The sequence below is a fragment of the Simochromis diagramma genome, unplaced genomic scaffold (genome assembly GCF_900408965.1).
Source record: "Simochromis diagramma unplaced genomic scaffold, fSimDia1.1 OVJJ01000483.1, whole genome shotgun sequence".
Taxonomy (NCBI): domain Eukaryota; kingdom Metazoa; phylum Chordata; class Actinopteri; order Cichliformes; family Cichlidae; genus Simochromis; species Simochromis diagramma.
In genome coordinates, this window is record NW_024386835.1 from 2,327,035 (window position 1) to 2,468,191 (window position 141,157).

The 141,157-nt window shown below is 40.3% G+C and overlaps 10 protein-coding genes and 2 long non-coding RNA genes across 18 annotated transcripts in view; 3 read left to right on the forward strand and 9 right to left on the reverse strand.

Moving 5' to 3' along the window:
• The window catches only part of stat2 (signal transducer and activator of transcription 2), a 9,851-nt gene extending 1,938 nt beyond the window's left edge, over positions 1-7,913 (forward strand). The window contains exons 5-24 of one of the 3 annotated variants that reach the window (XM_040028788.1): positions 5-97; positions 184-262; positions 419-501; positions 596-747; positions 851-1,009; positions 1,110-1,199; positions 1,950-2,009; positions 2,146-2,166; positions 2,263-2,356; positions 2,613-2,660; positions 2,757-2,840; positions 2,995-3,093; positions 3,217-3,352; positions 3,545-3,597; positions 3,793-3,878; positions 4,507-4,643; positions 4,756-4,944; positions 5,027-5,081; positions 5,272-5,363; positions 7,105-7,913. In XM_040028788.1, coding sequence (XP_039884722.1) covers positions 5-97; positions 184-262; positions 419-501; positions 596-747; positions 851-1,009; positions 1,110-1,199; positions 1,950-2,009; positions 2,146-2,166; positions 2,263-2,356; positions 2,613-2,660; positions 2,757-2,840; positions 2,995-3,093; positions 3,217-3,352; positions 3,545-3,597; positions 3,793-3,878; positions 4,507-4,643; positions 4,756-4,944; positions 5,027-5,081; positions 5,272-5,363; positions 7,105-7,334 — 2,040 coding nt within the window. In that variant the 3' untranslated portion in view covers positions 7,335-7,913. The remainder of the gene's footprint in view (positions 1-4; positions 98-183; positions 263-418; positions 502-595; positions 748-850; positions 1,010-1,109; positions 1,200-1,949; positions 2,010-2,145; positions 2,167-2,262; positions 2,357-2,612; positions 2,661-2,756; positions 2,841-2,994; positions 3,094-3,216; positions 3,353-3,544; positions 3,598-3,792; positions 3,879-4,506; positions 4,644-4,755; positions 4,945-5,026; positions 5,082-5,271; positions 5,364-7,104) is intronic. The other 2 variants (XM_040028789.1, XM_040028790.1) reach the window with 2 other exon arrangements.
• Positions 7,914-10,554: 2,641 nt separating this feature from the next.
• On the reverse strand, positions 10,555-14,533 carry LOC120731675 (G-protein coupled receptor 84-like). Its single transcript, XM_040028794.1, has 2 exons — positions 14,428-14,533; positions 10,555-13,665 (listed from the first exon to the last, which is right to left on the reverse strand). Exon 2 carries the CDS (start codon positions 13,652-13,654, stop codon positions 12,431-12,433), a length of 1,224 nt encoding a protein of 407 aa, XP_039884728.1. The 5' UTR covers positions 13,655-13,665; positions 14,428-14,533; the 3' UTR covers positions 10,555-12,430.
• A 5,616-nt stretch (positions 14,534-20,149) lies between these two features.
• LOC120731959 (G-protein coupled receptor 84-like) lies at positions 20,150-22,126 on the reverse strand. The gene has a single exon (XM_040029377.1). The coding sequence runs from the start codon at positions 21,878-21,880 to the stop codon at positions 20,684-20,686; it is 1,197 nt and encodes a 398-aa protein (XP_039885311.1). The 5' UTR covers positions 21,881-22,126; the 3' UTR covers positions 20,150-20,683.
• Positions 22,127-24,255: 2,129 nt separating this feature from the next.
• On the reverse strand, positions 24,256-59,407 carry LOC120731676 (zinc finger protein 385A-like). Of its 2 annotated transcripts, none has more exons than XM_040028795.1 (8): positions 58,882-59,407; positions 35,415-35,560; positions 31,352-31,462; positions 26,207-26,387; positions 25,699-26,028; positions 25,037-25,224; positions 24,860-24,946; positions 24,256-24,745 (listed from the first exon to the last, which is right to left on the reverse strand). In XM_040028795.1, exons 1-8 carry the CDS (start codon positions 58,892-58,894, stop codon positions 24,518-24,520), a joined length of 1,284 nt encoding a protein of 427 aa, XP_039884729.1. In that variant the 5' UTR covers positions 58,895-59,407; the 3' UTR covers positions 24,256-24,517. The 2 variants fall into 2 exon arrangements, with proteins under 2 accessions (XP_039884729.1, XP_039884730.1); XM_040028796.1 differs by lacking the exon at positions 58,882-59,407 and adding an exon at positions 54,912-58,871.
• Positions 59,408-66,293: 6,886 nt separating this feature from the next.
• Positions 66,294-70,189, reverse strand: LOC120731961 (neurogenic differentiation factor 4-like). Its single transcript, XM_040029378.1, has 2 exons — positions 70,060-70,189; positions 66,294-68,139 (listed from the first exon to the last, which is right to left on the reverse strand). Exon 2 carries the CDS (start codon positions 68,131-68,133, stop codon positions 67,144-67,146), a length of 990 nt encoding a protein of 329 aa, XP_039885312.1. The 5' UTR covers positions 68,134-68,139; positions 70,060-70,189; the 3' UTR covers positions 66,294-67,143.
• A 3,825-nt stretch (positions 70,190-74,014) lies between these two features.
• endou (endonuclease, polyU-specific) lies at positions 74,015-77,049 on the reverse strand. Its single transcript, XM_040028797.1, has 7 exons — positions 76,948-77,049; positions 75,370-75,529; positions 75,077-75,282; positions 74,854-74,967; positions 74,656-74,762; positions 74,430-74,572; positions 74,015-74,350 (listed from the first exon to the last, which is right to left on the reverse strand). The coding sequence occupies exons 1-7, from the start codon at positions 76,994-76,996 to the stop codon at positions 74,236-74,238; spliced, it is 894 nt and encodes a 297-aa protein (XP_039884731.1). The 5' UTR covers positions 76,997-77,049; the 3' UTR covers positions 74,015-74,235.
• Positions 77,050-84,896: 7,847 nt separating this feature from the next.
• On the reverse strand, positions 84,897-88,032 carry LOC120731679 (cystatin-B-like). Of its 3 annotated transcripts, none has more exons than XM_040028799.1 (4): positions 87,734-88,032; positions 86,391-86,474; positions 86,204-86,305; positions 84,897-86,049 (listed from the first exon to the last, which is right to left on the reverse strand). In XM_040028799.1, the coding sequence occupies exons 1-4, from the start codon at positions 87,797-87,799 to the stop codon at positions 85,924-85,926; spliced, it is 378 nt and encodes a 125-aa protein (XP_039884733.1). In that variant the 5' UTR covers positions 87,800-88,032; the 3' UTR covers positions 84,897-85,923. The 3 variants fall into 3 exon arrangements, with proteins under 3 accessions (XP_039884733.1, XP_039884732.1, XP_039884734.1); XM_040028798.1 differs by having other exon boundaries at positions 86,391-86,477; positions 87,734-88,026; XM_040028800.1 differs by lacking the exon at positions 87,734-88,032 and adding an exon at positions 87,489-87,510.
• Positions 88,033-98,824: 10,792 nt separating this feature from the next.
• Positions 98,825-100,310, reverse strand: LOC120731680. The gene is made up of 2 exons (XR_005695404.1): positions 100,249-100,310; positions 98,825-100,216 (listed from the first exon to the last, which is right to left on the reverse strand). It is a non-coding gene; the product is annotated as an uncharacterized LOC120731680 (long non-coding RNA).
• A 6,065-nt stretch (positions 100,311-106,375) lies between these two features.
• On the reverse strand, positions 106,376-107,024 carry LOC120731681. The gene is made up of 2 exons (XR_005695405.1): positions 106,708-107,024; positions 106,376-106,627 (listed from the first exon to the last, which is right to left on the reverse strand). It is a non-coding gene; the product is annotated as an uncharacterized LOC120731681 (long non-coding RNA).
• A 10,291-nt stretch (positions 107,025-117,315) lies between these two features.
• Positions 117,316-122,176, forward strand: tsfm (Ts translation elongation factor, mitochondrial). Its single transcript, XM_040028803.1, has 6 exons — positions 117,316-117,461; positions 117,718-117,870; positions 117,973-118,101; positions 118,226-118,348; positions 119,679-119,760; positions 121,587-122,176. Exons 1-6 carry the CDS (start codon positions 117,414-117,416, stop codon positions 121,976-121,978), a joined length of 927 nt encoding a protein of 308 aa, XP_039884737.1. The 5' UTR covers positions 117,316-117,413; the 3' UTR covers positions 121,979-122,176.
• A 1,439-nt stretch (positions 122,177-123,615) lies between these two features.
• Positions 123,616-128,235, forward strand: myl6 (myosin, light chain 6, alkali, smooth muscle and non-muscle). Its single transcript, XM_040028804.1, has 6 exons — positions 123,616-123,800; positions 124,075-124,102; positions 125,023-125,166; positions 125,870-126,043; positions 126,206-126,283; positions 127,907-128,235. The coding sequence occupies exons 1-6, from the start codon at positions 123,798-123,800 to the stop codon at positions 127,933-127,935; spliced, it is 456 nt and encodes a 151-aa protein (XP_039884738.1). The 5' UTR covers positions 123,616-123,797; the 3' UTR covers positions 127,936-128,235.
• Positions 128,236-128,542: 307 nt separating this feature from the next.
• smarcc2 (SWI/SNF related, matrix associated, actin dependent regulator of chromatin, subfamily c, member 2) lies at positions 128,543-138,707 on the reverse strand. Of its 2 annotated transcripts, none has more exons than XM_040028802.1 (26): positions 138,577-138,707; positions 137,825-137,944; positions 137,642-137,727; positions 137,439-137,514; positions 136,809-136,901; positions 136,644-136,713; positions 136,488-136,557; positions 136,238-136,313; positions 135,525-135,769; positions 135,277-135,401; positions 135,090-135,143; positions 134,875-134,912; positions 134,656-134,786; positions 134,417-134,488; positions 134,218-134,331; positions 133,976-134,129; positions 133,780-133,896; positions 133,618-133,680; positions 133,245-133,503; positions 132,678-132,839; positions 132,490-132,551; positions 132,254-132,374; positions 132,003-132,166; positions 131,769-131,903; positions 131,281-131,644; positions 128,543-130,597 (listed from the first exon to the last, which is right to left on the reverse strand). In XM_040028802.1, exons 1-26 carry the CDS (start codon positions 138,685-138,687, stop codon positions 130,533-130,535), a joined length of 3,147 nt encoding a protein of 1,048 aa, XP_039884736.1. In that variant the 5' UTR covers positions 138,688-138,707; the 3' UTR covers positions 128,543-130,532. The 2 variants fall into 2 exon arrangements, with proteins under 2 accessions (XP_039884736.1, XP_039884735.1); XM_040028801.1 differs by having other exon boundaries at positions 137,439-137,520.
• Between the last annotated feature and the right edge of the window lie 2,450 nt (positions 138,708-141,157).

The window sequence follows — 141,157 nt, forward strand, 5'->3', positions numbered from 1 at the left end:
TTAGGTCCAGCTTTTGCAAGTTGAGCCAGAGGCAATGGAGACAAGCAGTCAGCAGGACCTTGAACGTAAACTGGCTGGCTTGAGGAATGAAGTGCAGGTGGAGATTATGTTCCTTTGTGTTATTATTTGTATTATATGGATAAAGCATGTCGCAGTTTTTTCATTTCCTTTTTTGTGCTACAGTGTATGGAACATACAATCATATGTCTGGAGGAGCAGCAAGATGAGTTTGATTTTAAATTCCAAACCCAGAAGTTGGAAGGTAAACAAATGAAAACAATCTGGTTATATTTGCATGCTTTAATGTCTGTGAGAGTTAGTAATAAATCTAAAAAAGATTTAAATCAGAGCTACATGTACTCTTTTGTTTTGGTCTTTGTCATGTGGAAATTTTCATCCCACCATGGAAACTTTTAAGCAGCTGTGGTAGACGAGGCCAGGAAAAAAGAACAGATTAAAGCGCTTCAGTTGCTTGTCAACAAGTTGAATAACTGCAGGAAGGTATGGAGTCAGTAATATTCCTAAATATATTCTTAAACGTTTTATTGTAGTTGTTTAATTATTTACATTCTTATCTCATTTTATCACTTTTTAGAGCACGTTGTCAGGCCTAAATGATATTCTGGACAGGATTCAGGACATCATTGATGTGCTTGTGAAGAAGGAGCTGGTGGAGTGGCAGAGGAGGCAGCAGAAAGCATGCATTGGTGCTCCGGACAATGTTTGCCTGGATCAGCTGGAAAAGTGGTATGTTTATTCTCTTTGAGCTGAATTTGCATTTCCAAAGTCCATCCCCCCATTCTCTAAAATCTGCATGAAATTAAAATAAATTCTCTTTCTGAATCTCTAGGTTCAGCTGTGTGGCAGTGTGTCTGTTCCAGGTGTGGGAGTTTCTTACTAAGTTGGAGGAGCTAGTAGGAAAAGTGTCCTATGAAAATGACCCTGTGAAGGCCCAAAACCCCACACTGCAGAAGAGAGTGGACACTCTTCTAAGAGACTTACTCAAGAGGTATTTCTTTTAGGACACTCTATGATGTTCTCTTTCACTTTTATGTATTCTTTAGGTAATTAAATGACATTCCCTTTTTTTATTTTACTCTTACATTTAGCTCCTTTGTGGTTGAAACTCAGCCATCCATGCCTCAGGGGAAAGGATCTTTGGTTCTCCGCACAAATGTCCAGTTCTCTGTCAAAGCCAGGTCAGTGCCCAGCACAGAAATCAGCGTGCACGCAGTGTTTCAATGGACTTATCTGCATTAATAAGAGAGCTACTTTCAGCTGCTCCCTAATCCACATGTTTGATTTGGCAGATTTTGTTTACACTGGGTGTCCTGGCTGGCACAACCCCAGAGGGATTTGTGTCTCCTCCTGGGATTGAACTTTGATCTTTTGCTTTTTAGGAAAATGTTTAAACCTGTAGAGCCACTAATGAGCTTACAGTAAATAATGTCAGAATCAGAATACTTTATTGTGCTCCAAGACAGTAAGAACATTTACTAACTAAACCAAATTAAATAATACAGTATATTACAAAGTTACAAAAAATTAATTAATTATAAATTATAAATATCTCAGCATATTACACAAAGTAAGAATATATGTTTGACATTGCGCCCCCGTTATCTTACTGTACTATGCTGTACTTATTAGGATAATGTGCATATCAAGCTGCTGTATCTTTATAGAAACAGACTGGTATAGAGAGTGGTTTTGTTGGCCTTTATTTCCACCATGTAAACAAAGAATCAATTGTGAAATAATGCGAGTAAGTCTGAAAGTTTGTTGCATTCCTGCAGAGCCATCTCATCTTCTTCCCAAGTATGTCTTTGGCTGTCTTCCATGCTGTGACCTTAGGAGCATTCCTGGTTTCCTGTTTTTTTACATTTTTGTCTTCATCATCTTCATATTTCTCAAGCTCTAACATTTTGCACCTGACTTAACCATTTCAGACTTCTTGTGAAGTTTCCGGAACTGAACCACTCCATGAAAGTGGATGTATCCATGGACAAGTAAGTTTTCTCTTTCAGACCTTTAGTTGTTTTCATTACCCTTAAAACAAACTTCCAGGATTTAACATTAGAGAAAGATGTCTAATTCCTCCCTGTGATCACTTCTGCTGTGTTTTTTTCTCACCCTTGATTATAGGGAGGCTCCTCAGATCAAAGGGCAAGTTTTTTTCATTTACATCTAAGTTTCAGAAGCCACGTTGAGCTTTGACATTTGCTGTGAACTTGTTTTTAGTAAACCTCCTGTTTTTTGTAGGTATCGACGTTTCAATGTCCTGGGGACTAAAATTAAGGCCTTGAACATGGCTGAGAGCACGAATGGAGGCATGGTGGCAGACTTCAGACATCTGGTATATTCAATAATGAATTCATAAGCAATTAGATACAAAGACTTTTATACAACTGTGACACAAAAATGGTTTAAAACCAAATATTTAACAATGTATTTAACATGTAATACATCAGCTACACTCAAGTAATTCAAAAAATAACATTTATATCAATATACATATACCTTTACTGGCAGGTGAGAATTTTTATTTGTTATTTGGCAGTGACTGTGTGTGCGTTCTTACTAGTTAATTCATAAATACTATTTGTCTGTAGACTCTGAAGGAGCAGAAATCAGGAGGTGGTGGCAAAGGAGTCAGTGATGTGAGTTAATATCGGTAACCCTGCTGATACCATCTCTTCTTAATGTTACATCATAATAAAGGAATAATGATCTGTGTGTTAATTTCTTGTTTATAGATTTCTCTGAGTGTTACAGAGGAGCTGCATATCATCTACTTCAACACTGTATTTGAGCTGAAAGGCTTCTCTGTTGAGCTGCAGGTGGAGTTTCTTCTGCGTTTTTCATGTTTTATGGCTGCCATCACAGATAAAGAACATTAATTCCGTTTAAAAATTAATCATTAATTTGCAGCTTTGGTGACAGAACTATGACCTAAGTAGAAGCTATATGTTTTTATGGCACACACACTTGTAGGCCTCCACCCTCCCTGTGGTCATCATCTCAAACTCCAGCCAGCAGCAAAGTGCCTGGGCATCTGTCCTCTGGTTCAACATGCTCAGTCAGGATCCCAAGGTGATAAGTCACTGTTACTGGCAGACATGCTGTGCTTTTGCATTCAAGTTCCCTTGTAATACAATTACGGGCCAGACTAAATTAATCGTGTACATATCATGTGCATATGTCTGCTTTTCCCAGGATGTTATGTTCTTCGCCAACACTCCTGCAGCTACTTGGCCTCAGTTTGGAGAGATGTTGAGCTGGCAGTTTCTCTCGGCCACAAAACGTGGCCTTGATGACACTCAGCTGGAAATGATCGCAAACAAGCTCTTTGGTAAATTCTTCCACCGTGTTCTGCTTCATTCTGCTCATTGTTGACAACACCTACTTTCATGTACTGTTAAAATGTATCTTGATTTTGCAAACTTTACATTTATAGATAGTAGCACAAGACTGACATAATTCGTTGTCCTTTGTGGCTTGTAAGCATGCTTGTGATTGTCCATCGTGTTTTTTTAATCTCCAGGCAAAAAGCCAAACTATGACAGCTGCACAGTACCGTGGTCAAAATTTACCAAGGTAAGAGCCCTAAAAGCTACTGGTTTTTTTTGTAATCCCTCAAGCCATACTTTGCAAGTCTTGAGTAATTTAACCTTAAGCCTCACCACTAAAAACAATTATTACATCTCATCTAAATATATCTGAGCATTTCGTTGCAGAGAACATAGGTCTGTAAGTGTGTCCAAATGACATTTTCTGCTGTTTGTGTTACAGGAGAATACTCCTGACACTTTCTGGGTGTGGTTTGATGGCATTTTGATGATGGTGAAAACATACCTTGAGGATCTGTGGAGGGATGGGTATGATTGTTATACATTCTTAGAAGCTTTTTTGCTTGAATGATTCATAGGTCAGTTTTAATGGGTTAAACAAAACAAACATTCCTCTGATCATGGTTAACTTTAAGGACTGGACTGAGAATGGCTGAAAAACAAACCAGTGTCCAAATAAAAATTTCGAAAGACCTTCAGAGAGCCTGGAGAACTATTGCTCAAGACAGCTTACACAATTACAAAATAACAAGGGATTTTGACTTTCTAAATGAATGAGATGTGGCTCAAGACTTCTGCACAGTACTGTACCTTGCATATTATTTGTACGTCACACAGAACAAATAGGTACCTCTTAACTCGTGACAACTATATTGGATAATCCTTTTTTGGAAAAATCTGCAGGTTGTCCTCCAAATGTTATCAACAAATGTCTGTTTTAAGTAAAGAAAAGTAAGCATCTGTATTTGAAAACTTGACAGCAGTGTCAGGTTAATGTTTAAGCAGATTAAAAGAATCCAGCCACTTGCCACACTGTCAGTATTGTAATCTGGATAACTCTGTTACTAATATGCATGGTCCAGTTTAGCTCATAACTTCAGTGTCCGTGAAACCTGAAATGTTTGCCTTTTAAAATAAAATTCCTTTTGTGCTTCAGGCTCATCATGGGTTTTGTGACCAAAGGCAAAGAGAAGTCTCTCTTGAAGAAGAAAAAGAGAGGCACGTTCTTGTTGCGTTTCAGTGAAAGCGTCATTGGGGGAATTACCTTCTCCTGGGTGGAAATCACTGTGACTGGTGAGAGTGTTTTGGGGTTTTTTTTGCTTGTATGTCTGAAAGAAATACAACTAAGCTGCATTTCACAGTGGCCGGGGTAACCTGTTTAATACATCATCCACTGTCTGTTTAGGTGAGCCTGATGTAAAGACAGTCCAGCCCTTCACCAAAGTTGACCTTTCCCAGATTCCCTTCCATGAAATCATTCGAAATTACCAGATCTTAGAAGCTGAAAATGTCCCAGAAAATCCTCTACTCTACCTGTATCCGGACACCCCGAAAGATAAGGCTTTTGGAAAGTATTACACTGAGAAGAGTGGAGGTAAGGCCACCATTTAAAATATTATTGAAGTTAGTCCTGCAGATGACCCATTAAATCAAATTTCTCTTTCTTTTTGTTTCAGAGGACAGTCCATACATAAAGTACATCAAAACCAAGCTGGTGTTTGTTTCCAAGGAGTAAGTATGCGGTCCATATACATTCAGGCTAATTTATAGTGTCTTGCTTGTTGGAATTAAAGAAAAAAAAAAACCCATCCCATTAATACAACAAACTTAAATACACTTCACTTAAAAAGTGGTGTGCCCACACCTTTTTTTTATGTCATGAGCTAATGGTTGTAATGACTGTTTATCATTGGTCATGTAGGAACACACTGGAGGCCAGGTCACCCATGCCCTCTGACATGGCACAGGGTGAAGGCCTGGAGCCAATGAATGGCCTGTGTGGAGAGGCAGCTGGTGAGTCATGCCTCTCCTTGCTGTCCAATCCAGCTTAAGACCTTGTCAAACAAATTACTCACCTTCCATCAAAAATCTCTGTCACCATCCCTGTGATGGTCTTGCAGTGCATGAAATCAATGCGTAGCATGCTGTCTGAATACAGTAGATGTCAGGTGACAGCTTTTTAAAAGATTTATTTATTTATTTTTTATCCTAGAATTGAACTTTTGTGGGAATGTTGGCTGCTTTTACTGCATGCACATGTGCCGTAGCATGGTGCAGTGAACATAAAGCCTTGTTCTGGCCAAGCAATAGAATCACTAACACGTTTTATTATCCTGCTGCTTTTTGGTCCTTTTACATTAAATTACATTCTTGGAGTCGCTATTAAAATGACTACTGAAGTAATATACATACTTGCACCTCTAAAACTCACAATTAAATTATATTTTCTTCATTTAATTACTACAAAAATGTTTACAGTACGTTATGTTTGAGTTTTTGGTCAAATCAAAACCTTGCTTGATCCCATTCATAACAAGCAAAAATCTTACCTGATTTAAATCTTTGCAATCTCCCCTTTGAGGTCACCTTCTCTGCTGTCCTCCGCACTGCTCAAAGTGCTTTTGCCCTGTTTGCATTGATCCCTACAAGTCCTGTTCTCATCACTTGCAATTGTTCATCTGCAATGCATGCTGGATCTCTTCAAGCTTTAAAGGTTAAAGTCATAGAGAACTGTAGAGTGCAACAGGGACTGCCTGCTTTTTTAATGGCTCCGCTTTCAGAAGCAAATTTTCCATTTGTTTTCTCTATTGACACGTCAGAAAATCCTTAGAGAAAGACTTAAGCCTTGAGCGAAGGCAAACAGCTATGAGGTTGAATCATAATTTGAATTGGAAATTGAAAAAAAAAAGTTCTAGACCATGTACATAGATAGCTTAACTTTAATAAAATGCCCGTCCCCACGAGTTTGAAGACATTTTTGAGGTTCAAAATGTGCTTTGTTATAGTTAGGTTTAGGCTAAGCAGCTAGGGAAAGCGTAATGTAAATGAGATGTCTGGACTAAGATATGAAAATGTGTGTGTGCTGTAATATAGAACAATTCAGTTCAATTTAGTTTTATTCATATAGCGTCAGTGCTTTGTTCATGGCTGCAGTCAAGCTCTCACAGTTTCTGAGGTTTTGCACTCGTTAAGTGACTTGATGTTCTCGGATTTTAATATTTCCGTGATTCTGGGTTCACAGGGAAAATAATATTAACAGTATTTTCTATGCGCGTCTGAGTTTTATGACGGAAAAATATGGGGGTGAGGGTGTAGTAGTAGTCAGATTTAGTCATGTGTAGGATTTTTATGTACAGGGTTAATTATTTATTCAGTAACACTGTCATCAGTAAATTATTGAGCTTAAAAGACACTTTCAGTCAGATTTAAATATTTTACGGATGGTTAAAATGCTCATTTTTGTTTTTTCTAATATGCCATAAAATAAACTATTCCTTTACAAAGGGTATGTGATATTTGTATTTAGTATCGATTCAACTGAGCTATTCTGAGGTAAAAAAAAAAAAAAACTATCTAAGTTAGACATCGTTTAAATGTTCTGTACAAAATCAGTTCCTGTGATTTTCTATTTTCTGCTTTGGGCTTGAACAGCAAATCACATGTTTTTTCAGTTTCATTTCCCTAGCGAGAGCATAAATAAACTACACAGCGATGACAACAGATTCAACTTCTTTTTTTCCTTCTTCGCTCTTAGAACAAGACGGGGATCTTTATCGTCTGACGCCACCACTGGAATCTTATGACCCTGATCCCATGATGAATGGCTCTGTTGAAGACCCAGAGCCGCCGCAGGATCTGCTGATGTATCTCAACAATCCAAACCTTTTTGACAACGACCTCCTGCAAGATGACCAATCTCTGCCTGATTTCAGCCTTCAAGGATTTAACTGTCTGCTCCCACAGTCCTGTGGCAGCTTCCCTTAGCTTCTGTTTGTATTCAACCATATCACTGTACATAATGCACTTGTTAGCTTTACACACAGTACAGCATTTCTATCAGAAAAATGTGGCACACGTGGCAAATCCAGCATAAATGAAATAGTTTGCTTTTAATTCCGTTTTCATGTGAGATGCTCAACAGCCCATCTGATGACCCTGAAAATCACACATAACTGATGTTTTTGTGCACTGTATACATTTCTAGAGCATCCCTGTGAATCCTAAACTATTTTTACTGCTATATGAAGAGATACACGTAAGAACATTGAATGAGCCGGACTCATATCAGTCCATACTTTATTATTTTAAGATTAGGCATAAAGTCTAAATCATGCTTAAAAACTGACCAGGTAAGGAGGCGGGAAAGGTTTGTATGAGCTATTACTGCATAGACTGCACATAATTTATTATATCTTTGTTTATTTTGAACCCTTTGTTATTGTTTTAATATTGGCACCTACAACGTGATAAAATTCACGTAAACATCACACTTCCTGTTTTAGTTTGTCCTTTTATAGTAACACTGTCATTTAAGTCACAATAAAAGCACCAGTAAAGAAGAAATGTGTGGTTTGATTATTAACACAAATTGTACATTGACAAATGTAGGAAACTGGTTTTATATTTTTAGCCTGCACCTCATTACCTGTAAAAATTGTGGACTAGAACTAATATTTTGACTATTATGATGATTTTCTGCTGATAGAACTTTTTTTTTTTTTTGCACAGAAACAGGCTGGACATGAAAGTCATGCTGTCATGTTAGTTTGTTGCAGCCATATTTGAACAACGGGTGGAGCCCTCAGTCATTAGCTGGCTTTTAGTTGCATCACACATGCCTGCTAATTGGTACTTACATTTTAATCACTAGAGCACAGAATTGTTTGGCTGTCTGTTTATGCAATTCAACAATACTCTGTAAACAATATATAGACACAATTAAGAGAGACTCATGAATATGAGGAGGCGGAATCTGAAAAAGTCACTTTCTCTGGAATAGCTTACAATCTAGAGGCAGCTAGAGGAGCTGCAGTACGTGTCACAGGGTTGGCTTCATCTTTCACCTATGAGGCTGCCTTTTGTAGTAAGTAGGAAGCTAGTTGACTTAAGAAACAGATATTTCAATGACAGAAAGCCCCGAAACAAAGGAGAAAGGTCAGTGAATACTTGTTTTTTCTAATTTCAGGTTGCAAAGTTCAAAATTAGTTACATGGCCAATCAACCATGAAATATCCCAAAAAAAAGAGGATGAATATTTACTTCTTGAGAATTGCAAGTGTCACATTGAAATATTATTTTCTTTTCCACTTTCCCAGTAAACCTCAAATGTGACTGAGTTGATCGCTTAATGCTTAAAGAAACATGTCCTTGTTGAGATGTAATTTTTCATTATTTTGCTGGAGAGATTTTAAGGATGCTAACACCAAATTTACCTTTCTGATTGTCATCTTGAGACTCATACTCAGTGGCTGAAACCATCCCCCAGGTTGCTTGGTTAGTCCGAGGTGCCACAGACTGTTGCATAACAGTGCATAACTTGTTTAAGGGCAAAACTGGTGCAAATCTCAGCGAAGAGGCTCAGTATAGGTCACCACTAGCAGCACGTGCCTGCAACCAATAAGTGAAACTGTTTACCATGTTTCTGTTCCCCTTGTGATAATTTCAAGGTGTTTTGGGTTGTTTTTGGTTGTATTTGGGTTATTTCACAGATCACAGCTGTGATCCATTGACTGCACATAGAGTAAGGGAGAGAGAGAGAAAATTTTACTAATAAAGCTGAAAGAAAAAATCAGTGATGGAGCTGATAATTTAATTATATGTGAGTAATTTTCTTAATAAATCCATAACTGGTCAGAAAATTGAAACTAGTTTTTTTTTGGAGACCTGGAGTGTAAATGTGCTTGTCTCTAAAGCACTTTAAAGCAATAAATAAAATAGTTGTGACATTGTGAATGTTTTTGTATTGTGAATTTTCCAAAATAACTAAGGGAAATTTATTTAACACAATTCAGTGGGCTACATACTGAACTTAGAGGTTAGAAACAAAGGCTGGTTCACAAGGCTGACTCTAGATAAGATTTACGAGCTATGTCTAGTGATAATAGATTAAATATTTTTGTTTAACAAAAAAAGAAATGGCATGAATTAGTGTCACCCTGCTACTTCCTGTACTTTCAATAGTAGTTCTGTATAGCTCAGTGTCCCCTGTTACAGGGGAAAGGGGCAAGTTGTTTACAACATGAACGCTTTGAGTTTCTGTTTTATTTGATTTGATATACCTTTATTAGTCCCACAAGGGGAAATTTCATAAGGCTGCCGACCTATTGCACGCAATGGCTGCGCCATCTTACCCTCCGACCATACATACATTACACAAAACATCACATGGGGAAGACAGGTCAGAGAGGACATAACAATGGAAAAATGCACCACGTGAGGAAAGATAAGGAGAAAAAAATAACTCCCCCACAGACTGAGCTCCAACAGGGAGATCAGTTTGAGAACAGAAAAAAATGATGGGTGTGTGCATATCAGTGTATATGTATGTGTGTGCGTGTCCAGAGTTCAGCTGAGACAGTGTCCTTCACCCTGCTAGGCTAAGTAAACAGTCTTCCAGCCAACCCAGGTGGCCTTGCATGGAATGGGAAGGAACAGACTAAACACAGTCGTTCTGTGATGTTGTCATTTCTTGTGCTCAAGGAGCAGATTCTGAGAACTCACGGCAGTGCGCCTCCCCGAGATGTCATCCAATTTGCGCACAGAGATGTTATTCCGAGCTAACCCTTCCGAGGTGTAATCCAGTCTGCAGTCAGAGATCTTATTCTGAGTATTCACAGCAGCCGTAGCCTTTCCAAGATCTTATCCGTGCTGCACTCAATGAGCCCATTTTGAGAAACTCACGCCTCTCCCATCGTTCCAATCCCAGCGGGCAGCCTTGTGGGGGTTTGAACAGCCGGTTCCGCTTCCTTAATTCTTCGATAAGTCAGGGCCAAGCCTGCTCCGATCCGCCAGAACCCTGTTATCATGGTTCCGAATAGGTAGATATCTTCAGCACTCAGGCTCACCCAAGCCCAAACTTCTCGTTGAGAAAGGGGTGTCAATTGCATTTAAGGACCAGTTGATCCAATCCATAATTCCTCTTTTAGGTTTTAGAGAACAGACTGTGAGAGAACGTTCCAGGGAAAATACAAACAAAACACGAGACTAGACAAGGACATAAGAGGCTAAGAAGGGAAGCTAAGGGAGAGGAGGAGAGGAGAAAAGTGCGACTGCCTTCGTCAAGAGCAAGAGCAGAATCCGTCATTTGTTGTGGTTAATGAATATAGTGTGACACTATATTTTTTGTGCTTAGATTTTTGTAATTTTAGAATAATCTTTCACTTAATCATCAATCAATTTATTAAAAATGATTTACTCCCGTGGCTGATTTAATCCAACCCTGTCACCTGCAAATGCGTTGAAGTAGAAACTGCAAAACTGTTGTTTTGTTTTACTGTTCAATTTACTAAAAATTCAGAATCAGTCTGTTTTTTAATGCAACCCTTAAACTGCCTTTCAACTGAACTGAAATTTAAAACTTCCACTGGCTTTCTGTTAGTGAAACACTGCATTTGATGAAGCTGTAATGTAAGTGAGCCAAAGAAAGACTTACTTTAAAAAAAAAACACTTAAAGGAGTTAAAGATGATTGTAAACAAGTAATCAAGGAAAATCATTACCACAAAAAAAAAAAAATTCTCACCTTAAAATACTTGTGGTTCCTGTTCTGACTGTTAACATGTAGCTGAGTAATTCTTTGCCGTGCACTGCAACACTGAATGTTTCTCTTTCTGCTGATGCTACTGTGTGTACATGTCTCCTCTGTGTTGCTTAAGTACCCGTTACACTGTGAAGTGATTTGAAGCAGGGGATTTCTGCTATCTAAATTTGGGGAAACAAGACTGAGTGTATTTTTCCATTTTACTAATTTCTGATGTAATAAATAGATCTGCAAAAAATCTGTCTGTCTATCTAGTATCCAATACCAATAGCAGCAGTGGTATTTTAGATTGATTCACCCACCTCTAACAAGGAGACAAGGTTAAGCATGTCCAAGAGCAAGAGCCATGTTAATGGTTTCCTTGTCACAGAAAAAACACTTCAATATCAAAAGTAGCACAATATGCAAGAAAACTGCTCCCACTAAAGGTGGAAACAGCAAACTTTTTCACCACAGATTACAACCAGGCTTTACTTACTTTCAGCAGCTGGATGACAAGGCTGACTCAAGATAAGATTTACAAGGTTAAGTTACTGTAGTTACTGTTAAGCTTAAACATGTTAAGCAGTTCATACTTTATGCTATACTTATAATTTCCAAGGAAAGCACCACATACACTGCTTTTACGCTTTGACTTATGCTGTGTCACAACTTTCACATTTTAATTAACCATTGCTGCTTCTGGCACTTTTTCCATCAGCTTCCTTTGTGCCGAAGTGAGTAAAATACTGATAACCCGAACATGTTTGTACATGCACGTTTCACCCACATATTACCCTAAAGGCTGCATGACCTGACCTATTCTTACCATTAGTCACTATCAAGGTTCAAGGTTCAAGGTTCTTTATTATTTGTCACATGCATAGTTATACAAGTATAACACACAGTGAAATGTAGCCTGACACGCAAAGGCAGTACAGAATTGAGACACAGTGTAGAGTCCTAAGTTCCTGAGTTGTTGAAATAAGGCGTGTTGCATTGAAAAGCAATATCCAGCACTGATTTTGTAATCCTGGAGGGTTTTTTAAATATGATGTAAGTGACACAAGATAATGATGTGTAACAAATACAACAATGTAATATGTATTACAATATATAATTTATTACATAACAAAAACACATGTTCTGGTTTGGGTATATACAAAGTACAGAACACTGTGAAACATCCCTCTAAAGATGACAACATATAAAAATATAATTGTTAAGATTTTTGTGCGTATTAAAGAGCTGTAATGTAACATGAATAACAAGAGTGATAAAAACAGTGTTGTATGTCGGACAAGTTTCAGTTCCAAGGAATCAGGATCCAGTAGCGGCATGTTTTACCTGCTGTAGAGGCGGGTAAAGGGAGCCGCCATCTTACTCAACACCACATGATAGGCCTGTCGAAACTGGCGGTTCATGATGGCATACAGCACAGGGTTAATGCAGCTGTTGAGCCAGGTGAGATTGGCACAGAACATGTGCAATACCTGTGGGGCGCGGTTCTGTTTGTCGGCTATGTTCAGCAACAGAAATGGGACAAAGCAGAACACAAAACAGAGGAAAACAGTGAAGCACATCCGTGTCACACGCTTGAATTCACTGTCGTCCCCTGAGGTTGCAGAATGCGATGAGTGAGCTGTTTTAGCAGGTGTGGTTGTAGGTGGTTTTTCGATGATATCAGTGGAAGGCTTCTGTGCTGCTGATGAATTTAATGCTGTGTCATTGCTTGTGGTGAAAAAGGAAGACTTTTCACAGGTCACATTTTGATTTTTCACATCCATGTTTTGGGATATTTCATGGCTGCTCAGATCAGAGGTGCATGTCTTTATGCCGCTTTCCACACCGCTGTCGTCGGTCCCTTGAACTGAAGATGCTGGTTTTGTCTTGGATGACCGGCGGCTGAGTCTGTAGCGGAGCAGAGCCTGTGATGCAGCCTGAACTTTTTTGTAAATGAGCAGGTAGAATGCACCAACAAAGCCCAGACCAATAAAAAAATAAAAAAATAGCAGGATGGTGGTGTAAGGACGACCCTCGGTACGATGGAAGCTGCATGTGCACACCTGTGGCACAAACACATAGACAGACCAGAGTGGACCAAAGCTGACCAGGCCGAGCGCCCACGCAAAGATGATGAGTAAAGTAAGACCATGGTTAGAAAAAACACGGTCAAACACAGCTCTCTTTGCAACCAGGAGATATCTGCCCACTGCTACCAGGCAGAGGGTAATGATGGAGACAGAGTTGGAGAGGAAGAGGAGCAGGCCGAAGATTCTGCACCACAGATGACCACTGCGCCACCTGAGGTGTAGATAGGAGTCGACGGAGATGGGCTGCAGGATGGTGCAGTACAAGAGATCAGCGACAGCCAGGTTGACAATGAGCACATTGAAGCGAGTCCTCAGACGTGGGTCTAAAGCGAAAGCCATAACGGTCATCAGGTTCCCGACCGTACCCGTGATGGTTACAGCACATCCCCACAGCACAGCGAAGTACCGGTAGATTTCAACAGAAGGACTGTAGCAGGAGAAGACATCCTCGGTGTGGTTTGTTTGATTCATCATTATTCTGTCAACTAAACAGGAATCAAAACACTGGTTAATGTCTTTGCACTGTGCTTACTGAAAGTTAAAAGGGAAGCTACAGGTGGATTACACAGTTAACCACTTCCTTTTTTAGAAACACCGCTCATTTACTTTGTTGTGAAGAGCAGGAATAGAATAGAATAGAATTCAACTTTATTGTCATTGCACATGTCACAAGTACAAGGCAATGAAATGCAGTTGCTGAAATGCAGGAACACTTGATCAAAGATATTTTATGTGGTTATGTATAGCCCAGGGTCCACCCTGTTACAGGGCAAAAGAGCAAGTCGTTTACAACATGAAAACTTTGAGTTTCTGTTTTAGTCATTCATTTGTGTCACTGTGTGATTATATTTCTTGTGCTTTGATCTTTGGAGTTTTAGGAAAATCTTGCATTTAATGATCAGTCAATTTAGTAAACATAATTTACTGCTGTGGCTGATTTAATCAAACGCTGTCACCTGAAAATGTCCACAATGTTAACCAGAATGAAGTAGAAACTGGTTTTGTTTTCTGTTAGTCAAGTTCAGCTCACTTAATGCAACCCTTAAATTGCCTTTCAGCTGAACTCAAATTTAAAACTTCTACTTAGATGTTATGGCGGAAAAACTGCATTTAATTAAGCTAAAATGTAACTGATCCAAAAATAAGACTTAACATAAAAAAACACTTCAGTAGTTAAAGATGATCATAAACAGTCATTACCAATAATCAAGGAAAATCATGACCAATTAAAAGAAAAAAGTTCTCACCTTTAAATACTTGTGGTCCCCGTTCTGACTGTTAACATGTAGCCGAGTAATTCTGAATGTTTCTCTTCCTGCTGATGCCACTGTGAGCATGTGTCTCCTCTGTGTTGCTTAAGTACCCGTTACACTGTGAAGTGATTTGAAGCAGGGAATTTCCACTGTCTAAATTTGGGAAGCAAGGTTGAGTGTATTTTTCCATTTTCCTAATTTCTGATGTAATAATTAGATGTCCAAAAAAATTTCTCATCTATCTATGAGTTATGTGTGCATGGCATGAAATATTTTGATCATTATCACAGTATTTGCACAGTACTTCAATCAAAAGGTACTGCATTATTTTATGGATTACATTTTATACACAGCTGTCTGTTTTCAGAAGATTAATCGGACAGTTGACCGATGTGGAGTTTAATGATCAGGTGAGTCGCTCCCTTGTCATTTCATGACAACTGAAACAGACAAAAGATGCTAAGAACCAAAAACAGGCAGCAAATGATGGTGACTTCAGTAAAGGCATGACAGAGCAACTCAAGGGAGGAAACAGCATTTGATCCAAGTAATGAAAATGGAATTTTGTGAAAAATGTATAACAATCTAAGTCCTAAATAGTCCAGTCCAATCTGAAGTATTTAAATTAATTTTCTCATTTGCTTTGGACAGGAAACACTGTCCAAAGCTGCATACTGACAAATGCATCTCCTTTGCATCTGCAGGTTAGTAACAGACAGATAAAAGTGTTACCGCCAAACCACAAATTTGTCCCTTTATAGTTTCCTGTTTCTGTAAATAGAGACCATTTTATGAGGTCTCAAATGCAACATACACACAGAGCAGTAAGCAGTGAGTCACGAGAAAATGCAGAACAACTACTGAAATTGTCTGTGACGTCTTTTCTTGTCTCTTTGAGTACAGAATTGCAACAAAGTTGTGGGGGAAAAAAGTTGTGGCAGTTAATAAAGAGGATGTTTTTAACATATATGACATGTATTATTAAGCAAATCCTGTTCTTAAGTTAGACTTTTCCTCTGTGTGGCAGTAAAAGGACAAAAGGACAAAAAGGAGAGTTTCTGAATACTGTTTCCACTGCGCACCACAGAGGGTTCCCGAAAGCTTGTGTTTATTTCACATGAAACATGGTTTTGACCTGGCAGTATGAAAATTAAGTCTGACACCTTTCAATACGATGTCCTGGAGACAGTTTTTCTATTCACCTCCGATCTCTGACAGAAGCGGTGGAACAGCTGTAACTATGCTGTTTCTATGACTTTTTTAAAACAGGATTTCTATTGAAGAATTTTATTAGATTATTTATTGTCTCTAATTGTATCTTTTTTTAACTGGCTGTTATGCCAGGTAATGCTCTTGTTTATTTTTATGCTTTTTGTGTGCAGCACTTTGTGACTGTTTGTCTGTGAAAATGCTTACTTATTATAATACTAACAAACATTAATTGTCTAAAGTCCTTAACAGCAATGTTACAAAGTGCATAATGAAACACCGGGGGCTTTGTGCAGCCCCGAAATCTTTTGTATTTTGACTTTTGTCTTTTAATAACAACACCTTTTAAATGAATATAAAAAGTCAAGCATCATGCCCTGTACACACAATCACACTCCCCAAACATGCTCTATACCCAGGTTCAGGTACCCTTGCCCCCAGTGGGAAAAACTGCACCTAGACTCAGGAGATGTTACCCTTTTCCCTGGGGTGCAGACAAGCAGACCCGCAGCAGCAGGGAGGCCCAGGCCCATCTGGATCGGTGCAGCAGCACCGCCCAGCCCCACAGATCCCGGGGCGGCCCACCCGACCGCACCGCAGAGAAAACTGCAACCATCCTATCATCCAATCATCTCCCAGACTACACAAAACAATAGACAACCAGGTTAAGTTCATTCTCCACCTCTCCTCGCAGTATTTTATTTTTTAATGATTACTCTCCCTTTACAGTGTTTTTGTCATTGCATTGTATTTATCTACATTGTATTTATTTTACACTTCACAGAGTGGTTTTAGAATAGTAGTATCAAATGGAGCATAACAGAATACATTAACTTCTATTGTCTTTTTCATGGCATGCACCCAATGCCAGACATGCATATCTTTGAAAAGCACAACAAAACATGAACAGGGAAGTTACACTAAATGCAGTCAGGAGAAGGGTTCATTTTTCACTTCTGAAATAACATCAGTGACACAGTGCACATATTATTTCCTATGGAATGATGTCAGTGTTATTAAGTTTACAGCAGTAATACACAAATACACATGCAGTATATATTTTTTTAACTAAGTTTCAGTATTTGAGCACAGCCTTGATTTTAGAGGGATATAATAACCTGAGATCTTTTACTGGGGATCATGAGTTTCAGAGCGTCCCCTGTAACCATGGTTACTCACTGTCACACGTGCTCCTGTCACACAATTTGAGAGGAGAAAAGCAGCCTGATGTCACAAATTTACACATTTGTGATCATTTCTTGTGTCTGTCTCATGCCCCGTGTCTGCTGCTACTGCAGCAGCATCCAAAAAAAGAAATAATAAAAAAGAATTCTTGAGTGAAAACAATGTGTAAAGCACACGTGAAATCACGTTTGGTGTGTTGTGTTGATTGTTTGAAACCTGACCGAAAAAGCAAGACTGATTAATAAAACCTTTAGTTTCAAATGAAATTCTATTCATTATTTGATCAGAGTAACGGATGTGCATTTTGACAGTGAGAACTTGGTTCTGTCGCTGTTTTCTGACATTTTCTGCTCTGTGAAAAATTTTTTAAGGGTTGCAGGTTCTGTTGACCTAAACCTACTTTGAGTCATACATTTGAACAAGATGGAAGAGACGGAAGCAACCGAATGTTGTTCATTTCAGTTTTGGAGAAGTGTAGAAAAAAACCTAAGTTTAAAACTAGAATCAAATGAAACCCAGTGTGCCCACCACCTCTCCCAGAAGACTAAGCAAGGTGAAAGTGGGTAAAATTAGGAGCAGAAACCACTACAACGGTCGTTCTCAGACTTAGGGGCAGGCCCCACTGGTGGGTAGCAAAGTACTACATGTGGGGTGTGGACAACAAAGGGAAATATATGAAGTGAAACTAAGTTGTATAAAGACTTTATGATTTTTTTCTTAGGGCAAATACATGTACATGAGTATTAGTGGGTGGGGAGTGGACTCTTTCGGTGTCACAAAAGTCCACTACTCTGCATTTTCTGCTGTAGATGTGAAAAGCTTTTACAAACAGTCTGCTAAGTAACACGACTTGTCGCAAAGCTCATCAGCAGAGTTGACAGGTTAACTCTTCTTGAAGATGACCACCAGGGGGAGGTGGAGGCTTCCCTAACAGGTGGGAACAGCAGAACTGCTCTCTGAGCATGTCCTAAACCTGTGACAAGAAGACAAGCTAATCCAAATGCCAACCCATGAAATGGGAGACATTGTTTACTGGCTTTGAATGTTCAAATTTAACAACTGCAAGAAATGTTACGTCTCTCATTACTTCAGTGTGAATAAAAGTAAGCTAATACCAAAGTTGTTAAAATGAATTAGGGGACACTAAAACGAAATATAACTTTTTTCCACCTTGGAAATATTCCCATCTTTTATTTATTGGAGATTATGTATCGGAATTTCAGGAGCAGGACCACGCCTCCAAACACGCTCCTTCCGGCTGCCATCTATATAGGTTCCCCTAGTTCTGCAAGCTGATCATTCTCGTTTACACGCCCCACCCTCCCGCCCTCCTTCTTCTCCATTCTTCAGCTTCTTCACTTCTATTCAGTACATGGGGATCTGCCAGGCCCGGGAGCCATCGCCAGTCCCCTTCGAGGCCTTCCCCAAACCGCAGCTCAATTCATGTCAGAGCATTCACTTTTTTCTACTAAAACGCTGTCAAACATAAATGAGGACGTGGGCCCAGCTAGTGAAATGAAATAAAGGATGAGACAGAGATGATATTCTGATTGATGAACGTTTAATAACATTTATCTAATTTTGTAACCTACAAGATGATTTTGAAATTCTGTCCCAAATCATTAAAACGAAAGTTAGAATTCAGTAAAAGGACTAGATGTTTCATTCCCTGACAATGCATAGCTTTAAATGGAGAAAATCTTGGGGGATGGCTGTTATGAGGAAAAGCAGCCCAGAAACTTTACCAGCGGCACACATCGTTGTGTGCCTCAACTTTTGTTCTTTTACCCAAGCTAATCTGCCCTTTTTCCTTGGTTAGGTTTAGAGATTAGAGATCTGATCTAAATTATCATGTTAAAATTTGGGACACATCGTCAGTAGTGAACCTTGGATTCATAGGGTGTTTCGGCCATTATCACTAGACACCCTCATCCAAGGAGGCCCTGCCAGGGTTGATCAGGCCCCAGAGTGTGTCAATGGTTTATGTTGAAATTGTTATTTTTCTTCTTCTTTCTGCTGTTTAGTTTTCTACAGTTTATTCTATCTATTCACTGCAACTGAGAAATACTTGCCTCTTTAACATTTATGGAGCCTCATTTCTTCAAAGGGACAGAAAAGGTGATAGAGAGGAGTAAGACAAGTGAGTAAGATAAGATAGGAGAAAGCAGAGAGGAGATCTGGAAGGGAGGCGCCTGATCTGGCTTCCCACACCTCCTCGCCGGATCAGGCTGTACGCTCTACATCCCCACTGCCTCCCAGAAAAGGGAAGAAGAGCAGAGGGGAGAAGAGCGGAACATTTTTCTTTCTTATTCTTTCATTGAGGTTTCATGAGGTTAGCTGCACAGTCCCCAGGAGGCCCCGAGACAGCTGTTTCAGTCAATCAGCAAAATTTCTAATGTTATGTTTTACCCTTTTGACGCCCCCTGTTGAGGCAGGCCCACCACGGGTCGATCAATCCTGGGCGTGTGTCTCGCGGTCAGCTGACTGCCTTAGCTGCCCAAGTGATGTCAGCCCTTTTTAGCCATAGCCAGTGACTGGTCCTCTCAGCAGTGTTAGCCAATTCTCTTATAGCTTGCCGTTGTGCCTGTTCTCTGATCCCAATCTCTCTAAGCAGCTTTGCTGTTGTACTGGCAACAAAGCCCCTGCACCCCACTTTCCGCACCTTGATCTTCCAGCCTCTGTCCTCTGCCCTCTGCCTCAGCTGCCAAGTTGGCATACCCCCCCCCCCCCCCCCCCCCCTTCCCCATGGCACCATCAGTTCAATGACGTACGCAAGTTTTGGGGAGTTAGACCAAAGGACGAGGTCTGGTCGCACAGTAGTTGTTACGATCTCTGTGGGAAAATTAGCCTCTGATCCAGCGTGCCCAGGTCTGGGATGGAGGGGCTCTAGCATGTCTGGCTGTTTCCTCCTGTTGTCACACCTTCTCCACTACCACTTTTTGACGTTCAGTTACAGATGCCTGTTGCCACCGAGGTGTTACTGCTCCAAGACCAAATCCTCCTCTGCCCTGTTGGACGTGAACCACCACGTCATGCCGAAGAGCAGATTTGGCCTGTAGCACTGAAAATCTAATACCAGTTTCCATTTCACATATGCCTTCCTTTTGTGCCAATAAAACACATTAAAAAAATTAAAAAATACTGATATATGTGCTTTATAAAGCTTGCCATCAAAGTGAGGAAACTTTACAGCTAAAAACCAATATTTCAGATTTAACTCCAGGCATTGATGGAGCGTATGTATGTACATCTATAATGTATAAGTATGTATGTAGCTTCTCCTTAACAGGTGAGATAATGATAGAAAAAAAAAGAGCATTTTTTTGGGGGGGGGGTAATTTTATGAAAGTCACACCACAGGACATTATGTCACACTAAGGGACAGAAATGGTGCTGATGGCCCAAATATGTGACGTATTTATTTAAACGTTGATAGAGAAAGTCATTCTTTGCATCAACAATACATCAATCAAATGTACTGATCGCAACAAATAAACTTTTACTTATTAAATGACGCCTAAATTTTAACAATTCAAAATGAAGTCAAGTCCATTTAGAGCAAATTGTTCATTTAAATTTTTCAACATTTTATGGCATTTAAAATGAGGAAAATTTGAACTACACATATTTTTGTCCTGCAAGACAGTGAAAATGCCCTGTCAAAAACCTTATGTCCAGAATAGAAACAAGATTTCAAAAAAATGCTGTCACCTCCCTAAAATAAAGTTTTAAAAAGTTTTTCCCACCCTGAAGAGATATTGATGTTGATATTTTTGCTGTTTTGAAATTCTTCCATTGATTTCAGCTCAACATTATTAGCACGTCTCCCATCTTATAATGTCTGCTTTAAGTTTTATCAACGCTGATCTGTGTGACGGATACACAGGTGGGTGAAAGGTTCAGCAGCCTTGGTGAGCAGCATGTGATAGGCCTGTCGAAACCTGCGATTCATGACAGCATAGAGCACGGGGTTGATGCAGCTGTTGAGCCAGGTGAGGTTGGAAAAGAACATGTATAGTACCTGAGGGGCGTGGTTCTGTTTGTCGGCTGTGTTCAGCAGCACAAAGGGGACATAGCAGAACACAAAGCACAGAAAAACAGTTAAGCACATCCGTGTTATGTGCTTAATTTCCTTTTCATCCACTGCAACTGTCGAGTGTGATGCCAGCATTGCATTTGTGGGAGTAGGTGGTGCAAGGTCAGCTTCAGATGGGGGCTCAGTTTTTAAGGTCTTAAGTGAACTTTGAGCAGACTGGCAGGACTTTTCACCAGCTGCCTCTATACCCTGAACAAGTTCTGCCTGGCCGCACGTGTTTGTTATGACAGAATTTACACTACTATCGTCAGTCTCTTGAGCTGGTGTTGGTTTCCTCCTGGATGACTGTTGGCTGAACCTGTAACGGAGCAGCGCTTGTGATGCAACCAGGACATGTTTGTAAATGAGCAGGTAGAATGCACCAACACAGCTCAGGCCAACAAGAAAGCTGAAAACTAGCAGGATGGTGGTGTAAGGACGACCCTCGGTACGATGGAAGCTGCATGTGCACACCTGTGGCACAAACACATAGACAGACCAGAGTGGACCAAAGCTGACCAGGCCGAGCGCCCACGCAAAGATGATGGGTAAAGTAAGACCGTGGTTAGAAAAAACATGGTCAAACACAGCTCTCTTTGCAACCAGGAGATATCTGCCCACTGCTACCAGGCAGAGGGTAATGATGGAGACAGAGTTGGAGAGGAAGAGGAGCAGGCCGAAGATTCTGCACCACAGATGACCACTGCGCCACCTGAGGTGTAGATAGGAGTCGACGGAGATGGGCTGCAGGATGGTGCAGTACAAGAGATCAGCGACAGCCAGGTTGACAATGAGCACATTGAAGCGAGTCCTCAGACGTGGGTCTAAAGCGAAAGCCATAACGGTCATCAGGTTCCCGACCGTACCCGTGATGGTTACAGCACATCCCCACAGCACAGCGAAGTACCGGTAGATTTCAACAGAAGGACTGTAGCAGGAGAGAAAGTCCTCGGTGTGGTTTGTTTGATTCATCAGCATTCTGTCAACTAATATAAACAGAAGATAGGAATCAGAATATAAGTAAACAAAATCCTGTTGCCTGCCCTCACCTCAAAGATTTTCAATGTCAGCTAATCCTCGAGGTTTCAGGCAGTGCAGTGAAGTGAACAAATGTAATCATTTGGTTTTTGATGGTTAGTAAAGAAAAATAATTATGAACAATTGTAAACAAAACAGTTCAACTATCTGCAGTGAAACTGTTCTGGCTTTCAAACAAAGTTCTCAACTAAAACAAAACTTCTGTTTTTGCCAGAGGAAATGACTAGTTACCAGCTTATTCAGGAACAGATGGTTAAATATTGTAATAATACTTTATTTATTAATTATTATTAATAATAGGCTATTAAAGGAATATCTCCCTCAACAAAATGCGGTAACAAAATAGACAAAACCAACAATCAGCGTTTACTTTTATTTTAACTTAACAGAAAGTTGATAAACTAATTAAGGTTTAGTTTCATAAGAACTCTAACCTAGGTGATATTTTCAAAATTCAGACTTTCAAACATTTCTAATGAAGAGCAGTTATTTTCTCACCGTAAAGTTGATGACTTCCACCTTTCTTTTCATATGATGATTGGGGGGGGGTTATTCTCTTTAGTTTTCTTGCCTTCTCATAGTGAGATTTCCTGTTTATGTGCTGCAGCACACTTAAAATAACTGGAAAACAAAACACCAGTCACCACTCGTTACAACCATGAATTCAGTTTAATGATTTTTTTTTTAATATATATAATTTTACTTAGACTCAACATTTAGGAATCCCAGACTTGAACCATTTATTATTATTATTTTTATTTTTTATTAATCTACGTTTACAGCAACGTTTCAGTATCCTAATCCTAAATAACATTTATCACATTTGAAGACATTTTTTATTGCAGTTGACAAGAAAAGTTAGCAGGAGTGCTTAAAGTATTGCTACAGTTTCCATTTCCTAAAGCTTCCCTCTAAAGTTTCGCAAGCCAACAGTTTTCACTGGGATACTTTGGGTGATGCAGATTGGAGCACACGAGGCAGAGCAGACAAACAAAACATTTTTATCCCAACACAAACCTGCAACACTGTCAAAAAAGTTTTTTTGCATACAACTTCTCATCTGTGCATGTGGTCCTTTTTGCTTCAATGCTGGTGTCTTTCATCACACTGTTTCCACTTCATTCAGATAGTGGTGAAATGCAGTCTTTTTAATGTGCACAAACTGCAATAGAAGCCATGAGTCAACGACTGTCCTGCTGTGCTCGGCATGTGAAAGTCAGTCCATTAAGACACTGAAAAGTTTGTTTTGCACAGTGTTGTGTAGATGATAAAATAATGAAGACATTTTCACTTATATTTCTCACCGCTTATGTGCTTTGTGAGACTTTTATATACACGATCTGTGATGACTTGGGGATAATCAGAGGATCATCAGAAAAACAGTTTAGGGGATTTAAGAGACTTAGCACGGGTATTTCCTCTTGTTCTCTGTTTCTTATAAAGTCTAAGCTTGTGTTTCCTCTTAAAACGCTAAGAATAAACACCAAGAGCTGCATAGTGCATCTGTAGCCAATGATCTATGATTACCATTACTTCATAATCACCTCTGCTTTAAGACTTCCTGTAAGAACTATGTATTTCCTGTTCTTCTTATCACTCCTTATTTCTGTAAACCTGACACAATACAGACAAAAGCCAGCTGTGAAAATGTTTGCCAGAAACTGCAGACATTGTATCAACACTGTGGGCACCTTTTTCTTTTCATAGGCTACAAAAGCAAAAAATAAAAATAGAAAAAATTACAGTGGTACAATCCACTATACCTTTACAGCTACAGTATGGATACCAGCTAACATCAGAGGCAACTACTACACCTAACTGCAGCAGGCATGTTTGTTAACGTTTGGATATGTAATGAATCCTTGCAGATGAACCATAAACTTAAGAGAGGTAGGGTTTTCAGTCCAATGTAGTGGATTTTATGACAGATGCAGGTATTTAGTCAGCTACAGACTGGAGGATGCTGAAAGAAGTCCATGCTTGATGGAAACAGCAAAATCTCCAGTGTTAAATTAACACTGGAGAGTGTCTATATGGGTCCACACCTCTGAGTGTTAAATACAACACTGCTGAGTGTTAAATTAACACTTTTTACAGTGTTATATGTTTAAAAGTAACCTAGTCAGTTTTGAAGATTAACAAAGACTAACACTGAGCAGTGCTGATTTTATAACACTGGAATATTTCTGACATTTTGAGTTATTTTCCAGTGTTATAAAATCAGCACTGCTCAGTGTTAGCCTTTGTTAATCTTCAAAACTGACTAGGTTACTTTTAAACATATAACACTGTAAAAAGTGTTAATTTAACACTCAACAGTGTTGTATTTAACACTCAGAGGTGTGGACCCATATAGACACTCTCCAGTGTTAATTTAACACTGGAGATTTTGCTGTGTGGAGAGGATGGAAACATATATTTTGCTACACGATGCGCCATTAAGAGCCATGTTCATGTTTTTATCATCCTGAAAAACCAGCTGGAGAAACACCAGCTGGTTTGGCTCTTGATGGCACGCGGTTGCCGGCCTCCGATTCACAGTGTGCTTCTTCCTGATTTGTCCTCGCTCTTTCAGCATTAATAAGGAGTGAAGAGGATTGGCCCGTGTGTGGTGCGGATGGGTCCTGGGGCTGGCCTCAGCAGGCTGAGGGGTGTTCCCTGTAGGAGGTGGTGATGAGGGTGAGGATGGGAGGCTGGGCCGGGAGGACGTAGTGCCAGCTGATTTGAGGACGCTGCTGCTGCCATTGCTGCAGCAACAGCCAGAGGATTTGGTAAAAGTCCAGCCCCTAGGGTTTTTGGAAGTTCCTTTAAAAAACAAGCAAATAGAGAAACGACTTGTTGATCCTTTTAAGATTAAACCTAAATGAGGATGAATTTATGAGGGAGAAGTGCTGCATGTAAATAAAAATGAGCACGTACCATAAAGTCTGTGCGCTTCTTGTGCCGACTGAGAAGAGGATTAGGTTTCCCTGCGACTCCATCGCGGTGCCTCCGGCTAGATATATGCTGGAACATTAAAAAAAAATAAAAAAATCAGATATGGGATTTCTCGTCATATAATCCACTCAGGATCTATTTTGAGGTTTTCTTCCTCACCTGTTTAAGCTGCAGCTCAGAGTTGACTCTGACGTTGCAGATCTCACAGTGGAAGGTGCGTTCCTGAGTGTTAGGGTCTGAGGAGAGCTCCCCTCCCTGCTCAGGGCTGGGTTTAGGACCCAAGCGTGGGTAAGCTTTAATCGGTCCCAGTCCACTTCGAGCCTCCAGAATAGTTTTGTGTTTGGTACCTGGGAACAACAAAAAGAATACTAGAGTGAGCATCTTCCAGGATTTTTTCCCCTTCAATGTTTTTCTCTGCTGCCTCTTTGTTGTTGTTGTTTGTCTGATGTTTCCACGAGCAAGAGTCTCCCATATGGATAAGAAGTTGTTCAAGTGGTTGAAATAAATAATAAGCTTTTTAAACTTCCAGAGGATTATGTAACAAGACTAAAAGCTCCAGAACAGCCAGTAAATGGACTTTATGATGGAGAATTGAGTGAGAAAATATTAAGTGTAGGTGCTGTGTGTTAAGGTTTTTATCAATTGCCATTAACATGTTTTAATATGACATTCTCACCACTAAGTGGCAGTAACGCAGCTGCTTCACGTCTTCAAACATGACACTCAGAACAAGTGAAGAATAACTTCTAAAGAGGCATGCTTCAGTGTTTCTGAAGATGTTTTGAAAGCTGCACAATTTGTCCACTTCCCCTGGGACTAACCTTTGTTGTGTGCCTCCAGTTGTGAGAGGGAATTAACAGCCACTTTGCAAAGGGAGCAGTAGAGAAGCTTTTTGGCTTTCTCTTCCTCCGACTCTCCTGAAGATGGGCTGGGTGCTGGGGACGGGGTGTCAAGAAGACCAGCTGCTGCTGGTGCTGCTGAATCCGCAGAGGGTGTACTGAGGGCTGCAGAAGGGGAAGGAGACAGTGGCAAAGGCGTGTTGACAGAAGGCAAGAGGGGGCACTCTGTATCTGCTGAGCTTGGTGTGGAAGTAGGAAGGCAGCTGGGGGTTGACGGTGACTCTTTAGAGTTGGGACAGGACTGATTGTCATCTGAAAACAGCACAAAGATCTCTTGTTAGTGAATAATTTAGGAAAAAACAAAATCAGCAATAAAATGAACCTTCTGACTCTCCTGATATGAAAATATATTATTTTAGATAAACCAGTTTGCCAATACTTTCACTTTACATTTCATGACAGGTTCCTGTATTTGAGAGGCGATGCTCACCCTGTTTATTGTTGTTAGGATCAGGCTCAGGGCTGGATGGTAAAGGGCCTGGAGGGGAGGGTGAAGCAGGAGGGGGATGGTGTTGCTTGTCACCATCTTGGAGACGGGTTGTTTTGGAAGTCTCGATACCCTTCACCCTTCGAGCATGACGGTTCCCTTTATAGTGGGCTTCTGCCTGGCTCTGAAAAACAAGAGTAAAGCACGTGGCACTTTAACATGGCATGTTCATGTCCTTATTTCCAAATGCCCACCACCTTGGTTGTCTTTTCTCCATATTGAACCAAGCAGACTCTAATAGATCATCAAGTGAGGTGTCTACAAATAGTAACACACACATAATAAACCCTAATCAAACAAAAAAAGAACATGTTACATGCATTTAACATCTTCATATAGGCTTATTAAATGTTATTTACCATCTTGCAATCCTGTACCCAATTTAAATCTTTGGTATGGAGACTAGAAATATCTCAATCTTCTTTCAAGTTTCTGTATAAGTGCAGAAACATGCATAGTTTGAGGCTGAAGGAGTAATGCAGCGTCTGTTGAGCTGTTTTTTGTGACGGGTGATGGTGCACCACTGATGAGGCAGTCAGCAAAGATTAGTCTCCAGAATATTCTTGTCTTCCTTCAGCACTGCTGTAATCACAGCACTGGCCTGCTGAGCTGATGATGATTATTGAGCGGTGGGATAATCTGAAATGGGCTGGGGGGGTGTGGGTGAGGTGTGACAGTTGACAGTCAGTTGCTGGGCGAAAAGTTTGCATCCACGAGTGTGCACTTAAGAGGATCAGTTCCAAGCTGATCCTCCAAGGGAGCCATTTAAAGATCTACTGTGGGGATGTCGGATTTTACATTTCAGTTTTCAGGATGCAACAGGAAACAAGTTATCTATTATAAGTCTGCCATTTCCTCACTTCCTCCCACCTACGAAGTGAAGGATTCCCTGGAAAACACACGGATTTAACGTGTAATGTGTGCACTTTCACAGCCATATCAGAGCTGCATTAAGGTTCCTTTTGCAGACATTTTATATGTCAGTTATATGGCTTCATCACTGAGGCTTTTATTGCTAAAAGGTCCCAGAAAAGACAATATTTCATGAGCTTTCCACTTTCTACATTAGCCGTACTTATTTTAGTTGTAATTGTTTATTTTTTAGAGCATTGAAGTCACAGCTTATTCTTTTGAGCTTTCAGTGTAACCGGCAGCTATTCAGACCATAGCTTCCTGTTCTGTCTTCCAACTGTACAAGTTCCTGTACTAGAAACCTCTCTACAGATTCTGCATATTCATAAACACTATCTTTTTTTTGTGGTAGAGGTTAAGGTTTGCGGTTACAATTATTACAAATATGTCCGCTGGGCACTAACCTCAATGCCCTTACTTTCTGCCTCATTACACAAAAGGTTTGCTGTGCTGGTATTTAACTTTGGCATTTGATGTAAATCATGTGGCGCATGATTTACATCCGTGTAAGTCTCCAAGTTCAGATATTACTGTCCATGTCACCATCAAGTGAAATCAAAGGAAAGGGTGAGGTGTTAGGGTACAAATATAGTTCCTGTAAGCTCCTTATTAATACAGTAATATGACACTGTGTGTGTGACTCTATGTGCATGTGTATGCTCATGCAAACACGTCCTGGAATTAGATCTGTTTCATTATGTCAATAGAAAGGCTGAGAAACCCACATGAGGCGTGTGCCAGGTACATGTTGGGGCTCTGAGGCAAAGGGTCGACTGGGACGTGTCCAGCATGCCTCTGTAAGCCTGTGGTATTAACTGCCAATGATAGTTACCCATATAGCCCTCATCCTGATTGGTGATGACAGAAAGGCAGATATAGCTCTGCTTGTGTAACTCTACTCCCCCAGCTGGTGCTTCCCTGCAATTAGGCAGGAGATGAGGGGCCTACAACTCGACAAACAAAGGACAGTAGAGAGCTGAAATAGCCAGTGGCCTCTCTTGTTGTAACCCAGGCTCTGTGCTGCCGGCCTTCATGTTTTGTTTTGTTTTGTTTTTTTATCTTTTTATGCAACCCAACAGTTTTCTTGCTGCTTGTGCTTGGATACTTTCACTGTCCTAATGACCTTCAATTTCAAGAAATCAATGAAGGGCTGCCATCCATTCATGCATGAAAAAATCCTGACAGCATCAGAAGTGGGGGCACAGTACATTACAGGATCCAAAGCAATTGATGTCAATGAGGGGTTATATATGTAAGAAGAAAGGTAAATAATACAGCATATGATAAAACAGAAACTATGTTTTAGCAGGTGAAATGGATGGAGAGAAGCTGAGTGAGAGCCAACGGAAAGGAGAATTTAGATGAATGAAGAAGTGGGAATGGGATTTAAGGAGAAAATGAGAGCAAGTGAATGTCCCTAAAATCCTTTTTCTCTCTAAGCAGGATGTGCTTTGATGTTTTATCTATAAACCGACAAAAGGCACTGAAAGCAGATAGAGCTGGTCTAGCAGCCAAATCTACTGAGGACAGACAGCAGTGACAGGAAGAGGGGGTGGAAAGAGGCTTGAGAGGTGAAGAGAAAGACACGGTATAGAGTATACCCCCACAGAGGGAGAAGTGGAAACATGAAAACCGATGAGGAAAAAGAAAAGACAAAAGTTGCCAGACGGATGGGGGACGGTAATGAAACATGATTTTGTATTTGCCCGAGGAGGACAAGGAGAGATGGGGAAAGGGAGAGAGGTGTCCAGCATGTTACAGCAGTGGTGACGATGGTTAATGCAGCATGGTGTGACGTCAACCTTGCAGCAGAGCAGAGCTGAACACACTGGCAGGCTAATTTGTCCTCTGTGGCCTTAAATGAATTGCGGCGTTATAATTACAGCATGTGGGACTACAGTGGAGCAGCAGTGATAGGCACCTGACTCCCAGTGACCACCATCAACAATTTGCTTTCGCTTCGTATTCCCTTAAGAGCCATGGCACAGACTAGACAGCATGAGTAAGCCAAGTACGGCACTGTAAGTAGAGTATTCCTTCATTATTAAAGAATGTCCACTATGCTTTAAGCTCCCAGACTCTCAGGTTACTCTGGAAAGTGTTGTAGAGCTGCAGCAGAGCAGATGCACGCTGCCAGCTCATGAGTAAAGCAGCAGGCTGGACAAACAGGTGGCTCAGAATTGGAAGTCCTGGGCACACAATAAGCCACGCACACACACCTGCACGAGCATTTTCATACATGCACATTTCAGTGAACACACAGGTATGCAAATGAGAACATGGTGAAGAGAATCAAAACACTTCCCTATTACACGTACCCCACCCCCATAATAATAATGATAATGTCGACCATGTGAGAACACGCAAGGTTTGAGCAGGGGAGATATAATTAAGCGGCCCCTCGCAGAGAGAACGGGGCAGTGTTACACAAGTTTCACATGACTCCCTCCCTGCCTGTGTCCTTTACACACCACTGCATTTAGAGTGAAAGTATTTAGCACTTGGTCCCTGCAATCCAATCATATTTTTAGCCAGGCTTGTATATCAGGCTTTTGTTTGATTTCTGCTCATGTTTTAGGTTAGAGGTTACAGCGGCAAGTCATAAACACCAGGATTTTTCCATCCTTGAAAGCTCTGTCAGTGTCGAATGCATCGATCATTCAAATGCAGCCCCAGCGTTTTGTTGACAAGACAAGATATTTGCGTCTTCAACTGACGTGTTTTTTATTTCTGGGATTATATCACTTTTTGCACATATATAGGTGTTAAATAAATACAAAAATGTAGAGATACAGCTTGAGAAGAAGTGTGCTCACCAAGAAATGGTCTGTCCAAATACATATTTTTTCATGCAAAGAAAGTCCTATATCATTAAAATGTATTCCCTGTGCTCACTCACTGTAACAGACCCAGCAGTAGACAGGCGCAGACTCGTCGGTCATGTCATCCAGTAGCTGCCCACATTATGAATGATTTGCTTTTCAACTTCAGTTAACACTACTGCCTCCTTAATGGGGGACACTCCAATATTTCCTCTAAAGTTTCATCACTTCAGGCCTCTTTTATTTCAGCCCCCCTTTCCTTGCGTTGGCATAGGCGCCGACTGTTAGTCATAACGTGCCACAAATGTGCCCCATCAGCAATACAGAAACTTCTAGGACTCCATCCTCCTGCTTTACTGTAACCAGCAAACACGTCGTACAAATGTCAGTTACAGCCTCGTCAGAGTGGGATAAAGAACAGTTATAGTCACAAGCTTGCTGTCAACAGCTAAGAAATGTTTTTCAGACTTCTGTTTGCACAAGTTAAAAAGACAAGTTTTTGGATAATCGGGAACTTATCTGAGACAACATTCCTTTGAAACCTTAATACTACCATGTGTGTGAGAATTCCAGCAGAAGTGAAGCAAGCAGGTATATCTCTCCCTTCCTCCCCCCACACTTTTTGGTGGACAAGCTAAAAATGGAGCTGCTAAAGTGTGAACTAAGTTTTCACCTTCTCCAGCTGTGCAGTCAATCACCAACCAACTTCAAGTCCAGACTGCAGACTTTTTAGGTCATGTGCAGTGAGTACAAGTTCAATTCTGGATTGAAGTAATTCCGATATTCATTATTTTAACATGATGTCTTTAACCAACTAAGTTTCTATTAACCCCATCCTTTTATTAACTGCTACACCCGTCGAACTTTAAAATCCTGCAGCAACACTACTCAAAATTCTTGAAGCAAACCTTCTGAAATAATGGGCTAACAAGCCTGGCACTCAAAACTTTCCCAAATCCAATAAAAACTAGAAGCAGAGGTGTTAACATAAGACTAAATTTTATTATAGAAGCATTCAGCACTGGTTTCCACAGTGTGGTAAAGCACTCTACAGTGGATGTGCCACCGCAGACTTAAGCTTTTAGCTATTTAATCTAAAGGTCTCTGCACAAAAGGACACACAGGTGCTGATGTAGCAGGTTGAGGAACTTGATTAATAATCCAGGTAAAACTAGGATGCTTTTGCGTTTGAGTGTCACTTTTTCCCCAGCATCCTACTCACCTAAGCTAAGCTATTAGGAAAAAAAAAAAAAAAAGCTGCTGTTTGTGTTGTGAATTTTGCAAGTGGTCAGTTAGTAGGATTTTTATGGCCATGAAAGCAAACCCTGTTCTGGAACTGCTTAAGCTGCCATACCTCTGAGTTGAAGCGTATTTGACAGACGTTGCAGGAGATGATTGGCCGCTTTGTCTTCATCATAGGTGGCCCAAAGGTGTGCGTCATCACAGCCTTTTGGACAGGGTCCATCTGAGGAGAGACAGCCCAGAGGTCACATCAAAAATTCAGCACCACAGGAGAAATTCAGAGGCCAGTGCTTCTCCTAACTGCAGTGCACTCAAAGGTTCAGCCAAGTGAATGTGGATGAGAGAGAGAGAGAGAGGCGCTGAAGAAAAAGTGCAGGTGAATGACAGCCTCTGAAGGGGAAGAAAGGCTGGGAGATAAAATAGAGTTGGGGAAGAGGGAAGTGAAGAGGGAGCAGTGATTGATGTGGACAGGAAGGTGTGTGTTTTCTCTGCAGCAGCTGGTGCTGCTGTCTGTGCCTGAGTTCTTGGGTGCCGTTCAAACGCTTTAATTCATGTTAGGGTTAGAGGGGCCTAATTACAGACTCGCAATCTCCAAGAATTTTACACTGCTATGTGTGCAGAAAAAAAGCTCCTTTTTTTAAACCTACATACCAGTGTATTACAAGAAGCAGTAATTTCTCCATGCAGTACTCTGAAAAGATAGAAACTTTTCTTTGGATTTTGCTGCATTTTAGATATAATTGTTTTTTAAGCAAATAACAGCAGAGTAAAAGGGTTAAGGGGTTACCACAAGATGAGACATTAATATCATAGCTACAGGCAGACATGTGATGAGTTCCAAAATAATAAAAATATGACTCTTAACTTAAAAAAAAATATGAATATATATACCCAAAAGTTTATTCTGTTCATCTGGACGTAGCGTTTTCAGTGGGAGAAACGTTTTGTTACTCATCCAAGTGACTTCTTCAGTCTCTATCTTTCGACTATTTCTCCAACTTTTGGAGATTTACTTACCTGGATGATTGAGCATGCATCAAGACATGCATATATATATATATAATACCCATATTTGTCATTTCCAGATCAAGGAAAAATATGCCATGTCATACTCTTTACTGCCTCATTTTTAGACAACTGCATTGGACTCGTGTGAGCTCTCTGACCCTTTGGCAGGGTTTGGAAACCGCAGTGCTGGGTGTTGCCCTCATTAAGCAGCCAAAACTCCACTGTGGTTTTACTCCACCTCTCATCTCCTTCTCAGACTGGATGCATGCTGCCAAATGAGAGACTGTTTACACTGTGAAGCTGCAGGCACCAGGGGAAATGGTGTAATTGGTCTGAGGACTTAAACTGGGTGTAAATCTATTGTTAGAAATATTTACAGACTTAAACGTCTTTCCCCCTCTTGCCTGCGACATCAGCTCTTCGGTTTATCTTTCGACTGTTCTGTGCTTTTCATGTGGAGACCTGCAGCACCTCCAAATTTGTTTTGTTTTCATCTGCTCAGTTGTCCGTGTGCCAGCGCTGCGTCTGGGTGAGCTCAGCGCTCAACCTGTCTGTTGTGCATATGGGTATGTATCTGGGGCCTTTTAATGTGTGCGTGTGTGTTGTGTCTTTCTCTGTAGTCTCCCATCACTGCGTGTCATTCGCTGCCTTTCTTTGACCACCTGTTCTCATCAGGATCTCTTTCTCTGTCCCAACTCTTATGACCTCATTAACCTATTACTCCACTTTTCATCTTCTCTTTCACTCTAACTCTCCTCGTGTAGTTGAGCTTTTTCTGCACCAGTAATTCACACTTTATAGATGCTTCCCACATACCTGGCTGCATATAAACCTTTTCTTTGGATGCACCACATAACCATATAGCTTAGCTGACAGAGAGCTTAAAGAATCTTTAATTGCAATCAACAGCAAATCGATTGGTAGAAGCATGCCCATTAAAGTTGATTTAGATAATATTTCATAATAAAAGGCTGGAAGCGTTTCATGATAGGATTGCAAAGCATCTTTGTTGAAAGAGGTGATGTTTTACATTATAGGACACAGAGTTCTATTCAAAAATATATCTTCAGTATCTAATGGGAGCATCAAAAACACTTTAGGAAGCAACTTCACCAAAACTGGTTAAGTAGCCGTGCAAAGGTTTTTAGATTTTGTCTGTGGATCCCTGGTGTTTTGTTGCTTTAATCAAGAAAACTAAAGAAGACAGCTAGGTACATTCTTGTCCTCCAGATTGTGTCCTGCATTTCTGCTTTGCTCATCAGTGCAGCAAAAAATGTAATTTCTGCTACAGGGGCTTTTGCAAGTCATCATTGAGAGAAGATAACACCGAAATCATCAGCTGCCACAGCTTAATGTTGATGGAAATTGAGGAACAGATATGTCACCTGCTGTTGACTTCTTAGTGTAAACGAACGTCCCTTTCCAAACCGAACGCAGTTAAACAAGAACACGATGTCAGACTGAATTATGAAGTGAAACCAAATTTGCACTTGAAGTCTAATTATCGAGCTCACGGCAGTCAACAAGGCTGTCTGACATGGGAATACTGAACTCCTGGCTGAAGGTTGTTTTCTACAGTATTAAACAAGCTTTTATAAAATATAAATACATTGCCTGGATGTGGCTCTTGTCCTCTATGTTGCATAACACAAAACTGGCTTTGCTGTTAACAAGTTATAAAATGTTTCTGAATGCAGCACTCTTCCTCCTATAACAACAGGAGGACTAAGGAGTTGGATCTAACTAAAGCCACTTTCACACGTGAACATTACAAAGACTCTGTTAGACATTTGTGTTCTCACATGCACCTGTGCAGGCTAATGTCTAGAGAAGTGTGAGGGTGCAGCGCATGTGTAAAAACAGCTTGATAGTTAGTGTATGTCAGCATCTGTTTTTATTTCTTGTGCAGAGCAGTGTAGCTCTTTACTCTCTTATGTACTGTAGTACAAATTTACTGAGAATTCATTTTCCCCAAAAAAACTAAAAAATGCCAGCTGTGCCACCTCTTCAGAGCCTCAGCAACTCTGCTCTATTCACTCCTTTTGAAAATGTCCCAGCAGCTAGTTTGAGAAATTCAAAGGCAGGCACCCAGATGAACAGTAGCATTTTTATGCCTAAATTAACTCTTTTTTTGTCATTGTTTGGACCCTATTATTACCATAATTATGTGAATTGAATGGGAACGGCAGATTGTTACCATGGAAATGTGTATTTTTTCCCCGCTGAAGTGTGTAAAATCAGGCAGTCTTCATTTTTGTAAAACAGCCTGAATTGTTTTGGACTAATGACCTAGGACTGCGTGGCTCTAAAGAGCAGTTTAAAGAGCTCTTACCACACAGCGCAGTACTGTGCAGTCTCAGTGCAAGAAGGCTGGATCTACTGTAGGCTCTGCAGAATGTTAAGTATTTGGAAATTGCCTGTAAACCTGGTGAGGTTGACCTGACTCCAAACAGGACCATAACTCAGTTTGAAGCAATAATCACTGTAATCAACTGTTTTTGTCAGTTTGCCTTTCACTGTGTCCTTTAAGCTCCTGCAGCCTCTTATCTTATATGATGACAGTAGATGTTGAAGTGACTCACACAGAGTGTTTTAGTATTGTGGACTTGTATAAATTTTTACTGTGCAGACAGAGAATGATTTGCATGAAAGTGCTGTGGAATTAGTGGCCACACTCAATGCCCTTGATGATAAAGGATGAATCATAAACCTGCACAAGGGTCATTCTGCCCAAGTTGACTGATTGTGTATGTGTGTGTGTCTGTGGGTGGTGCTCGCCCGTCCCCTTTTGTCACCACAATGACCTTCACATGAAACCCAATCTAGAAATGTGAGGGAGGTGGAGAAAATGCTGACTGTGGAGAACAGCCCGTGCCTCTTATACGATTGATTAGCTGTAACTCATTTTATTGCTGTAAACCACTCGCTTGGGCATTTTCTCAATTATACTGAAACTCACTGTGCTGAATAAAAAGCAAACAGCTGTCACCTTATTATTTCGTATTAGACACCATAAATCCCTTATCAGTTTATCACTTGTCTTCACTCGCGAGGCTCCGGAGCCACAACTGAATACCAACTCTGTCTCCTGTTAAGTGAAACAAACTGATAACAAATCCCAGGCACCATCTGTGTGCATATGCGCAGGAATGTCTGTGAGCACTCACTGTGTTAAAGTTGTGGAAGAGGCCGATGCTGGCTGGGTGAGGCGATTCCAGGGGGAACTGGAGGAACGGCTTCATATCCAGTGGAGGTGGGATGACAGGTGGGCTCCTGAGGAAGGCAGGGACAGGCCCTGGGCGGTTTACACCTCCTGCGGTAGATATGCAAACAATCATATTAAAAAAACCTATAAATAATTACATATTCTAGTAAAAGACGGCAACCATAAAGCGTTCTTCTTAAAGGAGCAGTTTGACCTTTTGGAAAACGAGCTTACACCAGGGATGTCAAACTAATTTCACATGGTTTGGCCACATACAGCCCACTTTGATCCTAAGTGGGCTGGACTTGTGAAATCCCCCCTTTCTGTCACTGTAAGGAAGTTTAACTACACAGTTAATCCCTGTAATGTCTTAAGATAAGAAAAAGAAGTAAAGTCTCAATAGTATGTCTCATTTTTTAATAAATGCTCTTGTATAATATAAAACTGTAAGTAGTACTCTTAAAGTGTAAGAAATAAATGTGCAGCTCATTGCCCACACTGTCCTTTTATTATAAAAGAAAGTTTTTTGTTAATTCACAGAAAAAGCTCTTTAAAATTTCTTGATGCTTGCTCAAACGTCAAGGCAGGAAAAAAAAAAAAACAGGGACTCTTCAGTGGTCTGACTTCATCATCAATACCAGATCTGGGCCAAGAATTAATATTATGACACTTCATTAATGAGTTTTTGAATTGATATCATGTTGGACGGGTGCTGCCATTAAAATCAAAGCAGGGAATGAACTCTGTATATAACTCTGAACTCTGAGCTGTTTTTTTCCAGAAGTGTCAAAACATATCCAACAATCTTACAACAAGTTCTAACACATCTTTTCTTTCACTGTATCAAAACAAAATCCGGTGCTTCCCTCATCCTCTGTGCCTTTTTTCACATTTGAACCCCACTCATCACCCAAACCTCTCCTCTCTTTGCTTTTGCTGCTCACTTTTCTCTCAGTAGTAGCTCAGCAGCACTGAATGCCTGCACTTGAAGACTTTTCTGTGATGGGCAGGAGAACTAAGCTCCTTAAGCCTCGCAGCTCGGGTGCTGCAAATATCTGTCTTTTCTCCATTTCTCCCAGTGTCTCTCTGTCTCTCGCACCGAGCACAGTTTTCTATCCTTATTTCATGGTCTCTTATTCTGTTTGCCTGGCTCTCTATCCCTCATCTGTACTTCTTCTCACTCCAGCACCAGTTCTTCCATTCCTCCTTCTCATCATCATCCTCTTTCTGTTTTCCACTTATGCTTCCACTACTTATTCTTCTCCAGTGTAAAACCAGCAGGACACTTCAGGCCCAATCTAGCTACCCAGAGAGAATTTGTATAATCTTTTCTCTTGGGATTATATGCAGTCATCTCCCTTTATTGCTGCCTCTTTGTGATGACTAGGCTCCTTAACAGTTTTGTTAGTTTTGAAAAGAAAATTGGTCACTTGTCAAAACGAGGGGAAGAAAAGACTATTTTGGTACCAGAGGAGGCTCCCGTCTCTGACAACAGGGGAGACATAAATAATTTACTGTCAGGATCAGAAATAGATGGAGGGGAAAGTCTTTCCTTTTGGCATTCCTCTTCAGGGTGTTTCAGCGTCCTTGGGAGGCTGTGACAGGTAAAGCTGAGCTGTAGCTGTTGTTAATCATGTGTGAATACTTTTACATGTTCTGCATGAGAAGGAGAGTGTTTGATATTACTGGGAAAAAAATAGGTGTAAGGCTACAGGTTGCAGTTTAAATGTCCTTCAGACATAAAGCCCACAGTTCAAATGGTGGCCATTATCACCTCTTTAAAACAAACGCAGCAAGATTTGTGAAGGATAAAAAAAAAACTGGAGTGACACATCTCATTTCAGACGACATACCATCAGGTAGGCATGAGTGACTGCCCAACAACAGATACTGAGAGAAGGAATATAAACATCTATCTCTCTATATATCTAGCTTGCTAGCTATCTTCCTTCCTTTCCTCCTTCTTTCTTAGCAACAATTCTCAGTAGGCTGTTTAAATGATGCTCAACTGGTATTGTGAGGCCCAAATATGCAAAAAGTTGCACAATTAGACGTTAACCAGGGCAGCGATGGATCCATGGTTTGAAGCCGATTATGTTAAATTGTGACGCTGCCATTTGAATATTGCAGCAGAGCTTTAGACTCATCAGACCAGACAATGATTTTCCAGTCTTCAATTTTACAATTTTGGTGAGCCTCAGTTTCCTGTTCTTAGGTGACAGGAAGCAGGACTCGGTGTGGTCTTCTGCTGCTATATCCCATCTTCTTCAAGATTTAACATGTGGTGCTCTTCTGCATAGCATATGTGCAAAGAGCGGTTATATCAGTTACTGTTTCCTTCCTAGGCTGCTCACTGGATCTGACACCAACAACCATGCCATGTTTAGAATTACTTATATCACCTTCCACATTGTCATTCGATTCACACTTCAGCAGGTCATCTTGACCATGTCTCGACCATGCGAATAGCTGATTAGATATGCTTTCATGAAGGTTACGTGTACCTAATGAAGTGGCTGGTGAGTGTAGATGGGACAGACCTGTCACTGCATTACGAGGTCATTACTGGTTGTGTGGCTGCACAGTAAAGAGACTGTCTGTGGCCATGAGTTCTCTCGGTTCTCATTCACTAGTTTACAGCATGATTTTCCGTTTGTGAAATATGGTCCAATTTATTAGTCACATGGAAAATTAATCAGGGAATGCCTTGAGCCAAGTCTACTTGGTGATTGACCAGCTGCTGCTGTATGACCATGTGGTGTCTTTGGTTTCTCAGTGAGAATCCCCTTCCACTTGTAGTATCTGGTTTAATAAAAAGAGAAAAAAAACAAAATGATGAACAAAAAAATCATCGAGTTGAAGCAAGAGCTCATAAACCAGTGGGAGGTGTCCAAGCGGCTGCACCCGAAGCAGTAGCATTAGTAGCTTTTTGAGAACTATTTTCAGACATGGATTAACACGAGGCAGCAGGATGTATTCACAGCCACAGGACTGCGTTTGTGTAAATGAGAAAAATGTTCATGAACATACCACCAAGCTATTTTAGTGGGCGGGTGCTAGGGTTAGGGTTACATGCAGCATACTGTAAATAATACTTATTTCAAGCATCAGTTCACCACTCTCCTTCTGCCTATTACACTTAAAATTCTGTTTGTTCTTTATTTGATCAAAAGGGTAAATTAAAAAAAAGTAGAAACTAAATTGAATGCAATTAAGCACAGTTTAATTCCCTGCCAAGCAAATAATAGGACAATAGTATCTCAGCTGAGTGGAGCGATGGAGAGACATCATCACTGTGTTTCCTCTTGGGCTGGTGAAATGTATTCCCGACACGTTTCTGGTAAATCCACAGCTCATTTTACGCTATATTACAATTTAAAGGTCAAAGAACGTCTTCTATAGTAAATCTGTATTTACAGTGCAGACACAGTAGAGTGATACATTAAAACAATGCTGCTCATTGCTTTTAGTGCCACGTTCTGCACCAACCAATTCGGCGTGAGCGTAGCAGCATCGTCCCCTGACCTACCCAGCTCCTGAGTGATATACAGTGACATCAGATAAGAGAATGCCACGACCACGCAGGGAGAGAGAGCATTGATTGGACACATTCTGAGGAGCATTAAAGTGTTAAGATGCTGCCAAACTCCATAAATCCAGTTCTCACCATCTACAGCTCCTTTTCTCCACTGAAATGAACAGACAGCACCGTCATCTCACTGCTTTACTCCCCCCCCCCACCCCCATGCAAATGTTTGTGTGAGAAAGAGATCAATGTCTGTGTAATAGCTTATTGAATTTTTGTGTAGATTGTGCGAGAGAGGTAGTTGGACAGAAATGAAGAGAAGCAGAGGAGGGACAAAAAAGAAAAGAAAAAGGAAAACAGACAACCAGAGATGGAATCTTATCTCCCCCGTTAGGTGCACACACAGGCGTGCGGTGCACACACCAGTATGCTGTGACTAAGGCTTCTCAAATTGGCAATTCATTTAGCCAATTTAGGTTTAATGATCATAGAGGTAATGTCAATGTCAGTGGCGTCGCAGGAGTCTCTCTGTATTCCCTGCTTGCTTCCATCTTCGCGCTCCATGATGGGACCGGGAGGGAAGGGGACGGGAGATTGTGTGACATGCTGTCTGCCAGAATGAAGTCTGATGAGAGGCAAAGACACTGCAGGCTCCCACCAAAGAAAGAAACCTTTATCCAGGCCCGTTAGCTCCACGCTCAAGAGGACCGGCACACGATGCCAGCCGTGTCACATCTGCATCTAAATGGCCTGCTGTGCACAGATAATTCTGAAATGAGCGTCTGTGGTGGATTAACCAGCCTGCCTCCTGACAAAAACCCTCTTGCTGTCACTGCAGCAGAGACAGAGGCAACCGTGTGGTGGAAGGGTGTCTAATAACCAGAAAACCACTGGGCTCACTGCATTTGGGTTTGGCTTTCACCCTCAGGTTGAAGTACAAAGGAATGCGAGACAGAGCTGATCCAACATTTGGTCGCAGATGACACCATTGGTGTGTCTGTGATTCACGACTAACATTTTCAGTTTTGTAGCTGAAATGCTGAGTTGGTAATTGCCACACTTTGGCAGAGCTGACATTAAAACCAATCCTAGAAAAAAAAAGAAAGTCATGCAACTGTGTTTAAAGCTCCAACCTTTAAAGAACCACAGTGCTAACTTTGTCATGAATGCAGAGGGAAGATGGGTCTGTCTTAGTGTCGCATACTGCTGCTGTGAAGGACTGAGCATGAAATCCAATTTACTGCGGCTCAGCTTACCCTCAAGTCAAAGGCAGCTATTTCAACCTAAGCGGGGGGACAGACGACGGTGCACACATTCGCATTCGCACACAAACCTTTGTAGTCTGAATAGATGATGCTCTAAAAAAAAGGGTAATTTATGGGCTGGGTTCTGATTAATCTTGTGTTGGTCTGTGTGAGATCTGGAAAGGACACAGCGAAGAGGAGAGTCAAGTGGTTGAGAAGGAGAACACATTTGATTTCACTCTGCACTTTGTTTTAATGATAGATGCTTTGCGCCCCAGTGGCCAAGCTTAAATGCCGCCTCCTAGAGAACTCTCTGAAGTCCTCTTTCAGTGGAAACGTGTGTGTGTGTGTGTGTGTGTGCCTGTTATGCAGTGCTCTTGAGATTCCTTAGTCCTTCTGCAGCTCCAGTCTCTGATTTGATGCAGTGTTTGTAATTACCGAAGACTTTTTTTTTCTTCCTCTGCAGATTTTTCACTGCTCTCATTAAAATTAAAAATTATTATGTAATGATGCAGGACATTGCTTTGTCTGGATATTTTCCTGTAAATAATTTCTCAAGTCTTTTCACAGTCTTTCCCCATGAAGAGGTTAAGAAAAAAAGTGACTATCAAGGAACTGGAGATGATAAGCTGAGAACTAATGGCCTGAACTGAGTGGTTCAAGTCGAGTGAGCGAGAAAAGGAGGTCTGGACAAGGAGGCGAAAGGAAGGCATCAGAGGAGGGGGGTGGGGGTTGTGGGGGGAAAGAGCCGCATGTTTTGAGGTGAGTCCAAGGTGACCAGAGGAGGTAAAGAGCCATGTCGACCTGCAGGTTAATGTACAGAACAAAGGCCATCTGCTACCTAAAGGAAGCAGTCGTACTCCATGCAGCTGAACCACAGCGTGGAACATGCTGGTTAAAAACATTGCTTTAAAGATACTGAAAGGAGTCGAGTCAAGTAGGCTACAGCTGTTGCAAAGGGTTAACCTCTGCAAGTCACATGCAAAGCATACATGGATGAGCAATTTCGTGCTATGTCTCTTCTAGTGGGTCAGCTACATGCCATGACTTGCTTTTGGTAGAAGTCAGTTTAACTGTGTATCAGAGTACAAAGTGTCTCCTGTGGGGTGTCTGCGCAATCTGCTTAAAGCTTACCCCAAAGAGTATACAGTAAATATGATGCAGGTCTGTGACATCACTCAATTCTTTGTTGACAACAGTTTTTGAAGCCTCAACAAGGACTGCATCCATATTGCATCCATATTGTTTTTTGGAATTTTATCTTAGAGCCAGAAGTGACAATATATGGAGAATGTTATGGATTCAAATATTGGGGATGGATACAAGAGGACTTGTACAGGACTTCTACACTTTGGTAGCTACACCCTAAAAAATTATTCAGGGGCTTAGTAAATATCATTATAATTCTAAGTTAGATGACCTTGATTAAATCTTTGAAAATCACAAAAGTGTTATCTTGAGTTGAAAATACTGAAAAGAATGCTTAAATTTCCAACACCAGTTTTTGAGTTGAACTGAGCTCTTTTGTTCAAGTTTATTTAAAAGAAAAAATTCTGTATTTGAAACACAGGGTGCATTATTTAAATCTACTCAATATATCTCATAGAAAGTACTCAAAATAACTGAGACACTGGTATTCATACTTATCATTGTCTTTAACTTTAATTATTAATGGTTCAAAATCAATATAATTTTGTCCCCCAATACTAACTTAAAACTTTGAGTAAGACTAATGACCTTTGGCATGTACCGCGCGCGAGGAGCATGGCCTCATGGGAGATTTTCTGCACGTTGAACGAGACAGACACACATCCACTGCAGACTTGGTAACGTTTTCAGGTAAGTGACCAATTCTTACATTAGCTGTCTTTATCCACACCGTTCTTTTATAACATGTTCTGAAGAAAGCGTTTGTCATGGTGGCTCACTTTTCGCAGCGTGTTTGTGCACGTTAATTTAAGTTTTCAACCAGTCTTCCAGTCAAGGCGACGGGAAACCGCGCCCTTTTATCCTTTTACGTTCCGAGTCGCTATCTGCGTTCCGGGTAATTTGACCGGAATGTCCCGGTACCAGCGACCTGACCGTTTAATCGGGGGCATTTTAGGAACCACGTGAAAGCAGGTGTGCTCAGACATTTCTAGAAAATGGCCCTGTTGAGTCGGGTGCGGGAGCTGCGGTAGTCACGCGGCCTGACTCACTCCGTCAGGTTGTTCAGGAGGAGATGAACAGACGTCATCAATGGCTTTGGTAACTAAGAAGACCTGCCCGCGGAACAGTTCATAGCAGCAACCATGCTGCTTAGCTTTCTTGTTCTATGTGGGGTCTTTCAGAGCATATAAGACGCTGCTTTCAGCTTTGTCCCGAACAGGGCCAGTTTTTGAGAGAACGCTGAGAGGACCGCCCGGGTCAGCAGATTACCTCATCCAGGGCCGGTCCAAAGTACTATGGGGCCTTAAGTAAATTTAGACTCGGGGCCCTACTTCCTTTCAGATCCCAGAAAATAATGAAAAAAAAAAGCTTTGGTCCTTTGGGTCAAGCCAAAAGTACCATCATTTCCAGTATAGTTACTCCCAATTAACATAAATAAATGTTTATTTCAATCCAAGCTAAAATTTCTTATAAGAGATTGATGTTATGGCAGATTACTCATTGACATGTTTTGTAATGATAAAGTTTTGATTTGTATTTTTTCAGCACCATCTTCACCACCAGGAGAAAAAAATCTGCATCAACTACAAAGTAAAGCAGGTAATTTTACTCAGAGGACTTGATGTGTTAAATTTTGGAATGATATGATATTGTTTTATACAAGCTGAGTAGTGGATGGTGATACCACCTAAATATTTATACTGGTTTTGTGGTGGGTTATTTTAGTCATACAAATGCCAAATCTAAATTTTGAGAATTTTTCAGTTCGGTAAATATATTGATGAGTTCATGGTCTGTCAACTAGTGTCACCATACTATCTTTTTATTTATACAGCGTGGTGATGTGATTCAGATTATTTCAATGTGGTTAAGTATTGTACTTTGTTCCATGTTGACTTATTTGTAAGTTGTATCCTCCACCTGAATTGGTAGTGAGTATTGGTTATTCAATCAGTTAGTCATACAAAAACTGTGTAAATATGGTTATACACCATTCTGTCATCTTCATACTGTGAGACATATTTTCTCACAATTTTTTTAGGTCACAGGTGATGAGATGGCAGTGTAAACTCTGCAAACATGAGGAGTCATCAAAAGTGTCACTACTCAAACATTATCGAGTGAAACATGGTACATTTGGTCATGGCTATTCCATACCCTGTCTTCATTTGAATTGTCCTTGCTCTTTTAAGACATGGGGTGCCTTACGCTCACACTTGTCTAGGTCTCACAGTTCGCATGAAACGGAAGAGTGTGAGGTCCTTCCAACTATTAGATGTAAAATCTGTGACTCTTTTTACCCAAACACAAAAGACTATTTTCAACATATAAATTCCCATTTGAAAAGCCATGAAACCATAGAGTGTGTTTTTGATGGTTGTGAGTTTAAGACAAACATTTGTGGGACTTATGCGACTCACAGAAGTCAAAAGCACAGATTTTGTTCATGGAAGCACTTTAAAACTAACTTGATTTCAAAGCAAACTGTCAGTACATCTAATGAAATCTTCTTACCAGCACTGGAATTAGAAGATCACGAGGACTTGGATGTCACCATTGAACTTGGTTGTGAAAGGGAAACAACAAATGAAATTTTGAAAAATATTGGTGTGCTCTTGTTAAAACTGGAAAGCATCTATAATGTTTCTGGTAAATGTGTGGATGACTTGGTGGAACAGCTCAGTTATATCTGCACATTATCACTTCAGTATATTCCAAAGTCAATAAGTGATATTCTTATTAAGAATAACTGTAATATTGATCAGTCTTTTGTCAGTGAATTGGCTGAAAAAATATGTCACTGTAGTCCTTTATGTGCAGCCCTTAGTCCTGATGGTCCCTTTGCTTCAAGATATAAGAGACAGAAACAACTCCACTTATATGGATTTATGTCTGGATGAGTAAATTAATCTTTTGCATGTTAGAAAATAAGGTCCAGGTTGCAAAAAATGGTAGTTCCACTTAAAGATTTTTTTTTTTTTTTTTTGATTGAATCAGAATTTTGGCCTTCAGATTTTTTGTCCTTGGTTTTTTGTCCTCTCCCATCCAGGTCAGTGCAGAGTTTCATAGGATCACGACCCTGAACCTTGAACCAAAGTTCATGTCATCGTTGGACTTGTATTCATCCAAACTCCTGTCCTTGTTTCAAGCCAAGAAAGGTTCTGCTGGACAACGCCACAGGGCACAGTTAAACCTTCTGCTTCAGGTAAGAAAGATTGCATTTTCTAACCACAAAAACGTTCCAACACAGCATTGAAGAGGCCCTTCCACTAAAAACGGCTTTTCTTAGGTTTCTGTTCAATATTTTAGCTCCACAGGTGTTCTTACCTTGATGGTGGGTGTGAAAACAGGTCAACAACAGAAAAAAAAATAGTTATGTTTAAGCTAGAAATGGTAAGTCATGTTTTAAATGTGCAAATTTTGCCTCAGTTGAGACTTCCTGTTTTACAGAGTGGAAATTCCATCGAGAAAAAACGAGAAGTCATCATCAGATGTCTCATTGACCATCTGGGAGAGGATCCAAGTGCCTTAATCAAAACCTTTGAGGTTGGTGCAATAAATCTGTTTTAGGAATATTAGTAGTTTATTTTAGCTTGTGAGATCATAGAAAAGTTTTAAGATACTGTTCTAAAGAAGAAAAAAAAAACACTTCAAAGCATACAAAAGAATAGCATTTGCTCAAAGATTTTGGAGCACAGTGTCCACATATTATGAGTACCGGTGATGTCATACAAATGAAACTTTTTGTTTCAATGTTTGGAAATATGTGAGCTTAAAACAGTTGTTTCTCTTTTTAAAGGACTGTGCTGATGCTGTCTTTGTTGAAGAGGCTGTGGCTGAGGAGGTGATGAAGATTTACCTGCTGCAGAATCAAGACAGGTCAGGCGAACCTACTGATGTGGGTATTGTTATTGAAGGCGTTACTGTTCTGGGCAAACTTGGGAATCTGAGCAAAGCCTGTTGCTATCTTTTGGGACTGTGCTATGCTCTGGATCTGAAATACCCCAAGAATTTCAAATGCACATTTGAAGCATTTCAAAAAGTGTTCATGGAGCTGGATCCAGGAAACCTTTCTGTCAAGGTTCAAAGACTGAAAAATGACCTCTGTTCATTGTAGACATAATTTCACAGGGCTGTGCTTAAAGTGTTAGACTTGTTAAGTGACATGTAATGCTCATCAAAAGGTTCAGTTGCGGCATTACATTGTGTTGACATTCCTGTTCATAAATAATGTTTGTACCATAAACTGTGTTTTTGTATTAACTTTCCAGATTCACATTAAGGTGTAAATGGGAGAGTATCTTCTGTATGTTTTTTTTTTTTTGTTTTTTTTTGTTGTTTTTTTTTGCGCAATCCTTTTTGAAACCTTTTTATATAAATTATGGATGTTTTTTGGTCACTCTTTAGTTATAATCTTCCCAATTTTTTGGAATCAAAAAAAGATGTTCAAAAACTATGTCACAGTGCAAATGTGTTTTTTTTTTTTTGTTTTGTTTTGTTTTTTCAGGATTTATATTTTTTTGGGATCTTAATTTTATTTTTGTCATTTGACCTTTTCTGAAAAGGTAAAGCACTGCGTTCACTTGAGCCACTTTTATTCTTTGTATGGCAGGTACATTTTTCTTGTTGTTAGCATCAATATGCCAGTTTTACAGAGTTTTATCAAGCATGCCAATTTGGATGCAATTTTATTATATGAGGCTGTTGTGACTGAAATTTTATCCAAGTTTTATCCACTGAATGTAGAACAGATTTCAGCTCACTGTGTTCAGAGAAGGAATTTGCTAAATGTGTGATTCACAAAAAAGCTGTTTAAAATAAATCATTGTGAACAATGTTGAACTGACGTGGTTCTTTTTTCGTATGTATGTATGTATGTATAAAATAAACACTTAATTGTAATTAACGTTTTTGCTTAAGTTAACTTAAAAATATTAAGTAAATTGAACCATTATTTAAAAACAAATAATTGTAATGGTGTAGGTTAAATGTGCCAAGCATTTCAGCATTTCCTAATTAATATTTTATGTAGTTTGAACTTTTGGTTACTGTTGTTTTAACTTACATTTTCAATTGTATTTACTCAATTTTGTATGTTACTGTAACATCTTTAATTGTTCATAACAACTTATTCCATTTTAGTTGGATTTACTCAATTAATAAGGTGTATTTAAGAGATGTGATTGTTTTTGCATTTACTCATTATTTTTGAGTGTAAAAGTGTTGCACCAAAATATTTAAGTAATTATCAGTTTTAGTTCTTAGAGTGTAGGTTAATTGATGATTCTAAATTATCCATGAATGTAAGTGTAAACGGCTGTTTGTTTCTATCTGATGGACTGGTCGGCTGTCCGGGGTGTACCCTGCCTGGTAACCTATCACTTCAGGGTTATTTCCCGGCCCTGCTGCAACCAGGATAAAGATAGGAGGATGGTAGTTGTTGTAGACCCATTCAATTTTTATGGTAACCAGGATCTAGACTTTGTTGAACCGTATGCAATATGAAGACAACATGTAGTATTTAAGTGACCAAGTAGTATTTGGATAAAAGTTACTGAATAGTGTTGAAATAAACTGACAGAATTGTAAAGGATTAAAATATTCCAGGAGCTCAACTTACTCCATCTGAACATGTTTCAATCGTGTTTTATGAACACAAAATGCACGGGTTTACTGAATATGAAAAGGTTGTGTTGATTTAACTCAGTTGTTTAAGTTTCTGCCAAAGCAAAACATTTGTGTGCAACCAGTGTCCACTATTGAATCAAGTAAGTCCAACATGTTTTTTCAGTGCAAAAAGGAGTTACGGTACCTGTATTCCTACACAATATTGTCCCGGGAGGGAGAAAAACTTTCTGGTGAAGTTTTGATTGATTTTTGGGTTTTGCTTGACACTAGGTTGATTTTATCAGTGAGGTTTGGATTGTTTTCTTTCTCTAAGAGAGAGAAAGGTGGTTTTATGCTTGGACATGTTTGCAATGGGCCCCAGTATTTGTTATTATATGAGTATTTTATTGGTTACGTTTGTTTTTGCTTTTGTTACAGTGCACTGAGATAAGAAAATCTGAGAGGTGTGATCCACCGGTGGTGATATTTTGGTATTTTGTGAGTTCCTGATTTAACAAATCAGCTCTTTAATCCAGGCCTGAGAGATTGAATTTTAAAGCGCTATAAAATATTCTTACTGGAAACAGTCGCAAAGTGTTTTTCTCCATGATTATAATGGGCTTGGGAGAGATTCACTTATATGGGACATTGATCACATGAGAAGTCCTGAGCCTAAAAGGATTGCAGCGAGTCAATCCAGTCCAAAAAACAAGAAACTGTTTTCCTTTAAAATGATGACGTCATATTGCTGGTGAGGGAGGCTCGAATAAGTTGAGCGTGAGACTCCATTATCAGCAATATCTGGTATGAATGTGTGTGGATGTATGCATGTAACTGGACTGTGATGGACTGACGACTAAAAGTTTTAACTGACTTGATACTGAGAAAAAACGGTACTGACTTTAGGATTAGTAAATGTCCACAAACAATTCACCCAGCCTGTCTTGCTTTGTTTTGTTTTTGCAGGAACAGAAGGATGACAGAGACTAAAGGGGGAGGCTGTAGCTTCACATGAGTGTGAACTGCAGACTTAACCCTTTGGTGGCTAATTTTGAGTTACTGATGTTTGCATTAAGAAAAGTGTGTTTTAGTAGCTGTGTTTCGACTAATGTATCACAGTATATTGTTGGGAATGTTAAATGCTAAAGGGAAGAAGAGGTTTGATTTCACTCATGACTGAACATGTTATTAACCATAGCAGGCCACTGTAAAGAGTCAATTAACTTTTATAGAGGAAAAAAAAAGCCAAAAAACTCTATTAATATCTATGGATAACAGGGAAATGGTAGGCTTGTCACATTCAAAATGGAGATATGTAATGATAAACACTGGTCCCTGTCTTTTGGGTGCTTTCTTGAAATAGTCAGCAATTTAAAAGTAAGATATAACCGATAGGGGCATGTGCTGAGAGGTGGTGCTGCACAAGAACAAGAGCAAAATAAAGAAAAATTATTGTGTTTAGCTTTGATAAATTCAAATTAAAATGTACCATTACACTCAGAGGATCAATATGAAATTCAATATATGCTAATTTTGTGTGTGAGTACATGACTGATAGCTGTTCTGTCCTGAGCTTTTGTTTTTACAGCACCCACTTGACCACACCAACAGTTTCTCGCCACCAAAAGGGGTACTTGCAAAGAATAGGGAGGAATATCATCAAAACTGGGAAAGGTAAGCCCCAAAGGGGGTGATAACACCATAACTTTCACTTATGGTCAAATTCTCAAAATTTGACCCCAAACTTGAAAAATTCTTCAAACATTTAGAGACAGAGTGGAGTTCTAGATAAACATAATGTCGCAAACCACATAAGTATGGAGCATTTGAATCGATAAGATGGTGAATTAACACGCAGTAAAATGTTGATCATGTTGATTATGTTTATTCCAGTGTGCAGAGCAAGGTTATTATTATTAACGAAAACAAATTAAATAACGAAAACTAGAAGTGAAAAAACATTTTCGTTAACGGAAATATAATAAAAACAAAAAAGGAAAACTAACTAAAACTGTAATGAGTGTTCACAAAACTAACTAAAATTAACTGAATTTATAGCAAAATGTGTTTAGTTTCATTGATGTGTGCGTGTCATACAATAGTCAAGGGTGAAAATGAAGTTTAGTTTCCAGATTTTTTCTTGCTGTCTCATTATGCCAGCAGGTGGCAGTACGTTAGTCGAGTCGTCTGTGTTGCTGCTCCGTCCACGCACAGAATCATGTCAGGAAAAGTCGGGAGAAAGCGCCAGAGTCCAATTTGGGATTACTTTGAGTATGACTGTGCTTTGGTTAAAGCAAGTGTCTTGTAGTGGAAAGAGACAAATTGAGGGGCAAATGAGGGACATTTCTAAAGGGAAAAAATCCCACAAACCTTAAAGTGCACTTGAAAAGCTCACACCAGAAGGCTAACCTAGCTTACCTTGAGAAGGTAAGGGAGCACACTCAACCCTCATCCCCAGAAAACAGAAGCTAACCCCAGGCAAGGCAGCGTGATGCATCCCGAGACAACAGGACGGGGATATCTACATAACTGTTATGGATTCAAATATTGGGGATGGATACAAGAGGAAAAACCACAATAACAACACTGGTCCGGCCGGGTTGAGTCAAACGATGATTTTAATGATCACACGCGTGGGAGATGGACACCGTACGCAGACAGCATCAGATCTCAAAATGGTGGCGCATTGATCAAACTCTTATAGCCTCTCGTGGCCCCCACCTAATCATAAAAGCCTAAACATTCACATTCTTTCTCTCACACAGCGCCTAAGCTACGACCTTGGCTCCCTGTTTATCTGCTCCTGCTGAGATGGGGCAGAAAACTCCAGTATATTCTGTTCTCTTCCAATCAGACAAATAAGGCGATGACTTTCTGCGAACAGTATTTCTTATAACTCAGCAGTATAATGCATCATAAAACAATATCATTCATTCACAATAAATCAGCAGTCTAATGTAATGCAAATCAGTTTAACAAATGCAATAGTTATCAGCTTCTTCTAATTCAGGAGAATAATGCAAACTAAAACTACATAATAATTCACAATCTTTAATTAGGGGTCTAACATGGCATAAAATAATATTATAATCTCACAAGAAAAAGGTGAGATGCTAATTTATCAGCTAATGTTGCAAGATCAGCTAATAGCAAAAATATCTGCTTAATACCATAAATTCATTCACACACTGGAGCTCAGAACTCTTTGATGGTAAAATTAACCACACAGCGAGCCAATTATTTGTCATGTGACTATTAAAATTAGGAGCGATCGTGGCTCAAGAGTTGGGCGTTCGCCTTGTAATCGGAAGGTTGCTGGTTCGAGCCCCAGCTTGGACAGTCTCGGTAAGACACTTCACCTGTTGCCTACTGGTGGTGGTCAGAGGGTGGCGCCAGTGTTTGGCAGCCTCGCCTCTGTCAGGGTGGCTGACAGAGGCGAGGCTTTCCATCACCAATGGGTGGATGACTGGTTGTGTGAAGCGCTTTGGGGTCCTTTGGGACTAGTAAAGCGCTATACAAATACAGGCCATTTACCATTAGAGGAGGGTGGATCAGTCCAAATATTGATTATTGATGGAAATGAATGCTGGCATGGGCATCTGATAGAAACTAGTGCGCCAGGATCAATAAAATTTTTGTGGTGGTGGAAACAAACTTCCACAGAAACCAACTCACCAAATACTAATAAATGAACCTTAAGAATATTAGTAATATATGTTCATTGTCTCACTTGCTACTGATTATGACAGGCTTTTCTTTTGCAGTCTTTTCACCAGAAGTGTTCGAGTTTGCTAGATGTCAGCCAAGAAACTCCTTGGCTGACATCTAGCCAAGGAGTGTCAAACACATTTGTGTCCATGTGTTTAGGAAATTCTCCCATTAAGCCTATTGTGGCCAGAATTGCAACATTTCAAGGTTCTGTCTTTAAGAAAAACAACAGCATTAGTAGTTTTATCTACTATACTTCCATTAAAGACACACAAAGAGTTATAATAGTAATAAAGTAAAACCAAAGTCTACTTAACAAACTGGAAACAGAAGATGCATTACTATTTATGTGATGACATAAAAAAGTATCCGTATGTCAGTTAGAAGGTCCACTTCTCCAATTAACAGCACCTTGACCTTTTCACAAGTTTCCCTTTTACCACCTACAAAGTTGACTGATACAGATATTTCCTTTTAAACTATAAGTTTTTAATGTTAAAACTGCATCTGTCTATTCAGTCTTTTGCATGGTTGTGTGGATGTCAACATGCTGCATCCTGAAGAGATTTGTTTCCTAAAAAGACTGTTAAACATCTGCCTGTTCTTCAGCTCGTGTCAGGCTTCAGCTCTTTGGGGAGTTGCTGGAAACAGCCCGAATCCAACTGCCAACTTTGTCTTTCATTGTGTCGCAGGCACCATTGAGGCTCTACCAGGGCTCTGCAGCACAAAGCTACACAGAGCAAAGTGAAGGCCATTAAGAGAACCACCAGGACAACATGAACAGCAGCCCTGCCCCACATTATTATCCCTTTTTTCCCTCAAATCATTTAAACACCTGCTGGGTGGTGGAATAATACACTACTGTAGATACAAACATACAGAAACCCGAGAACCAAAAGTACACAGAACACACAAGAGCATCCAAAGCAAACACGTTCAGTAAAAATGCACATACAAAACAATGGCATCAGACAAACAGCTGCCAGATGCATCATCATTTTATAAAAAAGAAAACAGACAAAAGAAAGGAATACTTGATCTTCAATGCATAGAAAAGTCACAGAGAACAAAGTAGGATTGTGTGGTATACAGCTGAAATACATACAGCACAGGTTTTATTCCACAGAAGCAGAAATGACCAGTTGTATTTTGGGATTTGATTGCAGTCTAAAAGGGAGAGTGTGGTTTTATGCTATAGCATGGCCATAAAGCAACACGCAAGGGTAAGATTGAGGCGGGTGGCGCACATAGTGTGCATAACTTCAGAACAATAAACAATAAACAACTGTATGATCAGCCTATGTTCTCATGCTACTTTTGGAGTCCTTAAATCAGTAAATGATAGACATTACTGTTTTGTGCTGTAGATTTCAGAGCATTTAACTGTATAATTATGGTCAACAAGGGCTCCAAACTTAATGACAAATGTGTTATTGCCTTCCAAAATGACATATGAGATTGCCTGATCTAACAGCAACATCACCTATCATTACTTTTGCTGCAGGTTTACAGACTTTAGGCATGAGAAGCGTCTTTGCAAAAATGAAAATTGGTCAATTTGGGGATTTTCAGTAACTTTAATTCCAGTTTATATACCAAACTGTGATCACGGTTTTCTACCTCGTTTCCTGGGTCCACACTTCTGCTCCCCTCTCACAGTTCCACCATCACTCCTCTTTCATTTTGCAGTACTTACAGGTGGGTAAACAAGGCTATTGTGGCCCAGCATCACATGACACGCCGTCAGACTCAGCGTGCAAAAAGCAGTGGTGATGAGCATTTTTGCTGTGACATCATACGATACCGCAGATGCTGGTGTCCCCCGAAATGACACACTCTGATTTCACTGTCCAGTGACCCATTTATGCCAGTTTGGACTAGCGTAAGGTTAGGAAGAGTTATGGGTCATTTGTGCGCAATCCTCCTCGAGCAGTTTATATAAACAAATAACAACGATACATTCAGAAACAATATGCCACTTACTGCAGCGGTTTTACTGTTATCTCACTGTAATTTAGATAAACAAAATGTAATTTCTGGACTGCATGAGCTCCTTGTGTGATAAAAGGTAGTTGTTGATGTCCTGTCTGAGCTCTGCTGCATTTACTGTCAGCATATAGCCCCGTATAGTCCTGCAGTTCTCAATCCGCTCTCCTCTGCAAGAGTTTCAGGCTTCTTAAGCATATGAAATGTGTGTCAGGTTGTTGAACACAGAGTGGCAGCCCTCTGTCTCCATTTAAAATGCCAATACTTTTCACCCTTCATTGCATTGCCTGGATTTAAAGGTCATGTTGTTTATCGGGGTCAACGTGCACCTCTGATTCCTTTGGAGGCCACGGATGAGCGGGGAAAATTCATCTATGTGTGTCTAGATGTGATGCAAGACGTGAACTTTTATATAGTGCTGACTGAGGTCTTTGCATCAGACTAGAGGAAGCCTTGGCTCACTTTTAAATAAATAAAAACCTCTGGGTCTGAAATATTCATCACAAAAATTACACAAGAGTTACTAAACTGTGTTCTCCACTGCTCTGCATCGAGGGAGATGAGCCAGGTTCAGCACAGTTCTTCTAGTCTGTGAGGCTCATTGTGTCAACATGTTTGATTTTTCTCCTTTCATCAAAAGACATTAAAACTAGGTGTAAATGTAGAGACAGAGCGAAGGGAGACATGGGACTGTAGATCGGTGGAGGCTTTCCCTGTTCATCCCCTCCATCTTTGCTGTTCCTGCCTTTGCCTTTCATGGTTGCTATTTCAGTATCTGGAGCTACTTCTGTCTCTCGAAAAGGAAACTAATACAGTTTATAAAATCCTATCAGCCCATGTTGTTGTGATCATGTGTCAGCGCGTTTAGTGTCTAATGCATGCAGAGTTAAAGCTTCTGCACTGGGAAAAGGATTACCACAAGCTCAAGCTCACACTCAGATCACAGGAAGACTCGAGCAGGGGTAAGAGCAAGCAAACAAAAATAAAGTAGTCAAATATTTAGTCAGCGCACACGTACATGGGACAAGGTCACAGTGGTTAATCAAATCTACTGTGAGGAAAGATGGATTAGTGTTGATAAACGGAACAAGATAAAAGGCTGGAACTGGAAAACATCATCTAAATTATATGTTTCTAAATTATACGCCTCTGCCTCACATGATTGTGTCTAAAGGATGGTTGTTTTAGCCTTTAAATAAAAGTGCGGTGCATGACATTATTGGATGGGGCATTGAAGAGCTACTGTAATATTCTGCAGATTGCAAAACATCAGCATAACTCAACTGACTGCAGTAAATGCGTTTCACAAACGTAATCCAAACTCAATGTGTGTACAAGCATACAAAACAGCCTCTATATAGACTGAAGTTGGAGTTCATCATTCTCTTGCACAAAAAATAGCACTCTGTGGCTTTATGGCACTGCTTTCTTGACCTTTTTATACTTCTTCTTAATGCTGATTTGTCCCCTGACACCTTTGAGCATTATGTTGGAGTAATGTATGTACCGACCACAGGGAAGTGAGCCAGCATTGTTGTTGGTCTTAAAAATTCTCCTTTAAAAACTGAATCTAAAAGCCAGATCTCCAGTTTCCAGAATCTGTTCCGTAATGAAGCTTGCTGGCGAGGCGGAGGATTAGACTGATGAATGACATGCAGTCTTGCACCCTCTCAGTGGTGAGTGCTTTTATGCCTTAGGCCAAGAGAAACTGAGATAATTGATCACATAATGCACTAAGTTCTTTTATAATGAAGGACTACCTCACCTTAGGGTCATGTTAGACTACTTAAAATGAACACATTTTCATAGGAATTTGGAATATTTCCTTAATCGCCTTAATGTGGTTAAAGGTCTCTTCTCTCATTCATTTTGCAATATTCATGTTTTTTGTGGGATACATATATTTTTTTAAGACAGCATGTCCTTATTTCCTCTGGAACTGACTAAAATCATCTAATGTACACGAGCTTGGTGAGCGTGAGAGTCAAGTTCTCACACAAAGTCAAATGAACTGGAGCAAAGCGAGCCTGCTCACAAGACCCTACAGATTTCTTTCACACAGGGTGACACATTGATCACGCATGTCAAAGAAAACATCGCATAAATGCATATAAAAAGTTTGCACCATACACAAGAGATCATCTCATCAGAACAGAAATCTAACTGTGTAGAAGAAAAACAAAATCAATCAGATCAATGAGAGCACGGAGGAGCAAAAAGCCCTCTAATGCTGTCTTACCCAAGATCATGCTGTATTCTCCCACTTCTCTTTCCCACGTTATCTTCCTGCTTGACTCCTCTCCTCTTTGATCAGCTACAAGGACGACTCAAATCTTAAGCGCCCCCCTCTCTGGTTCTCAAAACTCAATGTGGAAAAGACATCCAACATCACAACCTTCACTTTGGTTCTCTACACTGTGTCTTCCCTCCCGCTCAGTGTCCCTCATCCACATTAGATAGTTCTCCTTCTTCTTCTCCTTCAGGTCTCGGTACACGTCTCAGGCAGCTGTTGCCAGAGGAGAAACACAGCAGCCTTGACTGCAACACAGCATGCACTCAATCTACTGCAATGAAGCCTGTAATTTATTCACTGTTATATATTCACTCCAGCAGGAGGAACACCAGAGAGATGGAGGCTTGCCTCACAGGAGGAACCTCTGCACTACAGCATGCCTCTCTCTCTCTCTCTCTCTCTCTCGACCATATTTTTGGGGTTGGGTATAACCTAAAGGCACCTTGCATTTCTAAGCTGTGATTGGTTGGAGGTTTAGCCAATGAGAGCAGCTGGAACTGAACATTTTCTTGGGGTGTTTGAATCAGGACGCAGACTGATAATGCTGCTGTCGATTCTGCTCTCTCCTTCTCTCCGTCTCCCTTTGTCTCCTGTTTACTATTGACGACCCCCCCCCAGCACACACACACACACACACACACACACACACACACACACACACACACACACCTCCCCTCGTCTCACTTTCACTCTCATCGACAACATCTGAAATCTGAAATATGTCTTTGTGCTCTGACAATTTCCTCCTGAGATTTTCCTCTGCTCTCTCCCTCTACCTGTCTGTTGTCTGTTAGCTGTATACACAAAAATCAGCAGTACATTTTGGAAAATGCTGACCGAGTTCACGGTGTTGTTGCAGACAAGTGTGCGAAGAGACAAAAAGAAGAGCGGGCGCAGAGGCGCAGTAGAGACTGACAGCTTGAGAGACTCGATGAAGCATTGTGGGGAGGGGAGGAGAAATTGAGGTTAATGCAGACTGACTCGGGGATGAAAGTGTAAGGTGAGGAAATGTGGAAGATATGGTGAAACAGCAGGATGAAGGAGGGAGCTGACAGCTGTTTGACAGGCAGTGGCAGAGAGTGCTGAATGAGCTTAAATACTAAGCTCACTGCACGCACTCCTATACCAACATTTACCAGAACAATGAGTTTAAAGTGTATGCTGTGCTAATGGATGTGCGAGCTTTCGTCAAACACTTTCTCACAAGATCGGGCTGTCACATGAACTCTTTTGTTCGGGCTTTAGGCAACACGATCTGGTCCATTTTTACATAATTAAACAGTCATCCTAAAGTAAGTCAAATAATGCTGCGTGTCAGTCTGTTTGTGTTTAAGTTTGCTTGAACCCAGGGTAGAGTTTATGTGTGTGTGTGTGTGTGTGTGTGTGTGTGTGTGTGTGTGTGTGTGTGTGTGTGTGTGTGTGTGTGTGTGTGTGTGATAAGGTTTCCTCATTAGTAGAGTCAGCCTGAATAATGCAGGCAGGTGTATTGTTGTGGCCAATGGGCCAGGTGCTAATATGGCTGTCTGAGGGTGGAGGGTCAGACACAGCATGACTTTAATGGATGTCACCATGGGAAAATGAAATCGGACCTCAGAGCTCATGTGACGAACCATCCCATCTGTGTATGTGTGTGTCTGTGCGTGTGTGTGTCCTTGGGGATTTATGCTAAGTCTTTGCCTTGTTTACTTAATAAAGAGCCTTTCTGGTTTTCGGAGAACAAAAAGTTCTGTCAGTGTGAAAGAATATCTTTGCTGAATTGATCAATTATACAGTGGATTTAATGACAACTCAAACGGATTATTTAAAGTAATTTTTAATCCTTATTCAAATATTTCTTGTACATTTATGAAGAAAGTTTTCACAGGAGTCACTCCATGATTCAGTAGCTTGTAGAACCACTTTTAGCAGCAATAACTTTGTTTTCTGTATAATTTTATCAGTCTGTCACGTCGTTGTGGAGGAATTCTGGCCCACTTTTCTTTACAGTGCTACGTCATTTCAGTGAAGTTTCCAGGCATTCATTTATGCACCTGTTGGACTCTAAGTCTGGCATATGACTGGACTGTTGCAGCTCCTTGATTTTTCTCTTTTTCAGCCTTTGTGTTGTAACATTTGTTGCTGTGCTTGGCATCATTCTTCTGTTGCATGAACCAGTTTCAGTGGAAGTTTAGCTTTAACCTGTAGAGTCTGAGGTGTGGCTCTTGGGTTTTGTGCTGTTTCTCTGAGCATAGCACAGTCTGACCATGGGGTGAGTTTCCTGGGATGTCCAATCCTGGGAAGATTGTGGGATTGTAGCATTGTGGCAAACCAGCAAACTGCCTTAGTACCAACTTGTATGGAGGTGCTCACACTTGCTGATGATCAGTTAATGAAGTTCGATCAGCTTCTACTCACCCTGTGAATTTCTATGGTAGCAGGAAGGGTGTACTTAGTCTTTTACACGACTCGTACGGCTCCCATTATGTTTAGAATAAAGTATTAAAGTTTTGATCAGTGTTTAGTTGCATACTGTTCATTCAGTAGTCCTGTGTACTGCATACTGTCCCGGGTGGCCATAACTGTATCGACAGATTTGTCGAAAAGTCCAATTTAGGTTTAATCTTTAGCGGTGAGGCCTGAAGTGTTGTGCCAGTCCTCCTCAGATAACATTAGAATAGCCATAAGCATATACTTAACGTATACGTAACCCAATACAGGCTATTGTGCCAAACAGACGATGCAGATGAAGTAAATGCAAATTATGTCACACTCAGCATAAGTGTCTTTTTGTTTGTTTGTTTTTTTTTGTTCTACATATGAACTACATACTAACTTGAGCTACGCTTAGTTATAAAGCTATATAATGTAAAGTGTATTTCTGCTCTGACGTGATGAGAGAAGATCTACTGAATTTACTGCACCGTGGAGGTTAAAATGGGCTTGAATTAACTAAATGACTAACATGCACTGTATATAAATACACACAAACAGGCACACACAAGGACACACACTGGACTAAACACAGGTCTGTGTAGAGTAAAGGGGTACAGGGCACTTCATCAGCACGCGTGTTGTACATTACAGTGCCCTCTGATGGGGAAGGGGTAATTTATATATGTTAATATTTTAGTGTTATTAAAGCATTTTTTATGTGATCATAAACAAATAATTTCATTTGCACTTACTACATTTTTAACCAGATTAAGACAAAGACTTGGAATAACTATGATGGAAGGTAATGGGGATTCAACTAAGGATAATGTGAGCAGAGGCCAGATGTGCAATCAGTTCCCTCTATGTAAGCACCCAAAAACTGGTGTCTTATACTTCACATGCTATTAACCGAGACGCCAGAGTGCTTTAGATTCTGTTTACTACTACTGCTATATATATATGAAGAATCAGAATCAGAATATGCTGACATTGAGCACACAAGAATTACCCCCACACAGCTCTAGCTGTGACTAGCCTTCACTTTAATAACAAACATTACTGATATCTTTTGTGTGTCCACAAGCTTTTCCGTTCTGCTTATCAATTTGTTTAAGGATGTCAGGGAAAACAAAAGAGTATTCTGTTCTATCTATTCACGCCAAAGGTTGCTCTCTTTCTTTCTCCTCCTTCTATGCACCTTCCTTCTTCCATCATCCATTTCCTGCATCATATCAGTGAAGTGTGTAAAGGGTCACACCAAGTGTGAGTGCAAAGTCTTATCTGACCCTGCGTGCTGATGTTTGCAGGAGACTGGCCTAACTTTCATCAAAGAGAGAAACCTTCAAAGCCTCGTGTAGCCACTGTCACTCGCTCTTTATTTCTGCTCAGAATATTGCAGTAATGAGGGGATCCCGGCTTACCCAGCCTCTCAGTTCTTCTTAAGCTGATCAAAGGAAGCAAACTCAGGCTGGTGGGTGTTTTTGCATTGCTCAGTAGATCTTACCTGAGCCCCACATTGGTTGCTTCTGCACTTCGCGATGCTCAATGCGATCCAGCTCCTTTGACCAGTAGAGAGTCCGGAGGCCAGTGTGTCAGCCAGCGTAAAGTACCACAGAGATGCCGTCCTCTTTGAGTGGAATAAAAAAAAGTATGCTCACATTATTGTAGAAATATAAATAAATAAACACTCAGCGTCGTGAGCGCAGAACTGGCACCAGTCAGCTGGGGAGTGAAGAGGGAAATGCTCGGTGCAGGCAGCCACATGCCCACAGTGTGGCTGCATCAAACTACAAGCATCTTGATGTTCAGCTTCTTCATCTTCGGTTCTCTCGCTCTCTTTATCCTCTTCGTTTCAAAAAGCTTCTAATACTCTGTGTCTGTCTGCATTTTCTCTGTGTTTTCCTTTCATGCTGTCACCTCTTTGCCGGGAGTGAAGGAAACAAGTGCACAAGATTCCAGTGGCTAATTCTGCTTCTTAGGACTGGGGAACCTAATATGTGAGGACAACTGTGGAAGGAGGGAGATACAGGCAGAGAGGGAGTGTGTGTATGGAAAAGGAGGGGCAGGAGAGAGGAGGGGAGACCCAGCAACGGATGGCAGATCAGAGGAAATAAGGACTGTGTGTGTGTGTTTTGAAGATGGTGGAAAGTCACTGAAACTTGAAAGAAGTTGTTGACATGGTGAAGCAAAGGGAAGTGTAATTGGTGGATGAAACAGATGGCTTATGGACAGATAAACTGTGTATTCTTTTTGCTTGTTTGATCTTGAAACAGGTTCCCACACAAATGGCTCTGCCCCACAGGGTTCGTTCGCTCATTTGTTGAATGACCGGGTTGTTATAATGAGTTATGAGCAAAGCCTGAGTTATTTACACAATCGTCAAAACCCTTTGCTCAAATCCAGCTCTGTCCACATGTGCTTGATGATTCTGCTTATCGGTTCAATCCCTGTTATCCACAAGCTGAAGAATTTCAGTTTGGCAAATGTGTCAGAAAGGCTTATATATATTACAGATGGACAATATGTAAGAATTTAAGTTGCTAGAAACTTTATGAAGATTTACAACATTTTAGCTTCACATCATTATCTTTGAACAGCCCTCAATTTGGGCACTTTTGCAAAAGTGAGACCCCTATTAAATGCTTTAGATCAGTATATTGAATAATCTCGTTTTATATTTATTTCAGTCAGTAAGCAGGCATTTAAGTTGCCATTTTATCCATAAATGATTTTGTGCAAATTATCTTAAATCTGCATTAAGTGACAGTCTATTCACTTAAAAGGGCCATTAAAAAGCTGTTCTAAAGACAGACTGCTGAAACTGAAACCAAAGTGTGGGGTAGTGTCTTAATTATGGATTCTTACTGACAGCCAGCAGGGGGCGACACCTCTAGCTGCGAAAAGTGGTGTGATTGTCAAGTTAAGTGACGTCAAGTGGCTTTATTGTCATTTCAACCATGCGAAGTGGTACAGTACAACGTTCCTCCAAGACCATGATGCTACATTTAACATATAACAGACAATCAGCACAGCACTACATAAAGTGAAAGTTGGGAAAAATCGCAAAAATTGCAACCCCCCCCCCCCCCCAAAAAAAAACAAACAAACAAACAAACAAACAAAACAGAGGCAGTGCAACAACAGACAGAACAGAATGATACAGACACAAGAGTGCAATAGAAAAGTGCAACAACTTTACTTACAACATGTGGTTTGGGGAAAAAAAGTTAACAATCAAGTTAAGTTTTCAAAAACATAATAAAAAACTATAGCAACTTCCATCTTTTATATATAGTGTATGACTGTGCGATACCACCATATGCATTCATACATTCATTCATTTGGTTTCTCTTTTAATTCAGTTTAATTCAATTCAGCTCAGTTCAAGATCCTACTATAGCAGAGAGAAAAACCCAAACAACCAGCCAACTCACTATGAGCAAGCACTTGGCGGCAGTGGGAAGGAAAAACGCCCTTTTAACAGGAAGAAACCAGGCTCAGGGAGGGGCAGCCATCTGCCATTGGGGGTGAGGGGAGGGAGACACCACAGAAGACACACTGTGGAAAAGCTCTGTTTTAGCTCTGCTTGTGTCCTTTGATTGTGCAGGAATTAATTGTAGCTGCCAGAGTATAAACTCTGAATTCATCAGAGCTGAAAACACCCATCAGTATCTACTGGAAATAATCCAGTCAGAGCGGCAAGAAGTGAACAGAAACAGCTGCAAAATCAGGTTATATCAACATTTTTATCAAAACATTAACTGGTGCAGCTTTAAATACTGCATAATGACCAGTTTAACTGGTGCACTTCAGTTTTAATGTTTCTTTTTTTCTCCCGTCTCCATCATTCCAAACTTTTAATCAGGATATTAAAAGTTCGGATTTGTCAGTAATCACTGAAGTATAGTGGGGATGACAAAGCACTGATTGTCTCCACTTGTGCAACTTCCTGAGGACATCAGCCTCCTGGTGCCACACTCTGTTTTTTCACTCACATCACGCACCGAACATCAGGAGGTAAATTTTACACTAGGTGGCCTTCTTTAAAATGCTGATCCACTGCAAATTCAAAACACTCTCAGCCTCTCTGCCACCCAGTTCCATTTCTCACCTACTGAAACATCTAAAGCGAAGCACTGGTATAGCTGAGATGGTGAAATTAAATGTGGATGGCTGCGAGATGAAGATAGTCACACAAAATTTACAAACATGATACTGTGGCAGTCCTGTGCGCTACCATGTTGCTTCCTGCTTTCTGCCAGTTAAGGTGTAGATTCAGATCGGATGTCCTAAATGTGCTTGCGAGTGTCATTTTGGAGAGGTAGGGGAGTATTAGGTGGAGCAGAAGGAGGCAAGGGCTGAAGTGAGATTGACGCATGGCCCAATGTCGAGTAAATGTCAGTCTAATTCTGATACGCTAAACGGCCTGAGCTCTAGTCTGCCTTGTGCGCTCCAAGTAGTCACCTGAGGAATATGGGGAATAAATGCGTGGCTAACTACAGTCTATTAAAATGATGTGAACAGTTTAAAGACACTGAGTGTGTGAAGTGCTCTTGTGTAAATGAGACAGGCCATTTAAAAACACCAAGTGTTTAATGCAAGCTGTAAAAGCCTTAATGATAGCGTCCAGTCAGTCTTGGCAGGGTCACTTTATGACTCTTCTAAGGATGTGCTCATGTAAACTTATATCCCAGTTTAATTTAAGGCAGACATATTCACTTTTATTTCATTTGCATGTTTATTACGGACAAAGCAACACACCAACAGCTTCTGGCACCATGCCAGATAAGGGGTTAGGTTGAGGGACAGTGAGGAAGGACGACAAACTGGAGCAGTAAGCACATTTCATCAGCGGATACAGTTACACACACACACACACACACACACACACACACACACACACACACATTTTCTGACTGCCCTGTCCTTTGCTCTTTAACTAATCTCTCTCTGTCATAAAACCTTTATAAGATTGCTCACCGTAACATCCTGCAGAGTAATGCAGTGCATTGCATTCCTCCCTCAGTGATCTATATATGGATTTTCAGTGTTTGCTCACGTCTCTGTTCTCCTTTCATGTGTGCAGCAGGTTAGTTTGACGCAACTTCTTCTTCAACCCACAAACTTTTACTTGAGCAGAAAGATGTGGTTTGGCTAACCTCTCTCCCACACCACTGACCAATGGAACTATACTGAAACAAATTAATTTTAATTCGGCTTAAAAAATATTTATAAACTTAAATAAATACAGGAGACAGTAAAAATACTCAATTACAAGTAGAACTTATCCATTTAAGATTAATTAAAAAAAGATTCTTTCTCAGGTAAAAGTGCAAAATTATAATTAGTAAACTATACTAGTATAAATATATACCTCAATTATAGTTTTATATGTAAACACAAATTAATGCCACAGATGCCCTAAATGAACAGATTTGGTAAATACCAAAATCAGCTTTTATGTTTCTGTAATGATAATTGCAGTAATGCAATTAAGTGTTTTAATTAAAATTATATTTTTGAATAACATAACAACATAACCATAAAACTAACAACACAATGTTTAGTTTTAAATGAGTTTCAGATTTCAAAAAGGTTTGTTTTCTTGTTTTTGTGGCAGATGGTCTGACAAATTTGTACTGTATTTGTATCTGTACATATATATTGTTAAACATGAAGTATTGTTAGATACTTCATTGTTAGAATGAAGTATTTCTTGAAATTTTTATATATGACGTGCAAAGGTAAATCTTTAAAAACTGGTTGAAAACACTTTATAATGTGTTTGTACACCAGTCAGCTGTACAAGTTAACATTATCTTCTTAAATCTGCTCTGACCTGTGAGCCCTCATGGTGTCGTCCTATCAGGTCTGACACCAGGATGCAGGTAGTACGTTATACAGGTCCAGTGGGCTGTGGGTTGTAGGGCTCCAGTCTGTCATGCTTATTCCACTGAGTCCTAAATATGCTTAATCATATCACATTCTCAGGAATTTGGAGACCAGCTCAGTGCTATAAGGCTCCCAGTGATGTTCCTTCTGGTGTTCCTGAGATTTTTCTTTGACGTGTGCATTGTCCTGCTAGGAGAGACTACTGCCATCTGGGAGTGCTTTAATTATCTAACTAATCAAATAGTGTGTTTGTTTCTATATTTATCTTCCACTTTCATCAGAAACAAAACACATTGTTTGCCTCATTAACTCTGAAAATCTTATCACATAAAATCAAAGGTAAGTTTACCAAAAAGCATTTTAAAAAGCATCAAAAAAACACTTTTGCTTCAAATCGTGCCAGCTGTGTTGTTTTTCTAGCCATTTTTTTGTGTTTCTTTCCTCTCCTTTACTCAGTGTGCCAACAGTCCTGGAGAGCACTGTCTTTCTTTCTTTTTCTTTTTTTGATCATTCATTTTCCCCCCTCAAGGATAAAAGCTCCGACCACAACCTTCTTCCCTAATAGCCGATGCACTTCAGTGCTGGCTTTGAAGATTTAATCAGTCAGATTTCCTTGATTAATCCTTTTTCATGTCCTTTCACGGTAAATAATTAGACTCTGATATGATCACTTGCTGGATGGAGAGGACAGCATGCAGTTCTCTGATAGAGCAGAGTCCCCAGGTATCTTCATTAGCCTGATTATTCTCATCCAAACACACTCCATCAACCAGTTTACTTGTAAATAGGTTAATTCTATTCCCACTCCCTGCTCACTCTGCTGGCTCACTGTGTTTAGCAGAGGAGTTCTCACCAAATGTCTCTTTTGTTATGTGTCTACCTTCACAGTCATCGCAAAGGAAGTATTTGAGAAATTATCTCATCTCCATCGTATTTAGTCTGAGGGGTTTTCATTGTAAACGAATGCCAGTCACTCGATACCAAATGTGTCTTTGTCAAACAGTTGTTGTATTTTTATTAATACAGTATGCTTTACAGACTTCAGTCAAGATCAAGACTGTAGAAGTTGTGTAATGTTGACACCTAGTGGCCAAATGCTTATATCTCATGCAGCTGATACATATATTGCAGGAATGAACTTCTACCACTAGGTGGCAGTGCGATTCCTCCCTCCTTCATTATAGATTTTGTTCTGACCTCTTGTCATCTAACATAATAATAATTAATAAAACACAAATAAAAATGAGCATATTCACAACAGAAGACTCATTTTTCTTCAAATTCTTCCAAAACAGGATCTCTTTAACCGTGCATTAGATGCTGAGCTGAGTAAGCGCTGCAGCTGCATACTGTTGCGCATCAAATGGAGAAGAGGAGCTGCTGCACTGACTGCCTCTCTCTCCTCTGGATTAACGAGTAAATGACACCATTCAGACACTGAGCTCTGATCAGCTGCTTAATACTGTTTCATCCCAAATAACACAACCACCATCCACACGTGAGGTGGATGGTGCTCCACAGTTTGTGCGTCTCTCTCACAGACGCACAAACTGTGGATTCACATAAGTGAGCACGTATTCTTAAGATAATTTGGTACTTATATTCAGGCAGCAGGAAGCTACTGTTCCATATGATGTTAGAGTGACACAAATATATACACTTATTGTTCTTAAAACTTTATTGGTTTCATAAATATGACTGAAACCCTTTTCTAACTACTAAGACTTGATGGCGCTTGATTTAAACTGTGCTTGAATTGTTGCATTTGTCTAATTTTTTCATATAAATGTTGCCAAGCTGCAAGTTTCCTTTGGGAAAATTGACATAATTGGGAAATTATTCAAAACATTACATGTAAATGAGGCACTGTGAACAGTTTCTGCATTTATTCAATAAAAGGCATCGTTGATATTAAATGTCAGAGGGGTCAAAGGTCAAAAGGTTAAGGGTGAATGCAGTCCTTTCTTTCTCCTGTGTGCAGAAGTGTCCTTTTTAAATCACAAAACTTTTTTTTTTCTTTTTCTTTTTCAAGACGCTGGTCGATCAGCCGTCCATCATTTATCATGTAGGAACACTCCGCATGTTAATTGTCTGGGGATCGTCTGTGTCTCCAACAAGCAGAGAGATGTCCTGCTATTTGTTATTCATCCTGCCCCCTCAAAGTTAGTCCCTGGTTTTCCTGGTTAGTAGTGCAAATGCATTACAAATACACGCACAGGCTTATACTAATCCTTGTGAAAACAAAGCGATATATTTTTTCCCAGTGCAGGTCATGCGTGGGATGTTCATCAGCGTGTTTATCGGGATTAGGAGCATTTCAGCCATAATATAACCTCTAACGTCATACTTAACGCTCGCTGCTCTGAATGAAAAGATGAAGGCAGGGCAGAAACACGCAGAAAGATGACCGGCAACGTGATGAAGAAACTGGTCACCAGTGTTCCTTCAGTGACCATTCCCACCACTGACCCATGACCTCTTGACCCCTCTCCCTGACCTCTCAGTGGGTGGCCCTTAAAGTGACCAGCAAGGACTATAAAGCAAGACTGGCTGCTCTCAAATCAGGTCTCTCTTGTTTTTGCTTTTATCTTCATCATTTTCTCACTCTGGCTGTTTATTTCCAGGCTTTTAAAATTTGATTCCGGCATTTCAAATGTTTTTTGAATGTTTGTGTGTGAACACGAAACGTCAATAATATAAGAACTGTAAGGAAATGTATTTATTACATGTGTATAATACAAGTGTTAAGTTGCGGCCAGGGTGGATGTCAGGGCAGGATTATGCCAACGCAATGTCAGAGAAGTAGAAAGCCTAAGCAGGCGGGCAGCCATGTTAATCATAAATCTTTATCTTGCAATCCTGCCTCTCACATTCGTCCTTCATTAAAAGACGGCACCGGGGATTAGTGCAGCTAAACCACAGAGATCTGGAGAGAAAAATGAGAAACAAAGTAGCAAGTAAACAAGGCGTGTTAATGTTGGTAGTGTTTAAACGATGGATTCTGATGAATATATATGCTTAAAAATAAAACATTTCATCAAATAGTAAACAAAAGAAAAAACAGACTTAATTGAACTTTCAGTATTTTAATAACATCAATTGTCCCAAAGGAAACAAGACTGAAAAGAAAAACAGTCATATGTTGCAGTTTCTTTACAATTTTAACCTGAGAATTACAATTTTTGCTTCTCCGCGATCCCCTTTGCAAACCTCCACATTACAGAAAATTTGAAAATAAAGACAAACAAACAAATATCTCTCTCTTCGGTCATTACTCACAGAAGATCAGCTTGATCCCCACAAATGAATGGTTTCAAGTGTAAAACTTGAATATAATGGAACAAAAAAACTGGACACAAAACAAGGATAAGAGATTAGATGGATGAGTCTAAGTGACAAAGAAAAGCTTGGACTACAAATATGTACAAATAAAAACAAAAAAAACAAAAACACACACATCAGAAAAAAATAAATTTACACCGTCTTAAATTAACGAATAAATTAAAAATACTTTATGTGGAATAATATCTGGTGTTACCAAAGCTTAATTAGAAGTGCTTATTTTACAGTACCCGGGCAGCTGGACAGCAGCAGCCTGCTATGTCCTTATAACATTTGGTAAATGAGTTTTGGAAAACAATTTATTGGTTTAAGTCAAATATTTTCTAATACTAGCAATGCTGAGTAGTGCTAATCTACTGTGCAAATGTTCCACAAGTGTTAAAAAACAAACTATTCTACAGTGCTTGACTACCAGTCTGTCTACTGAGAGAGAGCCAGCTTCTTTAAATCAGCCTGAGTGTTTGTGAAGGACGGGACTCCATCCTTCAAGTCGTACTGAAGGCTGATGTGGAACCGACGCTCCGGATCCTCCTCAGTCTCTGTAGACAGATGTAATCTGTCGGGGGGGCATGTGCGGTGGATGATAGGAGTCATATGGCCCCTCTAAGTGTACATCATATCCGGTCTGTGTATGATACAGCACCTGCTCCACAGGGGTGGGAGAGTAGCGGTGGGAAGGTGGGTAGTGAGGTGAAGGCTCCTGTTTGGGCACCAGGTTGCTACTGATGCTGAGAGGTGGTGTAGGCGGGCCGTCATATGGAGGGGTTCCCACGCCACCAGCGTTGTACTCGTTTGGTGAGTGATTCTCATAGGGTCTTCCCTTCATCGCCCTCAAGTGAAGCAGGTGAGCTGAGTCAAATGTGCCATATGGGGGACTTGGCAGTCCTGGAGAGGAGTAGCTCACCATGCCACCAAGAGTAGGTGGTGGCCGACCTCCATGTCTGTCTTCAGGCCTCATCCCAGGACCCGGAGCTGGTCCCATCTGTAAGCAGCCGGCAACCAGGTTGGTCGTGGGCTGTGACAGTCCCTTACACAGCGTTTCCATGAAAGCCCTGCTTTCTGTGGATAGGCCCCCCTCCAGAGCCTCAGACAGAGCACAGATGTAGTTGCGGGCCAGCCGTAACGTCTCGATCTTGGACAGCTTCTGTGTTTTGGAGTGACAGGGCATGATGCTGCGCAGGTTTTCAAGTGCATCATTTAGGCCGTGCATACGCGAGCGCTCCCTGGCATTCGCTTTTATTCGCCTCGCACGGAAACGCTCCTGCCGGGCCTTGGTCATCCTCTTTCTCTTAGGCCCTCGTCGTTTTGATTCATCCTCTGGTCCTTCCTCTCTGTCCTCCTCATCTTCCTCTGCATCCTCACTCCCCATCTCTCTGGCCTGTTGGATCATGTCACCTGTTCTGTAGCTGTGCGATGGGGCCGATGGATCCCCATCAGGTGAGCTCATGTCTCCGTCCATCCACTGCAGAGGGCTGACGACCTCCTCACCCTCCCCTTGTCTAACATATGGCTTTATCATCATAGCAATCTGCCAAAAAATAGAGAATAAAGGACATCTTTGTGACACACATGCTGTAATAATAGCAGACAGTATTGTTTATTAGACCTCAGATTCATCATTGTCAAATTCTTTGTTGTTGGTTTCCAGCTTCTTCTTTTATATAAAGCAATGCATTCAACATGAGTACTGTAATACATACAGTGACTGTACTTACACTAGGATTTGTTTTGAAATTCTATGAATGTTATCTGTTTATCCTAAACATATGATAATACAAAATATTGTTTGTTTTTTTTCCCTAAAGTCATGTGCTGTTGAAAGTATTGCATTAAACTGGAATGTATATTTTAGGTTATTGGTCAGTGAGGTCATCCTACATAAGTATTACCTTAATTCTGAATAATTTATAATGCACTGAAATATATTTATTTCTGTAATATTTTGATCAGAGCCTTTTCACATGTGAATTTGCTCCTTTTAACTTTTATTTTATTTATTTAATTTTTTTTAGCACCACTAAAGAGGAATACTTAGCAGCTTTTGTTTGGACTGAACTTGGTGATTCTGGACCTGTCTCAGATTTTAAGTGTTCCAGTGGATTAAACAGCTCTTCATAAATCAGCAGGTGATCAGCAGTTTATCTTTCCTGGCTTCATAATAAAGGTGTGTTAGCCATAATTAACAGCCCCACCTCCTACAAATGCTCGTCAGTATTATCGTTTGTTTTTCAAGGAACATGTAATCTCTTCTGGATCGTGTTTTTAATGCATCATAAAATAATTTTGTAATGACATTGCCACTAATGTTACTACTTTCTGACTGTTGTTTTAATCATGTATGACTACAAAATGTAGTAGGTGGTTAATACTGTTCAAGGATATTTTAGCATCATCTCCTAAACCTAACCAACACTATTTGGTTCCTAAACCTCACCAACGGAAGTGGAAATAAAAAATCAAAAGTTTGCAAATTAAATGAAAGAAATTAAGTATAAAAGCAAGTATAAAAATCTAGTGTCTTTCTGTCCCTGTTTGCTTCTCTTTGCTGTAAGATCTTTCGATTAGCGAAAAAATACTTTTCCTGTTCTTTTCATCTAGAAACATAACTTAACTTACTTCCCAGAAAGATTATACGATGTTAAGGTTGGGGAAGGTTAAGGGGTGAATTAAGGGGTCTGATGGCCGTGGTAACCTGGGGTTAGTGAATACAAGTCTTAAGTCACAAGGAATAAACATCAATAACCTTTAAAACCATTATTTTTGCACAAATAAGTCCTCAAACGGGCAGACAGTTTCAGCACCGGACAGTTCCTGATGCGCGCTTCTCAGCCTCATGTACTTCTGATTGGCCAAACAGTACAGCTGCAGAGAGAGGTGATGGCTTTTAATGCCTTTATAGCTACATGAATTTTCCCCTATATGTATTATCTGCTTTACCCGTCTTCTCCCCTTCCCTTGTTCTTTGGGTAATCCCGGTCAACTTGTGAACTGGTAATGCCCCAGCAAGTCACCGACAGGACTTTAATCTGGGCCATCACAGGATTTACTCCGTGGATGAAGCAACGACCATGAGATTAAATGAAAGATCGACATCCCGCAGATCAGTAGCCTGACAGAGGGCTCAGTCTGAATTCAAATAGACATTTTCAAAGGCAGAAATATTAATGTCTCCCCACAAATTGCGTGCCTAAGCAGTTATTGCTGAAGTATATTAAGATAAGCCTTTTGTACTTTTTTCATTAGATATATTAATTTCTTGTTGACTTTACGTGCACTTGCTTTAGTTCAAAATAAAATCCCTATGCCAAAAAAATCTGGTTCTCTAAACTGAAAGCAAGTTGCCTGTAAGATACATTAAAATGTAAATTACGTGTAAACAGTGTGTCCACACTGACTCACTCACATGTGAGACCCGCAGAGTCTCTCTCGGCTGCGCTATGAAACATACCAGTGCTGATGTGTCCCGGGACCGCCTCAGGAAGTCTGTCAGATGATATTTGTCCTTTCTCCACGGATCACAGCTCGGTCACACCGTCCATCAAGCAGCGCTGAAGTTCAGTGGCGTCTCCTTGTGTGGAGCTGCTCAGCCTCTCAGTGCGGGTCACTCTGAGGGGGCTCCGGGTTTTAACCTTCACGTTAAAGCTCCTCCTCCTCCCACTCCCATCCAATTCCTCTTGACGCGCTTCGGCTCGCGCGTGGCCGGCCCGTGGCTGTAGCCCCTGGAGCTCAAAGACTTGCGCGCACGCGAGCGCGTGTGTGAGAGATGTGCATAAGCTCACTGAAATTGTCGAGACAAACAGGGGAGGCCCGGGCCTTTGTTGAGGCGCGAGGGCGGCCGCCAAATACGCAGCACGGTGTCAGTGAACGGAGGGGAGACGCGCTCGGTCGCGTGAGCCTAACTGTATGTGACAGCTCGGAGTTGCGTGTGAGCAGGTGTTTGAGCCATTCCCCTCGTCCAGCATAGGCCCTTTGCGCTGTGGAGATGAGGCTGTTAAACAAGTTCACCTCAACTGAGAGGCCGCTCTGACCAGAAGGGGTAAGTTTGGTCTCCTGAGGTGTGCGCTTAAATGAGCAATGTGACTTCGAGACTCGCTCCAGCCCCCCTCGTCCTCTCTGCGGGACATGGGTGTCTGAATATTGAGGCTTAGCACCATAACCCACATTCACTGACAATGAATGAATGTCTTCGCTTATCAGAATTATTCAATAGCTGTAAGTTAACCTTGAATTTGAAAAGTCCAGTAATTTTTTTATTGCATTGAACTTTTATGTCAGTAGTTTGAGCAAATTGCAGCACAGTTTTCACTCTGATTTGCTCAAAAAAGGCTAGCTCTATTCAGTGTTGGGGACCATGAAACGTGGCTGAAAGTCTTAAAGACAAGGGAATATGATGAGGTATACTAATGATTAGATTAATAATGACTAATAATAATAATTAATAATGATTATACAGATTACATTAACTTTTCAGCTGACTAAGAATTACAACTAAAACACTTGTGACTGTACATTTGACATTTTATTCGACTAATATACAGGTAACGTCAAGTAGGTGGCAAATTTCACACAATGATTTAAAGTCAGATTATTTCAAGGAAAGAAAATGTTAGTAATCCAGATGTAAATAGGCGCATGCTCATAACCATCCAAAGTTCTCCAAAAAGTGAGGATGACAAATTGTCTTGCTAATTGTTGTCATTTTTTTAAACTGGAGAAAAGAGAGAGTGTGAGATTGGGAATGCTGTATATGCGATTTAGGAAAAGAGCACCACATGCTCTAACAGAGGGGCTTAACATAGTTTACAGGGTAATCTGCAATTCCAAACTATGTGCTTTCACTTTATATTCGTTCCCAAGTCGACCACCTTGCCCCATGCTCCTCCCCCTGCGTCTTTTCCTGTCCTATTCCACACCTGCAGCCTGAGATGGGAATAGCAGAGCTGGGTCTCTTACATCCCCAGAGTGGAACCGGCAGGGGAATATGATAGCTGAGGCCTCGTGTCCCCGTTGCATATGCTTGTAAAACATTTTGTAACAACCTAGCAGAATAAATTTTATTCATTATTCTTCTAAGAGCTTTGATCCAAACTTGAAAAGCTTCTCTCTTTTCTAGCCTGTTAATAATTCTATTTAAATGCAACCTATTTGCAGTTTTTATCTGATCTTTATGTTCGACAAGTGGTGCTCGTATGTATGCCATGATGTCCCCTGATCCCTGTGTGCTGGCCACACATGATGAAGTCCTGCTGCAGATGGTCTTTGCTTGAACATATATCATATTTTAACAGTCTGTGGCTCAGATGCTCATCTATTCTCCACTGGCTGCTCAGCCCACTCAGCATGTTCGCATGCTCAGAGGACTCCTCGCCTTCTCTAGGTATGAGACGGGAATTTGTTATAATAAAAAAAAAAGAAGGACAGATAAAACTTCACTTCAGTACACACACAAACATGACCTTCCTCTGAATCCCCAGTGTTTCTGTGTGTGACAGTGGGGAAAGTGGGTTTTGTCCATCTGTCATACTGGAATTCCTTAGAGAGATGCCAGCGCTGCAGCATGAAGACAGTGTGTTTGTGTGTGTTTGTGTTTGTGCGTGTTGTCATGTTTGGGGATGAGGATAGAGCCCATGTGTAGCCTTTAAAAAGTTTTTTTTTCTCCATATGAGAAATGTAATGTGAACATGTAATTTGATATGGCCGTAGGTTGTATCGGTGCACTGAGATTGTATCTCTCACTTTGCACATGTCAGTATCCATTTCAACATCTATACCACCGGTAACAGCAATAACAATACGGTCTTCAAATTGTTTGGAAAACGTACAAAACAACACCAGAGAATGAATGTTGTTCTGTATTTCATGGTCCCCCATCAACTTTAGAAATGGCCAGTCTTCTAAGCCAAACTTGAACCTCCCTCCAGCCCAGGATCGACCCTGGGGAGACTGGGGTGATGGTGACCATGTGTCTTTCTACTAACCATCTCACTGATGGACCCCACCACTGGGTAAAATACACGCCCCTCCCCTCCTCCTCCTCTCCCTGTGGCTGAACCCTAAACCCCCTTAACCCTTTCCTAAACCCCCTGCTGGCCCCCTGTTGAGCGTGCTCATTGGCTGACCGCCTTCAGGCGTCCCTTTTCCACAGGCCCATTGTCTGGCCCCCATAAGCAGCTTTGTTTCTGCGTGTGCAGCTGGGCTAGCCCGCTCAGCCATTAGCCGCAACACGCGAAAGAGAGAGCGGGATAATATAATTACAAAACAAAAGTCAGGTGGCTCACGAGATCTGCCAGGAGAAGCCCATTTGAGGGAGATGCGAGGACACGCTGGCGGGTGGCCAGCTATAATTTGATTATGAAGTTGTGTGAGTGACAAAAGAAACAATTGAATCTTTTTTTTCTCCCCCTTTTATTTGCCCCACTGTGATTTAATTTGATTCCACTGGGGCTTAAAAAAGAGGGCAGAGTGAAAAGAGAGGAGATTTACTCTTCTAATTTCCAGAGCCACCAGCAAAGAAAATGTAATATGGTCTGACAAAATAGCAAGGGAAATTCTTCCCTGGGCGAACTTTATTGTCATGTTGCTGCAGCACTTTGACTACATGTGAGGCCTAAATCAGATGAATTGCTGAAGGCTGAGTTTTCCTGCGGACTGACTGGTCTTGTGCTCTTGTTTTGCATGAATGCACACAGACTGGTGGACAATGGGATCAGTGGCAGATCCACCTCCTGTAATACTTTCTTTAAACAGGGCAGCAAGTGTGTCCCCCCTGTTCTGTCGGCAGACCAGAATTTATCCTGTTAGTCACCCTAGATGAGTGAAAGAGTAAAATCAACCCCCATACCAGCTGGACACACACATACACATCCATTTATAAAGGCAGAAACGCACTTGCACACACACACACACACACACACACACACACACACACACACACACACACACACACACACACACACACACACACACATTCTTAACCCCACACACTGGGGAGTTATACACACTGGCAGCTTTATGGACAGCTGATAAGAACAGGTTTAGCTGGTGGTTACTGTTCAGAGCAGGTCAAGCAGAACAAGATCTGTTAATGTCTCTTTGTTTCTATAGTTCATACTGCAAAAGACTGCATTTTGTTTTCTGTTTTTTTGTTTTGCTCTTACATAAGACAATAAGCAATTGTGTCAAGTGTGCACACGCTCTTATGACTGAACGGTTAGTGTCAGCGTTGTGCCCGCTCACGGTGTGTAAACGCCCATTTTTTGCCCCATTAGGCACAGCTTGATCGTGCCCCTGGGAGATCGCCACATTCTCATGCTCCGAGAGACTTCTCTGAAAGGTTTCACTGCAGATTAATTGCTGGTTTACAGTTTTGTTTATGCAACTAGATAATCAGAAAGAAACCATCATTAGGAGATAAAGTATTTTTTTTATTTATTGCTCCGTATTGTTTTAATACAGGAGGGAAGGTTGTGACAAATTTACATCACATTACATCTTTCAATTTGGGAACTTGAACTTAAATGCTACTATTGGGAAAATGATTTCAAAACAATTATATAATGAGTGTAATGAAACACTTGTAGGCAGCTCTGCAATTTGTTTATTGTTTAGGGGGAAATGTCAGTCCTTAAGGGGATGCGGGATAGGCCGAGCCAATGAACTTCTTCCCATTTCCATAGGAGGAATTATCCCAGGTGTAAGTCTGAATAATGAGCGTTTTCCCTCCCACGCTCAGATGACACCTAAGGATGATGATAAACAGCAGAAATGAGAACAGATCCACGTTCGATAAGGCGTCACAGGATGTGAACATTTACTCACTGTTTTCCAGGACGAGTGATGTAGCAGAGGCTGTAAATGGCAAAGTCAAATTCCGGGCTGCAGCCAATGACCGCAGAGCCAACCTGCTTGTAGTAGCCCTCCCACTTGAACTGCATCCCCAAGACATCCGGAAATGTAGTCCACTGAAGCAAGAAAGAAAAAAAATGAATGCAGTGCCCTTTGTAAATTTAAAGAGTATTTTAGGATTTGTATCATCAGTGCTTACAGGCCCATTGAAGCTGTGGCTGTAGTAGTTTAGCTTTCCACTTTTTTCAAGAAGATAAAACCGGATCCAGTTGTGGAAACCGGAGACCTTTCCTCCCTTGATCTCTCCTGTTAGAGAATGTGGTTTTAAAATAGTACAAAAAAGAGAATATGTTTTCAAATAAATAAGATGTTCAAAAGAAATCTGCTCTGTCCGAACCTGCAAAGATGTGCTCAAAGCCGCTGGAGTCCAGCTGGTTGTTGTTGCGAGAGTACAGACCAAACCACATCATCTTCAGGTCCTGAAGGAAGTCTTCCTCTGATTTGTAAATGCCTTAAGATATAAACACAGACATTGAAAACACACGAGGATAACCGTACCCAACCTTCAAGTATTGCTGAGGATGCGTGAAGGTGAAATATCATGCATAGAAATGTTTTACCCTTGTTGTAGAGAAAAGCAAACAGCTCCCGTCCCAGCTGAGTGTTGGACATAGTTTCCCTGACAAACTTGTCCTGCTCAGCCAGCTGCTGAGAGCTGAAGTGCTCTGCCTGTCCAGTCATCCTGTTGTAGTTGTCCAGCACAGACAGCAGAGCAGCATAGGTGGGCTTGGAAAAGAGAGCATTCTCATTCAGGTAGCTGAACAAGCTGAAAGCAGAAAAAAAAAAGATTTAGGACATAGAAAAACTGCTATGTAGCGAGAGATTGCTGTGCTGATAAAACGGCTTTTCTCACGGCTTTGAGGAGCGATCTGTCTCAGAGCTGGTCTGAGAGTCAGCCACCAGAGCCTGAGGGTCAATGACCAAGTCTGAGGCTGAAGCCTTGTTTGAGTCCAGAGAATAAAGTCTCTCAGAGATAGACTTGATCTCTGCATCAGTTACGGCACCACCCGCATCTACAAAATACATGCACATATGTGTGTTACTGGAGACGTCAGAGTACAGATAACAGGAATGTAAATAAGTCTAAGTTAAGTTAAAAACAGTGTGTGAAATAGTCCAACTTAACTCTGCTTGAGTCAGAGATCACATCAGACATCAACTTTGAGAACTGGAGTATCTTTATACTCTAGTATTGCTGCTTTCATGTATCAAAATACATCTTCCACCACTGGGTTATACTCAACATAGAGGCAACAGATGCAGTTAGGGAATGAACAAACTGAACCCTTTTAATCTCCGTTCATTATATGGACTAGCCCAACAATGACACCTGCTGGACATATACTAAAATAAAAAAAAGCTTTGCCCATGAGTTGCTGACACCACAAGCCAATAAAAAGTGTTTAGATTATTTTAGGCAAAAAAAAAAGTAGCCAAAGCACAATATGGATCTGTGGCACAATATAAAAATACTACATTACAACTATAATACGTCAAAAGAAAGAAATTAAGAAATTATAAAGGAAATTAGTTCTCATTACGCATCTGGATCACGATAAAAATCTTCATGACTCTGAATGTATTAATTTATAAAAGAAAATTTACTCTAAAATATAAGTGGTCAAAGCACAGTTACATTTAAGTAATTTACATGAAGTTTGTTGTTTAGTCCAGAGGTCCCCAACCTAAAGGCTGGACACTCCAAGATAAATAAAAGGGCGCTGAGATAAATTATGAGAGAGGTTCAGATATAAAATTAGCTATTTATTTATTTATCTATGACAGATAATGAATTTAATTAATTAATAAAAGTAGCAGAGTACCCACTTTTGGTTGAACTCTTATCAATTCAAAGAGCCCCACAATTACAAAAATGTAATTAGTGGTCTAGCTATGATGTTACTGACATAGAGGACAGATTGAGAAATTCAGATTTTGGGACACAGGACCCCACAGCCCACTGTCTTGCTGCTTGTTGGAACTCGTTAGCCGTGTGAAAGCAACCAGGTGTCTGCAACAGAGGGGGTGGTAGTGGAAGATTTTGTAGAACACAAACTAAACAGCTAGTAGTGTAGAGACACCATCTGGCACGTGAGGTGGGGTCAGCTACTCACGACACATATTTTGGTCTTACTGTAACAGAGTTCGTTGTAGTTGTTGCAGCAGTTGTTGTACTGGGGCCACAGGGAGTTACAGTGACACTCGTTCTGAGAATTGTAACTCTCACCACACCTGCCCTTACAAGAAAATAAATACTGATACTAATAGCTTACCACAAACTCTAATAATGGCAAATGCACATGTTTTTGGTATCAAATATCATCAAGATTGTACTTCTGTCACGTACCTTTACCTTTTAATGCAGTGTAGCAGCAAAAAAGTTAAAAAAAAAAAAAAAAGAAAGAAAAAAGAAAAAAAATAAATGACTTACTGCTGAAACCCAGGGTCAAACAGAGTACAAGGACGGCAAGGAGCTTCATCTTTGCTTAGCAGCAGCCTGATATCTGGGTGAACTAACTGTTATGGCCTTTCCTTTATGTCAAAGTGGGGTGTGGTTTTTGCCTAACTACCATCAGAGAGGTAGGGCATACTGGTTCAGGGACCATTGGAGGTGGAGTTAAGTGACAGAGCACCTATGCACAGGTTACTCAGCTTTAATTCTCTCAAGTAGTCACTTGTTGGAACATGATGGCCACACATACATTTTGACCACACCAGCAGGCATCAACATGGCAGCAGGTGTATCACGCTTTTTAAAGAAGAGTCAGTGGTTATTGTTGTTTGGGTAATCCCAAGTGCTAAATACACCCAACCACAGTGAAGGGCACAGCTTTTAAAATGAGAAAACAATAGCATTGTTAACCTGATGATGGGAACCCACTAGTAGCAGCACACATATGTATGTCAGCAGCTGATGACACAGTCGGTAATGAACTGACAGCACCTTTAGAGGTGGTTGAGCTCCAAGGGGATATGGCAGGGGGGACTGTGGCACCCCCTAAACTAAAGTGCCCTCACCTCCCCACAGCTGGAGCTCCAGGCCTCCACTGGATTTTTGTTCTTATAGAGAAGTTCTCAAGGTGCTTGAAGGAAACTTCAGCATCATGTCCTGAACTTGAGAGGGAAACTGCATTCAATTCACATGAATGCTAAATACGCCATTAAAAAAGTGGGACTTATAGAAATTTAAACTGGGAGATTAAATGCTTCGCGTTCGCAGTGGTGCAGAGTAGAGCCATTGCTTCTCCACATCGAAAGTAGGCAGTTAAAATAACTCTTTATTGCCATTGCCCATTCATACCTAGTACAATAGTACAACAAAATTGGAAACTGTCCAATGTCAGCACCAAGCGCAACTAAAAGCAAGAAAACACAAGAAAACACAGTAACTTTTAATTTTTTTTAAAAGTGCAAGAAAGGTATGAGCAAAAAATAGGAATGGCTTAATAAATAAAAGAATGAGTGAATGTTTATTGCACGTTAATATTATTATATTAAAAAATAAAAAAAATAGGTCAACTGTTAGCATGGATTAGGGCTATTGCCCTGTTGTAAAAGCTGTCCTTGAGTCTGTTTGTCCGGGACCTCAGCAGCCTGAATCTCCTGCCAGACGGCAGCAGCTTAAACACCCGGTGTCCTGGCTGTGTACAGTCCTATAGGATGCTGTGTGCCTTCCTGAGACAGCGAGTGCTGTACAGCTGCTTCAGGGAGGTAAGAGGATGGCCAATGATTTTTTGGGCCATATTAATGACCCGCTGAAGTGCCTTTTTGTGTGCCGTGGTGCAGCTGGAGAACCATACAGAGATGCCGTATGCCAGCACACTTTCAATCGAGACGATCAGCAGCTCCCTCTTCAGGTCCATTTTTCTGAGGATTTTCAGAAAATGGAGACGCTGTCGGGGCTTCTTTACTACTGCCGAGGTGTTTGAGCTTCATTGGAGGTCTGTGTCTATATGCACACCCAGGAACTTGAAGCTGGACACGTTTTCCACACACTTCATGTTGATTCTAATGGACTCCAGCATGGTGGTGGTTGAGGTGGTTTGGGCACCTGATTAGGATGCCTTTCCCATAAGTCGCTGGAGCAATTCTATCTTGGCTGGCTTGTGAACAACTTGGTGTTAATTACTCTCTGTGCAACCTGCTCTCAGTTGTGAGCCCTGCGTACCAAACACCCAGGCAGTAGGAGAGCACACTCTCCACTGAGGAGGTGTAGAAGGCCAGCAGCAGCTTCTGGTCCAGATTGTTCTTTCTCAGGACACGGAGGAAGTGCAGCCACTGCTGTGCCTTGGGGTTGTGGGTCTAGGTGAGGTCGGTGGACATGTGGGTGCCCAGAAATCTGAAGTTGGAGACAGATTCCACCCGTTTTCAATTTATAATAATTGGGGAGTGGACCTACCTGTGCCTCCTGAGCTCTTTTGTTTTAAGGACGTTCAGTTTCAGGTTATTTTCTGAGCACCAGCGGGACAAGTTCTACCTCCGCCCTGTCACTGTCCCATCTCCATCAGAGATGAGCCAAACTACGGTGATGTAAAGAGCATTTGTTGGGTGGGTTGGTGTGCACTCATAAGTGTGCAGATCTGGTACTGAGTATCAGGGGAGGGGAAAGGTGGGGACTGAGTAGGCCTGATTGAGGCTGGTTGGTGAAGAAGTCTTTGATCCAGGAGCAGGTGACAGGGGGAATATGAAGATGGTCCAGTTTTTTGGTGAGGATGTCTGGGATTATGGTGTTGAACACTGAGCTATAGTCCACAAAGACTGTCTCCACATAGCTCTCCCTGTTCTCGAGAAGGCTCAGCACTGTGTGAAGGGTGATGGTGATGGCATCCTCCGTGGACTGATTTGTTCTGTAAGCAAACTGGTAGGGGTCGAGGGGGTAGGGTAGATCGTCTCTGATGTGCTGACACTGACACTATCCGCTCAAAGCACTACATGACTGTAGACGTGAGGTTTATAGGTCTGTAGTCATCGAGGCTGTCTATACCAGTTTTTGGGGGGACGGGAATGATAGTGGAGGCCTTCAGGCTCTCCTGGGGTTAACCACTCGCAGTCTCCTCCTGATCTATTGTTCCTGATGGATGGATGGATGGATGGATGGATGGATGGATGGATGGATGGATGGATGGATGGATGGATGGATAACATAAATGTATGCCTGCCAATCTGGTTGATGACCAATGTTCTGCAGTACTAGTATGCAGGATGAAAACTAGTACCACCCTCTGTTGAGACCATGTCAAACTGCAGTGACTCCACTGCATGAAGGAGTCCAGCCACTGGCTTCATGCTGGATCTAGCTTCACGGCTCTGTAGATTCATGTCAGTCCAAAAAAAGTGTCCTTTGGATTGAAACACCAACTGTTGCAACATTGGAACAAATTACCCTGTTAGCAAATGACACTCAATAAAAATAAGAGTGAGAGATGGTGTTTTAAATGACAAATTAAGAGCTGATGCTTTCCACTTTATTGTCACTCAGTGATTACTTTTGTATCTGAAGAAAGCAAGAAAACTGCTTGGTTAAATTTTTTTAAAAATTGCCTTGGCTTGAGCCAACATTTCTTTGAAACATTTGTCCCGCATGTTGAAAAATGATGTGTAAAGAAGTGTCAGCATGTGATGAGTTGGAGCTCACTATCTCAAGTCACACTGTCACTACAACTGGTGCATTACACATTACACACCTTGTGAGTTTTTCTGTTATTTGAAGCTTGCAACTGCAACAACAAAACAGGCTGGTTCCCCAACCGAAGTCAGCCAGTGAGCCTGTGTGGTAGTGAGCTGTAGTTTTCCGCAGTTGCATAAAGAGAGGTGGCTGAGGGAGTTCAGAGAGCAGTGCCAGGTGGAGCTGGTTAGTACAGCTGCTGTGCATTGATTATTAAAGTTTTCTTCCCTTATGGAGTGTGGTGCTGGGACCAGTCCATGCCGGCATACACCGACACACCAGCCGTGAGACCTTGTTTGAAAGCAGTCTTTTGTGTTATTGTTGTGAGTTGTGTGCTATCAGGAATGCCAGGCATACCACAAAGGAGCACACGGCCTTTATGTTGTTTAAGTGTGTGTGCAGTTAAAAGAAAATAATAAATTACAAATTCACTCGAACAATCCGAAAGCAGCACTCACACTACCCAGACCCATAAGTCATGTCACTTCATCACAATTGCACCTTTTATGCAAAACACACCAGTGTGCTTTTTGAGGTGTTATCTTAATTAATTATGTATTTATATGATTGAAGTTATATTTGAATCACATTTAAAAAAAAAATATGTATCAATCTTTTTAAGGATAAACATCTCCAGTTTTTTTTCTCTTCAATGGAAACTACATTTGGTTATCACACAGAGCTTTAACACATAAAAAACATCAAAGCTCATAACATATATGTCATAAGCTGTTTTTGTATATGGAATTTGCCTTGAAAAATAATGGCATTTCCATCAAAGTAATCTGAAGTACATTTATGCATTATTATGGGACCCTCTCTGATTTTTCCACCTGAATGACCAGATGCTGTATTTCACAGGGTTTATGTGAGATAACCCAGAATAGCTCACACATTTCGGTATCTCTCATCATGTGGAGATCACATGCTCAAATGCAACACTAACTGAGAGTGCAACCTTGATTTAAAGCCTGGAAAAATTGATGCCTTGAAATGAAGTTCACTTACAAATAAAACTACTTCTGCAACAAACACTGGTTTGGATTTTTCTTGGGATGCCTGATGACATATAAATGCTTGATTTTCCTACCCCAAAAGTACACATGAGGGTTCATGCCCCCCCCAACAAAAAAAATAGAACTTATATTGCATAAGTGCATATTTTGTGCCCATATTATGTGCATATTTTCTCAACCAGATCAACCAGATTTATTTTAATTTAAAATCTGGAAAGAACTACAAAATTGCTGTTTAGCCTTTGGGCTTTTAACCTTTGAGAAACACATAAAATATTGTAGTGTTATTGTTGTAGCCTGTGTTATAGCCTGCCCTGCAGTGTTATATTTGATCGACAAATTTTCAACACGATTTTGAACATTTATATTGATAATTTTCAAAATGATGAAACAAGGAACAAAAAATTAGGCAGTTTTGAATTGCTTTAATACAATAATATTTTATAGTGGACAATTGGATTTAAATTCCTTTTGAAGCTAGCATATTTTGATTTGGCAAGCTAAAGGTCACCGAGTACACAATGCATATTCAAAATCAATAAGTTGCCCTAAATTAGCCGTCTTAAGTAAGCTTTACTCAATTTTTTCGAGGCAACGAGTTTGCATATTTCTTTTTAGTTCTGCAAACTAATTAGATTTTACAGTGACTACTGACCTGTCTGCTGTCTAGTGTCTAATGTGAACACCAGCATTATACTTGGCAGGATGCCAAATTCTGACCCTACTTCCCAAATTTTACAGCAGGAAGACATGTCAGACAACGCAACACTTTCCGGTCTTCTACTGTCTAATTTTGCTGATCCCTTGGGAATTGTAGACTCAGCTGTCTGTTTTTAGCAGACACGAGTGGCACCCTCTGTGGTCTTGGTTATACCTTGTATACCTTGGTTGTAACAAGTGCATATAAGGTACTATTATGGTCCACTTGATAGTCATATTTCATTAGAGAATATGACTGAAAGGCTGAAAGAGGAGAAATGCTTCTGCACCTATTGAGGAAAAAAAGAAAAAGAAAACAGCAGAGAAACCACAGCAAAAACCAACATATGCATAAATAACAGTGGCAATGTTACTGAACAGCACACAGTACTGATAATACAAGATATTTTTAGAGGCAGCCCAAGATAGTGTGTGTGTGTGTGTGTGTGTGTGTACCTGTGTGCATGAGTGCACTTCACCTTGTATGTGAGGAGCAGGATTTTGAATCCAATTCTGGATTTAACAGAGAGCCAATGAAGGGAAGCCAACACAGGAGAAATATGTTCTCTCTTTCTAGTCCCTGTCAGTACTCTTGCTGCAGCATTTTGGATTAATTAAAGGCTTTTCGGGGAGTTTTAGGACTTCCTGATAATAATCAGCTACAGTAGTCCAGCCTGGAAGTAATGAATGCAAAACTAGTTTTTCAGCGTCACTCTGAGACAGGATATTTCTAATTTTAGAGATGGTTAGATACCATATTTCTAAGATTTTCAGGGCCGAGTACAATAACCTCAGTTTTATCTGAATTAAGAAGCAGAAAGTTAGCGGCCATCCAGGTCTTTATGTCTTTAAGACATTCCTGCAGTTTTACTAATTGGTGTGTGTTACCTGGCTTCATAGATAGATAGAGCTGGGTGTCATCTGCATAGCAGTGAAAATGTATGCTATGTCTTCTGATGATACTGCCCAGGGGCGATTTTAGCCCATTTTTGGTTTGTTCCAGCTTGCCTCTCCCCTACTCTGGCTCTAGCGCCGTTGCTGACAGATCGATGGTGGCTGAGACACAGCGGAGCGGAGGTGTAAGTGCCTGGCTTAAAACAGGACATATTAGCTGCATTTAACCTTCAGTTGCTCTTTATATATTTAGGTAGGAGTCAGACCATGTTTCCTTTTAGCTGAGAAACATTACACCCAGGTAACCTGCAGTGTTGAAAACGTGTTTTCCAACGATGTTTCCTACCCTACAATCCGTCCTGCTCTGTAGTAAAATCAGCGACATTTGACCGTCCTGTTGCTCCCATTGAAATTTATGCAGCCTATTTAAAATCTAAAACCTAAAATTGTCCGTAGCCTACTGTTGTTGCCACTGTCCTGTTTGAAATGGAATCAGAGAAGTTGGTTATTTTGTCATATGTGCATGTGCCGATATTAAACCCAGGAACAACATTCAGGTAAAAGTGTAAGAACAAATGATCCGTCAATAAAAGATAATGTTGGATCAGTGTTTCAATATTTATATCTTTTATTAGATGTACATGTGGTTTGGTTATTTGCCTTTTGGTTGAAAGTACACTGAGAAGCAGTTAGTTTCTAAATGAAGCTTCGGACGTCACTGATCATGTGACTCTGGCCAAACAAATCAAGCTTCGACACAGTGCTTCTGAAGCAGTGTGTTGATTTTTTTTTGACACACGCACCGGAGCATCAGCTTCAAGCGGGCCATCACTAGTGTAAACTGAAATGTGCACACTTATTTTAGAATGCAGTGTTATATGGATATGTGAATTAATTCTGAACCAAGCCAGTTATTCATTAAATGACTGTTCAGTACAGAAGTGAAGCCCAATAATCATGATTTCACAGTCACAAATGAACAAAAGATTTTGTCCTTCATTTCTGTCAAACAAAGCTGTATGCTATGCCTAGCAACCGGGTTGCCTAGCAATCGGGTTGCCTAGCAACGGAGGCTAGACTGTCCCATTTCACAAGCCTCTCACTTCTGGCCTTAGCGGTCTTTGAGTACGCGGCCCTTGTGGACCGTTAAGGCTGCGTACTTTAAGGCTGCAGACCCTGAATTGGGATACAGCCAACATGTCTTGAAGTTCTCCACCAATGAGTGATTTTATTAAACAAAAGTCTAGCAGTGTTGCCGGGTCTCGACTGACTCGAGCCACTGTTAGAGGTGATTGTGAACTGGCATTCAGGCGGACCACCTTTTCACAGAATGCTCTGTGATATCAGGGAGTGAGCTTCTGGAATAGTCTTCCACTGTCAGTGAGGGAAAGTACAAGTCTACCCATCTTTAAGAGTCACTTAAAAGGGCGGCTGAGGGACACACAAACATGTAATCATGTTTAATAATCATGTTTTATATTGGACGGGAAAAAGAGTTAGTGATTTACAAAAAGGGAAACAACTGTTAGTGCAATGGGTGAACGCAATATCACGATGGTCAGGGCATGTACAATACTGGGGTTTGTGCAATATAATTGATGTGTTTCCGTTATTGTTATCTATACTGTCCTCTGTGTCCACTCTCCTTGTCATTGTTTGTTCTAGTATAATGTGATCACTGTTTTTGTCCTTGTCACATGACCTGTAAATAGTGTCTCTGTATGTTTTTACTAACTTGTGTTTAACACCAACCTGCCAGAGGGTCTGCAGATGGAAATTAGCCCAAGGCTATAATCTGGCATATTTACATTTGTTAAAATGTTCATTAATATGTATTGCCCCTCTTTCTAAAAAATAAATAAATAAATAAATAAAGAAGCCTGGTAATGAACTAATCATTTGTTTCAGGTGTGTTGACCCAGGGTGATATTTAAAACTTGCAGGACACCGGCCCTCAAGGTCTGGAGTTCGACACTCCTGCTCTAGTGTATACTCTTCTCTGTGGTTTAGATATTATTTTATTACTATTATTTGTTGTTTAAGGCTGTAGAGATTGGATTTTACTGTTCCCTAATTGTTGTTGTTTGTTTTTTGTTTGTTTTTTCCACCAGGGGGAATCTTCTCTTCACATACTTTTAAGTGAGTTTCAAGGGGTTCTGCCTAATTATTACTCTTTTCTAGTTAACATTTAGAGCTGGAAATGTTAGATGCAAAACTGTTAGATTTTAATGAGTGCAAACAGCATCAAAATTAAAACAGGGAGATGAAGATACAGCCACAAAGTGACATAAGCTAAAGGGGGAAAAAAAGCAGAACAAACAACCATCTGAAAATGACATGTTGAAGGCTGCAATAACGCCACTACAAGATGGTCTACTAGATTAAATGGTTCATAGTTTTAAATAAAAGAAGGAAGGCTGAATGATCTGGTCAAAGCATGGTTGAGACATACAAACAAGGAAGATGTGCAGAAGACATAACAAGGACATCTGCTGGACAAGTGGGACTAATGCAAGATTAAAAAGAAATTCAGCTGTGACTGAAGTCTTAATACTGATTATCTTCTGTATGGACGACCATGTCCATCATTGTAAAACACAATAAATTAGAGAGATTAGAAGCCTGAATAATCCTTTAATGTTTGGTTAGATTCTGTATATGCTGCACAAATTATGTCTCTAAAAACAGGATAACATGTGTTGGACTTTTGGGACTCTGTTAGAGAGTCTTCCCTCACACACACACATAAACACAGAGATAATTCAGACAAGAGTACTGTTAACCTTACAGTTATTATAGATGAAGCTCTGGACAAATATTAAAATCAAAAAAATCATCAGAGGCTGCAATAATGGTAAATGCAATGGTAACAGTTAATAACTAGCAAGAAATCAACAATCACAATCATTTATTTTTTTGTTACAGAATCCGACTTTTAATGCTTCAAATGATGAACTCCAGTCAGTGCTATACGTCTAGAAATTAAAGATTAAAGATTTTTAATGTATTGATTCTAACTTTAACTTTTGAAGGAGCATTATTGCAGTTTTTTCTTTCATGATAATAAAACAGCACATGTCATGAGACAGCAGCTTGGAGGTAGGGAGCAGCTGAAATACAAAGTGTGATCTCATTAAAAAGGTTGGACGGGATCTTTGTCATGATGGTCTTCCACACCAGTAACTACAGCTTCTCCTCCATAACATGGAAGCTTCTTCCAGACCCGCAGATGAAGGTAGCTGGATCCTCCCACATGAACCTGCAGTCAAACCAGAGGAAACTTGTACTTGTTGAACACTGAAGATCTTCAATCTGTTCAACAGCTCATCTGGTTCTCACAAGTAACTCAGTCCATACACACTTTCTTATTTTCTTCCATTAATAATCATTATCATGTATGATGCCACAGTTACCTTGATGTCATAGTTGATTCCTTGCACCACTTGACTCTTGTACTGAACAGCTTTGAACACGGCATATGCTTCATTTCTTTTTTCCTCTACTTGACACTTAACCTGTGTATGGACAAAATATACGTAAAACTTAACGTAAAATGCAGAGCACAGAGTTGATGTGTCTGAGTGTTATGAAGAAGCTCACCTCATCACAGATTGTCTGAATTTCTTCATCAGCATCTTTCACCTTCGAGAATCCTCCACATTTTATGGCATCCATTGTGAAAGTCTGCTGAAATAAACAGAGGAGACAGTTTTCTGGCTTTATGTGTCTCAAACATACTGGTGCCAGTCCAAGTACATATACTGAGTAATAGCTTATAATAGCTTATTCTGCTATTGACTCTTGTTTTGAGCTTCAGGTACCCCAGGTACTGACAATCCAGTGCCTGATTGGTGCCCACTTAGTATCTCTGTGAACATGGACCCTGGTGCAGCGATCATATGCTCCAAGCATGCTACATTTAACTGAAGTGGATAGGGCCTGTGCTATAGGGCAACTTCAAACTTGACACCAGAGGAACATGACACCACAAGAAGACCGTTTCCGCACACTGTCTGCATTTAGAAACCGTAAGCAGTGTGCTACAGATTTGCAGTCAAAGTTTGCAGGATGATTTTGCAATGGTGCTCTGTCCAGACAATCCATCAGGCCCATTAGCACTGACATCAGCGATATGTGCACTAAGCATGAGCCTGAGGAGAAATTTTATGTTTAGCAATGAATGCAGACTCTGCCTTCAGCAGCTGGACTGTAGGATCAAAGTCTGGAAAAGACACAGAGCATAGGACAGCTTTTGCAGAGTTTGTCCCTTTGCAGAAAGATATCGAGATTAGATCCTGTAACAACTGGGAACACGAGAAGCTTGAGAAGTACCAAGGGCTCAGAGAAGAGCTCGAGAAATGTGGAGGGTGAAGGTAACAGTGGTCCCAGTGGTAATCAGAGCACTAGGTGCAATGACTCCCAAGCTAGGCGAGTGGATCCAGGAAATCCTGGAACAACATCCGAGATCTCTGTCCTGAACAGCAGGATACTGCACAGGATCCTCAAGATCCCAGGCCTCTGGGATCCCAGGCCTCTGGGACCTGAGCTGGAAGGATAGACAGTCCGCAGGTATTAAAATAATACATTAATTGATTAATAGATTATACAGTTTATATAAATGAACATATACATTATATAATCTACACACACACACACACAGTTACTTTAGCCTTCCCCACTGCTCTGCCACCAACTTACCGTAAGGTTGACAGCTGCAACTATTCTGGTGCACGCAGCGCTATTACATTATACACACGCAGCACTGAGGCTGTCCAAAGAGCAGCGACTTTATCCAAAATGCTGTACATGTCACAATGCGTTCACATTTATAAGATAAACGCAAAACACTGATTAAATAAATCCAAGATGCAGTTGCGTTCATAATCAACATCACCAGAACTCTTACCATCAATAACACACACTGCAGTAATCAATATACTTACAGGTATATGAACACACACAGGCAATCCTGGACTTTTGTCACCACCATCACAGCATATATCTGCCATTTCCCACTTCAGTGTGCAGCTGTCTTATTCCAGTCACGGGGTGCCCAGCATTCCCAGGCTTGCACTCTTAATGACTGACGGAGTGGAGCCATCACGGTGCACGCACTCAGAGCATGACTCATGACCAACACGTATTATATCCAGTAAGTAAGATCAACTCAGTTTATAGTGTCATTTACTGCTTATATCATTAAGGGCAATGAAGAGTACTGTGTGATATTATCAGTGTTGGGGAGTAACGGAATACATGTACCGCCGTTACGTATTTAAAATACAAAATATGAGTAACTGTATTCCTTTACAGTTACCGTTTAAAAAGGTGGTATTCAGAATACAGTTACTTTGTTGAAATAAATGGATTACACTGCGGTACTTTCCTGTTTCATTTTGTCGCGGGTCAGGACTGTTTGGGTTTTGTTCCAGGCGGCAGCGTTACGGTTGCCATGGTTACAAGGCGACGCTCTCTCTCTCTCTCTCTCTCTCTCTCTCTCTCTCTCTCTCTCTCTCTCTCTCTCTCTCTCTCTCTCTGCGACTGTGTGTTTCCTGGGTGAGAGAGCGCCTTTTCGTTGTTGTTGTTGTTGTGCTAAGCTAACAGGCTGAATGCTACAAGCATAGCTCTAAAGAATGTAGCATCATGGGCAGTGTAGTCCGTGCTGCAGGGAGAATGGCCTGCCATACACGTTATGGGTCTGTGAGCGCGAGGAGGGAGAAAAAGGGGAGTGGAAAGGTACGAGTTGTCATCGAGGAAAAACGGGAGCTGGAAGCATGTAAATATAATAATAACCACTGCAGCCAAGAAGAGTGCCTGACGAGCCCAGTTGTAAGTAAGCTATTAAGACTCGACTGTACACCGTGTTCGTGTTTTCCTCCGAAAACAATAAGTTCCGTTGGAGCAGTCTTTCAACGGCTCTCTCTGTCTCTCGCAAGAAAAGTTGACCCACACAACAAAGTAAAGCTATTTTTCGGCTACGAGCCGACAGGGACCCCGCCGTATTAGTCAGAGGTCCCTTTACTACAGTTCGGAGTCGCGGACCTTCAGTAACAGTAATAAATCACACAGCAATAGTACATTCACGTTGTTGTAAAAAGCATGATAATCTATTAAGTAATCCAAAGTATTCAGAATACGTTACTGTCATTGAGTAACGTAACGGAATACGTTACAGAATACATTTTGGGGCATGTATTCTGTATTCTGTAATGGAATACATTTTAAAAGTAACCTTCCCAACACTGGATATTATGGTGTGGTTTAATTTATTTTTGTTGTTGTTTTTAATGTAATTAAAAACATAAATGCCACCCTCATGGGTATACAGTAAGCTTGAAGATCAGACGACAGCAAATTAAGTCTAAAGTCAACTCTTTTAGTCTGACACAGTACTTCTTTCTTATTTTTCCTTAGTTTGTCATTCAAATGACAAAGTATGTCTGATCTATATGGTAAACAGAATAATCATCAACTAAAAGTCAAATATTTAAAGTCTATCATCAACTGCTTATGTGCTACAATTCATCCTGACTATTGTATAATATTATTTATTCACTTTTTAAAACATATATGAACCTGACATTTTTGCTTTAGCTCATGTGAAAAAGAAACTTTTCACAGAACTCTGTGCTGTCCTATAAAAAACTAAGTACAACACCTGACTCAATACTTTGTTGAACAAAACAAACCACAAAATTCACATTGATGTAATTAAAAAAAGACAAGCGTCAGTAACAAGATAAAAGAAACACTGACTAATGGTCAAATTTGCTAATAAAATAATGCTGACAACCTACTGAGCACCTTTCATATGTACTTTCAGTTATCTCCTAAAAGCTGGAAAAGTAGATTTCAATCAATAAGAGACCCTCTGACTGAACTGTGCTTTATTTTAGGTCACCTTCAGATATGCGTTCAAAAAGGATAACATGCTAAATGAAATATAACTCTCCAAATGATGCTATAATTGACTCTTGCACACAGGATGTGGGGAAGAATTGTATTTAAACTTCAGTCTCACGTGGTTATTGCTACAAGAACGTAAAATATGATTTTGTGAGTTTGAAAACACATAATATTATGTGCTAAAATCCTTCAATTCAGAGCCTGGAGACATGCTTACAGCTGAGTTTTACTAAAGACATTGCCCATATTAGGAAAGAGACATGTGTTTGGCTTCACTGATTATGTAATTTTCTGGTCCTCTTTCAATGTGACAAATCAAATACAGTCCACTGCCGGGGCTGTGAATGTAATGTAAGCCACAGCTGTGGGCCAAACAACATGCTAACATGAGAATCCAAGTCTTCATATATAGAGTGCACGATGTTTCTAGTGTTCACAAACACAACATTTGTTGAGCTCCGTTCATGGCTGAGACAGTTTATCAAGTAAATATCTGCTTATGCTTCTTTATTTAACCCATTAGGGGTGTTGTGTATTACAAGTCAACATCTGCAAGTACTGGAACTGCTCGTTTTATGCATTAACACCAGGAGTGTGACGCGCACATGCATTCATTTAAGCAAAATTTGTGTGGAAACAATGATTGAAAGCATCAGACGTGATGCTAGAAAACCTAAAACAGTTTAAGTTTTGTATGACACTCCATATAAATGACCATATAAACGCAGAGAGTAGAGGTAGTAACAATAAATGACACTTCTTTATGAGATTGTGAGAAAATTTCTAATCCTTGGCATATGACTCTGTATGACACAGATTTTATTGTTTTTAATTCTAATTATCATTTTATACGTTTTTATTTTTGCGCTATTTGTTGTCATTTTATTATTATTTATTCTTATTTATTTATTTTGGGTAAATCTTTTTTTTTTTTTTTACTTATTCATGTATCATTTTTGGCATGCCAAGTGTACAGCACTTTGTGTTCAGCTGTGTTTTTCTGAAAGTGCTATATAAATAAATTGCTTGCTTGCATGCTTAATACTTTGATTTAATTTTGGATGAATTGTTTTCCCAAATGCTGCCAAAAGCCAGGTTTTACTGATAAATCTTTGCTTGATGGGGGGACTTTAAATGTTTTCTTCTCTCTGCTCCTTTTCTTTTTATACTGACCTTATTTATTTTATCTGGCAATCAATCAGGTGTGCATGCTGTTTGTGAGGCAAAGCAGAGGGAAAGGAGGGATTATAAATGCACAAGGGGCTGATTAGACCATGAGACACAGGAGGGCGCAAAAGTAAAGATGAAAGACAAACTAAACCAAACCAAACTTTGTCCACCACTTGGTGAGTAGTTGGCATCCTACATGCAAACTGCAGGTGACCATGGCAATCTGATTGCAACCAAAGTAATCACAATCAGTGTTGGTCCAGTTACTTGAAAAAAGTAATCAGTAACTAATTACTGATTACTTATTTCCCCCAAAAAGTAATCCCGTTACTTTACTGATTACTTATTTTCAAAAGTAATTAGTTTTTTAGTTACTTTTAAAAAACATGATTTACAACCTGAATAGGTGATAAAGCAATAGATCTTTCAGCCCAATTCTACTTTTTCTGCATAATCCACCATATAAAATGTAATCAAATGAAAAAGTCTCTTTTTAAAACTAGTTTTATTAGTTTTAATCTAATAAGCAAAAATTTAATCATATGCAACATTGTCTGACTGGAAGAAATTTGTTTAACATTTAAACCTGTTTTCTGCACATTCCAGCACATAAAATTAAATAGTTTTTTGTGTTTACACTCACTCTTTCAAATAGATGCAAGTAAAACACAGCAGAAAAAAATCAAATCAAATCAAAGACTCAGCGGTCCTGTTGCTCTATTTTCCCCTGCTTAGCAGGAGTTAGGTAGGCGGAGGTTTGCCCTGGTGCAGGTGTGCCGCATGTCAGTGGAAGAATCTTGGAGTTTCTCTGTGAATTTCGCATTCCCGTGGCAGCGTACTCTGTGCTTGCTCGGAAGTTTAGGGGATTTTTCGCTGTAAAAAGAAGTTTTCTTCCCACGCAGTGTACAGCGGACACTAATGTTTTTGTCACTTTTTACGGAATCAAACTCAAAGTAAGGTCAGTACTTCCACGCTTTAAACGCTGCACGGTCGTTCTCTCTCCCGCACTCGATATATTATCCATTTTTGATCTGCACACAGCTGTTGCCACGAACGACGCTTACGTCATTGTCACGAGACACTCTCGCAAACGAAATCACGGTTTAGTAACGTAGTAACGCAGTAACACAGCGTGCTAACGGGAAAAAGTAACAGTAATCTAATTACCTTTTTTGCAATAGTAATCCCTTATTTTACTCGTGACTTGAAAAAAGTAATCGGATTATGCGTTATTGCCCATCTCTGGTCCACATACAGAAAGTGTCATAGAAAGATTTGAGGTATCATGCCACATTTGACCTCTGACCTCTTGTTCATGGTTATTAAATTAAGAGTCAAAGTGAAAGACAAATTTGAAACTTTGTTACTTACTACCAGAGATGGGCAGTAACGCGTTACTTGTAACGCGTTACTGTAATCTGATTACTTTTTTCAAGTAACGAGTAAAGTAAGGGATTACTATTGCAAAAACAGTAATTAGATTACCGTTACTTTCCTGTAGTAACGCTGCGTTACTATGTTACTAAAACCGTGATTTTTTGCGAGAATGTCTCACGACAGTGACGTAAGCGAGTGCGCCGTTAGTGACAACAGCTGTGTGCAGATCAACAATGGATCATATATCGATTGTGGGAGAGAGTATGAGCGTGCAGTGTTTAAAGCGTGGAAGTACTGACCTTACTTTGAGTTTGATTCCATAAAAAGTGACAAAAACATTAGTGTCCATCGTGCGTGGGAAGAAAACTTCTTTTTACAGCGAAAAAACCCCCTAAACTTCCAAGCAAGCACCGAGTGCGCAACGACGTAATGGGAAATTCACAGAGAAACTCGCGGATTCTTCAACTGACCGCGGCACACCTGCACCAGGGTAAACCTCCGCCTACCATAGTCCTGCTTTACAGGTGAAAATAGAGCAACAGGACTGCTGAGTCTTTGACTTTATTTATTTTCTGCTGTGTTTTACTTGCATCTATTTGAAAGAGTGAGTGTAAACACAAAAAATATTTTATTTTATGTGCTGGAATGTGTAGAAAATAGGTTTAAATGTTAAACTAATTTATTCAAGTCAGAGAATGTTGCATATAATTAAATTTTTGCTTGATGCATAAAGTTAAAAGATTAAAACTGATAAAACAAGTTAAAAAAAGACACTTTTCCATTTGATTACATTTTGTATGATGGATTATGCAGAAAAAGTAGAATTGGGCTGAAAGATCTATCGCTTTATCACCTCTTCAGGTTGTAAATTGTGTTTTTAAAAAGTAACTAAGTAACTAAGTAATTAATTACTTTTGAAAATAAGTAATCAGTAAAGTAACAGGATTACTTTTTTGGGGAAGTAATCAGTAATTAGTTACTGATTACTTTTTTCAAGTAACTTGACCAACACTGCTTAGTACCGTTGTTTGGAATAGATTTTAGATATATATAGATTATATTCTCTATAGAGAATATAGAGAATTATATATTTTTATTTAAAGACAGCGTTGTCAAGAGGAAGAGAATGACCTGCCTAGTTAATAGGAAATATACTTTACTATGATATATAATAAGCTCAAGTTATTCATCTACTTTATTATTAAATATTTAAACAATGAAATGAATGTTACACATGTAGTATATCTGCATATCTGTGTAAATAAAAAAGAATTATGTCAAGTATAGTAAAGTGGTTTTCATCAGGACAAAATAAAAGCCCTTGCTCTTGTTTTTATTTCAATACAAATTTCTTAAAGAAGGACAAAGAAAAGGAAATAAATAAATAAATACAAAATATCACACTATTGCCCTTTAATTCGTTTTAAAAACCTGACATCTGTGCAGACCACAACTAATAAGATAAGCACATCGGATTCAGATTTGATTTAAACTAACATCAGTCAGTCTCTAGAAGTCTAAAAAGTCTGTTTCTAACATTAAACATCCAATATACTCAACTTCCCAGAAAGTTTTGACTTCACGTGTGAAAATAGGAGCGATTTTTGTTGTGTTTTGTACCACGAGATCAGCTCAGATATTAACCTGCATAGCATTCAGCCCATGTTTAAACAAAATGTGGCATTTTCTGCTATTTCCTGTCAGGACAAATGGAAATGAAAATGTAATTTGCTTTAATATGATGGAACTAAAAAAGCTTGATTTTCATCACTGACTGAGAATTTTGGATCTGTCTCCCAGCCTGGCTGTCCTGATTACGATGATGTATAAACGTTCAGCTGAGGAATAGATGCCAAAAGCCAAGAAGACCATAGAATTGTGCTCATTTAGCTGTCAGTAGACGACATGAAGAGAGCTGATACTGAGATGTCTTTATTTCCTTGATGCCTTGTTGGCATGTTGAGTTATTGCCTTCCCCGTGTAATGTTTGCAAGTTTTAATTTTTTTTTGACTTTGTGAAATTCCCTCATCTCTGTGGTGAGAAATAACTTTGCTATTGCAGAGCTAAATTATTCAACAAGTTAATACCTTCACAGCGAGGTCACCTGAGACACAATCCATTTTCATGTTATTTAATGTACCTCGGTACAATGACAGTCCTGTAATGAAGTGCCTAATTTAAAATGTAACATCACCTATTGGTGAAACGAGCTTAGATTATAGGACTCACATGTTTTCATTTCTAGTCTTTAAAACCTGTCTCTACCCATCTAGTATTAATTCTTTCTGGGATACAAGTTAAGTATGTATATTATGCACACACACAAACACACATGCAGCTATTACACATTTCTTCTTTTTATACCTAAGATGAATTATTGTTGAATGAAAACATTTTTCAAACACATGTAAAATGTGGCCAATTGTATTTATTGGGTAAAGGAAAATGTAGAAGGGGGAAAAGAGGTAAAAAGAGGGATAGAAAGAAGGAAAGAGAGAGGAGAGAAAACCCCAACAATCCCCTCTGAGCAAGCACCAGGCGACAGTGGATAGGAAAAACTCCTTTAAAGTGAAAGAAACCTAAAGGAGAAACCTATGGCAGAACCAGGCTCAAGAGGGGGCAGTCAACTGCCAGGACTGGTCAGGGGGTGAGGGTGAAAAAAGAAAAAGGAGGGAGGGGAAGGGGGAAAATTAAGTTGGAATAGAGGTGGAGGAAGACGAGGTTACATCAGGTGAGAAGCAGCAGTGTCCCTCCTCCAGAACCAGAAGAAGCGTTTTTTCTTCTTTTTTAGATATTCTTCGACGAGCACTTTTTTTCTCAATGAGGGTTTTCAGCTCATCCATTGTTTCTGTGTTTTCTTTCTCAAGTTTGTTGCATCTTTTCACCATGTCTTCTAATTGTTCTTGTTTTTCTTCAAGCTTGTCTTTCAGTTCTTTAACTGTTGCCTCCTCTATTCGCTTTGCCTTGTGCACATCTGTATTTCTCTGTTCTACTTTCATGTGCATGTCTTCCAACTGCTGGTTTCTCTTCTGGATTTCTTGAAGTCTACACTGCAGGTCTTTATGTGTTTTCTGTTGTTCTTGCTTTTGCACCTGGATTTCAGTGTTTTTGTATTTCAAGTTCTTAGAAAGTTCCTCAAGTTCGGTATTTTTTCTCAGCATTTCATTGATGCTACTCTGCATCGCTGAGCATTGTTTTTCCATTTCTTTCTTTTCTCCTTCCAGTACAGTTGTTTTGTACCTCGTTTCATTATACAGTTCTTGGAGTTCTTGATTTTTCCTCTGGAGAATAAGTTTTTCTTCTTCCTGTTGTATTTTCTGTTGGTCTTTTTCTTGAAGCAACTCTTTATTTCCATGCACTTTTTTATCAAGCCTGGTTTGGAGCCCTCTGTGTTTTTCCTCCATCTCTTCAAGCTTGGAGTCCATTGCTTTCTGTTTCATTTCCATTTGCTTCTTGTCTTGAAGCAACTGTTGATTTTTGTGCAGAGTTTTATCATACTTCACCTGTAGAGCTTTGTATTTTTCCTCCATGGATTGGAGTTTGCTCTGCAGGTTTCTCTGCTCTACGGGCTGTTGTTTCTTGTCTTGGAGGTTCTCTTTATTTCTCTCCAGAGCTTCATCAAGAATTACTTGCAAGCCTTCGTTGTGTTTCTCGATGTTCCTCAGCTTGCAATCCATTTCTTCCTGTTGTATTTTCTGTTGGTCTTTCTCGTGAAGCAACTCTTTATTTTTGAGCAGTGTTTCCTCAAGAGTTATTTGGAGCATTTTGCATTTTTCCTCCCTGTTACTTTTGTAATAAATAAATAAATAAATAACTGTTATTGCAATAACATACAAAGTGAGTATAGAAAGTAAGTAAAAGGTAAAAGTACAATTTTATTTATATAGCACCTTTCAGCACAAATTCATTTTGTTTGAGTTGTATTGGTAACTTGTTGAAGTGTTACTGGCTATCATATCCAGACAGCTTGCGCATACAGTGAGTGAAAGCATTGGGTGGACTGAATCAGGTTAAATTAAATCGATAGAACTGAGTGGAGTTCTATCGATTGTATTGATCAGAGAGTTAGAACAACAACTAAAAGAAACTTTGATTAATCTGAAAGGAACTAACTTAGGTTAACTGGTAGCTGATACAAATCAGGATGTAAAACCATTTTTTGTTTGTTTGTTTTTGTGCTTGGCTCCTTGTTTTATTCAATATTTCAATTTATATGATAGTATTATGGGTTTGTTAAACTGTTCTATGTGAAAATGTTGGGAAATGAAATATCACAGCTGGAAATCAATGAAAGTCTAAATTCAGAAGAAGTTTTGTCCTTTTCCTCATTAATGCACATTATAGATAACTATGTAATGTGTCTGTTGCACACTTTGTATGTCAGGAATAACCATAAATGTATTGTCTTACAAACGGCTGCATCAGGTCTTTGCATCCAAAATAAGCGAGGATAACAGAACTCCTGGGAAGCAAAAAGAAAAGTCTGGTTCTTGTTTTTAAGACAGTCACCTTTAGTTTCACGCTGAGTAATGCTGGACTGTTGCAAACAAACTGGGTTTTATACTTCGGAGGCAACACAGAGTAAAGAGAAGCACTGTTATTCCAGTTGAACTTTAGTCTCAGTTTAGTTTTATCCCCTTGTAAATTTGATAAGAGCCAAATTCAGGAAACAAACTCAGTGTGTGGCCAGAAAATGCCATGGTGGCTTACAAACACATGTCACAACAAAATATGAAGCATAAGACATCACACGTTTAACGGAAACAGACGCAGAAGAATTCATCTCTTAAATTACTCACTTTGTTGAACTGGCATTTGCCCGTGACCACCGGAATTGGTAGAATGGACACAAAGAAAATCAAAGGTAGACAAAAATCCGTCAGGAGGGATCAGAAGAGAGCAACGGTCTGCCAAGCCATTCCCTGTTTCAGAGTTTTGTAGTTTTGTACCTGCTGTCGCTTTAATATTAAACTAACGAGGTTGAAATAGACTCACAGTGGTTTCTGCTTCTTAATTGGACAGATGTATATCCATTAAGTATCCCAGTTCTCCATCACCGTGTCCGATGGGACAAATGAGGTGAATGGCAGAAGATTTTAACAATACCTGGTAGCTTAACACATTTTAAAATTTATTCATGAAGGAGGTCTTGATGCAGATATCTGCTGATTACAACAGAAGGTCTGAAATATTATTTGCTCTTCCTAAAGACTAATTGGGTTTTTAAAATAACTTTGTTCCCATTTTGGCCAAGAAATAAGTCAACAGTCCTTGTGGGTCCAAAGAGGGACCTTTAATCTCAAGTGCAGCGAACAACCTTAAATGGTGCAGAAAACAAGCTGTTGACAGGAATTAAGAAAGAAAAGTTTTCTGATCACTTAAATACTTAGCTTAATTTAAAAAAAAATTCTTAATGATGTCACTAAATTGAAAGATATGAAAGGAATGTGAAATCTAACAAACTCTACAGCTTTTATAACAGCAAAAAAGTGGCAGCTTCTCGTCCCGGTCACCTCATGCATAAATCTGCCTTGCTAATTCAAACTAATGAGGAGGGTGTGAGAAAGACCATCACTGAGTTTGAGCTGAAAGCCACTGATGCAGACACAGAGGTAACACACAGGCTACATACGTTTTCTGCAAATCTTTCACAGCTTTAATTACAGTATGTGCGTGACATCATGACAAGAATCAGGTGTCACCTTCTGTGGCGGGAACTACAACAGAGATGCTTTGAGCACTTCAGAAGGTCTTAAAGTAAAACAAAACAAAAAACTTTTCAAATGTGTAACTGAGGTCAAAATATAGCATTCGAGAACTGATTTCTTCAGCAAGCACACTCATACTTCTTTAATTAATGCGAAACTAAATGAAATGTTGCTCTCCATCCTCTGCTGCATATATTGTAGTGTTAATAATATGTATGAAGTAATTTAAATTAGCTTATTTGCCTTTTTCCTTCTTTAAGCATCTGATTCTCATTATGAGCTGCACAATAGAAACAGATATCTTTGAAGCTTGGTATGATTTGTGAAGTAATTGACATCATGTTTGGAATCATTCCAAAGTTACCAGTTTAGAAAAGAGCTGGGCCTCTGAATGTTTATTTTGAGATCATTACCTAAATTGGCTAAACTAAGCAGCCAGCTGAAAGGATAATCCAACACTGTTAATCCAATAAATCTGTAATTCTCAGTAAAAACTTGAAGATTTATTTTCTACAGCCTATTGTACAATTTTAGAGAATAAAACTCAAAAGTAATGTTAAGGTTCACCACTATAGATATTTTGAAGCTGATTCCTGAATTTGAGTTCTCACTATTTTGCTGGTTTGTTGGTTGTGCAGAACCAACACTGCTTCTTTATGTAGCTTCATCCTAGGGAGACATTGCAGGCGATATCATTGAGTCGTCCCTCCTTTCCCTGCATTTTCCCTCCTATTACATGACCTTCCTCCAAGCGGAATCCATCGTCTTCTTCGGCTCCTCGACACGACACCATCGACCGCACCATCAACAGCCAACACTACCGACAGATCAGCAGCTTCACAATGGATGACATCTACCAGAACCGCATCAGCTGTTTTTTCCACCAGGGGGAATCTTCTTTTCACATACTTTTAAGTGAGTGTCAAGGGGTTCTGCCTAATTATTACTCTTTTCTAGTTAACATTCAGAAGTGAAGTCCAATAATCATGATTTCACAGTCAGCCTCAGATACTTATCAAATTAAAGCTCATGTAGAAACAAACAAACAAATGAACAAAAGATTTTGTCCTTCATTTCTGTCAAACAAAGCTGTATGAAACGTTTCCAACTGTCTAGCCCGGTTGCTAGGCAGCCTGGTTGCTAGGCAGCCTGGTTGCTAGGCAGCCCGGTTGCTAGGCAACCCAGTTGCTAGGCAGCCTAATTGCTAGGCAGCCTGGTTGCTAGGCAGCCTGGTTGCTAGGCAGCCTGGTTGCTAGGCAGCCCGGTTGCTAGGCAGCCCGGTTGCTAGGCAGCCCGGTTGCTAGGCAACGTTTCATACATAAATACAAAAGATCACACTATTGGCCTTTAATTCGTTTTAAAAACCTGACATCTGTGCAGACCACAACTAGAAAGATAAGCACATCGGATTCAGATTTGATTTAAACTAACATCAGTCTGTCTCTAGAAGTCTAAAAAGTCTGTTTCTACCATTAAACATCCAATATACTCAACTTCCCAGAAAGTTTTGACTTCACGTGTGAAAATTTTTTTCATGCTTTGTGGCAGCTTTTGAACATCTGTGACATCTATTAATGTCAAATCTAGCCTTTATTTAACAACATAAGTAGACTCTATGTTACAATTATTGCACAGCCATTAAGGATCAAATCGGTTTCTGAAAAATGTTCTGTTTTTTCTCCCTCTGCTCGCTTCTTACTGTCTTTGAGGCTCGGGACCAGCACTCCTGTTGTTGGACAGAGGGACATCAACTCAGTGGTAAGTATTTTTGGTTTTCCAATATATTAGCAACTGTCAGTGAAATTTATATTAATCAGGCTGAACTTTAATCATACTTTACATCAGCCTGTTTTACTTATTGTTTTATTTGTGCTTTGGTTTGGGGAAGTTGTTTCTTCACTGATCTTTTCCTGTCTTCTGTTATTAGACTTGAGATATGACTGCACTATGCTGTTGCTGGTGACTCCAGTTAATTCTACAAGACATGCTGTGTAAGTAAACAAACAACAACAGTTTGGTCTGCATTTCTTGAAAGATCACACCCCCCAAACTTAGTTTAGAGGGTCTACACTGTATATAGTGAAGTCTGCAAGTTTTCTAACAGCAAAATTTGTTTTGTGCCCAAATCATTTTGCACATCATTAGAATGAAAGTTATTGGCCATGTTTGCATAGCCCTTTTTAAAATGATGCTTTCATGACATTATTGTATGTTGGGTGGTGGTCACGGCTATCCAGACTGACAATTGGGACATTGAATGTCACCTCTCCGGTGGGGAGGTGACATTGAATGTCACCTCTCCGGTGGGGAGGGAGCCTGAGATTGTCTAAATTGGAGTCTGTTTTATACCAAATGCAGAAAAAAATGTTTTAAGAAAGCAATTAAGTTCATGTCCAAAAAAATATGATTGTTTGCTTGCAGGACACCAGGAGAGATGAGTCCTTCGTCACAGATGGTGTGGTGAGTGAAGATGGTCGCCTGCAGGTTCAAGCTCATTGCATCTCCAACCCACATCCACTGCCACTGTACTTAAGGGAAGTTAAAGACTTTCTTCTGCACCTACATTTGGATCACCTCAATCCATGATAGTCATTCAGGCAGTAATGCCTGGACTGGAAACAAGCCATCCTTAAAATATTACAACATTCCAGCTCATGTGTTGGAATGCAAAAAGAATGTGTTGTTTAAATTAGAGACTGCACTTGGGACAGAACAACAAATATTTCATTTTGATTATATAAGTAATGTAAGTACAAAACAAAGTTGTGGTAGGCCTAAACTTATTTTCAGAATAATTAAATCTGAGACTTTGTTTCATTGTAAGATTATAACAGTGATGGCAATATAATTGTTTGTTGTTCAGCAGAACAGTGTCCAGTGTGTTGGCTGTTATACTTTGTGTTTGAAAATGAAAGTTGGGCTGATTTTAACATCATTACAAAAAGTGTTGTTAATTATTTTTAATCATATTCAGGTTACCACAAATTGTTTTTTCATTTAGTTGAACTTGAAATGTTTGTCAGTAGGTAAACAATTAGTATTGTACAGTCAGAAATATCAAGTTATTCTTAATACTGTAGACTTGCACTGTATAAGTTGTCCTAACAGTCATCTTAAGTAAGCTTTACTTCGTTTTTTTGAGGCAACGAGTTTCCTTAATTTTTTTGAATTCTGGGAACTAACAAGGCTGTACAGTGTACTCAAAATGAGTAAGTTGCCCTAACTTGGTCATCTTAAGTAAACTTGATACAATTGTTTTGAGTTCTGGGAACAAATAAGCTTGTACAGAGTACTCAAAATAAATAAGTTGTCCTAATTTAGTCATTTTTAGCTAAGCTTTACTCAATTTTTTGAGGCAACGAGTTTCCTCAATTTTTTTGAGTTCTGGGAACCAATTAGATTTTACACTGTGGTAATGAACTAATCATTTGTTTCAGGTGTGTTGACCCAGGGTGATATTTAAAACTTGCAGGACACCGGCCCTCAAGGTCTGGAGTTCGACACTCCTGCTCTAGTGTATACTCTTCTCTGTGGTTTAGATATTATTTTATTACTATTATTTGTTGTTTAAGGCTGTAGAGATTGGATTTTACTGTTCCCTAATTGTTGTTGTTTGTTTTTTGTTTGTTTTTTCCACCAGGGGGAATCTTCTCTTCACATACTTTTAAGTGAGTTTCAAGGGGTTCTGCCTAATTATTACTCTTTTCTAGTTAACATTCAGAAGTGAAGCCCAATAATCATGATTTCACAGTCAGCCTCAGATACTTATCAAATTAAAGCTCATGTAGAAACAAACAAACAAATGAACAAAAGATTTTGTCCTTCATTTCTGTCAAACAAAGCTGTATGAAACGTTTCCAACTGTCTAGCCCGGTTGCTAGGCAGCCTGGTTGCTAGGCAGCCTGGTTGCTAGGCAGCCTGGTTGCTAGGCAGCCCGGTTGCTAGGCAACCCAGTTGCTAGGCAGCCTAATTGCTAGGCAACCTGGTTGCTAGGCAGCCTGGTTGCTAGGCAGCCTGATTGCTAGGCAACCTGGTTGCTAGGCAGCCCGGTTAGGCCGGTTGCTAGGCAACGTTTCATACATAAATACAAAAGATCACACTATTGGCCTTTAATTCGTTTTAAAAACCTGACATCTGTGCAGACCACAACTAGAAAGATAAGCACATCGGATTCAGATTTGATTTAAACTAACATCAGTCTGTCTCTAGAAGTCTAAAAAGTCTGTTTCTACCATTAAACATCCAATATACTCAACTTCCCAGAAAGTTTTGACTTCACGTGTGAAAATTTTTTTCATGCTTTGTGGCAGCTTTTGAACATCTGTGACATCTATTAATGTCAAATCTAGCCTTTATTTAACAACATAAGTAGACTCTATGTTACAATTATTGCACAGCCATTAAGGATCAAATCGGTTTCTGAAAAATGTTCTGTTTTTTCTCCCTCTGCTCGCTTCTTACTGTCTTTGAGGCTCGGGACCAGCACTCCTGTTGTTGGACAGAGGGACATCAACTCAGTGGTAAGTATTTTTGGTTTTCCAATATATTAGCAACTGTCAGTGAAATTTATATTAATCAGGCTGAACTTTAATCATACTTTACATCAGCCTGTTTTACTTATTGTTTTATTTGTGCTTTGGTTTGGGGAAGTTGTTTCTGCACTGATCTTTTCCTGTCTTCTGTTATTAGACTTGAGATATGACTGCACTATGCTGTTGCTGGTGACTCCAGTTAATTCTACAAGACATGCTGTGTAAGTAAACAAACAACAACAGTTTGGTCTGCATTTCTTGAAAGATCACACCCCCCAAACTTAGTTTAGAGGGTCTACACTGTATATAGTGAAGTCTGCAAGTTTTCTAACAGCAAAATTTGTTTTGTGCCCAAATCATTTTGCACATCATTAGAATGAAAGTTATTGGCTATGTTTGCATAGCCCTTTTTAAAATGATGCTTTCATGACATTATTGTATGTTGGGTGGTGGTCACGGCTATCCAGACTGACAATTGGGACATTGAATGTCACCTCTCCGGTGGGGAGGTGACATTGAATGTCACCTCTCCGGTGGGGAGGGAGCCTGAGATTGTCTAAATTGGAGTCTGTTTTATACCAAATGCAGAAAAAAATGTTTTAAGAAAGCAATTAAGTTCATGTCCAAAAAAATATGATTGTTTGCTTGCAGGACACCAGGAGACTAAGGACAATAACGGACTATAAAGCACCAACAACCGGTATGACGAACGCGGCCGTGACTCTGGCAGACGAGCTGAACACTTTCTATGCTCGCTTCGAGGCTGCAGCTAAGGACTCCAACGATGCTAGTGTTAGCGGCGCTAACGGCTGCAGACAGGAAGATACTGCCAGCACCGGAAACGTGCTTGTCATCTCCGAGCATGAAGTAAGGAGAGCCTTCAAGAGAGTGAACACCAGGAAAGCAGCAGGACCAGACGGCATCCCAGGTCGTATCCTAAGAGACTGCGCATACCAGCTAGCTCCTGTGTTCACTGAGATATTCAACATCTCTTTATCTCAGTCGGTGATCCCCACATGCTTCAAAGAGTCCATCATTGTTCCTGTCCCGAAGAAACCCCACCCTGCTTCTCTCAATGACTATCGCCCTGTAGCCCTCACCTCAGTAGTGATGAAGTGCTTTGAACGCCTGGTCAGAGACTTCATCATTTCTTCACTACCAGACACACTGGACCCACTACAGTTCGCTTACCGTCCAAATCGTTCCACAGACGATGCCATCTCTCATCTCCTCCACACATCACTCACTCACTTGGACACTAGAAGGGGGAATTATGTTAAAATGCTCTTCATAGACTACAGCTCTGCATTTACCACCATAATTCCCTCCACACTCACCACCAAGCTGGAGCATCTGGGACTCAGCTCATCTATGTGTCTGTGGATCTCCAACTTCCTAACTGGCAGACCACAGGCAGTAAGGATGGGCGGACATGTCTCAGCCTCCACCACTCTCAGCACTGGAGCCCCCCAGGGGTGTGTTCTGAGCCCCTGCTGTACTCTTTGTACACATATGACTGTGTGGCCACTACCAGCTCCACCACCATCATCAAGTTTGCTGACGACACCGTCGTGGTGGGCCTAATCTCTGATAACAACGAGATGGCCTATCTGAAGGAGATTAGGAATCTGGAGAACTGGTGCCAGAGGAACAACCTCCTTCTAAACGTCAGTAAGACAAAGGAGCTGATAGTGGACTTCAGCACTAAGCAGGAGAGGAACTACCAGACCCCTGTCATCAACGAGTGCCCAGTGGAGAGAGTGGACAGCTTCAAATACCTCGGAGTTCACATCACGCAGGACCTGTCATGGTCCTGTCACATCAACACCGTGGTGAAAAAGGCCCGTCAGCGTCTCTACCACCTCAGACGCTTGAGAGACTTCCAACTGCCCTCCAAGGTGCTCAGGAACTTTTACTCCTGCACCATAGAGAGCATCCTGACGGGAAACATCTTAACCTGGTTCGGGAACAGCACCATGCAGGACAGACGAGCTCTACAGAGGGTTGTGCGATCAGCTGAGCGCACCATCCGCTCCGAGCTCCCTGACCTGCACTCAATCTACAGCAGGCGGTGCTGGACCAAGGCCAGGAAGATCGTGAAGGACCTCAGCCATCCCAACAACAGACTGTTCTCTCTGTTGAGGTCAGGAAAGCGATTCCGCTCCCTGAAGACCAACACAGAGAGACTGAGGAGGAGCTTCTTCCCGCAGGCGATACGGTCTCTCAATCACACCACCACACAGTACTGACCCACACATACAGTTCTTACACACACTGGACATTCTGGACATTGTTTTCACTTCATTACTTAAATCACGCTGCTGTTATTGTGTATATATTTATTTATATTTCTTCATACATTCTTATATAGTTCTATATTGTGTATTTTGTTGTACAGTTATTTTATTTTCAACTTTAATTTATATATTTTATCTTATTCTCCCAGTTAAATTTACCCTTCATTCTAATTTGTGTTGTACAGTTATTTCATTTTTAACCTTAATTTATATTTTATTCCTTCCTAGTTAAATTTACCCTTTTTAATTTTTCATATTTATTTCCTATCTTATTCATAGCCTTTTCCTTTTTTGTTTTCTTTAGGTCACGAGCAGTTGTCCAAGCATTTCACTACATATCGTACTGTGTATGACTGTGTACGTGACAAATAAAATTTGAATTTGAATTTGAGAGATGAGTCCTTCGTCACAGATGGTGTGGTGAGTGAAGATGGTCGCCTGCAGGTTCAAGCTCATTGCATCTCCAACCCACATCCACTGCCACTGTACTTAAGGGAAGTTAAAGACTTTCTTCTGCACCTACATTTGGATCACCTCAATCCATGATAGTCATTCAGGCAGTAATGCCTGGACTGGAAACAAGCCATCCTTAAAATATTACAACATTCCAGCTCATGTGTTGGAATGCAAAAAGAATGTGTTGTTTAAATTAGAGACTGCACTTGGGACAGAACAACAAATATTTCATTTTGATTATATAAGTAATGTAAGTACAAAACAAAGTTGTGGTAGGCCTAAACTTATTTTCAGAATAATTAAATCTGAGACTTTGTTTCATTGTAAGATTATAACAGTGATGGCAATATAATTGTTTGTTGTTCAGCAGAACAGTGTCCAGTGTGTTGGCTGTTATACTTTGTGTTTGAAAATGAAAGTTGGGCTGATTTTAACATCATTACAAAAAGTGTTGTTAATTATTTTTAATCATATTCAGGTTACCACAAATTGTTTTTTCATTTAGTTGAACTTGAAATGTTTGTCAGTAGGTAAACAATTGGTATTGTACAGTCAGAAATATCAAGTTATTCTTAATACTGTAGACTTGCACTGTATAAGTTGTCCTAACAGTCATCTTAAGTAAGCTTTACTTCGTTTTTTTGAGGCAACGAGTTTCCTTAATTTTTTTGAATTCTGGGAACTAACAAGGCTGTACAGTGTACTCAAAATGAGTAAGTTGCCCTAACTTGGTCATCTTAAGTAAACTTGATACAATTGTTTTGAGTTCTGGGAACAAATAAGCTTGTACAGAGTACTCAAAATAAATAAGTTGTCCTAATTTAGTCATTTTTAGCTAAGCTTTACTCAATTTTTTGAGGCAACAAGTTTCCTCAATTTTTTTGAGTTCTGGGAACCAATTAGATTTTACACTGTGGTAATGAACTAATCATTTGTTTCAGGTGTGTTGACCCAGGGTGATATTTAAAACTTGCAGGACACCGGCCCTCAAGGTCTGGAGTTCGACACTCCTGCTCTAGTGTATACTCTTCTCTGTGGTTTAGATATTATTTTATTACTATTATTTGTTGTTTAAGGCTGTAGAGATTGGATTTTACTGTTCCCTAATTGTTGTTGTTTGTTTTTTGTTTGTTTTTTCCACCAGGGGGAATCTTCTCTTCACATACTTTTAAGTGAGTTTCAAGGGGTTCTGCCTAATTATTACTCTTTTCTAGTTAACATTCAGAAGTGAAGCCCAATAATCATGATTTCACAGTCAGCCTCAGATACTTATCAAATTAAAGCTCATGTAGAAACAAACAAACAAATGAACAAAAGATTTTGTCCTTCATTTCTGTCAAACAAAGCTGTATGAAACGTTTCCAACTGTCTAGCCCGGTTGCTAGGCAGCCTGGTTGCTAGGCAGCCCGGTTGCTAGGCAGCCCGGTTGCTAGGCAGCCCGGTTGCTAGGCAGCCCGATTGCTAGGCAACCCGGTTGCTAGGCAGCCCGATTGCTAGGCAACCTGGTTGCTAGGCAACCCGGTTGCTAGGCAGCCCGGTTGCTAGGCAACGTTTCATACATAAATACAAAAGATCACACTATTGGCCTTTAATTCGTTTTAAAAACCTGACATCTGTGCAGACCACAACTAGAAAGATAAGCACATCGGATTCAGATTTGATTTAAACTAACATCAGTCAGTCTCTAGAAGTCTAAAAAGTCTGTTTCTACCATTAAACATCCAATATACTCAACTTCCCAGAAAGTTTTGACTTCACGTGTGAAAATAGGAGCGATTTTTGTTGTGTTTTGTACCACGAGATCAGCTCAGATATTAACCTGCATAGCATTCAGCCCAAGTTTAAACAAAATATGGCATTTTCTGCTATTTCCTGTCAGGACAAATGGAAATGAAAATGTAATTTGCTTTAATATGATGGAACTAAAAAAGCTTGATTTTCATCACTGACTGAGAATTTTGGATCTGTCTCCCAGCCTGGCTGTCCTGATTACGATGATGTATAAACGTTCAGCTGAGGAATAGATGCCAAAAGCCAAGAAGACCATAGAATTGTGCTCATTTAGCTGTCAGTAGACGACATGAAGAGAGCTGATACTGAGATGTCTTTATTTCCTTGATGCCTTGTTGGCATGTTGAGTTATTGCCTTCCCCATGTAATGTTTGCAAGTTTTAATTTTTTTTTTTGACTTTGTGAAATTCCCTCATCTCTGTGGTGAGAAATAACTTTGCTATTGCAGAGCTAAATTATTCAACAAGTTAATACCTTCACAGCGAGGTCACCTGAGACACAATCCATTTTCATGTTATTTAATGTACCTCAGTACAATGGCAGTCCTGTAATGAAGTGCCTAATTTAAAATGTAACATCACCTATTGGTGAAACGAGCTTAGATTATAGGACTCACATGTTTTCATTTCTAATCTTTAAAACCTGTCTCTACCCATCTAGTATTAATTCTTTCTGGGATACAAGTTAAGTATGTATATTATGCACACACACAAACACACATGCAGCTATTACACATTTCTTGTTTTTATACCTAAGATGAATTATTGTTGAATGAAAACATTTTTCAAACACATGTAAAATGTGGCCAATTGTATTTATTGGGTAAAGGAAAATGTAGAAGGGGGAAAAGAGGTAAAAAGAGGGATAGAAAGAAGGAAAGAGAGAGGAGAGAAAACCCCAACAATCCCCTCTGAGCAAGCACCAGGCGACAGTGGATAGGAAAAACTCCTTTAAAGTGAAAGAAACCTAAAGGAGAAACCTATGGCAGAACCAGGCTCAAGAGGGGGCAGTCAACTGCCGGGACTGGTCAGGGGGTGAGGGTGAAAAAAGAAAAAGGAGGGAGGGGAAGGGGGAAAGTTAAGTTGGAATAGAGGTGGAGGAAGACGAGGTTACATCAGGTGAGAAGCAGCAGTGTCCCTCCTCCAGAACCAGAAGAAGCGTTTTTTCTTCATTTTTAGATATTCTTCGACGAGCACGTTTTTTCTCAATGAGGGTTTTCAGCTCATCCATTGTTTCTGTGTTTTCTTTCTCAAGTTTGTTGCATCTTTTCACCATGTCTTCTAATTGTTCTTGTTTTTCTTCAAGCTTGTCTTTCAGTTCTTTAACTGTTGCCTCCTCTATTCGCTTTGCCTTGTGCACATCTGTATTTCTCTGTTCTACTTTCATGTGCATGTCTTCCAACTGCTGGTTTCTCTTCTGGATTTCTTGAAGTCTACACTGCAGGTCTTTATGTGTTTTCTGTTGTTCTTGCTTTTGCACCTGGATTTCAGTGTTTTTGTATTTCAAGTTCTTAGAAAGTTCCTCAAGTTCGGTATTTTTTCTCAGCATTTCATTGATGCTACTCTGCATCGCTGAGCATTGTTTTTCCATTTCTTTCTTTTCTCCTTCCAGTACAGTTGTTTTGTACCTCGTTTCATTATACAGTTCTTGGAGTTCTTGATTTTTCCTCTGGAGAATAAGTTTTTCTTCTTCCTGTTGTATTTTCTGTTGGTCTTTTTCTTGAAGCAACTCTTTATTTCCATGCACTTTTTTTTATCAAGCCTGATTTGGAGCCCTCTGTGTTTTTCCTCCATCTCTTCAAGCTTGGAGTCCATTGCTTTCTGTTTCGTTTCCAGTTGCTTCTTGTCTTGAAGCAACTGTTGATTTTTGTGCAGAGTTTTGTCATGCTTCACCTGCAGAGCTTTGTATTTTTCCTCCATGGATTGGAGTTTGCTCTGCAGGTTTCTCTGCTCTACAGGCTGCTGTTTCTTGTCTTGGAGGATCTCTTTATTTCTCTCCAGAGCTTCACCAAGAATTACTTGCAAGCCTTTGTTGTGTTTCTCGATGTTCCTCAGCTTCCAATCCATTTCTTCCTGTTGTATTCTCTGTTGGTCTTTCTCGTGAAGCAACTCTTTATTTTTGAGCAGTGTTTCCTCAAGAGTTATTTGGAGTATTTTGCATTTTTCCTCCCTGTTACTTTTGTAATAAATAAATAAATAAATAACTGTTATTGCAATAACATACAAAGTGAGTATAGAAAGTAAGTAAAAGGTAAAAGTACAATTTTATTTATATAGCACCTTTCAGCACAAATTCATTTTGTTTGAGTTGTATTGGTAACTTGTTGAAGTGTTACTGGCTATCATATCCAGACATTTTGCGCATACAGTGAGTGAAAGCATTGGGTGGACTGAATCAGGTTAAATTAAATCGATAGAACTGAGTGGAGTTCTATCGATTGTATTGATCAGAGAGTTAGAACAACAACTAAAAGAAACTTTGATTAATCTGAAAGGAACTAACATAGGTTAACTGGTAGCTGATACAAATCAGGATGTAAAACCATTTTTTGTTTGTTTGTTTTTCTGCTTGGCTCCTTGTTTTATTCAATATTTCAATTTATATGATAGTATTATGGGTTTGTTAAACTGTTCTATGTGAAAATGTTGGGAAATGAAATATCACAGCTGGAAATCAATGAAAGTCTAAATTCAGAAGAAGTTTTGTCCTTTTCCTCATTAATGCACATCATAGATAACTATGTAAAGTGTCTGTTGCACACTTTGTATGTCAGGAATAACCATAAATGTGTTGTCTTACAAACGGCTGCATCAGGTCTTTGCATCCAAAATAAGCGAGGATAACAGAACTCCTGGGAAGCAAAAAGAAAAATCTGGTTCTTGTTTTTAAGACAGTCACCTTTAGTTTCACACTGAGTAATGCTGGACTGTTGCAAACAAACTGGGTTTTATACTTCGGAGGCAACACAGAGTAAAGAGAAGCACTGTTATTCCAGTTGAACTTTAGTCTCAGTTTAGTTTTATCCCCTTGTAAATTTGATAAGAGCCAAATTCAGGAAACAAACTCAGTGTGTGGCCAGAAAATGCCATGGTGGCTTACAAACACATGTCACAACAAAATATGAAGCATAAGACATCACACGTTTAACGGAAACAGACGCAGAAGAATTCATCTCTTAAATTACTCACTTTGTTGAACTGGCATTTGCCCGTGACCACCGGAATTGGTAGAATGGACACAAAGAAAATCAAAGGTAGACAAAAATCCGTCAGGAGGGATCAGAAGAGAGCAACGGTCTGCCAAGCCATTCCCTGTTTCAGAGTTTTGTAGTTTTGTACCTGCTGTTGCTTTAATATTAAACTAACGAGGTTGAAATAGACTCACAGTGGTTTCTGCTTCTTAATTGGACAGATGTATATCCATTAAGTATCCCAGTTCTCCATCACCGTGTCCGATGGGACAAATGAGGTGAATGGCAGAAGATTTTAACAATACCTGGTAGCTTAACACATTTTAAAATTTATTCATGAAGGAGGTCTTGATGCAGATATCTGCTGATTACAACAGAAGGTCTGAAATATTATTTGCTCTTCCTAAAGACTAATTGGGTTTTTAAAATAACTTTGTTCCCATTTTGGCCAAGAAATAAGTCAACAGTCCTTGTGGGTCCAAAGAGGGACCTTTAATCTCAAGTGCAGCGAACAACCTTAAATGGTGCAGAAAACAAGCTGTTGACAGGAATTAAGAAAGAAAAGTTTTCTGATCACTTAAATACTTAGCTTAATTTTAAAAAAATTCTTAATGATGTCACTAAATTGAAAGATATGAAAGAAATGTGAAATCTAACAAACTCTACCCATATGGAAAAGATATATATAAATCTTATAAAGTTTGTATCTGTCTTGTGTGAAACTTGTATGAAAAGCATATAAGTGTGAAAACAGATATAAGATCCCTTGAAAAATTATATAATGAAACTTGTATGTTTTGGATACTTACTAAAACAATGTATGAAAGTAATGCGAAAGTGGCCACTTTCATGAGTAAATCATGTAAGCCTTATATGATTTACTCATGAAAGTGGCCCTTTCATGAGTAATCACATATAAGTTTTTACTATTTCTTTTCCGTATGGGTACAGCTTTTATAACAGCAAAAAAGTGGCAGCTTCTCGTCCCGGTCACCTCATGCATAAATCTGCCTTGCTAATTCAAACTAATGAGGAGGGTGTGAGAAAGACCATCACTGAGTTTGAGCTGAAAGCCACTGATGCAGACACAGAGGTAACACACAGGCTACATACGTTTTCTGCAAATCTTTCACAGCTTTAATTACAGTATGTGCGTGACATCATGACAAGAATCAGGTGTCACCTTCTGTGGCGGGAACTACAACAGACATGCTTTGAGCACTTCAGAAGGTCTTAAAGTAAAACAAAACAAAAAACTTTTCAAATGTGTAACTGAGGTCAAAATATAGCATTAGAGAACTGATTTCTTCAGCAAGCACACTCATACTTCTTTAATTAATGCGAAACTAAATGAAATGTTGCTCTCCATCCTCTGCTGCATATATTGTAGTGTTAATAATTTGTATGAAGTAATTTAAATTAGCTTATTTGCCTTTTTCCTTCTTTAAGCATCTGATTCTCGTTATGAGCTGCACAATAGAAACAGATATCTTTGAAGCTTGGTATGATTTGTGAAGTAATTGGCATCATGTTTGGAATCATTCCAAAGTTACCAGTTTAGAAAAGAGCTGGGCCTCTGAATGTTTATTTTGAGATCATTACCTAAATTGGCTAAACTAAGCAGCCAGCTGAAAGGATAATCCAACACTGTTAATCCAATAAATCTGTAATTCTCAGTAAAAACTTGAAGATTTATTTTCTACAGCCTATTGTACAATTTTAGAGAATAAAACTCAAAAGTAATGTTAAGGTTCACCACTATAGATATTTTGAAGCTGATTCCTGAATTTGAGTTCTCACTATTTTGCTGGTTTGTTGGTTGTGCAGAACCAACACTGCTTCTTTATGTAGCTTCATCCTAGGGAGACATTGCAGGCGATATCATTGAGTCGTCCTTCCTTTCCCTGCATTTTCCCTCCTATTACACGACCTTCCTCCAAGCGGAATCCATCGTCTTCAGCGTCATCCAGGCTCCTCGACACGACACCATCGACCGCACCATCAACAGCCAACACTACCGACAGATCAGCAGCTTCACCATGGATGACATCTACCAGAACCGCATCAGCTACAACCACGACGGCTCCAACTTGCTAAATGACCGCTTCACCTTCCGTGACCGATAGCACCAACCTGCTCTTCATGGTGGAGGACAACGGAAAAGAGGTGTGTGTGTGTGTGTGTGTGTGTGTGTGTGTGTGTGTGTGTGTGTGTGTGTGTGTGTGTGTGTGTGTGTGTGTGTGTGGACAGTTTTATTACACTGGGATGATTGAAATGGCAGAGTGAGGGCATCTCTGCGAGAGTGTGCGTGCTCTGACCTTTTGTGAATTTGTGTATTCATGTGCTTCTGTCTTTGTGAGGACAGAAGCTGGGCACTTTTGCAAAGGGCGGGCACCTCCGGAAACAGAGATTGAAAATATTTTTGCAAAGGACATGTTTGGAAGGACAGGCTATTTCTGTAGCATGGAAGGAGCAGCTTTATGTTTGCAGCTCACCACAGGTTGAGCAAAAGAGTGGATTAAGTTTTGCCTTTTCCCATCCTCCTGTAAGCTTTGATGTTTTTTGCTTTTCTTGCTTCAAATATTCATAAAAAATTAGGATAATTTTCCTTTTGTGTGTCACAGTGAATACTAATAAACCATGTACTACGTGTGCATTTTAAAAACTCACATCAATTGGCTGATGGTGTATAATATTAAAAGGAAGTAAAGGCTACTTTTTTATAAGGTATGCAGAAAATGCTTATCTTATCAGGTTAGTGTGGGATCACCGCAGTCATGGTTGGGATATATGGTGTACAGCCGCAGTTAGTGCCAATTTATGTTTCCAAATCAAACCCTTATGACTCCTTAAAATCAAGCCATGGCTTTCTGACTCCCTTCAAGTTCAATCTTTTTTCACTTCTGAGATAGGACTTTTTAATGCCTGAGGATTAGCTATTCCTCAGAGCTGTTGGGACTCACAAATTGGAAACCGCTGCTCCTGAGCTTTCCTTCTAAACTCCCTCACTGGATGACATAAACCACAAAGACTTCTGTATCAGTGTATAAAGAGCCACCTGTTTCCTTCACTGCATCCAGTTTAGTGTTGCATCGGTGCCCTCTTCTGTTCATCCTGCATCCTTCGTGCTGCTGCAGATAAAACTCTGTTACTGTTGGAAGGTAAAGGAGGGGGAAAAAAAGACTCCTTTACATTTTGCCTTCACAATGAGAAGGAGGGCCGAAAGCTTGACCCCACATTCTTCACTCTGATCATTTCTCCTGAATGACAATGCGTATCTGCTGTATTTTCTGTTGCACGTGTTTACTCAGCTAATTTGCAGTTTAAATCAGCAGTTCTCTCATTATGAGCCTACTTATGTGCACCTCAACGTTGCAGATGAGGATCAGTGTCAGCCTGATGTTGTAAAATGTTGATCCTCCAGCCTGGAGGATCAACAAACAGCCACTTATTATTGTGGCAACAAGCACAGTAACTAGTTATGCCAAAATCAGGAATACGTTTATCATTACTGGGATTTAGATAGGGTCGTTATTGGTTACTTCGTGTGTTGCGTTCGACTTACCTCGGAAATCAGAACACGGACCTGGGAGTGATGTCACACCCGAGTAAACGGCGTTCTGGTTAGGGGATTCCAATATGGCAACGCCCTCGAAAACGGTTGTTTTGCTAGCCCTCTACAAAAACAAATTACCAATAAACACATATGCAGCTCATCTGCAGTCTGGGGTTACCTACATCTTCCTACTCGCAAGGCAGAATTTCCGAGTTCCGAGTACAAACGAAAGCACCACGACTGCAGTTTCCGTGTTGGACGTAAAAAGCGCACGTGACGCTGTGACGTAGGCTTAGACCACTGAAGCACTTAATCTACCATCATATTTTATTTATCTACATGGCCTGACTGGAGGAAATATTATTTTGGTTAAATATCGACTATTTATGAGGCTGAAAATACTTATTATTTATTTTAGGTTTCTTTGTGAGGCTCAAAATACTTTAAAGTTTGCCTATCATTACTGAACATGATGTCTCCAGTTGGTGCAGTTCAGCTGTTTTCAGTTAAGTTTACAAAGAATGGACAAACCTCACTGTGTTTATGTTGGACCATTTTTGCACTGCATTTTTGCACTGCATTTTTGCACTATTTTGATACCTACAGCTCCTAAATGGTCTGAGGCACATTTAATGTTGGCACTGCTAGAAGTATACTTTCTACCCATTTCAATGGCAAAAATAAATATACTTTTCAAAAGTTTCAACACACTGTATGTCGTGTTTTGTCATCCACTGATTCTTCCTAGTGATACTACGTACAATGATTAGATTTATAACACTGCTGCATCAACTCCAAAATGATGTGTTTGCATTTATAGAGCTTTGAAAATACAGGGTGTGAGCTGTGATTGAAATTCAAATTTCCAAAAACTTTATTTATTTAATACAATTTCGTTATACCTATTGAACTTAAGGGGGAGAGAAACAAAGTACCCACCCGCAAGGGCCTATATGTACATCTCTAATTTTGAGTGCCATGCTATTTGAGATAACAGTGTTGTTATTATATTTGAGGCTTTTGCTTTGCACTGAAGTAACAGTACCTTTTATGGACATCTAAGTTCAGAGACGATTCACATTAGCAGTCACTGCATTGTTGCTCTTGCCCTTCATGCATTCATTAGATTGCAGGATGTTGTGTGTTTTCAGGTGGTTTAATACGTTTACTGTGTCCGAACAAACTCGATCATGATCTACTTCTAGAGACAAATTGTTTACCGTCTGCTGTGCCAGACATTTGAATTTTGCTTCGATGGTCTGTTATCCGTAGTTTATCACTGCAGTCAAGCACATTTGGGAAATTTCAAGTTGTGCAGTGCAGGAAGCAGCTGTGACTGACACAGGCAAGCACGTCATCAGGTAGTGACATAGGGAGCACTTCATGTTTGCTTTGTGTTCTGTTGACAGACCAGTATCGATCAATCGATAGTTTTCACGTGATGTGACAGCTACTGGGACATGCCTGCCCGTCCTTTCACTGTGCAGCCATTCTTTTAATCTCTTTCAGTTTAACTTGGCCTAAACGCTATCAAATGCATTAATCAATGTTAGAGCTGCTAGAACAGCGTAGAGTATGACACCAACATGTAAGCACATCTCTCCTAACCCCACCTTACAGGTTCAAATCCCACCAATCCCTGCCTCTCAACAGCAACCACGCCTGTCAGTGGCGGCTCATTTAAACTGTAGGAATGATTTAGCTGACATTGGAAAAATACTCAGTTAACTTAATTGATATGGCACGTGTTGCGAAATCAGTTTCACCCCGGTTCTTTTATTCGTCGAGGCATCCAGAGACGGCACCGGAACTCAGTAGTTATTTCACAAAACCTTTATTCATCTTTATTCATCTTCATTTAAGCATGCACTTCTAGAAGGGAAGACGAGGCCGGTGTGTCCCTCTGCAAAATCTTCACCCCTTTGTTAGTTACAGCCAGTTTTATAGAGGCGACCCCATCATAAAACCCCCCCACAGTGTGCTGCAAACTCTGTGTCTGTGTCTATGTGAGTGCTCGTGTGTGACTGTGTACGCATACCTGTGTGTATGTGTGAGTGCACATGAGTGAGTGTGCGTGTGGATGTGTGTGCGTGACAGTTAAAACACTGTGGGTGTAGGTAACTCCCTAGAGGTCATAAAACCCATCTCCCTTCCAGACCACAGTTATCCAGTTACAAATGTTGAAACCTTTCACAGTTCAACTGGGGGAGGGGTCTCCTACAATTTACTCCTAAGTTCATGACACAGTCAGGCCTTTAATACATTGAGGGCAGTGCCAGTGTCTCTAAAATAATTCTACATTCTATGTTAACACATTTCTAAACTCTAAAATAAGCTAAACATTCCTACACACGGCATTAATGTGACGAACTAAAACTACCAGAACGTTTCTGGTCCTACACTTTAAATGTCTCAGTCAACAAAACGTAACCTGTAGCACTTAATTTTGTTTTAACCATGAAAAATTTCTTGTTTCTTACCTCCCACAGGGCAGCATTATTTACCCATTATTTACCCATCAGGATCAAAAACATACGTAGCTGTTCGCACTTTAAAAACTTTTATCCTGGCAGCAGTGTAAGGTGAGCGATTCTCTACAAAATACCACTAGATGTCACCAAATTGAAACTCTGGGAGACACATCGCCGCTTTCAGGAGTTTTAAATAAAGCTGCCAGGTCAGAAAAGAGATCACAAGTCCCCAAAATTTATAATTTCTCTTCATATCTTTGTTTTTCCTATGATGTTGTACCTGCCAGTGTAGCGAGTCAGTCACATGACTGAAAACTATTAAGAGAACTAGCTCTCTTATTGTGTGTATACAAAATGAAGTGAAATAGTTTGATAAAGATGTTAACAGACTTAAACCTTAATCTTTAAAGTTTTATCATTTTCACAGTCAGAGCTGGGGTCACGTTCATGCAAACTGTAAGTGTTAGATCACATCAAGCTCAAAAAAGGATTCATCCCTCTCAAAATAAAACAAACTGAGGTGTCACAGCAGCATACATGCAACATACAACAAAGCAATATATGAGTTATTAATCTTTAACATTAACTAATAATGTTGTTGGTTAAACAGAAGCATCAACTGAGTCTTGATTTCAGTATAGGTGTGGAAAGTTTAGGTGATGCTGACTGGAAACCACAGATATCATGGTTGATAACCGACTATTAGCTCTCTAGTCAGTTAGTTTCTAATTCATTTAGTAAAAGTTGTCTGTCTTTACATTTACATTACTATGTGAAAAAGAACATTTAGGCCTGTGTTACATTCTATGGGACTCTTTTGCTCTGTTTGCACATTTCAGAAACAATAAAAATATTGAACCCGCTGGTTTATTTTAACTCTTTTCACCATACTAATATATAATACATATACATGCTAATATGTATAATGCATAAACAATTAAGCATGGACAATATGTAGTTAATAGTAGGACTAGCTGGGGACGGTGGCCCCAAAATCTGCCCAAGGCTCCGCAAAACCTTGGGCTGTCCTCCAGTACTCTAGGTGGCGCAGAAGTGCAATAAGCAAATCACTTAAACACTTTTGTCCCTGGACGGCTTCCTTCCACAGCGTGGACGTCAATGACATTCTGAGCTTTCATAAGGTTGCTCACTTCTGCTGGATGCGAAGATGTCCTTAACCTTTTTGTTCAGAACATTAACAAGAGATGTCGCAAAGGTAAGGGCATGATTGACGTTTAACTTTAAACTCGTGTTGTTTGTCTCGCTGAGTTAGCCTCCTGCGTTTGTGGGACATCTTCAGTGACTTAACTTTGCTAATTCATTCGCATTTCGTAGCCACTTGATATCACAGCAGAAGCAAAATTTACTATAAATTGGTATTTACTGTGACCAATGGCATCGGATGGGTCCTCAAATACATAAATGTGGCTGCTTTGTTGAAGTTGTGGTGTGTGCTCCTCTGTGTCTCTCAGGTCAGTGTTGGCCAGCATGTGCAGTCTTTACACACGGGATGTCAGCTGCTGGCAGCAGAGAAAGCCCTCCTCATGAAACTTCGGAAAAGCACCGGCTACACTTTTATTAACTGTAAGAAAGCCCTGGAGAAGTTTGATAATGACGTAGCACAGGTGAGGGCCTCTCGTAATCTGTCAGGTGCTGTTCGGCGTTGTTATGTCTTTGACACTAATGAGCTGTGGGACTGTTTTCAATGTAATTTGGCAAATGTTCAGGCAGAGACATGGCTGCATGAGCAGGCCCAGAAGGAGGGCTGGAGCAAAGCAAACAAGCTCGAAGGTCGCAAAGCCAAAGAGGGCCTGATCGGCGTGTTAGTGGGGGACAAAGCTGCGGTAATGGTTGAGGTAAGCCCACTGGTGCAGGGATTCATTAGCCATCTCCTCCTAGTTCTTCTCCTTCCTTTTTTTTTTCTTTTTCTCAACAACTTGGTCTTTTGTCTCTCTGTTTGTTTGTTTGTTTTTGATGCAGGTGAACTGTGAGACAGACTTTGTGGCACGCAATGAGAAGTTCCAGCAGCTGGTTAAGGATGTGACATTTGCCACCTTGGCCCACCTCAGAAATAAAACTCAAAGTCAGTCAGGATATGTAAAGGTAAGGATGCATGCTGAGGCCTGGGAGTAGAAATAAATGTTTATTTTATTTTAATTTCATAAATGTTAATGTAAACAGATCAGGTTATTGTGTCACAACTTCACCTACCTCTAAGGTGCATGGAAGTCTAAACTAAAACATGATTTAGCATGTGGCCTTCAGACAAAACATAATAGAGTAGGTATGAACCAGAAAGAATGCACAGCAGTACATCAGCAACAAGGTACATCAACATGCACACCAACCAATGGGGCACCTACAGGGACGAGCATCGCAATTGGTCCTGCAGCTTCAGGCAAACATGAGCTGTGTACAGCCATGACCAAACACTGCTAGTTGTTCATTTAAATTGAAACTGGTGTTTTGAACATCCTGTTATGCCACACAAGTACTTGAACTCTTAAAACTGATTTGTGCAACAACTTTTTGATATACCAGAGTTTTTAATGTGTCAGTGCTGACAGAGTAACACTTATGACGCGTGCCAGATGAGAATATATTGCAGCTTCCTTCAAGAATGCTTCTGGGAACCTGGGAAACGATGATGATGTTACCCATCTCCTTTATTAGATAGTTCTGTTTCCTCTTGACCAGGTCAACCTGAAGCTGCATAACCATATGTCCCACCAAAGGTGAAATGAAACACACAGATTACAGAAATTATGGCAGTGCATGCTTTAACAGTGTTATCAGTCATTCATTGGGTTTGGTAGGTTAAAAGTGCATTACTACTTCAGTGTTTTGGTTTTTTGTTGTTCTTTTTGTTTTTTACTACTTCAGTGTTGCATACTTTTTCTGTGGTCCAACCTTAAATCTTCAATCTAATCAGAATATGAGCTAAAATGTTGTATTTCCTTTAAGAACAATTGAATTTAAAAAAAGAAGAAAAAAAAAAGAAAATCAACCTCACAGGCCTTTGGCTATACATTTTTTATGCTACCCAGTTATATGCAAAGTATTAGGCTAATGGATGACCCACCTGCCACTGGGACACCAACTTTAGTACAAGAGCAGTAAATTAGCAGTAAATTTAAGTCAGAGTAATGAGTAATATTGTAAAGTAACCACATCCCATTACCAGTTTAAATTCCCTTTTTGTATAAATACATTTTATATAAATGGGTAACTGTACATACTTGTGAGTAATTTCAAACTGAATTTCTGTCATTACTGCGGCCCACCTGCAGAACCTTCATAGCCCATCAGGGGGCCCCCGCCCACACTTTGGGAATCACTGCTCTAGTCACTTAGACACTCCTGAAGAAACGCAAAACTACACATTAGCCTTGTTTAGAAGTCCTTACACTAACAAACTGGCTTTTCTTTCCAGAGTGTCCTGTCAAGCGATGACTTAAGCAAACTCAGCGTGGGTGAAGGAACTTCACTAGCTGATCAGGTGGCTCTCACTATAGGTCAGTACTTTGCCTAAGGGACACTGCTCATTGTAAAGCACTTTTCACACATGGGCCATATAACACTGCAGTGTTAAAATTATGGTTTTCTGTTATTCAGGCATTTCACTTTTATGCTCACAGCTTAATAGAAATATAAGATGGAGAGAAATGTGGTACACACTTAAAGTAAACTGCTCAAAAAATATGTTAAAAACACATCAGATCTGAATGGGGGGGGGGATCATGTTGGATATCTATGTATCTATAAGGATGCCAAATTCTTTGATGGAAAGGAAAATTAGCAGCCTGCAGAGGGCTGAATTTAAAGGTGCCCTTGAAATCGAAGTGAAAACATTATGTGGCAGGCTAGTCTGTCTTACCAAAATTTTATTGCAGCAACTCAAACTGGTACTCACTAGTTTGAATGGCTCCCATGTTCTTGTATTGCATGCCTGATAACGTGGGGGCATGCTCCTAATTAGGAGTCCTGGGGGATCTCCTCCCAGATCTGGACCACAGCATCACTGAGCACCTGGACAGTCTGAGGTGCAGACTGGTGAGGTTGGATGGACCGAAACATAATGTCCTAGATGTGTTCTATCGAATTTAGATCAGGCGAGTGTGGGGGACGGTCAACTGTATCAAATCTTTCATCCTTCAGGAACTGTCTGCTAACTCTTGCAACATGGCACCGGCCATTTTCATGCGCTAGGATGAACCCAGGATCCACTGCTCCAGTGTAGGGTCTGACAATGGGTCCAAGGATTTCAAGGATAGCTAATGGGAGTCAGGGTGGCATTCTCTAGCCTTTGTATACCATCACTGACCCACCACCAAACCAATCATGCTGAACAATGTTGCAGCCAGCATAATGTTCTCCATGGCTTCAACAGACCCCTTTGCATCCATCACACAAGTCTGTGCTCAGGGGGAACAGTTTCTAATCTTTGAAAAGTACAAGGTGCCAGTGGTGGACCTGCCAATTCTGGTATTGTTTGGCTAATGACAGTTGAGCTCCACAGTACTGGGCAGTGAGCATAGAGCCAGCTAGGGAACGTTGGGTTCTCAGGCCACCCTCATGAAGTCTGTCTCTGATTGCTCAGACACATTAACATTTACATCAGTGGCCCGCTGGAGGTCATTTTGTAGCTCTGGCAGTGCTCAAGTTTCTTCTTGCACAAAGGAGTGGAGAACCGTCCTGCTGATGGGTTAAAGGACCTTCTGCGGCCCTAGCCAACTCTCCCAGAGTAACTGCTTGTCTCCTGGAATCTCCTCCATGCTCTTGAGGCTGTGCTGCCACGCGGCGGTCCTTCTGGCAATGACACATACGAGTGTACCATCATAAAGGAGCTAAACTACCTGTGTAACCTCCTAGGGTCCAGATATTGCCTCATATGACCATGTTAATTTAATGAACACCAAGCAGCTGAAACTGATTAACAACCCCCTCTGCTCTTGACTGACCAGATCAATAATATACTTTGATTAAAAAGTGTTCCTTTAACTTTTTGAGCAGTGTATGAAATATTGTAACTCTATACATTCAGACTTTGGCTGTTAAACTGATGCAGTAGGCTGGATGTTATTAGGCAGTTAAAGTTTTACAGAAAAGTTGCTAGGCTAGGTTGTTCATTCAAGTGTAAAGCTGACATGTTTAGATGCTGTCAGATTGTCAGCAAGGAGTGCACGCTGTTTTGGTTTGAAACAAAAAATGTAAATAAATAGAAATATAATCGGAACAAAATTTGAAATTGTCAAGTTTTTGAATTGTTGCTTAATAGCATGAAAATGAACAGTCTGTTGCAGCAGGCTTTGGTTTTATATCGGTGCCTCTTGCTCCTCAGGTCGCCTTGGTGAGAACATGTCTTTGAAGCGGGCAGTGACGGTGGGCATCCCTGCTGAGTGGAAAATTGGTTCATATATACACGGCGGCATCAGCACCCAGACAGAGGTAGCCATGGGCCGTTACGGAGCCCTGGTCGTATTTCAGGGTGGAAAGGAAGGAGAGCAGGAAATGCTAGGTCGTAAACTGGGACAGCATATAGTGGGAGAGTCGCCTTTGTCTCTGGGTAACATGGATGACCTGCCCTGTGGCGAAAGTGAGACACGCCTGCTGCCTCAGACCTTCCTGGCAGACCCCAGCAGGACTGTGGCACAGTTCCTCAGAGGTCAGCAGGCTCGAGTGCTAGACTTTGTCCGATTTCAATGCGGCGAGACGACTGAAGACGCAGAATGAAGAGAGGGAAATTGTTCATCCAGCTGAATTTGACATGTCTTCATTTCATGTGTGAATATAATTCAGGTTTTTGTGTACTCTGTAAGACTGAGGCATCACAGTCACACAGCATCATGAATTTGAAAGAGTGTGCGCCCGCAAACACTGGTACCTAATGAAATGACCAATCCAACAATAAAATCTTTTTCCTGAAAAACCTGTCTTAGTATTTCATTTTATACACTATTCTGTATTTTAACACATAAATATACTTTTTTTTTTTTTTTTTAATGAAAAGGTTTAGTGGTAATTATTTTCTTTCTTTATATATGACGAGCCTCTTGCTTTGTAACCTAACTGAACTTACCATCCATCCATCTTCTTCCGCTTATCTGGGGCCAGGTCGCGGGGGCAGCAGCCTAAGCAGAGAAGCCCAGACCTCTCTCTCCCAAGCTGCCACCTCCTCCAGCTTGTCCTGGGGAACACCATGGCATTCCCAGACCAGCCAAGAGATATTATCTCCAGCGTGTCCTGGGTCTGCCCCAGGGCCTCCTCCTGATGGGACATGCCTGGAACACCTTACCCAGCAGCCATCCTTGTGACATGCTCGAACCACCTCAAATGGCTCCTTTCAATGTGCAGGGGCAGTGGCTCTACTCTGAGCCCCTCCCAGATGGCTGAATCACTAAATTTAGGTTAATTTATATAGTACCAAATCAAAACAACAGTCATCTCAAGGTGCTTTATACTGCAAGTTAAAGCCAGTACAGTATTGTGGAGAAAACCCTAACAAACAACCCCCTTACGAGCAAGCACGTGAAGACGGTTGGAAGGAAGAACTCACTTTTGACAGGAATAAACACCTCAAGCAGAACCAGGCTGAGGGAGGGCAGCCAACTGCGACTGGTTGGGGATTGAGAGAAGAGAGAGTATCAGATGATGGGGCCAAACAGACTGAAGAAAATAAAAAAATAAACAAATTTAATGAAATGCTTCAGTGAAGAAGTGCTCTGTGCACACAGTATATCAAATGCCTAATCAAAAACAAGCCTAGATCACCCTATAAATCATGTCAAAGTCATTTTATTGTGGTCCACATGCAGCCCACAATGATCTTAAGTGGGTTGCACCAGTGAAACTGCATGATGAATTTGCAAAACTGGGGGGGAAAAGCTCTGGCAGTTCAAAATATAAAGTTTTTATTAATTTACAGAAACGTTTACAGAGGTTCTTGTTAATAGAGAAAGCTATACATTCGTTAAGTGCTGTTGCTTCAATAAAAATAGAACTGAGGAATTTCACCCATTTGATAACCTATTGTCAGGGTAAGCAGATGCAATGTAGGCACAAAGCTGTCAAGCTGCCTGATTATTGGCTCTTCACTGAGCCCGGGATTAAAAAGCAGGCGGTGTTAGGTTAAGTCTAAAGAACAGCGTCATCTGTCACAGCTTTATACCATTAATGTGTGGCTATAGCAGGACTCAACGATGGGAATTCCCCGTTAAAAATATTCGATATTACAGCGTTCATGCAGTAGCTGTGCTTTACATTTGTGTGTTAATGTGTCGCATCTTATTTTTTCAGAAAACCGGAAGGGGGTGTGTAGCATGCGTGCAGGTTATGGCTCTGCAGCACCGCGCTGCACCACAAACGAGCTGCAACCCTGCAACTATGCGAGAAATGCAGCTGTGAAATGGAGGCATGTGATTGGCTGTTGCTGCCAAAGCAACGGTGACATCACCGGGGATGTACCACGCAGGAGCCGTTTGAGTCCTCGGAGCTCAGAGGAGGTCCAGCAGCTTGAGCCATCTGTCATCTAAACCCTCTAAAAAAAACAAACATGGTAAGTCAAAGATTCCCGCAGAAAATTTTATGGAAATATCGGCATTTTGCTGTATTTATGGAAAATGATTTTACCATCTCATAATCCAGCCCAGGTAACGCTAAATGCGAATCTGCTAGCCTGCTTCACTCACTCGAGCCTTTAGCTCCGAGCCGTTTCTTGCCTGTAATTGATGCCATTGCGGGATTAAGTCATCTGTAAATCTCACTGAAGTCTCTGTCGTTTTGTCTCATCTAACTGTTTCTCCCCTCTCTCTGAACTGTGCCTCAACCAGTCCGACCTAACGGAGGACCAGATCATGGGTGAGTCTCATTATGAAAATGTGTTAAAGGGGTTTATTATCCATAACATTCATCGGGTTAATGTAACCAGTACATATTTAGAAAAAAAGAAAAGAAGAAAGCTCTGACTTCTGGCCCTGTACTTGAGTAGGATCGCTGCAGGTAAATGAGAACTGCAATGTGAAAGTGAGCTAAATTTAACTCACCTCACTGAATGGCATTCACTGTGCGGGAAACCTGAAGGCGCCTCACGACTCAAACTGGACAAGCGTTTAACTCTGAGTTCATCACTAGTGCTAACCTGCAAAACAGGACTTGGGTGAAACATGTTGATTTGTTTGCATGCTTGAGCTTTTTAAATGTGTGATATGCTAGCAGACACAATAACGACTCACATTTTTGTGGTGTAGGTGTGTCAAACGGCACTGAAACACAGTTTACATTGTTTGCTATGGTACGTTTGCTTTGTAGTGTTTTTTTTGTTTTTTTTTAACAGAACAGAAATGCTTTTCATGCTTTTGTAATTTTGTGCCGCACACTCACCCACTGACAGTGAGGAGAGGACTTGGTTTATGTGAAGCGTGTCAGTTTTTGATTCCAGTGGAAAAAAACTACATTGTGCATTTTATAGTAATGAAATGCTGTGTATTATTTTTAGTGTAAAAGCACCATTGATTGCGAACAAGTATTTACAGACGTGAGAATTTTATTGGCCCACTTGCTAACCTCTTGCTTTTTTGAAATGAAATGCACAGAAGCTGCTAGTGTTTACTGTCAAAACAACGTATGAAAAATCATGTTTTCCTTCCCACAGTAAAGTATCAGTAAAGCTTTGGTGCATACGTCATTACCTGTGTCATGAAGGCCTGTCTGGAACTTTTGGGAACCTAACATGCTCTGCAGCTGAACTGGAGTTCTGCATTTGCTTTCCTTCTCACTAGAGTTTAAAGAGGCCTTCCTTTTGTTTGACCGGACGGGCGAGGGGAAGATCACCTACAGCCAGTGTGGCGATGTTATCAGAGCTCTGGGACAGAACCCGGTCAATGCTGAAGTACTCAAAGTCCTGGGAAACCCCAAGCTGGAAGGCTAGTATCTGATTCACTGCTCACAACAAAAGCAGATGACTATCACTGCAGCATTAGTTTGTTTTGGTTAAGAGTGTGGTCAGGTGTACAATTACAAGGTCTCGTTATAACCTCCGCAAAGTAGTACAGGTGATAAGTCACTGCTTAGTGGCTTACTTTGTCAGTGTAACTTGTAAGAGTCACACCTGAACTAAAACGTGTTTTTTATCTGCAGACTAAATTTACTGCTGTGTGCAAAATGTTCTGGACTATCTAACACTTGGTAAATGGGCTCCAATGTCCCTCACATCACTAGAGAAACCCTAAATCTTGAGAAAATGTCTAGATTTTCTCACATGCAATCAAAACGAGTTTTGATCATTATAACAATGTGCACAAAACATTATTTATCTGATGCTACTGTTGGCTGTTCCCTTGCCCAAAGGGTCACCACAGCAGGTCCAAAGAAAGTGGCAGCAGGAAAAACATACATTTACCAGCTCTGCATGCAGATGAACAGGTTTTTGTGTCAGCCTTAAATATCATCCCCCACAGCCATGTGACTGAACTCTGAATCATCACCATGAATGGGCAAGAAACAAAAGCCTCACAGAAAAACATCACAAAATTCTACTAAATTCAACCCAAAAACTCACATGATCTCAAACGTATTCACTTATTCACCTTCACCATTGAAGGCTCACTGTTGTTTGTCCCCCTGCAGAGATGAACACCAAGATGCTGGATTTTGAGCAGTTCCTGCCCATGTATCAGGCCATTGCTAAGAACAAGGACCAGTGCTCCTTTGACGACATTGTTGAAGGCCTGCGCGTCTTTGACAAGGAGGGAAATGGCACAGTGATGGGAGCTGAGCTGCGTCATGTCCTCACCACATTAGGTAAGACCTGCAGAATACATGAAGTATTAGTCACGATCTATAAATCACAGTTGGCCTGCGTTCAAGTAGTTATCTGTGTAAAGGCTGTGCTTTCTGCTTCTTTCAAATGTCTATTTCTTAATTCTGTGCTTCAGTGCTAATATGTTCTTCTTTATCTTCTAGGTGAAAAGATGACAGAAGAAGAGGTGGAGACTCTTTTAGCGGGACATGAAGACGCCAATGGCTGCATTAACTACGAAGGTAGATCATTGTGCATAAAAACCTTCTTAACAACAAATAAGAATCTCCAAAAGTTTATTCTGTTCATCTGGCCGTAGCGTTTTCAGTGGGAGAAACGTTTCGTCACTCATCCAAGTGTCTTCTTCAGTGACAAATAACAAATAAGAACCAGATTATATGAGGAAAAATAATACTACTGCCATTGATTTTTACCCCTGAGCTGTAAAAGGCTGATGGGGTATTGTCATTACCCCGCTGGGCGGGCAGGCGGCATGGACCAGTGGAGGAACTAGGGTGACACATCCCTCTTCAGTGAAGTATGTGAAAATCCCCTATGCATAAATGGAGTCAACAAAATGTCCACAAAAACACAATTATGGGGGGACAGCTTTTAAGGACATAAAAGTTGCCCCCCTTGCGTGGACACCCAAGTTTGTGAATTCGGTAACTTAATAATAAGGCGACATAGAATTTTGAAATTATACCATAGGTTCATCAATTAAAAATCTTAGATGAAATCAAATCTCAAAGTCAAGTTCAAGTTTCAGTAGCTTTTGTAAATTTCTCACACGTAGCACAGGAGATCGTTTTACAGAGTGTTTGGTTTAGATGTGCTGTGGTGCCAGCTACACATATTTACCTGCTTATTGTCACATAATCTTAGTGGGACTTTGTGCAGCCTTGTGTCGGGCTAAAAACTGTGTGATATTCATTTCATCAGAGTTGGACACTTGAGTTCTCAGTTGCAGCTTTGTTGGGTATTGCCTAGAATAGATTTAAGGCTGCATTGGATGAATGTAGGGCCGCTGCACACAGTGTTTTTCTGTCTACGGAGGCCCTGAGAGGTCAAACACACTGCAACACTGAAATGCCAGCAAGCAGAATTGGGAAGAGGGGATGCACAAGTGAGAAGCTAGAAATAAACAGCTAATGGTGTTATATGAATCATAAAACACATTGCATATTCTGCATATTGTTAATGTCTCCCCAGACACAGTTCTGTCTTGTTTTGTGCACTTTTGCAGTGTTTTTCTGTTTGCTGGTGTTTTCTTAAGTTGCAGTGTTTGACCTCTCAGAGCCACCGTAGCTGTGCGACTGCCTCATGCTCACTGGCTCCTGTCTCATCGCTTTTGTCCATCATATAATATCTGGTTGAACAGAGGGTAGTGAATTAACCTTTTTTTTTTTTTTTAATGAATTGTGATGTTAGTCTGTAGATATTGAGCACTGATGGTGTTCTCTGACCTTTAACCTTTCTCTCCTGCGGTGCTCCTCAGCCCCACCTAAATGTGGCCTGCATGTAGCATTCATTCACACCTTAAGACTGCTCCCATGTTTAACGCTAACGATTTTGAGAGGGGGGGAAAAGGATTTCAGGGTGAACCAAGTGTAAACATGAGCTAAAATGCTGCAAACAGACACGAATTGTTTATTTTAATTTATCTGCAGAACTCAAACATTTCTACCACACTTTTTTTTTTTTTCTTCCCTAGCTGTGTTTGCCTTTTTTCATAAATCTAATTATTCTAAATAAATTCAGGCTTTTGATCCTATTTGCTGATATGGCTGGTTAGGAAATGGTTTATACCTGACTTTGTGTCTGTACTCTGAAATGCAGATTTTTCTCCATCACTCTCCACACAGAGCTCGTCCGGATGGTGCTGAGCGGTTGAGAACTTCCGAGGACCACTTCCACATTATTTTCTCTGTTGTCTTGCCCTTCTATCCATGTCATCCCTTCCCCAATAAGTCTTTTTTGTTTCTGTGACATTTTTGTGCCTTTTCTGTCAAATGTGAAGAGACACTTTCACCTCAATTTCCAAACATTCACCTGCAGGCACAATCAGTAGTATTATCCCCCCGGATTGTTTAACTTTTGTCATCTTTATCTGTCTTGTCAGTTTTCTTGTGAATGGAAATAATAATGGGATTTCTGAAAGTTTGAAATAAAAATGCTGTTTTACAAAGTGTCATCAGGCCTGTGAGTCTGGTTAAAGTCGCATTACAAGCATGATGAAAAATATTTCAATCATTTAAGTGGATATCAGATGATTTCTGTGTGTCGTGTCCTGAGCTATATGAATTAGTGATGTTAGGTTTACACATTGAGCAAAAATAAAAATCAGTTGGAGATAATTGTCTGATTAGCTAATTAGATACATCCAAATAAAGAGCATCAGCCAGGCGATGCCTCCTCGAGGTCCACCAGGAAATGCTGTGCAGTCGTTCGTCATCAGATACTTTAAGTTAGTAAGTCAACAAACCACTCTGAACAATGTCTCCTCTTCACATCTTTATTTTTCCCCAAACATTTTGTAATTAAAACCAGTTTTGACATTTTTTTTTTTTTAATACAAACTGCCAGAATAACTGTCAGCACTAATGTGATGATTTACAGAGGAAACTTTTCTACTGTATAATAATCAATGGAACTGCTGCTACCTTCGGCATAGTGAAAAACATATAGAAACTGAACGGACACTTATTTCATATCACAAAATCCACACAATGTAATAATAACACAGATAAAAGAAGTCCATTTATGCTCACAACTGTGGTGAGGACTGCAATACTGGCTTGACGGACATCGACTGTAAAGTTTCACCATCTGACTGGATTATATTTCATGATACTGACATGATGTGCAGAACAACACGTGTTTCTTCTCGTAGATTCTTCAAACAACAGATGGCACTGGAAAAAATTGTAAAAAAACAAAACAAAATAAAACTGAACGGTAACATGGTTTACAGATCCTAATGGCATGCGTTCACATACACACATGCTCACAGTCACATCTCAGACAGATCCGGCAGTCCTGTCCAAATCACACACAACTATGGAGAGGGTAAATATCAGTTACAAAGGTAATATACAGTTACAATGTTGACATATCAAAGAAAGAAGATGGCAAAAAAGAGTAAAAAATATATAAATGTATAGGATACAAAGTGAGGATATTGTTGCAGATATTAAGGACACGATTCTCCATTGTCAGCTGTTTAAGGTGCTCCCTTGTGTTTTTACAGCGTCAGCATTTCTTACATCTTTAAAGCGAAATGCACCAAGCTGCTTAAAAACATCCTCCTCACTCACCAAGAAACCACAATGAACCTCACTGAATAAATGTATGATAAACATGATTAGAAAAAACATTTTGGCTTAGCAGTTTACACAAAGTCCAAATCCAAATAAACGTGTGCGTGGTCGCTAACGGTATTAATCCCAGACTTTCTTTTCAAACAGAATTACATTCCTCACAAAAACCACAGCCTGGATGCTTCAAGTTCATTTGCACTTGCAAAACACAAAGCGCCACGGTCACGTTTTTCTCTAAGTGCTGTTGAAATGTGGGAGGGAGTAACCTCCTATAACAAAAAGAGGCCTTTTCAAGACCTCAGGTTGTCATTACTTTCAAATACTTCCCATATTATCATTAGAGTAACAAGAGAGGTGTTTGTAACAGAAAATCCAGTTTACAGTACACTTTTCCCAAACTGCATCCACTCTGCGTTAAATTTCAGTGTGGCATCTTTTGATTAGAAACATCTTCATTCCTTTCAGACTTTATACGGGTTTTAGAAACATGACACAATTGAAAACAGAGAAAAAAATCATTTTCCCAATTAGCTTTCCAAAACTGTATTTAAGACAAGAAAGAGATCATATAAGTGCTCAAGTTCAATTTCATGGTTGCTTCAAGTCTTTCAATGCGACCTACAGAAACATATTAAAAGTGCTTTTGTCTTACATATATTTTAATTAGTACCTACAGTACGAGAGGGGAGGGGGACGCTAGAGAGCGTAGGAAGTACGAGACTTCACTAGCTGTGACAAACTGTTGCAGGAAAATAAATGCAACAATTTCCAAAACACTGAAAACATGAGATGAGTCTTTTCTCTTCTTCTCACTGAGTGCCAGCATGTTGATAAGACCATCTAAGCTTACCAGATCTCCTGGTGTCAAGCTTAAAATTCCAAAGTGAGACGCAGTCGAACACGCAGGATGAAAATCTATTTTCTTCATTAGTCGGTTCAATTTGAAAAAGGACTTCTTTTCTAACAGAGAGTCAAAGGTGGATTGATATTGGTGTTTTTTTTTCTTTCTCAAATCAATTGTCCTCTTGAAAACACACAAGCAAACAAAAAAAGAAATAGAAAATGTAAAATGAGTTCTCTTCCTTCGGTTGATGACTTCTTCATTTTAGATAATACAGGCAGGATTCAAAGTGGTCAGAGTCATTCAGATTCTCAGGAAATTTGCTTTTTCTCACTGTGGAGGAGGGACCGGAGCTGAGGGGTGGAGTGTCTCTCCGGGGAGAGGGGCGGTGGGCTCTGTGAGGGGACAAACAGGAGAAAAATGTTACGTACGATTTGTAACATAGTATCATTAATTTATTAAATTTAGTCATTTATATTCACAAAATGTGAATTATGCATAATATATTATAATCTATGATATAATCATGATATATTATAATACTAGAGTTGTAGTCCAAACAATACTATAACACTGATGTGTACTTGTGAAATAAAAGAATGATTGATCTTCTCCGTGTCAACCTTAGATTCTTCAATTCAGAAATAACTCAAGACTGAGACGAGTGTTGTTTGAAAGCTAGGTTTCAGAACATTATAAGCCGTCCCAAGTCATGTTGGCATGAAATGTTTGGTATTGTTTGATCATTTGCATCATGCCAACAGTATCTCACAATCAAGACAGTGAGAAGTCCTGTTTTAATGAGTGAACTCCGTTTCAGCTTTTTGGTCTTAGTTAATAACTTGTTGACAAAGATAAGATAAACTTGCAGCTTTTAACTGTCGTTACTGCACCACTGCACAATTTCATGTATTTCACACACATTCATATTATTGAGTTTGCTTCAAGAATAAACATGTCTGTGAACATGTCCACAACTAATGAATGTAATAATTATAAATAAATATTACAACTACGGTGTACGAGGAACTGACAGCAAACGTAAATGTATCAACTACTATTAAAGCTGCTACCTCACCATGGAGTACAGATGTAGTGTTGGAGCTGGAGTGAGCAGCTGGGGTCTGACCCGGGGGACAAGGTGGCGAGGTGTGAGCGCTTGGTGGTGGCTGGGACTCGGGAGCTGGGGCTGAAGCGGCTGGTGGTGCTGGGCTGGGGGCTGGCTGTGGCGCTGGTGTGCTGGGAGCTTGCTGATTTGCGGTCAGGGCTTGAGGTGCCGGGGCCGCGGTGGCCTGAGTGGAGTGAGGGCCCCCTGCCTGGCTATGTTGCTGGTGCTGAATCTGCTGGAAGTGCTGCTGGCGAGCCCTCATCTCAGCGTATTTCAGCTGCTCCATGTGGAAGGACTGACGGTCAGCCAGCAGTTGCTGCCGCTGGTACTCCAACTGCTCACAGAGACAGACAGACATGTCTATGATTTAGGAAAACAGCATACTATACGCACTGCATTGAATGTAACTTAAGAATTTTCTTATTTTAATGCTACATATCCTTAAATTCCCCACTCACAGCCTCCCGCTCTCTGTCCATGATGGTTTCCAGCTCCTCAAAGTGTCGCAGTTTAATCTCAAGCTTCTTCATTTGAGTTTCCACCAGCAGAGCCACCAGAGATTTGATCTTCCTCTCTTCCACTGCAGCCAAATGCTGTGAGGAGAAAGAAGAAGAAGATTAGAGAAAATAAAAACAAAAAAAGCTGAAGATTGAAGATACGACAAGTTAAGACCTTGACTCAATTAATTTTACCTTGGCCTTGACAGCAGCAGCTGCTAGAGCGGAGGCAGCAGCAGTGGCCAGGTTCCCCTCTCCCACATCACGCTCCACCTTAGCTTTCCTTTCTCCTTCACTCTCCCCTTCCCTCTGTCCCTCCTCTGTTCCCTCTTTTCCATCCTTCTCCTTCTCCCCATCACCTATGAGAAACAAAAGTTTAATGTTTTTCACTGTTGACCAAAACCTTTATGTCTGCAACGTCTTATGAAGACAAAACCCTTTTGTACCCATCTCAGACTCTGTTTTGTCTGCCTCCCTCTCTCCTTCAGGTTCTCTTCCTCTTTCTTCTTCCTTCTTCCCATTCTCTGCCTGCTTTTCCTCTTCCTCATTCGCTCCATCTTTAGTCTCCTGTGTGGCAAAGTAAACAGCACAATATGATCCACAGAACTTTTACAGCAGAGATAATATATGTATATGTTTATAATATGACATTCTATTATGTTACAGTGAATTCTCATCATACCTTGGCCTCTCGTTTCTCCTCATTAGACTGGTTGTCACTCTTGCTTTCATCACTGCTTTCATCTGTAGAGAAGGCAAGCCACAACCTTTCAATGCGCTTTTTCTGACTACTCAACTTTTACAATCATTATTTTTAATTTTCTTTGTAGTGCAGCGTTCCAAAATTTATGCTGTGTGCATTTATCCTACCAGGCCTCTCTCCCTCCTCCAGACCGGTCCCTGCGATGCCACTGCCTTCCAGGCCATACAGAGGGTCCTGTCTGCCACTGACCCTCGCTGCTTCCTCCACCCGCCGCACATGAGCCTCCACAAGTGCAGCTGGAACCTCCTCCTTCATACGCGAAAACTCCTCTGAGCAGGGAGCGATAAATCACAATTAATGATGTGAAGCAAAAACAAGGACACTGATGGATTAGTCACCTCTAGTAGATTGAAAATGAACAAAATCGTTGCCTGAACAAAAGCGGTCTTATGAATGGCATGTACAGACATTTGGAGCTTCAGTGATACAGGATTTGGTCAAGTGTTGGAAAGGTGTTGTTTAACATTTAATGGTCTCACTGTAGAAAATTAAAATGTATTTTGCTGTCTTAATTTTTATCCTATTGGATTATTTACTGGTTGATGTTTTCAGTGCCCTGTTGCTTCCTCTTTTTCCCATTCAGGCACTTACTATTAGCTCAAACTGTAACAACACAAAGAGACCATTTTTGTTTTCTACAGAGTTGGGAAATTTCAAATGGAGTTACTTCTCACCCAGAGCAGACTTGGCTGCGGCCGAGGCCACACGTGGGTCGACTACAGAGGCGAGGAAGGCCACGGTGCTCATGACAGGGTTTCCTGCTTGGCTGAAAGGTACCGGCTGATAGGCAAGTGGGCCCAGGGAAGAAGAGCTGTCCTCCAAGTACGGGTCTTCAATGGGCAACCGCAGGAAGTGCAGGATACACTCATCCTGCGTACGGCTGCCCACGTGTTCGGACACTTTGTTCCAGTCGTCCTTATACATTTCCAAACCCTGAGGGAAGTAAAACCTACATTTAGCTCCATCTTTCCATGATGACATTTCCCAGTGTGGTATTACAGTGGCTGCTTTTACACTCTCTGATCATGTTTAAAACACTGAGTGTACCTCAAGTAGTAGTAGTGTTTCTTGCTCTGTCCACTCCCTCATGGAGCTGGCTGCACTCTTGCTCTGCACACAAAACATCACCATCACCACCATTAAACCGCCGATATTATGGTGAGTAAACAGAAACTATTCATTCTGTTATCCACCCTCCTGGACTTGTACCTTTGCAGAGCTTGTCTTCTTGCTGTACATGTCGGTCCGCAGCCCAAAGTTTTGCAGATCTGCTGGCTTGTCCTTCACTTTGTCAGGGAATGACATCATCTGCTGGGTGGCAGGGGTCTACAGGGTCAAAAAGGAACATATGTAAAACAACGTTGAAGATGTGTGCGCACGTGTCCATGCGTGTGTGTATACAAACCTGAGATGTCTTGGGCTGCAGGGGCACCAGGCTGGATGGAGTGTCTGCCAGGACGTGGAAGTGCGAGGTGGGGGGAGGACCCATGGGTGTGGGCCGACTCTCAGAGTCCACCTGGTAGTTGATCAACCCCCACTGCTCCAGAAATGCGTGGACTCTGTGGGGGGAGAAAATGTCCGGCGTATTCGTCGCAGGCAGTAAGTGATTTTGCAAAAACTGGTTAGAAACACCTATCCTCCCCTTACCTCATGATTGCACACACATCTCCTGCCAGATTCCTACGGCAGGCAGTGGAGGTCAGGTACTCCTGAGGATTCAGTCTGTAGGTGTCAATCATGAAGTTCCTGTATGCTAGATAACTGAAACAAAGAGGCTTTTAAATATCTGACAGATAAACAAATTTAAATGATTGAGCACTGTGTTGTGCACTGATCAAACACTTACATCTCAGGCGTTTTGGATTTGTTCTTCCCATTGAAAAACTCTGGCAGGGCTCGGCGCTCAATGGCATGAACACTGGAAGAAAAACAGATGCAAGTATGCAACACAAATTTCCCTCACTCATGGATGACCCTTAAAACGTTCTAATACTACGTCGTGTGGCGCTGCTTTTCATTTCAACGAGTTCACTTTTCTTTTCCTCATTCTGTTCTCACATGGGAAAAAAGCATTTTTATTCTTACCTGTTATAGTCAAACCAGGCTGCGTAGCTCGGAATGATGATGTGATGGGTTTGCTCAGTCACGTTGTCCTCGTGGAGGTCTGAGCCTTTCACTGGCTCGCCCTTCACACTCGGGGAGCCTTCCTCCTCTTCCTGTTGTTCATACAAACATACAGTTGGGCTCACCAACACAGAATTACAGCCATGATTTTGTCATATGTACTATTAATTGTTAAAGTACCTTTCCTGTTGTTTCCATGGACTCGTCTTCTTGCTCATCTGTTAAATCACACAAAAGAGACGCGTGCGTGAAAGGGTCAATAGATTGATCAGTGCTTTATTACTGGAAATTATTGATGAATAACAGCCGAACACAACGAGTCTTTGCCATTTTTGGTGAAGCATTTATTAAACTGGTTGGCGGTGGTTAAATATGATTGTGTAGGTGAAGCTCACCCAAATCTGTCCCTCCTTTAACTGGGGTGGAATCAGAGTCCTTCTTGGTGTTATCTGCAGGAAGACAGAATTGGCTTAATTATTATTTTAAAAGAGGACCCATTAATATCTATATATATCTATATATGTCAATGTGTATATATATATATATATGATGTGTTTTCAAAATATATGTAGACTTGTATACTTGTCTTTGCTGGGTTTCCCTCTTCAGATGCTGGAACAGGTGAAGCTTCATCCAAATCCTTGGACAGGTCCTCCTGTTCCTCCTCCCTCTGACCCCGTTTAGACTTGGTGTACGGGGTCGTTGGTCTGTTGACACGCACACAAAGGGAACAAATGTGTATTGCATTATTTTTCATAACCCTCTGTTTTTTTTCTCCAACAGGGAGTCGAAGAACATCATCATGCATCAGGACGTGACTCTTAACAAACCCTTTTTTGGTGTTCTTCTTCTTGCTCTCCTGAGGTGGTGGGGTTGGGGAGGGTGATGGCGAGCGCTTCCTCTTCTTGGCGCTGCCAGGTTTCTTGTCCCTCCGCTCGTCTGGTGTGGTCACCTCATCTGTCAGGGTCTTGGCGGAGATCCTCTTCCTCTTAGGACAGCCCTCTCCAACCTCATAGTCCTCCTCGTTCATCCACTCGTTATACTGGTCCAGATCTAAAATCCACTTTGCATGGACCTGTAAATAAATAATAAATAAATGATAAATAAATAAACCAATTATTATCTGCCCAGAAGTGAAATATTTTCAGCAATCGTGTCAACCACCAGGATGGTAGAGGAGGAGGTGGAAGGAGGAAGACCTAAACTGAGTTATAATAAAGTTGTAATAAAGTTATAATAAAAGACTGAAACTCATGATATTAACCTCTGTTATTAAAGACTTCATTTTGCAGAAAAGAACAAGGACAAATTAAAATTCAAGCTGAAATCAAAAAGGTTTCCAAAAACATACAGATGTATCTGTAACATTTAAGTGCTGCACAGTGGACAAATAAAAAAAAAGATCCTTGAATTTAAATACTGCAAGTATCATGTAGCATTAATAAAGCGGTCAAATACTTGATTAAACTCAGGGAGTATTAGAAAATCTGCTGTTTAAATTCATACAGACTGACACAGACAGAAAAAAAGCAACAACAAATACCTTCCTGGGCTTTTCTGGGGAGGGAGGATCTTCTACCGCAGCCTCAATTTCACTGGCTGCGATCCAGGTATCGTAACTAAACAGTGAAGGGAATGAGGTTAAAGCTCGCATTAGGTGGGAAAAGCACAAGTTTGGCCATGTAACACCACAGCAGGAGAGGTAATGTCAGCTTAACCTTCTAAAAACCAAAGATGTATTGAGAAAATAAGACAAGTAGATAAAAGTGAGCTGCACAGTGCTCAGAACAAACCTGTCAGGAAAATATCCCCAGTGAAGCAGCACTTGCTTGTCTCTCTTCATCACAGGACGAACCCACTCCTCTGGACCAAGAAGATCGGACGATGTTAGCGCAAATCTGACTCGTGCAGTAAAACTTGTAACAATGCCTACCGAGACAAAACCTCACCTTCCTCCAGACTGGCAGGAATAGGCACAACAACGTGGGAGCTGGAGGCCTTGTCTTCGGTTACTGAGCCCTGCAACACAAGAATACATGAGTAGAACCATTTGAATGTAAATTAAATCTGTCTGTAGTAAATGATCTGCCTGAAAGGCTCCTTTTAAAACACACCTGATGTCTTTTGATGATGTCTTTCAGTTTCCCCAGCAGCTTTGGCTCTATGTCAGGACTCAGGTAGATGACGGGCCTAGTCAGACAGTTGTTCTGGAAGAATTGGAGCAGATACATAACTTACACGACTACATTTGCGAGCATTGATTCAAATAATCAAGAAGAATCACAAAACAATACAATAATCTAAACTCAGTTCTGCCCAATATTAGTTTTCCTGTATGTTTATTGGTGCAGTCTTCCATAACAGTCCCAGTTTCTCATGTGCCCTCTTTGGAATATTAATTGCCCAGTACTTGTCCTATGAACTTGATTAAAAGTAGAAATCACCATGCCACAGCAGATGAAGAAATCTAGATGATCTTGGAAAACTGCAGGACTGATTAAGTAGGATTTCTGTGGATGTCTTTCAGTACATCTATGTGTAATGATCAGGCAGCTTGGTTCCCAGACTCTTTTGAAATTGAGCGTAACCAAAGGACACGGTGTTCACTTTGCTATCATTTAAATTTAATGCCTGCAGTAGGAAAAACCATCAAAAATTTACTCCTGTTAGATATTTAATCAAAATATGGCCTGAAATGTTCTACTATCCATTGACAACCATAAAAGCACTGCTGCAAAACTCACCTGCACTAAGGACTTCTCAATCGTCATGAACATCTCCACATTTCGGTCCATCCTCGACGGATTCTGGAAGTCAAACCTGCGCCTACCAGGAGTTTAGACTGGAGTTACACACGAAACGGCAACATAGCCAATATCCAACTGAGCACCGTAACTTAACAGCCACTAGCCCAGACGCCTAAACTCAGCTAGAAAGAAAGTCTTACCATCCTTGGTCACTTTTGAACTTGTAGGCTGCAGCCAGGATGTGGCAGAGAGCCCCTCCTGACTTAAAGTCCAAGAAGCATTTCATCTGCAGGGATACAACTCAACACATTCAGAATAACAGCAGTTTAAATTAGGTATCTATTTTTGAATGTAACAGATATACAGATGTTTAAGACACGTACCGGCAGCTTGGTGAGCGGAGGGTTACTGACATGTCGACCGAACACCTCCTCCTGGAACTGGAGCAGCTGGACCACCAGGCTGGACAGAGATTTGTTGGTGGGGGGCTCGGCCTGGATGTACTGTGCGCAAACACATGAAAATAAACTCAACTGTGCTGCTGGATGCCTTTATCGGATATCTCAAAGGAAGGACATTTCAGTGAAAACTGCGACACGGATTGGTAAACGGGGAGGGGATGGAGTCACAAATATCGCTAACCTTTCATTTTTATCACTGTTTACTAAAAGTGTTTTTGTTTTTTTTTATTCGATTATTGTGTTTAAACACCAGCGCAGCGCTCAGTGTTATTCAACACCGGACATTGCTTCAGTCAGCGCGGCGCGCCACAGAGCCAACATCTGGATCCGAGCTGCCTCACCGTTAGCCCATTAGCTTACTAGCTAGCTAGCGGGCTGGCCGGCTAAAGTCACCCTTCAACAAAAATCCATCCTCTGAGGTCAGACTGTGTGCTTGTTTTAGATCGGTTTAACTACAACAGCGCTCAGAGAAGCTGCCGTTAGTGGCTGCATCTGATGCAGCTGTTGGCTCAGCATCCTTTTGTATCCCGGCTCGAGTGAATCAAACAGCTGGACGCTCAGCAGCACCCTCCCTCCTCTCTTTGTCACTGCCTCTGCCCAATAGGTAAGTGGCCATATTTCAACGTGAAAAATGGAAGGTGTCTCTGTAGGATAGCAAAACATGCGGTCGGTACCTTTTTGTAATTCTTTCCCAGCCAGACGCGGACATTATCAAACTGAGAAACGGTATCAGACGCTTCGAAATATTTTACATTCGGGCCGCCGTCTTTCTTCCGCACCGCCATCTTTGCCTGCAGACAACTAGTCGAAGTTGCCTGCCGCCCAGCGACCACAGCGCGAAACTGCAGCTCCCGGACGGCACAGAGACTGTAGTGACAACCAAAGTACAACAGGGGGCGCAGCGGTGTAGATAATGTTTTTTGTCCTTCAACAATACTATTATAAAAATGTTTATGCTACCCTCTCAGAACACACAGACAGACAGATAGATAGATTTATTAGTGCTTTAATATTGCAGTTTGGTGATCTGGAGCTGATCTGGTAACTAACTGCTCTTTTATTTGTACAAAAAAATGAGTAATTTAGTAAAATTGAGAATAAAGTAGACTAAAACTGACAGCGAGATCTCAAGCTTGTTAACTTCCCTACTTTCTGTGTTTAAAAATTAAAGCACTCATTTTTACCCTATTCTTGATTTTATCATACTTTCGTCAAACAGTCAGAAATTAAATTGAGACCAATTAATAAGGTGACTTTAAAAAAAATCATGTCCGGTAATGGATCAATTCGGCTGTCAGTGCATTTGAAGGGAGTCTTACATAAGAGAGTCCGGTGGATCCTTAGGTCATCAAAAGCAAACTTCAGCAGATCTTTAAGTTATACTGAAGCCAGTCTATGTTTGTTTGTTTTTTTGTGTGAGTAAAAGCTCAACAAATGTGGAACACACTAATGAACAAATCCCCAGGCGTGTGTAAAATAGTTTGATGCCTGTGCCTGTTTGTAAAATTCACCTTATGCATCCACTCTAGAAGGGATGAGGAGGCTCATTATGCCAGTGCCCTGAATGGGCTACAGGGTGAGTCTAAAATAAAGCACTTACCTGTAAATGTGTGTGGGGAAAAAATGAAATGGCAGTGATTGACCTCCTTAGCAGTTAAATAACCCCTGCAACAGGATGTCAGTAAGAGTGCTCACGAGACACTCAAGAAGGAAGGCAGGCAAGTGGTTTTTTTTTTTTATAATCTTTTATTGAACTGTGAAAAATAAAAATGGAAAACGACAATTTCTGATCCAGTGCAACAAAAAGTGAGTAAATCCTGCTATTTGATGGTAATTCACATGAATCGGATATGTGTTTTATGCACTAAATCAGTGATTTTAACTTAAATCATGAAAGCACTTACATGTTTCCAGCAGGTGTCCGGTCTCTATTTAACCTCTAGTTTTCAGTGTCATCAGAATCAGAATACTTTAATAGTCCCTAAAGAAATGATGTATATCATGTGTTATGTGATTGTGGACAAATTAAATCAATTCCCCTCCTCACCCTGGCGATAACTACAGGAAATGCGTTTGGAGGTGTTATCTTAACTTGGGGGTTAGGATCTCTCAATGGATTTTCAATCATCTATAAAAATAAAATTATTTTAACTTTGTCTGTTTGTTGTCCTTTTTTCATCTTTGTGTGTGTTTAGTAGGACTTTAAGTTTTTTCTTTCAATCCTCCAAAAACTACTCAAATGAACAATCTTATATAAACTCACTGTGTGGTAAAACCGAGCAGTATTTTGTATGTACCGCATGAGGAGTCTGAACTGTGCAGTGCTTCATTTAAAAAGGTCATGTGGGGAAAAGGTGGTGAGCATTATCAGAATTTGAAAGTTCAAATTAGATTCCAGATTTGGTTCAGCTAAGTGCCAGAGTAGATATTTTTTTCTGCTATTCCCTATTATGTTGAACACTTTGATATTTTCCTCTGGTCACCTTTTATGTCTTCTTATAAAGTACTTGTTTTAAATCAAAAATACATATGTAAATATGTGTTCAATTGCTGCAGTAAAAGAACTAAAAATTGCACACATGTCACAAGTTTAATGTTGCATGGATACAAGACTTTTAATTACACAACATATTCAGTACGTATATATATATATATATATATATATATATATATATATATTAGGGGTGCAACAATACACAAAATTCACGGTTCAGTTTGATACTTTGTTCATGCTTTTTTAATTTGTCATTTATTAAAATTATAAATATATATTTTAACTCAAAAGTACAGTTTTTAAATTTAATGTTGCTGAAACAACAAAGTAATAAAAAAATAAAACTATCTGATCAAGGAATCACTCATCTTTGGAAAAAGAGAGTTTATTACAGAGAAATGGCGCTTTCCAAAATAAAAGCTATACTATACGCTTCTTCTGGGCTATATTCTCAGCAGCATATTAAACATATGAGGTCCCCATAAGGAGAATCATGTGCTAACGGCTGTCTAAATGAGTTGGGTTAAGTTTGTAGCATGTGTGCTTGTTGTTTTTGTCTACTACCACTTGTCTTTGCACTAGGATGATGTCAGAGTAAATGTGCAGTCATATTCATTTTGTTCCCACTAGTGCTGTCAGCGTTAATTAAAATGACGTTAACGCCACAACACGGCAAATCTCCGTTAACGAGCTACCTCAGATCGTCCCGTGTGTGGGGCTGGACAGCGTCAACATGTTAACGAGCAAACTGCGCTAACGCA

Coding starts and splice junctions, on each gene's coding strand:
- LOC120731675 (XM_040028794.1), bottom strand. CDS start 13,654: ATGATGAATCAAACAAACCACACCGAGGATGTCTTCTCCTGCTACAGT.
- LOC120731959 (XM_040029377.1), bottom strand. CDS start 21,880: ATGCTGATGAATCAAACAAACCACACCGAGGACTTTCTCTCCTGCTAC.
- LOC120731676 (XM_040028795.1), bottom strand. Junction 31,463..35,414: donor TCTTCCACAACTTTAACACA/GTGAGTGCTCAC, acceptor GTCTCTCCTCAG/ATGGACCCTGTCCAAAAGGC. Junction 26,029..26,206: donor TCCTAACAACAATAAACAGG/GTGAGCATCGCC, acceptor TGCTGTTTTCAG/ATGACAATCAGTCCTGTCCC.
- LOC120731961 (XM_040029378.1), bottom strand. CDS start 68,133: ATGATGATAAAGCCATATGTTAGACAAGGGGAGGGTGAGGAGGTCGTC.
- endou (XM_040028797.1), bottom strand. CDS start 76,996: ATGAAGCTCCTTGCCGTCCTTGTACTCTGTTTGACCCTGGGTTTCAGC. Junction 75,283..75,369: donor ACAGATCGCTCCTCAAAGCC/GTGAGAAAAGCC, acceptor TTCTGCTTTCAG/CTTGTTCAGCTACCTGAATG. Junction 74,763..74,853: donor CTTTGAGCACATCTTTGCAG/GTTCGGACAGAG, acceptor ATTCTCTAACAG/GAGAGATCAAGGGAGGAAAG.
- LOC120731679 (XM_040028798.1), bottom strand. CDS start 87,799: ATGGCAGATATATGCTGTGATGGTGGTGACAAAAGTCCAGGATTGCCT. Junction 86,478..87,733: donor CTGTGTGTGTTCATATACCT/GTAAGTATATTG, acceptor TGTTTATTTCAG/CAGACTTTCACAATGGATGC. Junction 86,306..86,390: donor TTCAGACAATCTGTGATGAG/GTGAGCTTCTTC, acceptor GTCCATACACAG/GTTAAGTGTCAAGTAGAGGA.
- tsfm (XM_040028803.1), top strand. CDS start 117,414: ATGTCCTTAACCTTTTTGTTCAGAACATTAACAAGAGATGTCGCAAAG. Junction 117,462..117,717: donor TAACAAGAGATGTCGCAAAG/GTAAGGGCATGA, acceptor TGTGTCTCTCAG/GTCAGTGTTGGCCAGCATGT. Junction 118,102..118,225: donor AAGCTGCGGTAATGGTTGAG/GTAAGCCCACTG, acceptor TTTTTGATGCAG/GTGAACTGTGAGACAGACTT.
- myl6 (XM_040028804.1), top strand. Junction 124,103..125,022: donor AACGGAGGACCAGATCATGG/GTGAGTCTCATT, acceptor CCTTCTCACTAG/AGTTTAAAGAGGCCTTCCTT. Junction 126,284..127,906: donor TGGCTGCATTAACTACGAAG/GTAGATCATTGT, acceptor CTCTCCACACAG/AGCTCGTCCGGATGGTGCTG.
- smarcc2 (XM_040028801.1), bottom strand. CDS start 138,687: ATGGCGGTGCGGAAGAAAGACGGCGGCCCGAATGTAAAATATTTCGAA. Junction 137,728..137,824: donor CTCCGCTCACCAAGCTGCCG/GTACGTGTCTTA, acceptor GTATCCCTGCAG/ATGAAATGCTTCTTGGACTT. Junction 134,787..134,874: donor CCATGGAAACAACAGGAAAG/GTACTTTAACAA, acceptor TATGAACAACAG/GAAGAGGAGGAAGGCTCCCC.